The sequence below is a fragment of the Vigna unguiculata genome, chromosome 4, assembly GCF_037176805.1.
Source record: "Vigna unguiculata cultivar grain cowpea cultivar isolate G323 ecotype 2 chromosome 4, ASM3717680v1, whole genome shotgun sequence".
Lineage (NCBI taxonomy): Eukaryota > Viridiplantae > Streptophyta > Magnoliopsida > Fabales > Fabaceae > Vigna > Vigna unguiculata.
Window position 1 is genome coordinate 8,651,662 of NC_140795.1, and position 124,303 is coordinate 8,775,964.

Genomic DNA, 124,303 nt, shown 5'->3' on the forward strand with positions numbered 1-124,303 from the left:
CCTTTTGAATATAATTATTTATTTATTTTTTAAAACTATTATTTTTATATGTTTTCTACAAAACTATTATAATAATGATTTTGTTAATTTTTTTTTTATTTCACTTTAATTTTAATAAATATAAAATTATTTTGTATATTAACTTAATGATATTATATTGTAGAAGGTAACAAATTAACAATAAGTTGTTTTTTAATATACCATGAAATAAGTTTGTTTGATCATGAAAAATGCTAGAAACTCAAAATATCTAACAAAAGAAGAACAAAATCACAATTCATCAACTAGGAAATTAATGCAGAAATGAACCATAATCAGGTCTACGAGTCGGGTCTACGAAGCTCTCGCAAGTCTACATAGACTCTCGAGTCTAATAACCTTGCACGTACCTCTACACAGCGACAAATTTCTCACCGGATTTCACTCGCCAACGTCAACCGAACTTCGTCTTCTTCGACTGAACTCCGATTTCAGGTTAAGTGACAAGGTTACAGTGCGAGGAAGGTTCAGTGAGATGAACCACAATATTTCGTATATATAATATTTTTAAATTTTGAAAAATAAAAAATTGAGATAATAAGGAATTTTATTTTCGCTTATTTATGCAGTAAAACCAAATTTAACCCATAGTAATTTCTTTTCTTATACATATTATTAAATTATTAAAATAATAAGTATAGAATAAAGTGAATAAATAAACGACAAAATTTAATATGAACTATCGCTTTCTCTCGATTTCAATCACAAAGAAAATGGCGATCGCCATGAAGCATCTCGCAACCTAATTTTCAACCAACCATGGAATCCATGTTTTTCATTTTTCAAAGTATAAGCAGCTTTATTTTCTTTTCTTTTATTATTATTTTTTTTTCTATATTTAATGTTTCGTATTCAATGTTTGTCTTCCTATGGATTCTGCTATCTTCACTTTACCTCTGTTTCGCTAACCCTGAAATCGAAGTAGATCTAATTCATATACAGTTCAAGAGATCCATGAGAGAGATTTCAGAACAGGAAAGGTAGGTTGAGAACCCTAAACTGTGGAATATGGGTTAGCTTTTGCAAATTTGTTAAATGTTGATTGGTAAGTGCAGAAGGTTTGTTTGAAAACTTGTTTTTGTTATGAAACTTAATATGAAATTTTCAGCCCTGTACAAAGTTTCTTCTTTGAATTTTTCTATTATCAACTAATTGGAAATCATTGTTGGTTATAATTTTTAAGTTATTATTATGAAAATTAATGAACTTTTTATACTCATCCACACATATTTTACGCTTTCAAACTTAAAGTTCAATGTTTGTTTCGTCAAAATCACATTTTTGGGCTGTTTCATCATAAATTCTAACATGTCAGATGTCTGCGTTTGTTCATGCTATATTAGATTGCTCTCGCTGTGCTGGACTGCAAGTATTTTCTGCTTCTTCAGATGACGAACATTGAGTTTCTATTGCCCCCTGTCTCTTATTTATAGAAATTGTGGATCTTTATGATTTCAATGAGTGAATTCAAATATTGGATATTGGCTGGTTGATGTTTGATACATGGTTGTTTGTTGCGTGCTATCTTCTGGTGCCTTAACAATCAAAAGGAGTATCTGCTTAACATGGTTTTATGGTATTGGTTGTTAGATGATATTGACATTGTTGTCATTAAATATCGTTGTTCATGTCATTTCATGTGCTAGATGCCTACTAAAAATATCATGGTAGCAAATGTATACTGTGAAAAATCCAACCTTGAAAGTCATAATGACCCCAAGACAATATCAACATAAAAGAATTAGGATTTCCTTTACCTTGAAATCTAGATTGATTTCAGTGATAAAAGTTGTTCAAATGGCTGGGCTATACAGAATATAATTTTCTGCTTACATGTCTCACCACACATTATCAAGGAAATAAATGAAGTTCTGAAAACTTGAATATATATGCTTCTAGGCAACATGGCTAATTGAAAACAAATGTAGTTCTTTCTGAATGATGAAACTTGGTAAGAAAAAAATGCAAGTGAAATACGTTGAATATAGCTGGAGGCAGCATTCGATGGGTATTAGTAGCTTGGAGTTTTCCAATTTTCCTGTATATCCTTTAGTGTAGTCTTTAGCTATATGAAAATATCAAACTCAAGTGTAGTCCATAACTCCATTGCCTATCAAGTGTAGAATGGATACTGAAGTTCTATTCTCTAACCCTTTGTGCTATAAACATGCAATAGTTACATGGCCTTTTTAATCACTGTGAGGATGATTAGGATAACTGTGAATGTTGAAATTCTGTACCTCCTATTCCTTCTGATTTGAGAACTTTCTTGGCAATTATTTTCCTTGACTCTACATGCTCTGCTGACAAAAGTTCCCATGATGTTGCAGCTATGGGGACAATAAGTGGTAAAGTTGTCACAAATTCAAAGTATTCTAAGAATTAATGAGGACAAGTACCTTACATGATTAAAGTTAAATCAGTCCCGAATATTTTGGGGGGAATGATGATCTCTAGATGGTTAAGTATATAAAAGACAAATAACTAACAGTTAGCAGAAGGCAGGTTCAATGCAAGACATTGAATAATTCTCAGCTTTAAAAGTCATAATAAGAACATAAGACCATATACTTACCTTGTTTTGGTTACTCTTCATCTTCTTTTGAAGTTCATCATGAACTTTATCTACTTGAATTTAAGGGAGTGTATACCCTCATTTGCTTACTTTGGAGACAAACTTTACGGGGGGATTTTGCTGTAACAAAGCTATAGCGATTCCGAAGATGGAAAACCTTTTCTTTATCTTTCAAAGACAGAAATATGGTTCTTGAGACTATTATATCTCTGACACCAGTTATACATAAATTGACAATTAGATTGTGTATACTATGACTTGTTAATATCAACATGGAAGAGGTGATAAGTTAGGAGCAATCATGGTATAAAAGCTTGCCCCTCTAGCCTGTGGTGGCACTGTGTGAACGCAGGAGAGCTCACGGTCGCGTTTGTGACAGCGACTCGAAGTGCCTCTGTCATGTCAGTCCTCGTTCGTTTTTTGGAACGATGGGTCTGGTGGCGCGGTGGCTAGCGTTGGAACGTTCGGAGTTTGGGATTTGGGTTCGCTGTTCCGGCAAGATGGTTTGTTTCGGAGGCACCCTTCTTCTTGCTTTGGTGGCGCTGCTCCTTCGTCTTCTTTGGCGCTATCGCTGAATCGCTGCCACCGTGCAACCATCGTAGATCCATCTTGAGTTACCAATTTGTGGCAATTTCAGGATCCTAATTATGGAATTTTAGAGATTTTATTTTCTTTGAACCTTATGCATTAATTCAGTTTTCTGGTGACTAAGAAATTGTTTTTGGATGATGTTACGAAAGCTGTGATTTGGTTTTATCATAGCATGAATACATGTGATTGGAAAGACTTTTGTCCTCGTGCTAATGGTTTTGCATTGGGTTTTGCCGTCAATGGTGGCTCGCGGAAGAGAGAGAGAAAGGGACTTGTTGATGTGGTTTTAATTGAATTTTTGTTACAATTGCCACTATTAGCTGCAAGCTAATTTATTAGAATTGATGCAATTGAATTGGATGACTTATGTGAATTGCATATAAATGTATTGCTTTATGGGTCATTAATAGATGTTCTTTTGATTTTAAGATTTAGGGTATTTAAGTTTCTTAATTGCTTATTTGAATGGCTTTTGTCTTGGGAAAATCTTTTTACTGTCGATGCAATTATCGATGTGGTTTGCAATCCATATGACCCATGCACATATTCTGTTACTGGAATTAAAATTCATGTTTCGTGTATATTTTGGATGCACTAGAATGATACATGCGTGTTGTTTGGGAATTGAAAACAAAGTGCCATGTATTGGTTTTGGATACGTGGATTACTGGTTATAATACATGAATTAATTGTATTATTTGAATAAGAGTGCAAAAGGAGCATTGTACAAAAAATATGTGAATTTGGATTTGGAATTATGGCAATTGAAAAGTTTTTCATTTCATTGTCAAATCATGCAATTGAATAGTGCTTATTGAATGCTATAAATGTTTTCTATTGAAATTTATTTTTTATATTTTTCTTTGCATATTAAATTGGCATTCAATTAGGGAAAGCAAAGGCACCTAGTATTTATGTTTATATTCTGGTGCATTAACGAAATATGTTTCATTAAATGGTTGCATGATTTTGCTTATTTATTTTAATTGGCGGATCAATTATTCGCTTTATTTAATTACGTTTTTAAGGCATCCATTTTAAATTAAAAATTAAATGAGTAATATATTTTTATATGACTGTGATTTCACCTATCGTGGATATAGTCGTATGAAATTTTGTGTAGATGAAATAATTTATTTTAATTATTTCATAAATAAAATTTAATTTTGTGTTATGTTCTCTCTGGTAGCATGTTTATACTTGAATTAAATTTTTTGACCCTTATTTGTAAATATTTTTATTTAAGGGGTTTTTCATGTATAATACAATTTTATTATATTTTGTTAAGCATGATTGATATAATTTTATATGGTTGTGAACTCACCTATCGTGGGTACAGTTGTATAAAATTTTGTGTGAATGAGATAATTTAATTATCTCATTAATTAATTTTATATTATTACATTAATGTCAATCATGCCCTATCGGCGGTTTGTTGTTGTTAATGTAATTTATTTTATTTTTTGAAATAATGTACTTTTGAATTTTATCTTATGTTAATCAATTGTCTTGTACCCTATCGGTATTAGATTTCTTTATTTTTTTTATGACATAAGTTGTGCATAGTATTTTATTTTTGAATTATATTTCTTATTTATTATGATTCGGGACCCTTAGGCGGGATCATAGTGAATGAGAAATTTGGTATTATACACATGTTTGGGTGTGTATTCAGAAACATTAAATTTTTATTGCACGCATATTAGATGTTTCTTTGTCATTTTGATATTGGCTTCTTTGCCTATGCAATTGACTTTGGTCAAAATTTTGAATAAGACAAATTTTTTGAGGACTTGAAAGAATCTTTGGACTTATATTTGACAAATACCGATATGGACTCTTCGTTGAGAGAAGAAGAGCCTCCAGCTCTTACTCTTGAGTCCACTACTGTCTAAAGAGCTCCTTGTAAGAAATTGTTGGAACACTCAAAACAGTGTGTCTTGATGGTGTTGAAATATACCATGAGGAAGTCTATATGGTTCAACCTGGTGGCTTTGCTAGAAAAGGCAAAAAGCTTTTGGTTTACAGGTTGAATAAGTCTATTTATAAGTTGAGCCAAGATTATAAACAATGGTATTTGAAATTTGACCAGGTGGTCATTATTTTTTTGTTTCAAGGAAAATACATCAGGTCAGTTCATTTGAAGGCTAGTGGGAGTCAATTCATCATTGTTGTCTTATATGTTAATGATATTGTTCTTATTAGTAGAAGTGTTGAATTTATGACTGAGACAAAATTTGTGTTAAATAGCCACTTTGATATGATGGACCTTGGCGATGCCTTTGTTTTTCTAGGCATTCAGTTTTTCGTGACAGGCCATGTGGCATTATTGAATGGTCTCAGAGAGGATATATTGATCCTCAAGGTTTAACATGCATTCTTACTCTTTATGTGTAGCACCTGTTAGAAAAAGGTGACAAGCTCTCTAAATCTCAATGTCCTCAACTCAAAGTACTTAAAATTGATAGTTAATGATAGAGTTGAATTGGGAAAAGTTCCATAATTGCTTCCGCTGTTGGTCTAATGTATGCTCAAGTTTGTATTCGTCCCTTTAAATCTTTTGCTTTAATATTGTAGGGAGATACTTGAGCGACTCAGGTTTGGGTCATTGTAAAGCCGTTAAAAAGGTCTTTAGATATTTGCAGGGAACCAAGGATCACATGTTGACCTATAAGAAGTCTGATCAACTTCAGGTCATTAGTTAGTCTGATTCTGTTTTTTTGATTCTGGTTTTGATGGTTGCCCTGACGACCGAAAATCTACTTCTGGCTTTGATTTTATGATAGAAGGAGAAGTTATTTCTTGGAAAAGGGTTAAACAAACTCTTACAGCTACTCCTGAAGGCAGTATGTTGCTTGTTATGAAGCACTTGTCAAACTGTGTGGCCTAAAATTTGATTTTTTGGCTTTCAAATTGTTGAAAGTATTGCTAGGCTACTTGTAATATATAGTGGAAATACTACTGCCTTGCATTTCTCTCAAGACAACATACATTCTAATGCTCAAAGCATCTTGATATAAAATTTATGTTTGCTAGAGAGAAAGTTTTGGATTTTCAGACTTAGATTAAACATACTGCTACATAAGATATGTTAGCAGATCCACTAACTAAAGACTTAGCTATTGGAGTTTTAACTCATATGGATGTGGTTAAGTCTTTTGATGTTCTGGATTAGTGGGAGTCTGTAATGTACCCTTTATATTATAATGGTTTTCATGAGATGTAAATTTATGAATGACGTCAGTTTCATTACATCTCTTTCAACATATAAAATGTTTGAACCATTTTGGGATCACATATTTGTTATGTTTGTTTTTATTTTATTTATTATCCATTTTTTTTGAAATCTAAGCATATGATATGTATCCCTATCGGATGTTATCTTTGTGATTTATGCTTATATTTCTTAATTGGTATTTGTGCTTATGTTGTAATTGATATAATTAATTTATTTATTAATGTTATCCAAGTGGGAGATTGTTGTATTTTATATAATTTTATTATATAAAATTATTATTCTCTATTATTATTGTGGATTAACATTAATTAATAAATTAAATTATTTGTAAATATCAATTATATTACACAATTGTTATTAATTTATGGATAATATATATTCGGTTTCTGATGAATGATCCGTGATGGGTTGGATTGTTCAATGAACGGTCTGTGATGGACTTAACTATTCAGGAACTTGTTGAGAGATCCCTGGTCTCTGCTGGTAAGGATATAAAATTGACATCCCATTAGTCAGTTTTATGAGACGATGTAAAAACACATTTGTAAGATACCTTCTAGAAAACCCTACAAGAAAGAGATCAGTATTATCTCACATGTAAACTAATTTTAGTCTTTCATTGATTTAATTTGGAAGATCAGGTATCACTATTCATCTATATTGTTCTTAATTACTGATCAGGTACGCTTCCGCATACTATTATTATATTATTAGGAACTGCTTTTAATATTGGGATAATTCAATTATATCGATTGTTTGATGCTTCTTATAATATTTTTTGGATTCATAATTCAACAATTGGTATCAGAGCATGTTAGAATTATAATTTAACTATGAATATCCTTGGATACCCTATGAATATCTGTGTAATTGAAGTGGCCTGTATTCGCTAGGATACCCTTTGTAGATCGGGCAGGTTATGGCCAGGAGAGCCAACAGAGCCATAAGTCCCATTGGATCTACCTTTGTAGGTTGAGGAATACTTTGCATATTGCGACACTCTTTATACTTATATTTTCTTGTTCATATGTTCTTTTAATTTTTGTTTTAATATCTGACTAGAAACAATCAAATACTACGCGTATTTTGGGTTATAATGCTTGTAGTGGGCTTATAACTTCGAGGTATATATTAAGAGGAGTGCTAACAACACTTGAGTATAACAACCCCTTAGCTCGCAGTTGAGGTATACGAAGTCAGATAATAATAATAAAAAAAAAAAGAGTTTTTAAGTCTTCACCTATTATACTAGTTTTATTCAATCTATCCAAAATCTGTTGGATATTGTCAAAAGTAATTGTTTTAGATATTTTTATGGATGAAAAGGAATCCATAATGTCATTTGGATAATAATCCATAAATTCTAAATCTTCTTTTATGCAGTCGCATTTTTCTGAAGATTCAGGGTTTGTACAAGAACACTCTTTAAGGGATGGTTCTGTAGAACTATCTCCACTAATTATGGGTGACATTTGTGATTTATCACTAATGATAACATAATCTTTATTTATAGTGATGGTTCTATTTTGGTCTAAAATAAAATCTAAACCAATAATCATGGTTTGTTTTGAAGGGACTAAATTTTCTACCCTCATGGTTCTAATGTGTATTTTTTGGCCAAATAGGTCGCAATTTGTACTAAATTGAAGAGAAATATTGCTTATCTCTTCATCATTTAGCATTACAATCCCGGACATGGTCCTAGTTTTTTGTATATGCTTACTTTTAGTAATCATATGTGGGGGTACTTTTGTCCTACAGATGACTATCTGAGAACATCCAGTATCTAGGAGAGCCTGTATGATTTCTTCTTTGGCTGGATTTTGGTTTTGTTTTGGAAAATTTAATTTAACTAATACTTTGACAGATATTAGTTGTCTTTTATTGCAAACTAGTGGGATACATTTTGTTGTTCCCATCATGGTATTTTGTATGTTTCTTGAAACAATACTAGTTTCTGGGTTTTGATTTATTTGTTCTAGAAGAAGAATTTTTTCTTCAAGATTGTTTAGTCTAGTTTCTAGAATAGAAATTCTAGTGTCTATTATAGTCTTATCTTTTGTATTTTCTTTTAAGAAAGTTGGTATTTCTTGTTCTGGTAAATGTGTTTTGATACACATAATACAAAAATTTTTGTAACAATGGGGGCAATGTGCCCTTCGGGATTTGTGGAAATACCTATCACAATATAGGCAAGGAATAGATGTTGGTCCTATAAAGAACTGCAGTGTGTGTGAACATGTATTCTTTTCTATTGTATTCATCAGGCCATATCCTAATTCATCTAGGATTTCACCTAATTCAATGTATTTTTCATTTAATTCGAATTCATTTTGTTTAGGGTATAATTGGGCGAATTCGTTATTTGTAAAATCATTTATTATATCATAGTTTTTATGACTATTGTCTAAATTTATTTCGTCATTATATTATGTTATACTAACCACTGATAGTATTTCAGAATCTGTAGATATGTCTTCATCAATTGGAAGAAGATTCATATGACAAGATTTAATAAGTTCTGCCTCCTTTGTATAAAGATTTACAATGTTTGGACAATCTCTGGAGAAATGTCCTGGTTGGTTACAAGCATAACACCTTAGGGTTTGTTTGTATGTTTTATTTTCTCTAAAATTCCTAACATGTTTGTCGGGATTTAGAGTAGGTTTTCTGGAATTTGAAGATCTTATTGTATAAGTCTTTCTAGAAGTAGAAGGTTTTTGTACATATGATTGTGATCTGTAATTTTGGTTATATCTAGGTTTTCTTCTAGATGTGTATCGTTTTGTAGATTTATTTTGATTGTACTGTTGTGGTGTGTATATTTGTTTACAAATTCCGGAATTGGAATGTTTCAGCTGTTTTTGTATGGCAATATGGGTGCAAGTATCTTCCATTATTTTCATAATGTGTTGTATTCTTATTGAGAGGTTATTCAACATCAGAGTTACCTCATCATTTTTCTAGGATTCTCTAATTTTCTGACCTAATTTTGATGATAGAAGTGTTGGAGAAAGACTTATCTAAAGAGTCAATTTATTCTAAAACTTTTAAGTACGAAAGTAAATATACTTTTTACAATACCATTTAACTACACATTATATTTATATGTATGTAAATTTATTTTTTTATCATTAATCATAATTATAAAAGCAAATATAAAAAGTTTTCACAATTCTATTATAAATATATATAAATAAGTAATTTTATTATAAATAATTATTCTAATTTAATTACAAAAAAAAAATTAATCGAATAAATTAATTAAACTTTAAAAAATGTTAGTAAAATTATTTAATCAAAATTTAAGATAATTTTTTTATTTTAATTTTTTTATTAAATGATCAAATTATTTATTTTTTTAATTCAATATCTACACACACAAAAAAATGATATATATATATATATATATATATATATATATATATATATATATATATATATATATATATATATATATATATATATATATATATATATATATATATATATATGTGTGTGTGTGAAAACACATAACATGTGTCTTCACCTTTTTATTATAGGTAATTTTTATTTGTAATTTATTATGGATAATTATTATTATTTTTGTAGGTAACTTTTTTATCAAAAGTTATTTTAATTTTAAAAAATGATTAAATTTCAAAATGGTCAAATAAAAAATAGGGTCAAATGTTTAAAAATCACTTAAAACAAATAATTAACGATAACATTAGAAAATGAAAAATAAATTGAACACCAAAATGAAGAATTAACTTATATATTAGTATAGAAGTATAAATAATAGTAAAAAAGTATAGATAGGATAGATTATTCTAGATTATACAAGAATAATTTCTACCTAATCATAAATATAAAAAAATATTAATAACTTGTGAAATTCTTTTTTTATTATAATTAATTTTGTATATATTTAACCATTTTATTTCTATTACGTTATAGTCGAGCTAACGTTAACAAACTTGCCTAAAATTAAAAGTCAACAAGCATTTTCCAATCATATATATTAAAAATATATCGTTATTGTAATTTTTATTAACAATGTGGGTGTTGATTTAAGGTTAATTCATGTAAATAAGTCATTTTACCTTTTAATTTATATAAAATGGTATATTTTAAAAATATTACGTGTTTTTTTATCTAATTAAATAGAAATAGAATTAAATAACAATTTTAAAGTTATATTCAAAATAATATACACACATTATACATGGTATATGTCGTAATTATTAAAAGTAAAATATGAATACATATGTATAAATACATAAATACAACCTAAAAATATAAATATTACTATATTAAAAAAGCATTACCAAAGTATTTTTTAAAATATACAGTTTATTCAACAAAGTAAAAAAGTCAATACCATGACTAAATTTGCTTATTCAATAATGTTTAGTATAGAACACTGAAATTTATGGTAAAAAAACAATTTCAGTATGGTATTCTTTTTATACATACCAAAAAAATATTTAATCCTTAAATTATTATGAATACAAATGTTTGTATCATTCTAGATTTATATACTTCAAATAATGTAGACACTGTCTCACAAAGGAAAAAATATTATCTAGATAGCCTAAAAATCAATAGCTATGTAGTACCTTAAAATCAAAAACTTTGTAGTACCTTAAAATTAAAGACATTGTCACATTAAACTTCAATTGAGAGATTAAAGACGATGTTAAATACAAAAATTGAGGAAATAGACTTCATAAAAAAATATTATTGGAGGACTAAAACCCATGAACAAATGTTAAGAAACTAAAAGTAGTTTTATTAAAAATTTTAAGAATTAAAAACAAAATTTACGTAAAAAAAATAATGTGGCTGTTATGTCATATTTATAATTCACGTGGTAAGTCAGATGATTTTGATAACATAATAATGGCAATATCTAAATACATTAATTTCAAGTTGAGGAATAAAGACTAATAAACATTTATTAATTAAAAAAATTTGAAAGATGAGAAATTTTAAAATAATTTCTAATTACACACCTATCATTTCCAAATAATCTTTTATAAAAGTGACTTTTTGGATTATCTATTGTAAAAGCGTTTCAGAATAAATTTTTTGAAAATTCTAAACATGATTTTTAAAATAGGATCTTCGAAATAAAGTGTTCAGAATTCTAAAACACATGAAAAATACTTCAAAAGAGTTTTTCAGAATAAACTTTTCGTAAGACATTTTTAGGAACACGTACAATACTTTTTAAAATACAATTTTTGAAAAAAAATTTAGAACATTTTTGAAACACATTAAATGTGTATGAAACAAGTTTTTTTTTTTTTCCTTTGCGATAGAGAACAATGATGACATAGAAGAATAAATATATTTTAATATTTTTCCAATAATAGCTAGTGCATTTAATAATAATGGAAGTGTAGAAAGAAAACTGCTAATAAGTTGCATAGCCCTTTTACGACCACGATGACGTGGCAATGGAAGGTTTGTCTTCTCATCCCATATTGCATGTTTTTAATATGAAGATGATTGAAATAGAAAAATAAATAAATAAATAAATAATGGATTGAGATAGAGAAGTTTTTTAAATTTTTCTTTTTTTTTTTGACAAAAATTATAACTTTCAAGTATTAACTTGATTAAACATTAACATAATTTTTATAAAAATATAACCAATATTTAAATAAGTCAATATGTATTAATTAGAAGTTTTTCTAAACTAATTTAAAAAAAAAACACTATATAATTTATCTATAATATAAGTATAAAAGTAAATATTGAATCCTTTATATTAAACTCATCATTCAATAGTGAATTAGTTTAGGTTAAATCAGTTTTGACACAATCAAAATAAAACTCAGCATGGTTTAAATGGATTGAACTGGGTTTGGGTCAGATTAAATCATCGATAACGTAACCCCATGAATACCCCTCCACTTATTAAACAAAAAAGAAGAAAAAAATGTTTTCAAGAAAAACAATTCGTTGATTAGATATACTACATTTTTTTAGTATTCAAGAAATTTGAAACACAAATCTTAATAGCTACATGAATACTTGAGCTCCACAAACATTACATCTTACAATAATTCTAAATCTTACATTATCCTCTTAAATACATTTTTAACTTTAAGGGATTAAATACATTTTTTGTTCATTTAATTTTTTTCCTATGCAACAAAGTAATAGGAAGAGCAGTGAGAGAAGCAGGAAAATGTTACATAACATCATTACTCACTCCCTAGAACTATTGCCTTGTTCTTCCCACCAAACTACTTTAGTTCCCACATATCTTTAACCCTAAAGATAGAGGTTTGGACCACCTCACCTAAAAATAAGTAATAGGAAAAGTGAGTAGCATGCTAAAACTTCAATTGTTTGATTGGTGACAACACCTTCCATGAAGTGTTGGAATTATCCCAACACTTTAATTTCTCCTATCTTTTCTGGAAACACTTTGTAAGATCACAATCCCTTTGTTCATATTACAATCCTTTCCAGACTGTCCAACAAAATCTTTCTTGGTGAAACATGTGTTCATTTTCTAATGCAATCATTCCACTCAATATAAAGATCTTCCTCCAATGGGGACCACAACAAAATGGGAACGTGGAAACCACATGGTTGTCGAATGCTAGATTCTCTGACTTTACCAAAGTCAATGGTTCAAGCTCAATTTAACACTTTTCCCACAAATATCCAACTTCAGTGACAATCTTATTTGAAGCACCATTAGAAACTAACAAAAAAAAACCAAACTTTTAATTTGCCATATTATGATAAACTAACCCAAATCTGTCTGACCCAATTCCTGTTTAATCCCCACCCCAGGCTACCACAACTCATAATTTTGCACGAAACAGGTAATAATTACATAATATTAAACTGAGCCCAGACATCATTCTTCTTCATGACTTGGTTACAAGGTTGGAGAAGAGGTTGGTTTAATGCCATTAGATGATAAAGACCCCACATCTGGCTAGGGAAAATGCAAGGTCCACATAACAAATTAAGAATCAGGTCCATGTTTGGTATAGCTTCTTTTTTAAACCGTAAAAAAAATCTATCTCAAGAGAGTTTGTTAAAATAAGTTATTGTTTCATCAAAATAAGTTAAGGCAGACAAGCAACAATAGTTCCATTTCTAGGATTGAGTGTAGTACTAATAGTATATAAACTTGGGAAAAAAATGTACACACTTGAAGTAACAGACTAGATAACTGACTTAACCTAAATGGTCCAAGAAAGATTCTCCCAGAAAACACTGACATTTTCCACCTAGTTGACAATGCAACGACAAGCTTTTACTCATAGCAAGTCAAGGCATCTTACTTTCTCTTGTCATTTAAGGTTACAAGCGTTTTGAGCACTCCAGGGCTTATCTTGTCTGCAAGAACACCTGACTCTGATAGAAGGTAAGCTTTTTCCTTCATAATGCTCTGTAGTTTCTTTGACTCAAAGTCAAGCTTCGCTTGATCTGTAAATAATTACATGGTCAGTAAAAAAGTATAGCAAGCAATTTTTATTGAAAATAAGTTTTCGATAAAAGGACTTCACTTATAGCTATAGTTCAAAGTTTGGACAATTATAATAGTAACGATCAATAAAAGAACATGAATGGAGATAGTCAGTCTCAATACAACCTATAAACTATAATGTTGGTGTCATGTCATTTGCTTATATAAGTAAAGATTATGTATTACACAATTAAACATAAATTAATATAAAAAATAATCATAAAGTCCCGTGTCAACAATTCAGATATAGTTCTACACAAAGAATAGTTCTTTTAAGTGGCATTAGCATTTTGAAACCGCAACAGCGCATTAGACAAAAGCCACATTTACGTAAAATTACATTCTTTTCATTGTTGCAGCAATTGCAATTACAATGACTAAAGATAACCAAAGTGGGTGAACATCTAGGGAAATTTTCTGACTTTCGTTTAGTATTTTTCAAATGGTTAGAGAATAGGGTGGCCAAAAACATGTTTCCAATATAGTATGAGCTGCATGAAACTTGTATTCTGGCAAACAGATCTGTTCCTGGAAACATCATCCATGTCGGCTCAGAAGTGTTATGGTTGCCACAGGTGTTGCAAACCTCCTGAACCAAAGGTCTTTAGCTCTCAGGAACTCCCCTCATCATTGACTCGAAAGGAGATGGAACACTGCTCGTTGTTGTCCGAGCCCTTTTCCTTAATGCAGTAAGTGCTTCTCTATTCCCATTTCTCAATCTATCATTCTCAACCAGCTGTATTTTTCCAAAAGGGAGAATTGTATAGCACATTTGATAGAAAAGCAATTAAAAAGAAGATTTTATAGGCATAGTAAACAAAAAATAATAATAATCTTGATTGGCATTGTGGTATTAAAGTGATTTTTGTACATAGTAATAAGGAAATAACATTGGGATCAAGTAATTAGTTACTTTGTGAATCCAAACTGACTGACAAAACTCATTTGGCACTTTAGTTGGCTTTTCGTAGCTTTTGGTGTGCAAATTGAGTTCTGTTTTAACTTATTGTAGAGGGTAATATAGTGGATAGTAGAATGGACAGTATACCAATGATACTAGGGAAAAAAGAAATGTAACACCAAAGACATCTAATCAAAGAACAATTACAACAGCCAACACTAAGGTTTCATAATTTAGGAGAGTTAGTTGCCCAACAACTTTGGTAGATGGGTCAAGGTTAAATATAGTTTTTGTCACTTGTGGGTGTGCTTAGCTAAAAGCTTCTTTCGGAAAAAAAAAAGCTATTATACCATATTTTTTCAAAAGCTACGTTTGTAACTTATAGATCAAACATTGTTGTGTTCTACAGTAATATAGACAAATGATTGACCTTTAAATCTTCCTGTATAGTTTTGCCTATAGTTCTTCTGATTCCAGTACTTCTATGCTTAGTTTTTATGTCTCCATCATGGTTAACAGTTATAACCCTTTTAATCAATATTAATAGTTTTACACATCACACTTATTGATGAAACTTATACACCCTTTTAAAAGTAGATCATGATTAACAAATGTTTTAATCATGTGCAACTTAGAAGAAATAAACCATTCTAAAATTATATATGGTTAAGTTGCACATGATTAAACACATCAGGGTGACATGCTAGTCACGTGTCAATCACCTGACGGAGTTTGTCAAATTTTAACAGAAAAGTTAACATAAGAAGTTTCTGCATTTTGAGAACCTTGAGAATCTAAACATGCCTTTTGAAGTCAAGAGACAAAGTTGTACAAGACACAGATCTCAAGATGCTAATCTGTAGTTTTCCATGATTAATATGCTACAGAACTATTTCATCTTGAGGAGATATGATTGAAATTCGAGGAACTATGTACCAGACTCTTATTATACTTATTCATTTATGAAACGAGCAGGATGTTTTCACCATAAATTTGTGTAAAAACCTTGGAAGAAGGCAACATTAAGGAAAGTAAAAGAAGAATACATTAGATGTGAGTAAAGTGTCTCAAATTCATCCATATCATGTTCCCAAGACAATATTTGAATACAACAATAGATTCTGACATACATACTTCATACAAACCAAGGAAAAAGTTATAGTAGAAACAAATATAATTATGAACTTTACCATCTACTTTCTCATTAAGACCAAATTCTTGTCCTCAATGTAGCAATAGAAGCTAGAGTTTACTCCTTTTTAATGAATTTTATTACTTACTTAGTTTATAAGTCTTTGAAAAAACATAATCAACTTCAATTCATAAATTTGAATTACCTGTTGTCGGGCTAAAAGATGGTGCTCAGCTTCCACTTCCAATTCTGTTAATTTTTTTTTGGAACTGTTTCATGCTCTCATCCATATTTGAAGAAAAGAAACTCCTGAAAGAATTAAGAAAACATTATCTAGAGAAACTTGAGTAAAATATCATCAAAACAACAATCATTCAGTTGAATCAAAATGGAAAAATAATGCTATCTGTTAAGGCAAAGAAAGGCAACACCGTAACTCACAGAAAGGAAAAAAAGCTTACCTTTTAGACACAAATAGCATAATCAAATTTCTTCAACATATTCAACTCAGAAGCAAAACACATAAATCAATGACAAGGCTGAAACTAAACACTTTACGACATTGCATAAACGCATTAGAAATTCTTACCGGGTGTAGAGGCGATTGGAGCTCGAGCTAGGGTTTTTAAAATAAGGGATTTTCGAACCTAAGGATGCAACCCACAAAGGACAAATCAAATTGAATGCAATTGGGAGAACAACAACTTTCTTTAATATAAACACATTCTTCGGAACTGAAATAGGGTTCGATGCACGAACCTCTACAGATTTAGTATACCATTGCATCCTAATATAAGTTTAATGGCACAAGATTTAGTAACAGATTTGATTCATTGCTGTAAAGAGTATCAAATTTTACTCACATTTAGTGTTAGTAACAAATGCAGTATATTAAAAAAATGTCATGTGTCTAGCTATGACACTCCCAAGTTAATACATTGTCAGCACCTATACCAGAAAATCTTACAACTGAATTCAAAACGGATGATTTCAATTAAAAAACAAAACATTGCACTTGATGTAACCAAAAAAATAACATTGCATTGTGACACAAACCTTTCATGGCAGGGGCTTTTGTAACAGCTTTTGACTCCTCATTAGCTTCTTGGAAGATGTACTTTTAGTTTATAAATGAGATCTTGCTGCTGGAAAGTAACAAACAATAAAGATAGTGGATACCTTTAGCTTTTGAAGTAGCATCGCCAGCTTATCGATCTGTTTATCAACCTCATGGATATAATACCAAAACAAAGAATATCAGTACATGTAGGATATTAAACTGCACACTATTGAACAAACTACATGAAGAAAAAGTTGATTATTATCCCCTTGGACAACAATATCTTTCAACTTCCAGCCTATTCTAAAATAATATATGCACAACAAAAAACCCTAGAAAGTAATAAATTTGCAGAACCTGGAAGGACCAACTAAACAAAGACAAAGCATGAAGATGCAAAGGAGGACGAAGCTCTGCAAGAAGAAAACGAAAACTGATTTAACAAATTAACACAAAAGTAGAACAAATTGCTAGAATCTCAAAACCATATCGCAACGTATGAAGTGAATGCAGATCTAGGAATTGTGCCATGCAACAGCGCTATAGTCGCTGCTTAAATCAAAGCCCACAAATAACGTGTGCTCATTTATCCCAGTATCTCAACACACTCAAAATTAAAGGTAGCATTCACATTTTCTTTCTCCATAACATCCAAAAACAACTCAATCGAGTTAGACAGTTAAAACCACTGAATGGGGTGGATTGACAAATAGAACACCTAAACGCATATTTGCACGCATCGTCAACAGACCCAACAAAAAAAATTAAGCAAAAAATAAAACAAAACTCTGATTCTCTGTTTCTTGATGAGAATAAAAGAACAAATACCATGAAATGTACACAAGCCTCAACACAACAGTTTACTTGAACACAATAGTCGCTCACTCATTTAACATCACAATGACAAGCATGGCGAAGAGAACCCTAAAGACAACGAGGATTAAGAGCACAAGAATAGGTCTTGATTAAAACAATGATATTAATTCAAATAACAAGAATAGGGATTGAGCATAAACAATAGACAACGGTCAGTAAAACCAAAACAAAGAGACTCTAATCGTTTATAGAGAAGCATTACATTCAATTCAAATAGTGAATAGATAGACAAAGAGAATCTTGAGAAAAGGGGGAATTGCACGAGCTCGTGCCACTGCCACGACGGCGAAAGAGTAAAACTGTGTTTTGAAGTGAATGGAGAGAAAATCGAATGAGAAATGAGTGTTCACACCAATTTTTTTTTACTTAATTTTAAATTTTTGGTAAAAATCAGAGTCTCTCTTCTGTCTTTCTAATTAAAATTTTGTTAAATTTTTTATTAAAATTTATTAAATTTATTTAACGTATTAAACATATTTTTTAATTAATAATTTAATACAGAAGAAAAAATATGTTGAACCGTATAAATATATTATAAACTATGTTTGAATCATTAAATAAATTTAACAGATTTTAATTAAAAATTTAAATACACATATTTTTAAAATTTGAGATTAAAATTTATAAACAAAATAAAAAACCAAAAACCTATTTAACAAATTTGGGGTTCAATCTATATAACTTCTAAACTGCCTCCCAATTTGTATTTCTAAAACCTTTATATTTGTTTATAGAGTTCATCTTATGTCAATATAATGATAGAAATGTTGAGAATTCTAATAGATGCATAGACAAACTTGTCTAATGAATATTCATAGACTTGTCTAATTAATTTATGGAATGACCCATCCAATATTTTTTTTAAATACATCTAACTAGCACATGGATAAACTTGTCTAATATGTAATGATAGGTTCATTTAATTAGTATATGGACAAACTCGTCTAATGTGCATTAATAGACTCATCTAATTTATGTATGGATAGACTTGTTTAATATGTATTGTTAAACTCATATAAATTAGTGTATGAACAAACCTGTATAATAAAAATGTGTCATATGTAATCAAAGCAACATGAATTTCATAATTAGAGAAAAAAAAATAAAGTTTAACATAAGTGTTTGCAAATACAAAGCAAAATAAAGCTCCATTTAAACATAATTGTTTATCTTCAACCACAAAAGATTTGTCTAATATGACTCATATAAATTTGTGTATTAATAGACTTGTCTAATACGTATTGTTAAATTCATATAATTAGTGTAAGAACAAACTCGTATAATAAAATGTATCATATGTAATCAAAGCAACATGAATTTCATAAATAGAGAAAAATAAAATTTAACATAAGTGTATGCAAATACAAAGCAAAATAAAGCTCCATTTTAAACATACTTGTTTATCTTCAACCACAAAAAACAATAAAAATATCAATTTTAATAAAAATATTTGTATACCATTTATATAAAATCATATTTTATTTTAATTTAGAGATCTACGAAATTGCTTATTTTTTTTAAAAATTATAACAAAATGAAAATACAAGAATCAAATTGATATTAAAATAAAGCACTTAGATGTGATACATAATATTATCACGACCATATCACACTATTACTACTATTACTATGTCATGTGGTACAACACATGTAATAATTTTTAATTTTTTTAAATAAAAAAAGAAAAAAATTAATAAAATAATAAGACGACTCGTGACATCCTCTAACATGTTAGTAAAAAAATTAAAAATTGAAACAAAATAAAAATATAAGAATCAAATCACATCATTTAATCATTCTTACATAACAAATTTTTAATTTTTATTAATATAAAAATCAAAAAATCACGATATATAACACCTCTTTACAACAAAATATATTGATACTATAATATTAACAAAAAAAAAACTGATTGCGTTAAATTTTTTAAACAAAATTTAAACTAAGACACAAAAAAGAAAAAGACTAAATCTATATTTTCCAACAAAAATGTGAATGAATAGATAATTTAACTTAGATAATGGCACGACAGAATCCTGCAAATGCATCTACGATCAAAATGTCCAGTGTGAGTTCTTTATACACAAGTCAACTACAAACAAACAAATCACTATCTTTTTTGTCATTTTTTTTCTGAGGTTCAACTGACCTACTAAATTCTATACTCTAAATCCTAAACCCTTCGATACAGAGTTTGACTGAGTTTACCAACTCATAACCGATTCTAGGGCGATTTAACCAGGTTGGAGTGTGTAAATGCAAATGACCCATTTGCAGTTTTTCCAACCTGAAATTTGATCCACCCAAGAAAGAAAGAAAAGCAGAAACTCATAACACTTTTCTTTCAAACTGTAATGCTTTGCAGGCCTCGAAATGCCGCTGTTTTCGCTGTTCATGTTTTCAAAGCTTCTTCAAGATTTCTCCATTCCTCTTCTCCCCAAACTCACCCCAATTTCCCAATCCCACGCAGCAATTCACCCCCTTCTCATGTCATTAACCCTTCCTCTCTTCTCTCTGATCTTGTCTCTTGCTCCCACAGCGACATGGCTGGCGTTTTGGCTCGTCACAAACGAGAATTAACCTCCAACCTCGTTCTTGGCATTTTGAGGGGCTACAAGCAACTGGGTAGGGCCAAAACCTTGAAATTTTTCTCCTTGGCCGGGTCCCACATGGGGTTTCACTTTGATGATTCCGTGGTTGAGTACATGGCCGATTTCTTGGGGAGAAGAAAGCTCTTTGACGACATCAAATGCTTGCTGACCACAGTGGCGTTTCACAAGGGTGGAGTGTCGCATAAGGCATTGGCCATTTGCATCAGGTTTTTGGGGAGACAAGGAAGAATCAAGGAAGCACTGTCATTGTTTGAGGATATGGAGACTGTGTTCAAGTGTAAGCCTGATAACCTTGTGTGCAACAACATGCTTTATGTTCTCTGCAAGAGGGAATCATCTCTGGAGATGATTCAGCTTGCACATTCAATCTTTCACAAGATTGAAACCCCTGATACTTACTCCTGCAGTAACATGATTGTTGGGTTTTGTAAGTTTGGTAGAGTAGAGTCAGCCCTTGAGATTTTCAATCAAATGGAGAAGATTGGAGTGCTCCCTACTCGATCTGCTGTTAATATGCTTATTGGGGAGCTGTGTTTGACGAGTGCAAAAGAAGGATCTGTTGAGAAGGTGAGAGTGAGGAACACTCGGAGACCATATACTATATTAGTTCCTAACATGGGAGGAAACAGTGATGCAATGCAGCCTGCAGTTTAAGTGTTTTGGGCAGTTTCTAAGGCTGGATTGTTGCCTAGTTCTTTTGTTGTGGTTAAGGTTATGTGTGAGCTTTGTCGTTTGGGTAACACAGAAGAAGTTGGTAGAGTTTTGAGGATTGTTGAGGAAAGAAAACTGAGGTGTGTTCATGAGGGTTACTCTGTTATTATAAAGGCATTGTGTGAATGTCACAAAGTGAAGGAAGCTAGTGATTTGTTTGGGAGGATGTTGAGCCTTGGCTTAAAGCCAAAGTTGGTTGTTTATAACTCTGTTATACTTATGCTGTGTAAATTGGGAAAGCTAAAGGATGCTACCAGGGTTTTTGAAATCATGAACAAGAACAGGTGTCTTCTTGATGATTTAACCTACGCTGCTCTGATCCATGGTCATGGTGAGGGTAAGAACTGGAAAGTTGTTTATGATTTACTGATTGAAATGTTGGGTTTGGGATTGCTTCCAAATTTTGACACTTACAACTTAGTGGAGAGTCTTTTGAGAGAACATGGTAGGTTGGATCTGTGTGTTAAATTGGATAGAAAATTGGAGAACCAGAAGTTGCAGAAGTTGTGCAGAGGAGGTGAACTAGATGCTGCTTATGAGAAAGTGAAATCAATGCTGGAAAAGGGTATTCCTTTGTCAGCTTATGCCAGAGACATTTTTGAACAGGTGTTTCAGAAGTGTGGCAAGCTAAAAATAGCACGTCAGTTACTGGAGAATACTGAAAGAGTTCAGAAGGCTGAGGAGATTGACAAAACATAAATATTTAGAGCAACAAAATTCAAATCTGTTGCTGTTGGAAGTTGGAAGAATTTAGGTTTCATAATGATACTTATATTTTACCGTAACTTTTTCCCTCAATCTTAGTTTCAGTTTGTATTGTATCTTCTAAAAGTCTTGCATTGCCTAGCAAAATCTTCCAAGTTTATCACTGTAAATTGAATAAAAGAAAAGAAAGGACTTTTGATCTTCAATTTTCACTTATAGACCAATTCTCAGGATCAAGGCACATTGTAATCATCATTCAACAGATAAATATAGCAACACAATACTTTTAAAACTATTTAGATTAAAACTAAAATTAAATAAATGAGTTATTTTGATCCATTAACTTTAATTTATCCATGATCACAAAAAAAAAAAAAAAAAAAAAAAAAAAAAAACAGGTGAATTGGAGCATATTGGCCTAAAATCCTTTAATGGTGAAGAAGAGCGCAGAGCAATGAGTGTTCGGTCCAAAAACTTTAGCATATCGGCCTAAAACCCTGTTCCACTATTGGCCTGTCTTGTTTTTCTTTTTTCCTTCATTTTTTAATAAATTATTTTAACATTTATGATTTATATTGCAAATAATAAATATATTACTTATTCAAATGATGTTACATTTTCAATAAATATCTTTTTATCCGTCATAAATACAAATATTGATATGCTTTATTTAAAAATAATTAATAAAATTTTATTAAAAACTGAAAATAATCATCCATTTTTAATAAGCCTAATATGCACTTACAATGTCTGAAAGAAAGCCCTGCAGAATTCTACGATGCCTAAGTTTAAATTTTATGTTCATGAATTCACACGTATTTTTCCCTGTTGACATTCTTTCTCTTTTTTGTTTTATTTTATATTTTGGAAATTAGTTCCAGAAACGTAATTTCTAAAATACATTCTATACCAACCATAGGAAGAACACAACTGAATTAGTACACAAAGATAAGACATAAAAATTAGAAAAGAAAGGTCCTTCAATTAGTGAACATTGTGAAACTGAAGCAAATGACAATTTTGAAAAATAGAGAAAAACGGTAGCCACAGAAAATACAACGTAAATTCATCATCCTTTTACAACATAGAACTCTTGCCCTATTCTTTCCTATATAGTTATTCCGTGAGTTTTCTTCTCTTTGGTTTTCCTTCATGAGAATATTCTGGGGACATAGAGGAAATGCCACTGCTGTGACCATGTGAGACCTCAGACAAGTTGAATTTAGATTTAGATTTAGATTTAGAATTAGACTCGTGTCTTTTTTTTGAAATACTTGATGGCTCAGTATATTCAGACAAAGAGCTTTTCTGTCTGCTACCTTTTGATGAAGCTGCACGTCCACCACTTTGCATAGGAAAGTATCGAGATGAAGTTGTCCCTGTGATTCCAGAAGAATGTCGATGTGCATGTCTTACGTTGGTTGAATTGAGGTTCTCAAGTTCTTTAGGATCAGGGTAATGGACGGTTGAAACTCGCATCGAAATCTTTGCTGCAGTAAAGCGAAATAAATAACTTCTCTTAATGCTTGAATTCAAAGGCTACAAAATAAACCCATCTTACATGTTCTAATGACTTGAGATTTTACCTCAGATTATAGTAACTAACAATAAAGCTCTCTTGGAGAGCTGTGATAACTCTCAAATAATTCTTACATTGAAATAACCAAAGAACAAAGATTAGTCATGGTCCCATCTTACATGTTCTTGTAACTTGAGATTCTCCCTCAAATAATAGTAACAACAAAGCTCTTGCTTTTTGTGAGCCACAACAATTCTCAAACAAAAAACAAAATCTATGGATACTTACCAATTTTTGGTTCTGTAGAGGAAACAAAAACTGTTTCGTCTGGCTCCTGACCGAAAAAGCTTACAAAATCATATGCCTTACCTGCCAACATAAAATTAAAATTAAGGCACTCGCAGAAAGCAATCATATTCATCTACAACACACACACACAAAAAGAAGAAAAGCACCAATTTAGAGATCAATTATGCAGAAATTTAAGTTGAAAAAAATAGGTCGTGGCACAGATGATTAATTTTATTTACCTGATGAACCCTTAAAGCGGGCTAGTTTACCATCATTATGAAGTGTGAGAGACAATTTCTTTCCATGTATGTCAGACAAAAAATCCTGGACAACATCATACACACATCAAGCAAGACAGCAATGGCAATAATAATTAACACAACACCAAGCAGGGCTCTTCCACCATCTAACTCCTAGATGGAACGAAACACCGCCAATACACATACCAGCTCATTTGAATAGAACTCAACCTTAAAAAGTTATAAAATTGACCGGTCTCCTATAATAAAGTAAGGGGATAAATGTAAGCAAATGAATAGAGGTAATATACAGAAATGTATTTTTCTACACTCCTTAATGAGAGCTAGCTAGCACAACAAAATTAACATGAAACATACACGGGAACTTTTAATCACCAATCAGAATCTAACACAATTAAAACTCCGCTTACGCTTAGTGGATAGGCTTGATAAAAAAAAAACAAAAAAACCTAATTGTTTGAAAACTGAAGTCAATTCACTCACTTCTATTTTTTAAATTTGCTTGAAACTACACTTGATTTTCCACTTTGTGATGAACAACAATATCAATCCTTAGTGATTTTTCTTTTTCATTTAGTTGGTATTAGCAGTTCAGATTCAGTTCAAAACAAATAACCAAACAAAGGCATAAAGGAGAAACTTACATTGGAAGAAGGCAACTTAAGAAACAAAAGTTCAGTTGAGTCAGTCAAGTTGATCAGAGCATCATTGCTGTCTTCCACGTATTCTGCAGAAGGCTTGTAACCTTCTGCACCCTCCAAATCCGCCATTGAAATCTGCAGAGCCTAAAATAAACACAGAAGAATACCGAAATTAATACAAAAGAAAAAAAACAATTATTGTACAAAAACAATTAATATATGAAATACACACCTCACCCTTCCTTGCTTCCTTCTTCACCTTTCTCTTCTTGCGCTTGTGTCTTTCTCCGAGCCGCTGAATCAGAATCTCTTTAGGTTCGTTCTGTTGCGTTGGTGTTCTTCGGTGCCACTTACGAAAAACCCTAGACTTTAAAATTTACCAATCATATAGTTTTCTTCAGGGATTCAATGTTATAATTTGTAAAGTGAAATTTATTTTTCCTTCCACAAATTTCAGTTGTTAATTAATTATTTATAAGATATTCCGTATCAAAATATATTAATTGACAAGTGTAATTATCTTTTAAATATCTTTTTCTTTTCTGAGTTTCGAGACTTATCTAAAGACTTAATTTATTCTAAAACTTTTAAGTACGAAAGTAAATATACTTTTTACAATACCATTTAACTACACATCGTATATATAGGTATGTAAATTTATTTTTTTATCATTAATCATAATTATAAAAGCAAATATAAAAAGTTTTCACAATTCTATTATAAATATTTATTTTATAAGTAATTTTGATTATAAATAATTATTCTAATTTAATTACAAAAAAAATTAATTGAATAAATTAATTAAACTTTAAAAAATGTTAGTAAAATTATTTAATCAAAATTTAAGATAATTTTTTATTTTAATTTTTTTATTAAATGATCAAATTATTTATTTTTTAATTCAATATCTACACACACAAAAAAATTATATATATATATATATATATATATATATATATATATATATATATATATATATATATATATATATATATATATATATATATATATATATATATATATATCGGTGAAAACACATAACATGTGTCTTCACCTTTTTATTATAGGTAATTTTTATTTGTAATTTATTATGGATAATTTTTATTATTTTTGTAGGTAACTTTTTTATCACTATTTTAATTTTAAAAAATGATTAAATTTAAAAATGGTCAAATAAAAAATAGGGTCAAATGTTTAAAAATCACTTAAAACAAATAATTAATGATAACTGTTCCTGTAGAGAACAAATAAGAGGTTAGGCACAAACGTCACCTTACCATGTAGTCCGCTATCTCTTCAGTTGGCCTCTTCTCGGTCGATACATGTCAACATGTCAACTTGAACCCAGGAGGGGTTACCTGCATAAGAATCTCCGAAGCTCAAGTAAGTCAAAAGCTCTCAGAGAGTCAAATCAGTGATTAATGAATGCGTACCTTTAAATGATAGGGTCCACGTGTATTTATAGGACATTAATGACGTTTGACCATTTCATGGGCTGGGTCTTGACTTGGGCTCTAGTTTGGGCCATGAATGGACCTGGGTCCCAACTTAGGCCCTTGAGACCTATTGAATGCGGGGGCATCGATTTTTGCATAAGTTTATTGGAGTAGTCGGTCTCGACCGACTACTTGCCTAGATGGCTTATGTTGGTGATGTGAAGTGCTAACTCGGCCTAGCCTGGGTACTTGACGGTTTCGATATGCACACTGTTTACTTGGTTGAGTTTGACTAGGTACGGTACAATAACATTAGAAAATGAAAAGAAATTTGAACACCAAAATGAAGAATTAACTTATATATTAGTATAAAAGTATAAATAATAGTAAAAAAGTATAGATAGCATAGATTATTCTAGATTATACAAGAATAATTTCTACCTAATCATAAATATAAAAAACTATTAATAACTTGTGAAATTCTTTTTTTATTATAATTAATTTTGTATATATTTAACCATTTTATTTCTATTATGTTATAGTGGACACTAACATTAACAAACTTGCCTAAAATTAAAAGTCAACAAGCATTTTCCAATCATATATATTAAAAATATATCGTTATTGTAATTTTTATCAACAATGTGGGTGTTGATTTAAGGTTAATTCATGTAAATAAGTCAATTTACCTTTTAATTTATATAAAATGGTATATTTTAAAAATATTGCGTGTTTTTTTATCTAATTAAATAGAAATAGAATTAAATAACAATTTTAAAATTATATTCAAAATAATATACACACATTATATATGGTATATGTCGTAATTATTAAAAGTAAAATATGAATACATATGTATAAATACATAAATACAACCTAAAAATATAAATATTACTATATTAAAAAAACATTACCAAAGTATTTTTTAAAATATACAGTTTATTCAAAAAAGTAACAAAGTCAATACCATGACTAAATTTGTTTATTCAATAATGTTTAGTATAGAACACTGAAATTTATGGTAAAAAAACAATTTCAGTATGGTATTCTTTTTATACATACCAAAAAATTATTTAATCCTTAAATTATTATGAATACAAATGTTTGTATCATTCTATATTTATATACTTCGTAGACAGTGTCTCACAAAGGAAAAAATATTAAAAGATAAAATATAATTATAAAATTAAATATTTTAAATAAGCAAGTGAAATGCTTGAACTGTGGATAAGAGAGAGAATGCATCAAAGTCCAAATTTTATGAGATAAAAAAAAAGAAAAAAAAAAGAGAGAGAAAAAGTGTTATCTCAAGAAAAAGGCTGACACAGACCATGACTTGTGTACCGAATGTCTCATACAACAATTTTGCATCATCACTCATCACAAAATATATATATATATATATATATATATATATATATATATATATATATATATATATATATATATATATATATATATATATATATATATATATATATATATATATATATATATATATATATATATATATATATATATATATATATATATATATATATATATATACATATTTTCCGATGCTTAAATATTAGAAAAATATTTATTTACGTTAACAACATACCGATAACAAAAATAAGTATAGTATAGACAAAATTAATACATATATATATATATATATATATATATATATATATATATTATTTTAAATATTATTAACGTAATAATAAATATATTTTTCTGCTTCTTAATAAACAGATTTTTTAATTTACGAGAAAATTATGTTTTTAAACTCAATAATGTCTTAGCTTTTATCATTAAGGTGAGATATTTATGTTATTTTTTTATTATGAATTTAATGCGATAACAGTTTCTTTTTTGGGTCAAATTTTTTTTCTTATTTTTCAATAAAATCTACTTTTAGCTTTTTTATATTTTGCTGACTCATTTTAATTCCTTAATATTTCTTAATTTTTTATAATATTTTTTTACTAATTTTAGTCTTTTAATTATGTTTTTGTCTACCAATTTTTAATCAACCTGTTTAATCTACACGCTGTCTAAGCTAGGCCAAATTTTTTTAATGAACATTAAATGGATTTTGAACATTGAAAGTTGGAGGAAATTGTAAATTTAAAAAAAAAGTCTTATTGTTTCAAAATTTCAAAAACTTTGTAGTACCTTAAAATCAAAGACATTGTCACATTAAACTTCAATTGAGAGATTAAAGACGATGTTAAATACAAAAATTGAGGAAATAGACTTCATAAAAAAATATTATTGGAGGACTAAAACCCATGAACAAATGTTAAGAAACTCAAAGTAGTTTTATTAAAAATTTTAAGAATTAAAAACAAAATTTACGTAAAAAAAATAATGTGTGGCTGTTATGTCATATTTATAATTCACGTAGATGATTTTGACAACATAATAATGACAATATCTAAATACATTAACTTCAAGTTGAGGAATAAAGACTAATAAACATTTATTAATTATAAAAATTTGAAAGATGAGAAATTTTAAAATAATTTCTAATTACACTCCTATCATTTCCAAATAATCTTTTATAAAAGTGACTTTTTGGATTATCTATTGTAAAAGCGTTTCGGAATAAATTTTTTGAAATTTCTAAACATGATTTTTAAAATAGGATTTTCGAAATAAAGTGTTCAGAATTCTGGAACACAGGAAAAATATTTCAAAAGAGTTTTTCAGAATAAACTTTTCGTAAGACATTTTTAGGAACACGTACAATACTTTTTAAAATACAATTTTTGAAAAAAAAAATTAGAACATATTTGAAACACATTAAATGTGTAGGAAACAAGTTATTTTTTTCTTTTTCCTTTGCAATGGAGAACAATGATGACATAGAAGAATAAATATATTTTAATATTTTTCTAATAATAGATGGTGCATTTAATAATAATGGGAGTGTAGAAAGAAAACTGCTAATAAGTTGCATAGCCTTTTTACGACCACGATGACGTGGCAATGGAAGGTTTGTTTTCTCATCCCATATTGTATGTTTTTAATATGAAGATGATTGAGATAGAAAAATAAATAAATAAATAAATAATTGATTGAGATAGAGAAGTTTTTTAAATTTTTCTTTTTTGTGACAAAAATTATAACTTTCAAGTATTAACTTGATTAAACATTAACATAATTTTTATAAAAATATAACCAATATTTAAATAAGTCAATATGTACTAATAAGAAGTTTTTCTAAACTAATTTTAAAAAAAAACACTATATAATTTGTCTATAATATGAGTATAAAAGTAAATATCGAATCCTTTATATTAAACTCATCATTCAATAGTGAATTAGTTTAGGTTAAATCAGTTTTGACACAATCAAAATAAAACTCAGCCTGGTTTAAATGGATTGAACTAGGTCATATTAAATCATCAATAACTCAACCCCATGAATACCCCTCCACTTATTAAACAAAAAAGAAGAAAAAAATGTTTTCAAGAAAGACAATTCGTTGATTAGATATACTACATTTTTTTAGTATTCAAGAAATTTGAAACACAAATCTTAATAGCTACATGAATACTTGAGTTCCACAAACATTACATCTTACAATAATTCTAAATCTTACATTATCCTCTTAAATACATTTTTAACTTTAAGAGATTAATTACATTTCTTGTTCATTTAATTTTTTTCCTATGCAACAAAGTAATAGGAAGAGCAGTGAGAGAAGCAGGAAAATGTTACATAACATCATTACTCATTCCCTAAAACTATTGCCTTGTTCTTCCCACCAAACTACTTTAGTTCCCACATATCTTTAACCCTAAAGATAGAGGTTTGGACCACCTCACCTAAAAATAAGTAATAGGAAAAGTGAGTAGCATGCTAAAACTTCAATTGTTTGATTGGTGACAACACCTTCCATGAAGTGTTGGAATTATCCCAACACTTTAATTTCTCCTATCTTTTCTGGAAACACTTTGTAAGATCACAATCCCTTTGTTCATATTGCAATCCTTTCCAAACTGTAAAACAAAATCTTTCTTGGTGAAACATGTGTTCATTTTCTAATGCAATCATTCCACTCAATATAAAGATCTTCCTCCAATAGGGACCACAACAAAATGGGAACGTGGAAACCACATGGTTGTCGAATGCTAGATTCTCTAACTTGACCAAAGTCAATGGTTCAAGCTCAATTTAACACTTTTCCCACAAATATCCAACTTCAGTGACAATCTTATTTGAAGCACCATTAGAAACTAACAAAAAAAAAATCAAACTTTTAATTTGCCATATTATGATAAACTAACCAAAATCTGTCTGATCCAATTCCTGTTTAATCCCCACCCCAAGCTACCACAACTCATAATTTTGTACGCAACAAGTAATAATTACATGATATTAAACTGAGCACAAACATCATTCTTCTTCATTGGTTCTAAATTCATTCATGACTTGGTTACAAGGTTGGAGAAGAGGTTGGTTTAATGCCATTAGATGATAAAGACCCCACATCTGGCTAGGGAAAATGCAAGGTCCACATAACAAATTAAGAATCAGGTCCATGTTTGGTATAAATTATTTTTTAAAGCGTAAAAAAAAATCTATCTCAAGAGAGTTTGTTAAAATAAGTTATTGTTTCATCAAAATAAGTTAAGGCAGACAAGCAACAACAATTCCATTTCTAGGATTGAGTGTAGTACTAACAGACTAGATAACTGACCTAACCTAAATGCTCCAAGAAAGATTCTCCTAGAAAACACTGACATTTTCCACCTAGTTAAGAATGCAACGACAAGCTTTTTCTCATAGCAGGTCAAGGCATCTTACTTTCTCTTGTCATTTAAGGTTATAAGCGTTTTGAGCACTCCAGGGCTTATCTTGTCTGCAAGAACACCTGACTCTGATAGAAGGTAAGCTTTTTCCTTCATAATGCTCTGTAGTTTCTTTGACTCAAAGTCAAGCTTCGCTTGATCTGTAAATAATTACATGGTCAGTAAAAGAGTATAACAAGCAATTTTTATTGGAAATAAGTTTTTCGATAAAAGGACTTCACTTAAAGCTATAGTTAAAAGTTTGGACAATTATAATAGCAACGATCAATAAAAGAACATGAATGGAGATAGTCAGTCTCAACACAACCTATAAGCTGTAATGTTGGTGTCATGTCATTTGCTTATATAAGTAAAGATTTTGTATTACACAATTAAACATAAATTAATATAAAAAATAATCATAAAGTCCCATGTCAACAATTCAGATATAGTTCTACACAAAGAATAATTCTTTTAAGTGGCATTAGCATTTTGAAACCGCAACAGCGCAGTAGAAAAAAGCCACATTTAGGTAAAATTACATTCTTTTCACTGTTGCAGCGATTGCAATTACAATGACTGAAGATAACCAATGTGGGTGAACATTTAGAGAAATTTTATGACTTTCTTTTAGTATTTTTCAAATGCTTAGACAATAGGGTGGCCAAAAACCTGTTTCCAATATAGTATGAGCTGCATGAAACGGTATTCTGGCAAACAGATGTGTTCCTGGAAACATTATCCATGTCGGCTCAGAAGTGTTATGGTTGCCACAGGTGTTGCAAACCTCCTGAACCAAAGGTCTTGAGCTCCCAACAACTCCCCTCATCATTGACTCGAAAGGAGATGGAACACTGCTCATTGTTGTCCGAGCCCTTTTCCTTAATGCAATAAGTGCTTCTCTATTCCCATTTCTCAATCTATCATTCTCAACCAGCTGTATTTTACCAAAAGGGAGAATTGCATAGCAGGTTTGATAGAAAAGCTATTAAAAGGAAGCTTTTATAGGCATAGTAAACAAAAAAAAAACTTCATTGGCACTATGGTATTAAAGTGATTTCTGTACATAGTAATAGGGAAATAACATTGGGATCAAGTAATTAGTTACTTTGTGAATCCAAACTGACTGACATAAATCATTTGGCACTTTAGTTGCTCTTCGTAGCTTTTGGTGTGCAAATTGAGTTCTGTTTTAACTTATTGCAGCAGAGGGTAAGATAGTGGATAGTAGAATGGACAATATACCAATGATACTAGGGAAAAAAGAAATGTAACACCAAAGACATCTAATCAAAGAACAATTACAACAGATAAAACTAAGGTTTCATAATTTAGTAGAGTCAGTTGCCCAACAACTTTGGTAGATGGGTCAAGGTTAAATATAGTTTTTGTCACTTGTGGGTGTGCTTAGCTAAAAGCTTTTCTCGGAAAAAATAGCTACTATACCATAGTTTTTCAAAAGCTACGTTTGTAACTTATAGATCAAACATTGTTGTGTTCTACAGTAATATAGACAAATGAATTGACCTTTAAATTTTCCTTTATAGTTTTGCCTATAGTTCTTCTGATTCCAGTACTTCTAGTGCTTAGTTTTTATGTCTCCATCATGGTTAAAAATTATAACCCTATTAATCAATATTAATAGTTTTACACTCACACTTATTGATGAAACTTATACACCCTTTTTAAAAGTAGATCATGATTAACAAATGTTTTAATCATGTGCAACTTAGAAGAAATAAACCATTCTAAAGTTATATATGGTTAAGTTGCACATGATTAAACACATCAAGGTGACATGCCAGTCACGTGTTAATCACATGACGGAGTTTGTCAAATTTTAACAGAAAAATTGACATAAGAAGTTTCTGAATTTTGAGAACCTTGAGAATCTAAACATGCCTTTTGAAGTCAAGAGACAAAGTTGTACAAGACACAGATCTCAAGATGCTAATATGTAGTTTTCCATGATTAATATGCTACAGAACTATTTCATCTTGAGGATATATGATTGAAATTCGAGGAACTCTGTACCAGACTCTTATTATACTTATTCATTTATGAAACGAGTAGGATGTTTTCACCATAAATTTGTGTAAAAACCTTGGAAGAAGACATCATTAAGGAAAGTAAAAGAAGAATACATTAGATGTGAGTAAAGTGTCTCAAATTCATCCTTATCATGTTCCCAAGACAATATTTGAATACAACAATAGATTTTGACATACATACTTCATACAAACCAAGGAAAAAGTTACAGCAGAAACAAATATAATTATGAACTTTACCATCTACTTTCTCATTAAGACCAAATTCTTGTCCTCAATGTAGCAATAGAAGCTAGAGTTTACTCCTTTTTAATGAATTTTATTACTTACTTTGTTTATAAGTCTTTGAAAAAACATAATCAACTTCAATTCATAAATTTGAATTACTTGTTGTCGGGCTAAAAGATGGTGCTCAGCTTCCACTTCCAGTTCTGTTAATTTTTTTTGGAACTGTTTCATACTCTCATCCATATTTGAAGAAAAGAAACTCCTGAAAGATTTAAGAAAACATTATCTAGAGAAACTTGAGTAAAATATCATCAAAACAACAATCATGCAGTTGAATCAAAATGGAAAAATAATGCTATCTGTTAAAGCAAAGAAAGGCAACATCGTAACTCACAGAAAGGATAAAAAGCTGACCTTTTAGACACGAATAGCATAATCAAATTTCTTCAACATATTCAACTCAGAAGCAAAACACATAAATCAATGACAAGGTTGAAACTAAACACTTTACGACATTTGCATAAACGCATTAGAAAGTCTTACCGGGTGCAGAGGCGATTGGAGCTCGAGCTAGGTTTTTAAAATAAGGGATTTTCAAACCTAATGATGCAACCCACAAAGGACAAATTCAAATTGAATGCAATTGGGAGAACAACAACTTTCTTTAATATAAACACATAACATGTGTCTTCACCTTTTTATTATAGGTAATTTTTATTTGTAATTTATTATGGATAATTTTTATTATTTTTGTAGGTAACTTTTTTATCACTATTTTAATTTTAAAAAATGATTAAATTTAAAAATGGTCAAATAAAAAATAGGGTCAAATGTTTAAAAATCACTTAAAACAAATAATTAATGATAATTGTTCCTGTAGAGAACAAATAAGAGGTTAGGCACAAACGTCACCTTACCATGTAGTCCGCTATCTCATCGGGTGCAGAGGCGATTGGACCTCGAGATAGGGTTTTTAAAATAAGGGATTTTCGAACCTAAGGATGCAACCCACAAAGGACAAATTCAAATTGAATGCAATTGAGAGAACAACAACTTTCTTTAATATAAACACATTCTTCGAAACTGAAATAGAGTTCGATGCACGTACCCATGGTTATCAAACTCGCGGGTTGACTCGTACACCCGTACAAGTCTGCGAGTCATGACAGTGTTCACGGGTTAACTCATATATAAACTCGTTTTTTTTCAAACTCGTAGTAAACTCGGAGTAAACTCGTGGACTCGTACCAGACTCGCGAGTTCGAGAGCGAGTCACCGAATTCGAAGAACGAGACGAAATGACACAAAAACATGTTGTTGGCTTTCGGATTTTAAGCCCAAACCAAAACCCCAATGCTCCAAATCGAAAATCCAAGCGAAAACAGATATTGAAGCCCAACTCGAAAACCCTAATCGAAGAAGAAGAGAAGATAGAACTTGAAAACATTGACCTATTTCGAAATCTCAGCTTCGGTCATTCACGTCGCAGCTCCGATCGTCTTGCACGGCAACTCTGATCGCCTCGCATGGCAGCTCCGTCGGGACACTGGTTCAGTGGCGTCGTTGATCCCTCTTTCTCTTTTCCCTCTTTTGAAGTAATGACATACATATATAATATATATTTCTTTGTTTTCTTATTTCATTTTTTTCACTTTTACTAATCATTATATATATATATATTATATCTTTCTTTTTCATTTCATTTTTTTTCTCTGGCTTTCGTTGTTGTTCTGTTACATATATATAATATATATGTAGTTTTGTTTTTTATTTAATTTATTTTTGGTTTTCTAAAAATTAAATTATTTGATTTTTAATTGATTGAGACTGGTTTATAATGTTCGGAAGTGAGACTGACATTCAAATTCTTGTGATCCTAATGAAGAAGATGATGTTGGAGATGATATAAGTAGATGATTGGAGTCAAAAAGTTGAAGTTATTTATGTTTTTTTTATTCATATTAACTTATGTGTTTGCTGAAATTTGAACTTATATAATAATCATGTTTCTTGAACTAAGTTATTTTATAATTATTGAACTATTGTTTACTATTTGCATTAATTGTGGTGATTAAATTCTGAATTGGTATGATACTATATATAATTTTTTATATGAAGTAGGGGTATAGTAGATTCGTACGAGTCTACAAGTCAGGTCTACGAAGCTCTCACGAGTCTACATAGACTCTCGACTCTAATAACCTTGGTTCAACCTATGGCAAATTATGGGCCTACATCTATATGCGCATTTCATCCACCATAAAAATGGATTGGTTTTTTCTCTCTGGCATTATAGAGTGGTCTCGACTGAACGGCCATTGTATGCAAAAAGAAGAGAGCAAGTTCAGCAAGCAAGTGCGAGTAAAAATGGATTACAAAGAGTTGCATATACCTCAGGGAAAACGTGAGAGTGTAAATATTGAAAGGAAAAATGAAAAAAAAAGCAAATCGTGAGTTTCGATTCGCTGATAAAGCTCCATTGTAATATGGAGAGTTAAAGGATTCAACAACCCTGAATGTGGGATTCAAATGGCAGATGAATGAATTGAGAAAATAACAATGAAAACCTATTTTCTGATTCGGTACCAAAATGCAGACAACAACCAATAATAGATCACGCGGTGCGGTGGACAAGAAAATGAAGAAGATGAAGGAAGAGGGAAGGAGAGATGGAGAATGAGAACGAACCAGAGGCTACAGTTGAATTGATCGTCGGTGGATTCCGGCGCCGGAGCAGAGAAAATCGCCGGCGAGAAGAAGGCGGCAGAGTGTGCGAGTGGAGATAGAGAGTGTCAATAACTAGGGATTAGTCGAGAAAGTGTGTAATGAACCACCTTCATATTTTCCCTTTTTTATTTTTATTTTTTGCAGTTCCTTACTTCTATTTTTTCACAAATAAAATAAATAAAAGATGTTTGGTCTCATTTTTTGCACATCGTTTCCGGCCATCGATTGTGACCCAAAATTTGCTATCAACCAAACTGGTACTCGATTAACCATTTAAAATATATATATATATATATATATATATATATATATATATATATATATATATATATATATATAATAAAACAAGAATTCTACTAAAAAAAGATTTTTTATTTACGACTATGAAACAAATTATTTTTCAACTTTGTTCTAACTAATTCTTTACAAAATAAATATTTCTGTTGTGAGAGAAAAATTTGTTAGAGATAATGATGGACATCTGAACGCATTTTTTATTGTGTGATCTTATATTTGGACTTGAATTCTTAATATTTAAATTTATTATTACTATAATTATATTTTTATATAAAAATTAATTTCGAATATTAAAATTTAAGTTATTCTTTAGGTTTTTTAAAGAAATAATAACTTCAATGTTTGATTGGTACTAAAATTAAAAAATATGAGACTACAGTAGATTTCTTTCTTTTGTTAATGAATATGATCTGATTTTCATCTCCCTGACAACACCTATGAGATAATTACTTTAATATCTCCACAAACAGGTAGACAATTACAAAATCAACAAGGAAGATATGTTCACATGGGATTGATTACCATTGGAGTCAGATCCCTAGCTAGACATATGATTGGAGCTAGAGCTTTGATAGTTCTACACGATTCAAGATTTCAGAATAATGATTCACAAAGTGTAATAGAAATTTTAGAGGTGGATTTAAATCAACCTTTTTCCCTTATTTAATATTTAAATTTATTATTAATATAATTATATTTTTATATAAAAAGTAATTTTGAATATTAAAATTTAAGTTATTCTTTAAGTTTTTTTAAAGAAATAATAACTTCAATGTTTGATTGGTACTAAAATTAAAAAATATGAGACTAGAGTAGACTTCTTTCTTTGTTAACGAATATGATCTAATTAGTATGTGATGTTTTATTTTAATCTAATTTTATTTAATTTTTTATCGATTTAATTTTTTTTAAATATTCGGATAGAACGTGTGAAGAAGCATGACATAATTATATAACTAATTATAATGTGCTTTTTAAATATATGTATGCATGTGTGTATCCAAATTATAATCACTATGAAGATGCATCATGAATATGATTTTTTTTAACGTATGGCAAACTCAATCATTATCAACACTCTCCCAAGGGCAATTCCGTCTTTTCCACCTCACCCCTACATCCATGGAGAAACATCACCATTCTATGTTTCACACATTTTTATTAGTTTCTAAGAAACCAAGCAACGTAATTTTTCTAAGACCCACCCAGATTTTAATTTTAATTTCTATGTTGGGATCCAAAAAAAAAAAATAGGAACGAAAACGAGGGATGTTTTCGTCATTTCGTGAGGCTCCCGATTAAATAATGAAAATTTAATTTGAACTAAGTTAAAGCCGTGGTTGGTTCGGTGTGTTGTGTTGCAAAGTGAAATAAAATTGCTACGCGAGGGGTAGCGAAAAGACGGAAGTGCCCCTGGGAGAGGCGAACTCAATATCAATGATTGATGTTAATTTTCCGACGGTGAGGGAAGAGACAAGCGCCACCACCACAACCTGCTGCATTGCTGGCAGAATCGCTGAGTCAACCCGGCGGCGATGACGGTGGCGGCTTTGGAGTGGAACTCGCACACCTTGTGGCGGCGGTGGTAGTGCTTGGCCTGAGACAGATCAGCATTGCATCCCTCGGCCTGGCAGCGCGGGGAGTTGGAGGAAGCCGCCGAACCGGATTCCGCCGGCCGGGACCGACGGTAGAGACGGCTCACGAAATCGTCCTCGGAGGAGGAGAAATACGTCCGGCCACCGAGATTCAGGCCAATTCGTGAGCCGACAAAGTCCATGGGCCGGCCCACGTCCTCGGACTTGGGAACGAGGAGGAGTCCGCCCGGGCCGGGGCCGGGCCCAGGGCCGCAGTTGGCGGCGTTGACGTGGGGCAGCGGGTCAAGCGAGAGCATGGAAGGGGGTGGGGGGTAGGAGGCGGAGGACGTGCCGTGGAAGGCGCGTGGGTCGAAGAACGGGTGGTGGTGGTGGTGGTTGTTGACTTGGTGGTGGTGCGACTGCGGGTTGAAGTGGTGGTGGTGGTTGGTGAACTCGACGGTGGCGGCCGCGGCGGTGGTGACGGCGGAGTGAGTTGGCGCGTGCAGAAAGTGGTCGGGGATGAGCGAGTGCGACGCGTAGTGGTCGAAGATTTGACGGTGCGTCTGGTCGGAAGCCCCGGCGGCGGTCTCCTCGTTTCCGGTTAGCATTATTGAAGACGGGTTTCCCCATTCGTAGTCCAACATGTCTCAAACACTGCAAACACGAAAAAAGCGATAATAAAATAAGCCGGTAGGAACAAGAAGAAGGAAAGAAGAGATTCGAGAAAAATAAGGAAAATAAAAACATGGGTTTTGTTTTTTTAAGGAAGGGTTTATGAACAAGTGTTACCTGTGCGAGTTTGGAGAGTGAAGTGAAGTGAAAGAGTGAGAGAATAAAAGCCCTAATTTGGAGAGGTTGTGTTGTTGTTAGCTTTGGAACTTCATTTTCTTCTCTCTATCTTTCTTTCTCACCATAAATGGCGTGCACATTAAGTCTTTTTTTCTTTTCTTTCTTTCTTTTTTTTCTTCCTTGTGTTTCTCTGTGTGTTTTTCTTTCTCTCTCTCTCTCTTTTCACACTTGGTGGTTTAAGACTCTGCCTCTTTGCTAAATGGATGTGCGCTTAAAAGATCTCACTTTCACCCTCAAAAAGCTGAACCCTTTTGTCCCCTTTCTCCATCTCTCTCTCTTTCTCTTTCTCTTTCTCTTTCTCTCTATGCCAAGAAAAGTTACTACTCTTCTCTCTCTCTCTATTGGTGTGAGAGTGTGTGAGAGTTTGAGGGAAACTCAGTTTATGAGGCGGCTTCTGCAGACAGTGGGTAATTGGTGGGTGATCTGTACTGTGATATATGTTACAACTTCAATGGAAAAATTACCATCACAATCCAATCAAATTCCATCTTTTTCACTTTTTTTCAAAAGGTATAAACAAAACTTTACTACAATATCATTCACCCAATGAACTTCAATGTTATCCTTCGCCACAAAAATTCATAAAGGTCAAGTTTTTATTTTGCTTCAATTCAATTTTACCCCATATACAACAAATCCAGAAACTCACCATAAAATGGTTTTACATTCAAGTTCAAGCTTGTGGGCAGGCCAATCTAGTTATGAAATGAAAAAAGCAAGAATTTTTAATTTTTATTTTTTAGTTGAACGGAATGAACATGCAAAAACGTACGGAGAAATATATATTGATATTTTTATTTTGCGGTGCAGTGCAATGCAATATTACCCTGCTTTTGTGGCAGATAAGTTAGAGGAAGAAGGAGCATGGTGGTGATGGTGGGAGCAGTAATTAATTAGCAATGTGAGAAGTAGACAAAGCAATAAAACAAAAACTGATTAACCCGATTTTGAACTGAACAAGAGCAGAACCTAGAAAAATCAGAAGCAGTATATTTATAACATATGCCATCTAAATTAATGTTTTTTTTTTCTTTTCGTGAGATCTAATAATGTTGTTGTTGGTGAGATGGGGTTAGTGAAGTGAAGAAGAGGGTGAGAATAAATTTTCGGACCCACAATCTGATTTTTGAGTTTGGTCCGTCTGATGAGTGGCTCCCAGATGATGATTAATTGTGATATATATATATGGCTAGGTGGATTTTGTGATTGCTTAATTGAATTTTCGCTTTCTTGCTTTTCCAAACGCACCCCTTTATTTCGTTTTTGAACATTTGAAAGGGACTCTTTAGAATAAGTGCAACTGCATCTGTTTCATTATTTCAGTGTAAAATGGCACCATGTTTTTTACATTAAAAGTTTCAACCCATGTGATTCTCCTCCTAATGAACCCAATCACTTTTTTATTTTTATTTTTTCAAATTCTTCCACCCACTGAGGTTTCTGATTAAGTCCCTGTGGTCGTGTTGTTAACTTCTGATTAAGCAAAGATTAGCATGCCATTTAATTCTACCTAAGAGGAGCAAAAAACAAAAATGGAAAAAGGTGTCAGTGCATAAATCAGATCTTACTTCACTTCTTAAATATCAACAGCTTTATTTATAGACTATACTGCGAAACATAAAGCCTTTTTCTTCTTTATCTTACAATCTTACTGCAACCACTGATATGTATTTTCAAAATCACCATTAAATCAACCTACTCCTTTGCAAAATCACTAAATGACTTTCTTACCAAACTCTTTTTTGCCCCTTTTAATTAATATCCCCACAAAAATATATAAACTTTGAATTTCAACAATTTCTTAAAATATATGAAGTACTTTACTGATGCATGATTATATACACTAAGAATGCAATCATCTTGAAGCAAATTAAAACATTCTCTACCTAAAGCTGTAGTTAATTATTGATCTCTGCATATGCACACATTCCAATGAGTTTGGGTTTTTGGTTGACTTGGGATTTTCCTCCTTGGAGGGTTTAGTTTCCATTACACTGATCTATGCAGCATGCAGAAATTCTGTGTGCACTTGATTTTGTACAAAAACAAAGTCACACATCTCTCTTCAGTACTATAGTCAGTTTGACATAACACAAGCTCATGCAGCATTGCAGCATTGCAGAAACAGATCCATAACCTATATCTATATATCTATATATAACTTCAGCCAGCAAGAAACAAAATGATATGATGTGAATATTGGAATTAAATGTACTTATGTAGACAAAACATGCATGCACCAAAATGTATTATTCTCTCACACTACTCACTGCACTCACTGACCATGCAACAACCTATAGCTACACCAAATTCTTCATATGAAAACTGTACTGTTCTTCTACTCATTACTGGGTTTTGATTATATATAGCATTTTGCAAGCTTGAGGATTGAATAGATGAAAAAATGTGAGTGTTGAAAGAGGTGAGTGTGTGTGAGAGAGAGAGAGAGAGTGAAAGAATTGCAGACATTAAATGGAGTTTTTGTGGTGATGATGGTTCCACATTATTATTAAGGGAAGAAAGAAAGAAAGAAAGAGTGAGTCAAATGTTGGGACCTTGTATGGCCCAAAAAGCAGCCATGCGAACCAAATTCTGCTGGAATTTCTGAAATTATCACGTGGGCTACCTCTCTACATTTTTTAATGATTCTTACAAAATTTATACTTTTCAAAAATGTAAGACTAGAATATTATAATAATAATTTGATATTTGAAAACGGATGTCATGATATAGGTCTAATAAATAAATATTGTTAAAATATTTTTTAGATAATTTTGATACTATTGTTAATCCTAAATCTTTTATGATATTTCTAGTTGATTCGAGACTTTTCATGTTTTAAGAAAACTGAAAAAATATATATATTTTAGAAATAACATCCTACTAATAATACTTTATGTAATAAAAATTACTTTGACAAGTTTTCTTTTATATCACTAAATGTTACTTGTTAATATTTTGTCAATGAGAGAAGTTGGATTCATAATTTCTGTCAGATCCTTTTTTTAAATCCTTCAAACCAATTATATATTTTTCAAATGTCAGTGGAAAGAGTTGAATACATAACATTTTTCATATTCATATTCTTTCGAACTCTTACAATTAAGACAACCTTATACCTCCATCTTGGTAAGCTTATTTTGTAACTGGACTTATTTTATAAAGTTTATTTAACATTTCAAGCGTGTTTCATAATAGTATTTAACTTAACATTAAAGCAAAAATGTGTCAAACAGTATAAACAACTCAAATATAATTTTGAAATACGTACGAAACATCAAATAAATTTAACAAATTTGATTAAAACGACTAAATCCACGTATTTCGAAAGATGAAGGACTAAATTTGTCCAAAATTTCGAAATGGACTAATTCTAAAATTCACTTAAAGTTACATATTTAACTCTTATTTTTATCATAAATGACTTTAATTAGCTTATAAAATGCGAGTCTTAATTTTTGGGTTCGTTTTTTTTTTTCATTTTCATATCTTTAATATTTATTGGAAATCTCTTTATATTAATCTAAAAGGAGACTTTTATTTGAAAATGAAAACGTGCTTATCATGAAAGATTAAGCGAAAATGTGTTTTTCCTTCCGCGAGCACATGTTAGATCCTTAAATTTGATTTTGAGGAAGTTGTTTAAAACGAGTTTTGATGAAATTTAAGTGATAATGTTTATATGATGTCGCCTAACAGAAGTTCAGTAAATGTAAAAGCCAAGACAGACTTAAATGATAAATTTATTGATAGCAAAAAAAAATATTATTAAACATATATAATTTGATTTTAATATATTAATTTTTATTATGGATTTACGTGTTACATGATTTTAATTAATATGAAAAGTAAAAGAAAATATTCAAATTATTTTTTTAGTATCGTTAATATTACAAGAAAATAATAAACTAGGTTTAAATAAACACTTTTTACCCTAAAATGAGATTCTAAAGTGAGATGTTAATAGTTGATTAAGTCAATAAAAATAAATACTTTAAATTTAATTTCAACGGATTAAAAAATGTTAAGTCATTACAAAATTTAGTTATTTTTATTATGTAAACTTTGCATCAAGTTAACTGATTTTATTTTATTGCTTAAATCAAAAAGAAAAAGTTAGAGTCAGTGAATCAACTATAAATATCACAAATAATGTTAGTCGGGCTGGTTCTATATTGTAACTAGAATAAAAAAAGTTAATAGAATTAAATATGATGAAGTTAGTTTATATTTATTTAAGTTAGTGTGAATTTAGTTAATATTAGTCTAAATTATTTAATATTTATTTGTTAATGTTGATTTAGCCTATGCTAATAAAATCTATTTTTAATAATTATTTAAATTTATGTCACACTTAAGCCAACACTAATTTTACAATTTATAAATCTTCACTAATGCAGATTTTGATTTTTAATTTGTCTTATATGTCCTGGTTGTCCAGGAACTGAAACATATAATGGTGCGGTGATATTTTTGTAATTTCAAACTACTTTTAACATGAATCATATATAACTTTTAATCTAACAAAAACATTACTTTTACAATATGATTCACAACTAATTCTTATGTTTTATGACATGGTATCTTCTATGAGATGAAATGTTTAACTTTGTGTTAATTATAATCTTTCACTATTTACATATTTCTATAGAGTGACACTTGTAATTAATATATATATAAATATATATATATATATATATATATATATATATATATATATATATATATACATATGTATATATATATATATACATGTATATATATATATATATATATATATATATATACATGTATATATGTATATATACATATATATATATATATATATATATATATATATATATATATATATATATATATACATGTATATATATATATATATATATATATATATATATATATATATATATATATATATATAGATATATATATATATATATATATATATATATATATATATATATATATATATATATATATATATATATATATATATATATATATATATATATATATATATATATATATAGGGTGGCCAAAAACCTGTTTCCAATATAGTATGAGCTGCATGAAATGGTATTCTGGCAAACAGATCTGTTCCTGGAAACATCATCCATGTCGGCTCATAAGTGTTATGGTTGCCACAGGTGTTGCAAAACCTACTAAACCAAAGGTCTTGAGCTCCTAGCAACTCCCCTCATCATTGACTCGAAAGGAGATGGAACACTGCTTGTTGTTGTTCGAGCCATTTTCCTTAATACATTATCTAGAGAAACTTAGTAAAATATTATAAAAACAACAATCATTCAGTTGAATCAAAATGGAAAAATAATGCTATTTGTTAAGGCAAAGAAAGGCAACACCGTAACTCACAGAAAGGAAAAAAAAAGCTGACTTTTTAGACATAAACAACATAATCAAATTCTTCAGCATATTCAACTCAGAAGCAAAAGACATAAATCAATGACAAGGCTGAAACTAAACACTTTACGACATTTGCATAAACGCATTAGAAATTCTCACCGGGTGCAGAGGCGATTGGACCTCGAGCTAGGGTTTTTAAAATAAGGGATTTTCGAACCTAAGGATGCAACCCACAAAGGACAAATTCAAATTGAATGCAATTGGGAGAACAACAACTTTCTTTAATATAAACACATTCTTCGGAACTGAAATAGAGTTCGATGCACGTACCCATGGTTATCAAACTCGCGAGTTGACTGGTACACCCGTACAAGTCTGCGAGTCATGACAGTGTTCACGGGTTAACTCGTATATAAACTCATTTTTTTTCAAACTCGTAGTGAATTCGGAGTAAACTCGTGGACTCGTACCAGACTCGCGAGTTCGAGAGCGAGTCACCGAATTCGAAGAACCAGACGAAATGACACAAAAACATGTTGTTGGCTTTCGGATTTTAAGCCCAAACCAAAACCCCAATGCTCCAAATCGAAAATCCAAGCGAAAACAGAGATTGAAGCCCAACTCGAAAACCCTAATCGAAGAAGAAGAGAAGATAGAACTTGAAAACATTGACCTATTTCGAAATCTCAGCTTCGGTCATTCACGTCGCAGCTCCGATCGTCTCGCACAACAACTCTGATCGCCTCGCGTGGCAGCTCCGTCGGGACGCTGGTTCAGTGGCGTCGTTGATCCCTCTTTCTCTTTTCCCTCTTTTGAAGTAATGACATACGTATATAATATATATTTCTTTGTTTTTTTATTTCATTTTTTTTTACTTTTACTAATCATTATATATATATATATTATATAAATTATATATCTTTCTTTGTTTTTTCATTTCATTTTTTTTCTCTGGCTTTCGTTGTTGTTCTGTTACATATATATAATATAGATGTAGTTTTGTTTTATATTTAATTTATTTTTGGTTTTCTAAAATTTAAATTATTTGGTTTTTAATTGATTGAGATTGGTTTATAATGTTCAGAAGTGAGACTGACATTCAAATTCTTGTGATCCTAGTGAAGAAGATGATGTTGGAGATGATATAAGTAGATGATTGGAGTCAAAAAGTTGAAGTTATTTATGTTCTTTTTTTATTCATATTAACTTATGTGTTTGCTGAAATTTGAATTTATATAATAATCATGTTTCTTGAACTAAGTTATTTTATAATTATTGAACTATTGTTTACTATTTGCATTAATTGTGGTGATTAAATTATGAATTGGTATGATACTATATATAATTTTTTATATGAAGTAGGGGTATAGTAGATTCGTACGAGTCTACAAGTCAGGTCTACGAAGCTCTCACGAATCTACATAGACTCTCGACTCTAATAACCTTGGTTCAACCTATGGCAAAGTATGGGCCTACATCTATATGCGCATTTCATCCACCATAAAAATGGATTGGTTTTTTCTCTCTGGCATTATAGAGTGGTCTCGACTAAATGGCCATTGTATGCAAAAAGAAGATAGCAAGTTCAGCAAGCAAGTGCGAGTAAAAATGGATTACGAAGAGTTGCATATACCTCAGGGAAAACGTGAGAGTGTAAATATTGAAAGGAAAAATGAAAAAAAAAGAGCAAATCGTGAGTTTCGATTCGCTGATAAAGCTCCATTGTAATATGGAGAGTTAAAGGATTCAACAACCCTGAATGTGGGATTCAAATGGCAGATGAATGAATTGAGAAAATAACAATGAAAACCTATTTTCTGATTCGGTACCAAAATGCAGACAGCAACCAATAATAGATCACGCGGTGCGGTGGACAAGAAAATGAAGAAGATGAAGGAAGAGGGAAGGAGAGATGGAGAATGATAACGAAACAGAGGCTACGGTCGAAGTGATCGTCGGTGGATTCCGGCGCCGGAGCAGAGAAAATCGCAGGCGAGAAGAAGGCGGCAGAGTGTGCGAGTGGAGATAGAGAGTGTCAATAGCTAGGGATTAGTCGAGAAAGTGTGTAATGAACCACCTTCATATTTTCCCTTTTTTATTTTTATTTTTTGCAATTCCTACTTTTATTTTTCCACAAATAAAATAAATAAAAGATGTCTGGTCTCATTTTTTGCACATCATTTCCGGCCATCGATTGTGACCCAAAATTTGCTATCAACCAAACCGGTACTCGATTAACCATTTAAAATATATATATATATATATATATATATATATATATATATATATATATATATATATATATATATATATATAATAAAACAATAATTCTACTAAAAAAAGATTTTTTGTTTACGACTATTAAACAAATTATTTTTCAACTTTGTTCTAACTAATTCTTTACAAAATAAATATTTCTGTTGTGAGAGAAAAATTTGTTAGAGATAATGATGGACATCTGAACGCATTTTTTATTGTGTGATCTTAGAGTTTGGACTTGAATTCTTAATAATATTTAAATTTATTATTACTATAATTATATTTTTATATAAAAATTAGTTTCGAATATTAAAATTTAAGTTATTCTTTAGGTTTTTAAAGAAATAATAACTTCAATGTTTGATTGGTACTAAAATTAAAATATGTTTTTAAAAAGTTATATAAAAATTAGTCTTCTTTCTTTGTTAATGAATATGATCTTTCTTTGTTTTCAATAACATTATATTTTTCCTATGTTACAAACACTTACAAATATTTATATAATTATACATAAGGAGGATTCTCTATCTTATGTCTATATATATTTTTTTAATTTATCCTTTTGAATATAATTATTTATTTATTTTTTAAAACTATTATTTTTATATGTTTTCTACAAAACTATTATAATAATGATTTTGTTAATTTTTTTTTTATTTCACTTTAATTTTAATAAATATAAAATTATTTTGTATATTAACTTAATGATATTATATTGTAGAAGGTAACAAATTAACAATAAGTTGTTTTTTAATATACCATGAAATAAGTTTGTTTGATCATGAAAAATGCTAGAAACTCAAAATATCTAACAAAAGAAGAACAAAATCACAATTCATCAACTAGGAAATTAATGCAGAAATGAACCATAATCAGGTCTACGAGTCGGGTCTACGAAGCTCTCGCAAGTCTACATAGACTCTCGAGTCTAATAACCTTGCACGTACCTCTACACAGTGACAAATTTCTCACCGGATTTCACTCGCCAACGTCAACCGAACTTCGTCTTCTTCGACTGAACTCCGATTTCAGGTTAAGTGACAAGGTTACAGTGCGAGGAAGGTTCAGTGAGATGAACCACAATATTTCGTATATATAATATTTTTAAATTTTGAAAAATAAAAAATTGAGATAATAAGGAATTTTATTTTCGCTTATTTATGCAGTAAAACCAAATTTAACCCATAGTAATTTCTTTTCTTATACATATTATTAAATTATTAAAATAATAAGTATAGAATAAAGTGAATAAATAAACGACAAAATTTAATATGAACTATCGCTTTCTCTCGATTTCAATCACAAAGAAAATGGCGATCGCCATGAAGCATCTCGCAACCTAATTTTCAACCAACCATGGAATCCATGTTTTTCATTTTTCAAAGTATAAGCAGCTTTATTTTCTTTTCTTTTATTATTATTTTTTTTTCTATATTTAATGTTTCGTATTCAATGTTTGTCTTCCTATGGATTCTGCTATCTTCACTTTACCTCTGTTTCGCTAACCCTGAAATCGAAGTAGATCTAATTCATATACAGTTCAAGAGATCCATGAGAGAGATTTCAGAACAGGAAAGGTAGGTTGAGAACCCTAAACTGTGGAATATGGGTTAGCTTTTGCAAATTTGTTAAATGTTGATTGGTAAGTGCAGAAGGTTTGTTTGAAAACTTGTTTTTGTTATGAAACTTAATATGAAATTTTCAGCCCTGTACAAAGTTTCTTCTTTGAATTTTTCTATTATCAACTAATTGGAAATCATTGTTGGTTATAATTTTTAAGTTATTATTATGAAAATTAATGAACTTTTTATACTCATCCACACATATTTTACGCTTTCAAACTTAAAGTTCAATGTTTGTTTCGTCAAAATCACATTTTTGGGCTGTTTCATCATAAATTCTAACATGTCAGATGTCTGCGTTTGTTCATGCTATATTAGATTGCTCTCGCTGTGCTAGACTGCAAGTATTTTCTGCTTCTTCAGATGACGAACATTGAGTTTCTATTGCCCCCTGTCTCTTATTTATAGAAATTGTGGATCTTTATGATTTCAATGAGTGAATTCAAATATTGGATATTGGCTGGTTGATGTTTGATACATGGTTGTTTGTTGCGTGCTATCTTCTGGTGCCTTAACAATCAAAAGGAGTATCTGCTTAACATGGTTTTATGGTATTGGTTGTTAGATGATATTGACATTGTTGTCATTAAATATCGTTGTTCATGTCACTTCATGTGCTAGATGCCTACTAAAAATATCATGGTAGCAAATGTATACTGTGAAAAATCCAACCTTGAAAGTCATAATGACCCCAAGACAATATCAACATAAAAGAATTAGGATTTCCTTTACCTTGAAATCTAGATTGATTTCAGTGATAAAAGTTGTTCAAATGGCTGGGCTATACAGAATATAATTTTCTGCTTACATGTCTCACCACACATTATCAAGGAAATAAATGAAGTTCTGAAAACTTGAATATATATGCTTCTAGGCAACATGGCTAATTGAAAACAAATGTAGTTCTTTCTGAATGATGAAACTTGGTAAGAAAAAAATGCAAGTGAAATACGTTGAATATAGCTGGAGGCAGCATTCGATGGGTATTAGTAGCTTGGAGTTTTCCAATTTTCCTGTATATCCTTTAGTGTAGTCTTTAGCTATATGAAAATATCAAACTCAAGTGTAGTCCATAACTCCATTGCCTATCGAGTGTAGAATGGATACTGAAGTTCTATTCTCTAACCCTCTGTGCTATAAACATGCAATAGTTACATGGCCTTTTTAATCACTGTGAGGATGATTAGGATAACTGTGAATGTTGAAATTCTGTACCTCCTATTCCTTCTGATTTGAGAACTTTCTTGGCAATTATTTTCCTTGACTCTACATGCTCTGCTGACAAAAGTTCCCATGATATTGCAGCTATGGGGACAATAAGTGGTAAAGTTGTCACAAATTCAAAGTATTCTAAGAATTAATGAGGACAAGTACCTTACATGATTAAAGTTAAATCAGTCCCGAATATTTTGGGGGGAATGATGATCTCTAGATGGTTAAGTATATAAAAGACAAATAACTAACAGTTAGCAGAAGGCAGGTTCAATGCAAGACATTGAATAATTCTCAGCTTTAAAAGTCATAATAAGAACATAAGACCATATACTTACCTTGTTTTGGTTACTCTTCATCTTCTTTTGAAGTTCATCATGAACTTTATCTACTTGAATTTAAGGGAGTGTATACCCTCATTTGCTTACTTTGGAGACAAACTTTACGGGGGGATTTTGCTGTAACAAAGCTATAGCGATTCCGAAGATGGAAAACCTTTTCTTTATCTTTCAAAGACAGAAATATGGTTCTTGAGACTATTATATCTCTGACACCAGTTATACATAAATTGACAATTAGATTGTGTATACTATGACTTGTTAATATCAACATGGAAGAGGTGATAAGTTAGGAGCAATCATGGTATAAAAGCTTGCCCCTCTAGCCTGTGGTGGCACTGTGTGAACGCAGGAGAGCTCACGGTCGCGTTTGTGACAGCGACTCGAAGCGCCTCTGTCATGTCAGTCCTCGTTCGTTTTTTGGAACGATGGGTCTGGTGGCGCGGTGGCTAGCGTTGGAACGTTCGGAGTTTGGGATTTGGGTTCGCTGTTCCGGCAAGATGGTTTGTTTCGGAGGCACCCTTCTTCTTGCTTTGGTGGCGCTGCTCCTTCGTCTTCTTTGGCGCTATCGCTGAATCGCTGCCACCGTGCAACCATCGTAGATCCATCTTGAGTTACCAATTTGTGGCAATTTCAGGATCCTAATTATGGAATTTTAGAGATTTCATTTTCTTTGAACCTTATGCATTAATTCAGTTTTCTGGTGACTAAGAAATTGTTTTTGGATGATGTTACGAAAGCTGTGATTTGGTTTTATCATAGCATGAATACATGTGATTGGAAAGACTTTTGTCCTCGTGCTAATGGTTTTGCATTGGGTTTTGCCGTCAATGGTGGCTCGCGGAAGAGAGAGAGAAAGGGACTTGTTCATGTGGTTTTAATTGAATTTTTGTTACAATTGCCACTATTAGCTGCAAGCTAATTTATTAGAATTGATGCAATTGAATTGGATGACTTATGTGAATTGCATATAAATGTATTGCTTTATGGGTCATTAATAGATGTTCTTTTGATTTTAAGATTTAGGGTATTTAAGTTTCTTAATTGCTTATTTGAATGGCTTTTGTCTTGGGAAAATCTTTTTACTGTCGATGCAATTATCGATGTGGTTTGCAATCCATATGACCCATGCACATATTCTGTTACTGGAATTAAAATTCATGTTTCGTGTATATTTTGGATGCACTAGAATGATACATGCGTGTTGTTTGGGAATTGAAAACAAAGTGCCATGTATTGGTTTTGGATACGTGGATTACTGGTTATAATACATGAATTAATTGTATTATTTGAATAAGAGTGCAAAAGGAGCATTGTACAAAAAATATGTGAATTTGGATTTGGAATTATGGCAATTGAAAAGTTTTTCATTTCATTGTCAAATCATGCAATTGAATAGTGCTTATTGAATGCTATAAATGTTTTCTATTGAAATTTATTTTTTATATTTTTCTTTGCATATTAAATTGGCATTCAATTAGGGAAAGCAAAGGCACCTAGTATTTATGTTTATATTCTGGTGCATTAACGAAATATGTTTCATTAAATGGTTGCATGATTTTGCTTATTTATTTTAATTGGCGGATCAATTATTCGCTTTATTTAATTACGTTTTTAAGGCATCCATTTTAAATTAAAAATTAAATGAGTAATATATTTTTATATGACTGTGATTTCACCTATCGTGGATATAGTCGTATGAAATTTTGTGTAGATGAAATAATTTATTTTAATTATTTCATAAATAAAATTTAATTTTGTGTTATGTTCTCTCTGGTAGCATGTTTATACTTGAATTAAATTTTTTGACCCTTATTTGTAAATATTTTTATTTAAGGGGTTTTTCATGTATAATACAATTTTATTATATTTTGTTAAGCATGATTGATATAATTTTATATGGTTGTGAACTCACCTATCGTGGGTACAGTTGTATAAAATTTTGTGTGAATGAGATAATTTAATTATCTCATTAATTAATTTTATATTATTACATTAATGTCAATCATGCCCTATCGGCGGTTTGTTGTTGTTAATGTAATTTATTTTATTTTTTGAAATAATGTACTTTTGAATTTTATCTTATGTTAATCAATTGTCTTGTACCCTATCGGTATTAGATTTCTTTATTTTTTTTATGACATAAGTTGTGCATAGTATTTTATTTTTGAATTATATTTCTTATTTATTATGATTCGGGACCCTTAGGCGGGATCATAGTGAATGAGAAATTTGGTATTATACACATGTTTGGGTGTGTATTCAGAAACATTAAATTTTTATTGCACGCATATTAGATGTTTCTTTGTCATTTTGATATTGGCTTCTTTGCCTATGCAATTGACTTTGGTCAAAATTTTGAATAAGACAAATTTTTTGAGGACTTGAAAGAATCTTTGGACTTATATTTGACAAATACCGATATGGACTCTTCGTTGAGAGAAGAAGAGCCTCCAGCTCTTACTCTTGAGTCCACTACTGTCTAAAGAGCTCCTTGTAAGAAATTGTTGGAACACTCAAAACAGTGTGTCTTGATGGTGTTGAAATATACCATGAGGAAGTCTATATGGTTCAACCTGGTGGCTTTGCTAGAAAAGGCAAAAAGCTTTTGGTTTACAGGTTGAATAAGTCTATTTATAAGTTGAGCCAAGATTATAAACAATGGTATTTGAAATTTGACCAGGTGGTCATTATTTTTTTGTTTCAAGGAAAATACATCAGGTCAGTTCATTTGAAGGCTAGTGGGAGTCAATTCATCATTGTTGTCTTATATGTTAATGATATTGTTCTTATTAGTAGAAGTGTTGAATTTATGACTGAGACAAAATTTGTGTTAAATAGCCACTTTGATATGATGGACCTTGGCGATGCCTTTGTTTTTCTAGGCATTCAGTTTTTCGTGACAGGCCATGTGGCATTATTGGATGGTCTCAGAGAGGATATATTGATCCTCAAGGTTTAACATGCATTCTTACTCTTTATGTGTAGCACCTGTTAAAAAAAGGTGACAAGCTCTCTAAATCTCAATGTCCTCAACTCAAAGTACTTAAAATTGATAGTTAATGATAGAGTTGAATTGGGAAAAGTTCCATAATTGCTTCCGCTGTTGGTCTAATGTATGCTCAAGTTTGTATTCGTCCCTTTAAATCTTTTGCTTTAATATTGTAGGGAGATACTTGAGCGACCCAGGTTTGGGTCATTGTAAAGCCGTTAAAAAGGTCTTTAGATATTTGCAGGGAACCAAGGATCACATGTTGACCTATAAGAAGTCTGATCAACTTCAGGTCATTAGTTAGTCTGATTTTGTTTTTTTGATTCTGGTTTTGATGGTTGCCCTGACGACCGAAAATCTACTTCTGGCTTTGATTTTATGATGGAAGGAGAAGTTATTTCTTGGAAAAGGGTTAAACAAACTCTTACAGCTACTCCTGAAGGCAGTATGTTGCTTGTTATGAAGCACTTGTCAAACTGTGTGGCCTAAAATTTGATTTTTTGGCTTTCAAATTGTTGAAAGTATTGCTAGGCTACTTGTAATATATAGTGGAAATACTACTGCCTTGCATTTCTCTCAAGACAACATACATTCTAATGCTCAAAGCATCTTGATATAAAATTTATGTTTGCTAGAGAGAAAGTTTTGGATTTTCAGACTTAGATTAAACATACTGCTACATAAGATATGTTAGCAGATCCACTAACTAAAGACTTAGCTATTGGAGTTTTAACTCATATGGATGTGGTTAAGTCTTTTGATGTTCTGGATTAGTGGGAGTCTGTAATGTACCCTTTATATTATAATGGTTTTCATGAGATGTAAATTTATGAATGACGTCAGTTTCATTACATCTCTTTCAACATATAAAATGTTTGAACCATTTTGGGATCACATATTTGTTATGTTTGTTTTTATTTTATTTATTATCCATTTTTTTTTGAAATCTAAGCATATGATATGTATCCCTATCGGATGTTATCTTTGTGATTTATGCTTATATTTCTTAATTGGTATTTGTGCTTATGTTGTAATTGATATAATTAATTTATTTATTAATGTTATCCAAGTGGGAGATTGTTGTATTTTATATAATTTTATTATATAAAATTATTATTCTCTATTATTATTGTGGATTAACATTAATTAATAAATTAAATTATTTGTAAATATCAATTATATTACACAATTGTTATTAATTTATGGATAATATATATTCGGTTTCTGATGAATGATCCGTGATGGGTTGGATTGTTCAATGAACGGTCTGTGATGGACTTAACTATTCAGGAACTTGTTGAGAGATCCCTGGTCTCTGCTGGTAAGGATATAAAATTGATATCCCATTAGTCAGTTTTATGAGACGATGTAAAAACACATTTGTAAGATACCTTCTAGAAAACCCTACAAGAAAGAGATCAGTATTATCTCACATGTAAACTAATTTTAGTCTTTCATTGATTTAATTTGGAAGATCAGGTATCACTATTCATCTATATTGTTCTTAATTACTGATCAGGTACGCTTCCGCATACTATTATTATATTATTAGGAACTGCTTTTAATATTGGGATAATTCAATTATATCGATTGTTTGATGCTTCTTATAATATTTTTTGGATTCATAATTCAACAATTGGTATCAGAGCATGTTAGAATTATAATTTAACTATGAATATCCTTGGATACCCTATGAATATCTGTGTAATTGAAGTGGCCTGTATTTGCTAGGATACCCTTTGTAGATCGGGCAGGTTATGGCCAGGAGAGCCAACAGAGCCATAAGTCCCATTGGATCTACCTTTGTAGGTTGAGGAATACTTTGCATATTGCGACACTCTTTATACTTATATTTTCTTGTTCATATGTTCTTTTAATTTTTGTTTTAATATCTGACTAGAAACAATCAAATACTACGCGTATTTTGGGTTATAATGCTTATAGTGGGCTTATAACTTCGAGGTATATATTAAGAGGAGTGCTAACAACACTTGAGTATAACAACCCCTTAGCTCGCAGTTGAGGTATACGAAGTCAGATAATAATAATAAAAAAAAAAGAGTTTTTAAGTCTTCACCTATTATACTAGTTTTATTCAATCTATCCAAAATCTGTTGGATATTGTCAAAAGTAATTGTTTTGGATATTTTTATGGATGAAAAGGAATCCATAATGTCATTTGGATAATAATCCATAAATTCTAAATCTTCTTTTATGCAGTCGCATTTTTCTGAAGATTCAGGGTTTGTACAAGAACACTCTTTAAGGGATGGTTCTGTAGAACTATCTCCACTAATTATGGGTGACATTTGTGATTTATCACTAATGATAACATAATCTTTATTTATAGTGATGGTTCTATTTTGGTCTAAAATAAAATCTAAACCAATAATCATGGTTTGTTTTGAAGGGACTAAATTTTCTACCCTCATGGTTCTAATGTGTATTTTTTGGCCAAATAGGTCGCAATTTGTACTAAATTGAAGAGAAATATTGCTTATCTCTTCATCATTTAGCATTACAATCCCGGACATGGTCCTAGTTTTTTGTATATGCTTACTTTTAGTAATCATATGTGAGGGTACTTTTGTCCTGCAGATGACTATCTGAGAACATCCAGTATCTAGGAGAGCCTGTATGATTTCTTCTTTGGCTGGATTTTGGTTTTGTTTTGGAAAATTTAATTTAACTAATACTTTGACAGATATTAGTTGTCTTTTATTGCAAACTAGTGGGATACATTTTGTTGTTCCCATCATGGTATTTTGTATGTTTCTTGAAACAATACTAGTTTCTGGGTTTTGATTTATTTGTTTTAGAAGAAGAATTTTTTCTTCAAGATTGTTTAGTCTAGTTTCTAGAATAGAAATTCTAGTGTCTATTATAGTCTTATCTTTTGTATTTTCTTTTAAGAAAGTTGGTATTTCTTGTTCTGGTAAATGTGTTTTGATACACATAATACAAAAAATTTTGTAACAATGGGGGCAATGTGCCCTTCGGGATTTGTGGAAATACCTATCACAATATAGGCAAGGAATAGATGTTGGTCCTATAAAGAACTGCAGTGTGTGTGAACATGTATTCTTTTCTATTATATTCATCAGGCCATATCCTAATTCATCTAGGATTTCACCTAATTCATTGTATTTTTCATTTAATTCGAATTCATTTTGTTTAGGGTATAATTGGGCGAATTCGTTATTTGTAAAATCATTTATTATATCATAGTTTTTATGACTATTGTCTAAATTTATTTCGTCATTATATTCTGTTATACTAACCACTGATAGTATTTCAGAATCTGTAGATATGTCTTCATCAATTGGAAGAAGATTCATATGGCAAGATTTAATAAGTTCTGCCTCCTTTGTATAAAGATTTACAATGTTTGGACAATCTCTGGAGAAATGTCCTGGTTGGTTACAAGCATAACACCTTAGGGTTTGTTTGTATGTTTTATTTTCTCTAAACTTCCTAACATGTTTGTCGGGATTTAGAGTAGGTTTTCTGGAATTTGAAGATCTTATTGTATAAGTCTTTCTAGAAGTAGAAGGTTTTTGTACATATGATTGTGATCTGTAATTTTGGTTATATCTAGGTTTTCTTCTAGATGTGTATCGTTTTGTAGATTTATTTTGATTGTACTGTTGTGGTGTGTATATTTGTTTACAAATTCCGGAATTGGAATGTTTCAGCTGTTTTTGTATGGCAATATGGGTGCAAGTATCTTCCATTATTTTCATAATGTGTTGTATTCTTATTGAGAGGTTATTCAACATCAGAGTTACCTCATCATTTTTCTAGGATTCTCTAATTTTCTGACCTAATTTTGATGATAGAAGTGTTGGAGAAAGACTTATCTAAAGAGTCAATTTATTCTAAAACTTTTAAGTACGAAAGTAAATATACTTTTTACAATACCATTTAACTACACATTATATTTATATGTATGTAAATTTATTTTTTTATCATCAATCATAATTATAAAAGCAAATATAAAAAGTTTTCACAATTCTATTATAAATATATATAAATAAGTAATTTTATTATAAATGATTATTCTAATTTAATTACAAAAAAAAATTAATCGAATAAATTAATTAAACTTTAAAAAATGTTAGTAAAATTATTTAATCAAAATTTAAGATAATTTTTTTATTTTAATTTTTTTATTAAATGATCAAATTATTTATTTTTTTAATTCAATATCTACACACACAAAAAAGTGATATATATATATATATATATATATATATATATATATATATATATATATATATATATATATATATATATATATATATATATATATATATATATATATATATATGTGTGTGTGTGTGTGTGTGTGTGTGTGTGTGTGTGTGTGTGTGTGTGTGTGTGTGTGTGTGTTTGTGTGTGTGTATGTGTCTTCACCTTTTTATTATAGGTAATTTTTATTTGTAATTTATTATGGATAATTATTATTATTTTTGTAGGTAACTTTTTTATCAAAAGTTATTTTAATTTTAAAAAATGATTAAATTTCAAAATGGTCAAATAAAAAATAGGGTCAAATGTTTAAAAATCACTTAAAACAAATAATTAACGATAACATTAGAAAATGAAAAACAAATTGAACACCAAAATGAAGAATTAACTTATATATTAGTATAGAAGTATAAATAATAGTAAAAAAGTATAGATAGCATAGATTATTCTAGATTATACAAGAATAATTTCTACCTAATCATAAATATAAAAAACTATTAATAACTTGTGAAATTCTTTTTTTATTATAATTAATTTTGTATATATTTAACCATTTTATTTCTATTATGTTATAGTGGAGCTAACGTTAACAAACTTGCCTAAAATTAAAAGTCAACAAGCATTTTCCAATCATATATATTAAAAATATATCGTTATTGTAATTTTTATCAACAATGTGGGTGTTGATTTAAGGTTAATTCATGTAAATAAGTCATTTTACCTTTTAATTTATATAAAATGGTATATTTTAAAAATATTACGTGTTTTTTTATCTAATTAAATAGAAATAGAATTAAATAACAATTTTAAAGTTATATTCAAAATAATATACACACATTATACATGGTATATGTCGTAATTATTAAAAGTAAAATATGAATACATATGTATAAATACATAAATACAACCTAAAAATAGAAATATTACTATATTAAAAAAGCATTACCAAAGTATTTTTTAAAATATACAGTTTATTCAAAAAAGTAACAAAGTCAATACCATGACTAAATTTGCTTATTCAATAATGTTTAGTATAGAACACTGAAATTTATGGTAAAAAAACAATTTCAGTATGGTATTCTTTTTATACATACCAAAAAATTATTTAATCCTTAAATTATTATGAATACAAATGTTTGTATCATTCTAGATTTATATACTTCAAATAATGAAGACACTGTCTCACAAAGGAAAAAATATTATCTAGATAGCCTAAAAATCAATAGCTATGTAGTACCTTAAAATCAAAAACTTTGTAGTACCTTAAAATTAAAGACATTGTCACATTAAACTTCAATTGAGAGATTAAAGACGATGTTAAATACAAAAATTGAGGAAATAGACTTCATAAAAAAATATTATTGGAGGACTAAAACCCATGAACAAATGTTAAGAAACTAAAAGTAGTTTTATTAAAAATTTTAAGAATTAAAAACAAAATTTACGTAAAAAAAATAATGTGGCTGTTATGTCATATTTATAATTCACGTGGTAAGTCAGATGATTTTGATAACATAATAATGGCAATATCTAAATACATTAATTTCAAGTTGAGGAATAAAGACTAATAAACATTTATTAATTAAAAAAATTTGAAAGATGAGAAATTTTAAAATAATTTCTAATTACACACCTATCATTTCCAAATAATCTTTTATAAAGTGACTTTTTGGATTATCTATTGTAAAAGCGTTTCAGAATAAATTTTTTGAAAATTCTAAACATGATTTTTAAAATAGGATCTTCGAAATAAAGTGTTCAGAATTCTAGAACACATGAAAAATACTTCAAAAGAGTTTTTCAGAATAAACTTTTCGTAAGACATTTTTAGGAACACGTACAATACTTTTTAAAATACAATTTTTGAAAAAAGATTTAGAACATTTTTGAAACACATTAAATGTGTATGAAACAAGTTTTTTTTTTTTTCCTTTGCGATAGAGAACAATGATGACATAGAAGAATAAATATATTTTAATATTTTTCCAATAATAGCTAGTGCATTTAATAATAATGGAAGTGTAGAAAGAAAACTGCTAATAAGTTGCATAGCCCTTTTACGACCACGATGACGTGGCAATGGAAGGTTTGTCTTCTCATCCCATATTGCATGTTTTTAATATGAAGATGATTGAAATAGAAAAATAAATAAATAAATAAATAATGGATTGAGATAGAGAAGTTTTTTAAATTTTTCTTTTTTTTTTGACAAAAATTATAACTTTCAAGTATTAACTTGATTAAACATTAACATAATTTTTATAAAAATATAACCAATATTTAAATAAGTCAATATGTATTAATTAGAAGTTTTTCTAAACTAATTTAAAAAAAAACACTATATAATTTATCTATAATATAAGTATAAAAGTAAATATTGAATCCTTTATATTAAACTCATCATTCAATAGTGAATTAGTTTAGGTTAAATCAGTTTTGACACAATCAAAATAAAACTCAGCCTGGTTTAAATGGATTGAACTGGGTTTGGGTCAGATTAAATCATCGATAACGTAACCCCATGAATACCCCTCCACTTATTAAACAAAAAAGAAGAAAAAAATGTTTTCAAGAAAAACAATTCGTTGATTAGATATACTACATTTTTTTAGTATTCAAGAAATTTGAAACACAAATCTTAATAGCTACATGAATACTTGAGTTCCACAAACATTACATCTTACAATAATTCTAAATCTTACATTATCCTCTTAAATACATTTTTAACTTTAAGGGATTAAATACATTTCTTGTTCATTTAATTTTTTTCCTATGCAACAAAGTAATAGGAAGAGCAGTGAGAGAAGCAGGAAAATGTTACATAACATCATTACTCACTCCCTAGAACTATTGCCTTGTTCTTCCCACCAAACTACTTTAGTTCCCACATATCTTTAACCCTAAAGATAGAGGTTTGGACCACCTCACCTAAAAATAAGTAATAGGAAAAGTGAGTAGCACGCTAAAACTTCAATTGTTTGATTGGTGACAACACCTTCCATGAAGTGTTGGAATTATCCCAACACTTTAATTTCTCCTATCTTTTCTGGAAACACTTTGTAAGATCACAATCCCTTTGTTCATATTACAATCCTTTCCAGACTGTCCAACAAAATCTTTCTTGGTGAAACATGTGTTCATTTTCTAATGCAATCATTCCACTCAATATAAAGATCTTCCTCCAATGGGGACCACAACAAAATGGGAACGTGGAAACCACATGGTTGTCGAATGCTAGATTCTCTGACTTTACCAAAGTCAATGGTTCAAGCTCAATTTAACACTTTTCCCATAAATATCCAACTTCAGTGACAATCTTATTTGAAGCACCATTAGAAACTAACAAAAAAAAACCAAACTTTTAATTTGCCATATTATGATAAACTAACCCAAATCTGTCTGACCCAATTCCTGTTTAATCCCCACCCCAGGCTACCACAACTCATAATTTTGCACGAAACAGGTAATAATTACATAATATTAAACTGAGCCCAGACATCATTCTTCTTCATTTGGTTCTAAATTCATGACTTGGTTACAAGGTTGGAGAAGAGGTTGGTTTAATGCCATTAGATGATAAAGACCCCACATCTGGCTAGGGAAAATGCAAGGTCCACATAACAAATTAGGAATCAGGTCCATGTTTGGTATAGCTTCTTTTTTAAACCGTAAAAAAAATCTATCTCAAGAGAGTTTGTTAAAATAAGTTATTGTTTCATCAAAATAAGTTAAGGCAGACAAGCAACAATAGTTCCATTTCTAGGATTGAGTGTAGTACTAATAGTATATAAACTTGGAAAAAAAATGTACACACTTGCAGTAACAGACTAGATAACTGACTTAACCTAAATGCTCCAAGAAAGATTCTCCCAGAAACCACTGACATTTTCCACCTAGTTGACAATGCAACGACAAGCTTTTACTCATAGCAAGTCAAGGCATCTTACTTTCTCTTGTCATTTAAGGTTACAAGCGTTTTGAGCACTCCAGGGCTTATCTTGTCTGCAAGAACACCTGACTCTGATAGAAGGTAAGCTTTTTCCTTCATAATGCTCTGTAGTTTCTTTGACTCAAAGTCAAGCTTCGCTTGATCTGTAAATAATTACATGGTCAGTAAAAAAGTATAGCAAGCAATTTTTATTGAAAATAAGTTTTCGATAAAAGGACTTCACTTATAGCTATAGTTCAAAGTTTGGACAATTATAATAGTAACGATCAATAAAAGAACATGAATGGAGATAGTCAGTCTCAACACAACCTATAAACTATAATGTTGGTGTCATGTCATTTGCTTATATAAGTAAAGATTATGTATTACACAATTAAACATAAATTAATATAAAAAATAATCATAAAGTCCCGTGTCAACAATTCAGATATAGTTCTACACAAAGAATAGTTCTTTTAAGTGGCATTAGCATTTTGAAACCGCAACAGCGCATTAGACAAAAGCCACATTTACGTAAAATTACATTCTTTTCATTGTTGCAGCAATTGCAATTACAATGACTAAAGATAACCAAAGTGGGTGAACATCTAGGGAAATTTTCTGACTTTCGTTTAGTATTTTTCAAATGGTTAGAGAATAGGGTGGCCAAAAACATGTTTCCAATATAGTATGAGCTGCATGAAACTTGTATTCTGGCAAACAGATCTGTTCCTGGAAACATCATCCATCCTGAACCAAAGGTCTTTAGCTCTCAGGAACTCCCCTCATCATTGACTCGAAAGGAGATGGAACACTGCTCGTTGTTGTCCGAGCCCTTTTCCTTAATGCAGTAAGTGCTTCTCTATTCCCATTTCTCAATCTATCATTCTCAACCAGCTGTATTTTTCCAAAAGGGAGAATTGTATAGCACATTTGATAGAAAAGCAATTAAAAAGAAGATTTTATAGGCATAGTAAACAAAAAATAATAATAATCTTGATTGGCATTGTGGTATTAAAGTGATTTTTGTACATAGTAATAAGGAAATAACATTGGGATCAAGTAATTAGTTACTTTGTGAATCCAAACTGACTGACAAAACTCATTTGGCACTTTAGTTGGCTTTTCGTAGCTTTTGGTGTGCAAATTGAGTTCTGTTTTAACTTATTGCAGAGGGTAATATAGTGGATAGTAGAATGGACAGTATACCAATGATACTAGGGAAAAAAGAAATGTAACACCAAAGACATCTAATCAAAGAACAATTACAACAGCCAACACTAAGGTTTCATAATTTAGGAGAGTTAGTTGCCCAACAACTTTGGTAGATGGGTCAAGGTTAAATATAGTTTTTGTCACTTAGGGGGTGTGCTTAGCTAAAAGCTTCTTTCGGAAAAAAAAAAGCTATTATACCATATTTTTTCAAAAGCTACGTTTGTAACTTATAGATCAAACATTGTTGTGTTCTACAGTAATATAGACAAATGATTGACCTTTAAATCTTCCTTTATAGTTTTTCCTATAGTTCTTCTGATTCCAGTACTTCTATGCTTAGTTTTTATGTCTCCATCATGGTTAACAGTTATAACCCTTTTAATCAATATTAATAGTTTTACACATCACACTTATTGATGAAACTTATACACCCTTTTAAAAGTAGATCATGATTAACAAATGTTTTAATCATGTGCAACTTAGAAGAAATAAACCATTCTAAAATTATATATGGTTAAGTTGCACATGATTAAACACATCAGGGTGACATGCTAGTCACGTGTCAATCACCTGACGGAGTTTGTCAAATTTTAACAGAAAAGTTAACATAAGAAGTTTCTGCATTTTGAGAACCTTGAGAATCTAAACATGCCTTTTGAAGTCAAGAGACAAAGTTGTACAAGACACAGATCTCAAGATGCTAATCTGTAGTTTTCCATGATTAATATGCTACAGAACTATTTCATCTTGAGGAGATATGATTGAAATTCGAGGAACTATGTACCAGACTCTTATTATACTTATTCATTTATGAAACGAGCAGGATGTTTTCACCATAAATTTGTGTAAAAACCTTGGAAGAAGGCAACATTAAGGAAAGTAAAAGAAGAATACATTAGATGTGAGTAAAGTGTCTCAAATTCATCCATATCATGTTCCCAAGACAATATTTGAATACAACAATAGATTCTGACATACATACTTCATACAAACCAAGGAAAAAGTTATAGCAGAAACAAATATAATTATGAACTTTACCATCTACTTTCTCATTAAGACCAAATTCTTGTCCTCAATGTAGCAATAGAAGCTAGAGTTTACTCCTTTTTAATGAATTTTATTACTTACTTAGTTTATAAGTCTTTGAAAAAACATAATCAACTTCAATTCATAAATTTGAATTACCTATTGTCGGGCTAAAAGATGGTGCTCAGCTTCCACTTCCAATTCTGTTAATTTTTTTTGGAACTGTTTCATGCTCTCATCCATATTTGAAGAAAAGAAACTCCTGAAAGAATTAAGAAAACATTATCTATAGAAACTTGAGTAAAATATCATCAAAACAACAATCATTCAGTTGAATCAAAATGGAAAAATAATGCTATCTGTTAAAGCAAAGAAAGGCAACATCGTAACTCACAGAAAGGAAAAAAAGCTTACCTTTTAGACACGAATAGCATAATCAAATTTCTTCAACATATTCAACTCAGAAGCAAAACACATAAATCAATGACAAGGTTGAAACTAAACACTTTACGACATTTGCATAAACGCATTAGAAAGTCTTACCGGGTGCAGAGGCGATTGGAGCTCGCGCTAGGTTTATAAAATAAGGGATTTTCGAACCTAAGGATGCAACCCACAAAGGACAAATTCAAATTGAATGCAATTGGGAGAACAACAACTTTCTTTAATATAAACACATAACATGTGTCTTCACCTTTTTATTATAGGTAATTTTTATTTGTAATTTATTATGGATAATTTTTATTATTTTTGTAGGTAACTTTTTTATCACTATTTTAATTTTAAAAAATGATTAAATTTAAAAATGGTCAAATAAAAAATAGGGTCAAATGTTTAAAAATCACTTAAAACAAATAATTAATGATAACTGTTCCTGTAGAGAACAAATAAGAGGTTAGGCACAAACGTCACCTTACCATGTAGTCCGCTATCTCATCGGGTGCAGAGGCGATTGGACCTCGATATAGGGTTTTTAAAATAAGGGATTTTCGAACCTAAGGATGCAACCCACAAAGGACAAATTCAAATTGAATGCAATTGAGAGAACAACAACTTTCTTTAATATAAACACATTCTTCGAAACTGAAATAGAGTTCGATGCACGTACCCATGGTTATCAAACTCGCGGGTTGACTCGTACACCCGTACAAGTCTGCGAGTCATGACAGTGTTCACGGGTTAACTCATATATAAACTCGTTTTTTTTCAAACTCGTAGTAAACTCGGAGTAAACTCGTGGACTCGTACCAGACTCGCGAGTTCGAGAGCGAGTCACCGAATTCGAAGAACGAGACGAAATGACACAAAAACATGTTGTTGGCTTTCGGATTTTAAGCCCAAACCAAAACCCCAATGCTCCAAATCGAAAATCCCAAGCGAAAACAGATATTGAAGCCCAACTCGAAAAACCTAATCGAAGAAGAAGAGAAGATAGAACTTGAAAACATTGACCTATTTCGAAATCTCAGCTTCGGTCATTCACGTCGCAGCTCCGATCGTCTTGCACGGCAACTCTGATCGCCTCGCATGGCAGCTCTGTCGGGACACTGGTTAAGTGGCGTCGTTGATCCCTCTTTCTCTTTTCCCTCTTTTGAAGTAATGACATACGTATATAATATATATTTCTTTGTTTTCTTATTTCATTTTTTTTACTTTTACTAATCATTATATATATATATATATATATATATATATATATATATATATATTATATCTTTCTTTTTCATTTCATTTTTTTTCTCTGGCTTTCGTTGTTGTTCTGTTACATATATATAATATATATGTAGTTTTGTTTTTTATTTAATTTATTTTTGGTTTTCTAAAAATTAAATTATTTGATTTTTAATTGATTGAGACTGGTTTATAATGTTCGGAAGTGAGACTGACATTCAAATTCTTGTGATCCTAATGAAGAAGATGATGTTGGAGATGATATAAGTAGATGATTGGAGTCAAAAAGTTGAAGTTATTTATGTTTTTTTTATTCATATTAACTTATGTGTTTGCTGAAATTTGAACTTATATAATAATCATGTTTCTTGAACTAAGTTATTTTATAATTATTGAACTATTGTTTACTATTTGCATTAATTGTGGTGATTAAATTCTGAATTGGTATGATACTATATATAATTTTTTATATGAAGTAGGGGTATAGTAGATTCGTACGAGTCTACAAGTCAGGTCTACGAAGCTCTCACGAGTCTACATAGACTCTCGACTCTAATAACCTTGGTTCAACCTATGGCAAATTATGGGCCTACATCTATATGCGCATTTCATCCACCATAAAAATGGATTGGTTTTTTCTCTCTGGCATTATAGAGTGGTCTCGACTGAACGGCCATTGTATGCTAAAAGAAGAGAGCAAGTTCAGCAAGCAAGTGCGAGTAAAAATGGATTACAAAGAGTTGCATATACCTCAGGGAAAACGTGAGAGTGTAAATATTGAAAGGAAAAATGAAAAAAAAAAAAGCAAATCGTGAGTTTCGATTCGCTGATAAAGCTCCATTGTAATATGGAGAGTTAAAGGATTCAACAACCCTGAATGTGGGATTCAAATGGCAGATGAATGAATTGAGAAAATAACAATGAAAACCTATTTTCTGATTCGGTACCAAAATGCAGACAACAACCAATAATAGATCACGCGGTGCGGTGGACAAGAAAATGAAGAAGATGAAGGAAGAGGGAAGGAGAGATGGAGAATGAGAACGAACCAGAGGCTACGGTTGAAGTGATCGTCGGTGGATTCCGGCGCCGGAGCAGAGAAAATCGCCAGCGAGAAGAAGGCGGCAGAGTGTGCGAGTGGAGATAGAGAGTGTCAATAACTAGGGATTAGTCGAGAAAGTGTGTAATGAACCACCTTCATATTTTCCCTTTTTTATTTTTATTTTTTGCAGTTCCTTACTTCAATTTTTTCACAAATAAAATAAATAAAAGATGTTTGGTCTCATTTTTTGCACATCATTTCCGGCCATCGATTGTGACCCAAAATTTGCTATCAACCAAACTGGTACTCGATTAACCATTTAAAATATATATATATATATATATATATATATATATATATATATATATATATATATATATATAATAAAACAAGAATTCTACTAAAAAAAGATTTTTTATTTACGACTACGAAACAAATTATTTTTCAACTTTGTTCTAACTAATTCTTTACAAAATAAATATTTCTGTTGTGAGAGAAAAATTTGTTAGAGATAATGATGGACATCTGAAAGCATTTTTTATTGTGTGATCTTATATTTTGGACTTGAATTCTTAATATTTAAATTTATTATTACTATAATTATATTTTTATATAAAAATTAATTTCGAATATTAAAATTTAAGTTATTCTTTAGGTTTTTTAAAGAAATAATAACTTCAATGTTTGATTGGTACTAAAATTAAAAAATATGAGACTACAGTAGATTTCTTTCTTTTGTTAATGAATATGATCTGATTTTCATCTCCCTGACAACACCTATGAGATAATTACTTTAATATCTCCACAAACAGGTAGACAATTACAAAATCAACAAGGAAGATATGTTCACATGGGATTGATTACCATTGGAGTCAGATCCCTAGCTAGACATATGATTGGAGCTAGAGCTTTGATAGTTCTACACGATTCAAGATTTCAGAATAATGATTCACAAAGTGTAATAAAAATTTTAGAGGTGGATTTAAATCAACCTTTTTCCCTTATTTAATATTTAAATTTATTATTAATATAATTATATTTTTATATAAAAAATAATTTTGAATATTAAAATTTAAGTTATTCTTTAAGTTTTTTTAAAGAAATAATAACTTCAATGTTTGATTGGTACTAAAATTAAAAAATATGAGACTAGAGTAGACTTCTTTCTTTGTTAACGAATATGATCTAATTAGTATGTGATGTTTTATTTTAATCTAATTTTATTTAATTTTTTATCGATTTATTTTTTTTTAAATATTCAGATGGAACGTGTGAAGAAGCATGACATAATTATATAACTAATTATAATGTGCTTTTTAAATATATGTATGCATGTGTGTATCCAAATTATAATCACTATGAAGATGCATCAAGAATATGGTTTTTTTTTAACGTACGGCAAACTCAATCATTATCAACACTCTCCCAAGGGCAATTCCGTCTTTTCCACCTCACCCCTACATCCATGGAGAAACATCACCATTCTATGTTTCACACATTTTTATTAGTTTCTAAGAAACCAAGCAACGTAATTTTTCTAAGACCCACCCAGATTTTAATTTTAATTTCTATGTTGGGATCCAAAAAAAAAAATAGGAACGAAAACGAGGGATGTTTTCGTCATTTCGTGAGGCTCCCGATTAAATAATGAAAATTTAATTTGAACTAAGTTAAAGCCGTGGTTGGTTCGGTGTGTTGTGTTGCAAAGTGAAATAAAATTGCTACGCGAGGGGTAGCGAAAAGACGGAAGTGCCCCTGGGAGAGGCGAACTCAATATCAATGATTGATGTTAATTTTCCGACGGTGAGGGAAGAGACAAGCGCCACCACCACAACCTGCTGCATTGCTGGCAGAATCGCTGAGTCAACCCGGCGGCGATGACGGTGGCGGCTTTGGAGTGGAACTCGCACACCTTGTGGCGGCGGTGGTAGTGCTTGGCCTGAGACAGATCAGCATTGCATCCCTCGGCCTGGCAGCGCGGGGAGTTGGAGGAAGCCGCCGAACCGGATTCCGCCGGCCGGGACCGACGGTAGAGACGGCTCACGAAATCGTCCTCGGAGGAGGAGAAATACGTCCGGCCACCGAGATTCAGGCCAATTCGTGAGCCGACAAAGTCCATGGGCCGGCCCACGTCCTCGGACTTGGGAACGAGGAGGAGTCCGCCCGGGCCGGGGCCGGGCCCAGGGCCGCAGTTGGCGGCGTTGACGTGGGGCAGCGGGTCAAGCGAGAGCATGGAAGGGGGTGGGGGGTAGGAGGCGGAGGACGTGCCGTGGAAGGCGCGTGGGTCGAAGAACGGGTGGTGGTGGTGGTGGTTGTTGACTTGGTGGTGGTGCGACTGCGGGTTGAAGTGGTGGTGGTGGTTGGTGAACTCGACGGTGGCGGCCGCGGCGGTGGTGACGGCGGAGTGAGTTGGCGCGTGCAGAAAGTGGTCGGGGATGAGCGAGTGCGACGCGTAGTGGTCGAAGATTTGACGGTGCGTCTGGTCGGAAGCCCCGGCGGCGGTCTCCTCGTTTCCGGTTAGCATTATTGAAGACGGGTTTCCCCATTCGTAGTCCAACATGTCTCAAACACTGCAAACACGAAAAAAGCGATAATAAAATAAGCCGGTAGGAACAAGAAGAAGGAAAGAAGAGATTCGAGAAAAATAAGGAAAATAAAAACATGGGTTTTGTTTTTTTAAGGAAGGGTTTATGAACAAGTGTTACCTGTGCGAGTTTGGAGAGTGAAGTGAAGTGAAAGAGTGAGAGAATAAAAGCCCTAATTTGGAGAGGTTGTGTTGTTGTTAGCTTTGGAACTTCATTTTCTTCTCTCTATCTTTCTTTCTCACCATAAATGGCGTGCACATTAAGTCTTTTTTTCTTTTCTTTCTTTCTTTTTTTTCTTCCTTGTGTTTCTCTGTGTGTTTTTCTTTCTCTCTCTCTCTCTTTTCACACTTGGTGGTTTAAGACTCTGCCTCTTTGCTAAATGGATGTGCGCTTAAAAGATCTCACTTTCACCCTCAAAAAGCTGAACCCTTTTGTCCCCTTTCTCCATCTCTCTCTCTTTCTCTTTCTCTTTCTCTTTCTCTCTATGCCAAGAAAAGTTACTACTCTTCTCTCTCTCTCTATTGGTGTGAGAGTGTGTGAGAGTTTGAGGGAAACTCAGTTTATGAGGCGGCTTCTGCAGACAGTGGGTAATTGGTGGGTGATCTGTACTGTGATATATGTTACAACTTCAATGGAAAAATTACCATCACAATCCAATCAAATTCCATCTTTTTCACTTTTTTTCAAAAGGTATAAACAAAACTTTACTACAATATCATTCACCCAATGAACTTCAATGTTATCCTTCGCCACAAAAATTCATAAAGGTCAAGTTTTTATTTTGCTTCAATTCAATTTTACCCCATATACAACAAATCCAGAAACTCACCATAAAATGGTTTTACATTCAAGTTCAAGCTTGTGGGCAGGCCAATCTAGTTATGAAATGAAAAAAGCAAGAATTTTTAATTTTTATTTTTTAGTTGAACGGAATGAACATGCAAAAACGTACGGAGAAATATATATTGATATTTTTATTTTGCGGTGCAGTGCAATGCAATATTACCCTGCTTTTGTGGCAGATAAGTTAGAGGAAGAAGGAGCATGGTGGTGATGGTGGGAGCAGTAATTAATTAGCAATGTGAGAAGTAGACAAAGCAATAAAACAAAAACTGATTAACCCGATTTTGAACTGAACAAGAGCAGAACCTAGAAAAATCAGAAGCAGTATATTTATAACATATGCCATCTAAATTAATGTTTTTTTTTTCTTTTCGTGAGATCTAATAATGTTGTTGTTGGTGAGATGGGGTTAGTGAAGTGAAGAAGAGGGTGAGAATAAATTTTCGGACCCACAATCTGATTTTTGAGTTTGGTCCGTCTGATGAGTGGCTCCCAGATGATGATTAATTGTGATATATATATATGGCTAGGTGGATTTTGTGATTGCTTAATTGAATTTTCGCTTTCTTGCTTTTCCAAACGCACCCCTTTATTTCGTTTTTGAACATTTGAAAGGGACTCTTTAGAATAAGTGCAACTGCATCTGTTTCATTATTTCAGTGTAAAATGGCACCATGTTTTTTACATTAAAAGTTTCAACCCATGTGATTCTCCTCCTAATGAACCCAATCACTTTTTTATTTTTATTTTTTCAAATTCTTCCACCCACTGAGGTTTCTGATTAAGTCCCTGTGGTCGTGTTGTTAACTTCTGATTAAGCAAAGATTAGCATGCCATTTAATTCTACCTAAGAGGAGCAAAAAACAAAAATGGAAAAAGGTGTCAGTGCATAAATCAGATCTTACTTCACTTCTTAAATATCAACAGCTTTATTTATAGACTATACTGCGAAACATAAAGCCTTTTTCTTCTTTATCTTACAATCTTACTGCAACCACTGATATGTATTTTCAAAATCACCATTAAATCAACCTACTCCTTTGCAAAATCACTAAATGACTTTCTTACCAAACTCTTTTTTGCCCCTTTTAATTAATATCCCCACAAAAATATATAAACTTTGAATTTCAACAATTTCTTAAAATATATGAAGTACTTTACTGATGCATGATTATATACACTAAGAATGCAATCATCTTGAAGCAAATTAAAACATTCTCTACCTAAAGCTGTAGTTAATTATTGATCTCTGCATATGCACACATTCCAATGAGTTTGGGTTTTTGGTTGACTTGGGATTTTCCTCCTTGGAGGGTTTAGTTTCCATTACACTGATCTATGCAGCATGCAGAAATTCTGTGTGCACTTGATTTTGTACAAAAACAAAGTCACACATCTCTCTTCAGTACTATAGTCAGTTTGACATAACACAAGCTCATGCAGCATTGCAGCATTGCAGAAACAGATCCATAACCTATATCTATATATCTATATATAACTTCAGCCAGCAAGAAACAAAATGATATGATGTGAATATTGGAATTAAATGTACTTATGTAGACAAAACATGCATGCACCAAAATGTATTATTCTCTCACACTACTCACTGCACTCACTGACCATGCAACAACCTATAGCTACACCAAATTCTTCATATGAAAACTGTACTGTTCTTCTACTCATTACTGGGTTTTGATTATATATAGCATTTTGCAAGCTTGAGGATTGAATAGATGAAAAAATGTGAGTGTTGAAAGAGGTGAGTGTGTGTGAGAGAGAGAGAGAGAGTGAAAGAATTGCAGACATTAAATGGAGTTTTTGTGGTGATGATGGTTCCACATTATTATTAAGGGAAGAAAGAAAGAAAGAAAGAGTGAGTCAAATGTTGGGACCTTGTATGGCCCAAAAAGCAGCCATGCGAACCAAATTCTGCTGGAATTTCTGAAATTATCACGTGGGCTACCTCTCTACATTTTTTAATGATTCTTACAAAATTTATACTTTTCAAAAATGTAAGACTAGAATATTATAATAATAATTTGATATTTGAAAACGGATGTCATGATATAGGTCTAATAAATAAATATTGTTAAAATATTTTTTAGATAATTTTGATACTATTGTTAATCCTAAATCTTTTATGATATTTCTAGTTGATTCGAGACTTTTCATGTTTTAAGAAAACTGAAAAAATATATATATTTTAGAAATAACATCCTACTAATAATACTTTATGTAATAAAAATTACTTTGACAAGTTTTCTTTTATATCACTAAATGTTACTTGTTAATATTTTGTCAATGAGAGAAGTTGGATTCATAATTTCTGTCAGATCCTTTTTTTAAATCCTTCAAACCAATTATATATTTTTCAAATGTCAGTGGAAAGAGTTGAATACATAACATTTTTCATATTCATATTCTTTCGAACTCTTACAATTAAGACAACCTTATACCTCCATCTTGGTAAGCTTATTTTGTAACTGGACTTATTTTATAAAGTTTATTTAACATTTCAAGCGTGTTTCATAATAGTATTTAACTTAACATTAAAGCAAAAATGTGTCAAACAGTATAAACAACTCAAATATAATTTTGAAATACGTACGAAACATCAAATAAATTTAACAAATTTGATTAAAACGACTAAATCCACGTATTTCGAAAGATGAAGGACTAAATTTGTCCAAAATTTCGAAATGGACTAATTCTAAAATTCACTTAAAGTTACATATTTAACTCTTATTTTTATCATAAATGACTTTAATTAGCTTATAAAATGCGAGTCTTAATTTTTGGGTTCGTTTTTTTTTTTCATTTTCATATCTTTAATATTTATTGGAAATCTCTTTATATTAATCTAAAAGGAGACTTTTATTTGAAAATGAAAACGTGCTTATCATGAAAGATTAAGCGAAAATGTGTTTTTCCTTCCGCGAGCACATGTTAGATCCTTAAATTTGATTTTGAGGAAGTTGTTTAAAACGAGTTTTGATGAAATTTAAGTGATAATGTTTATATGATGTCGCCTAACAGAAGTTCAGTAAATGTAAAAGCCAAGACAGACTTAAATGATAAATTTATTGATAGCAAAAAAAATATTATTAAACATATATAATTTGATTTTAATATATTAATTTTTATTATGGATTTACGTGTTACATGATTTTAATTAATATGAAAAGTAAAAGAAAATATTCAAATTATTTTTTTAGTATCGTTAATATTACAAGAAAATAATAAACTAGGTTTAAATAAACACTTTTTACCCTAAAATGAGATTCTAAAGTGAGATGTTAATAGTTGATTAAGTCAATAAAAATAAATACTTTAAATTTAATTTCAACGGATTAAAAAATGTTAAGTCATTACAAAATTTAGTTATTTTTATTATGTAAACTTTGCATCAAGTTAACTGATTTTATTTTATTGCTTAAATCAAAAAGAAAAAGTTAGAGTCAGTGAATCAACTATAAATATCACAAATAATGTTAGTCGGGCTGGTTCTATATTGTAACTAGAATAAAAAAAGTTAATAGAATTAAATATGATGAAGTTAGTTTATATTTATTTAAGTTAGTGTGAATTTAGTTAATATTAGTCTAAATTATTTAATATTTATTTGTTAATGTTGATTTAGCCTATGCTAATAAAATCTATTTTTAATAATTATTTAAATTTATGTCACACTTAAGCCAACACTAATTTTACAATTTATAAATCTTCACTAATGCAGATTTTGATTTTTAATTCGTCTTATATGTCCCGGTTGTCCAGGAACTGAAACATATAATGGTGCGGTGATATTTTTGTAATTTCAGACTACTTTTAACATGGATCATATATAACTTTTAATCTAACAAAAACATTACTTTTACAATGTGATTCACAACTAATTCTTATGTTTTGTGACATGGTGTCTTCTATGAGATGAAATGTTAATCTATAATCTTTCACTATTTACATATTTCTAGAGAGTGACACTTGTAATATATATATATATATATATATATATATATATATATATATATATATATATATATATATATATATATATATATATATATATATATATATATATATATATATATATACATGTATATATACATGTGTATATATATATTTATATACATGTATATATATATATATACATATACATGTATATATATATATACATATATATGTATATAAAATAGATTAATCAAACGTGATATTAATAATATACAAGTTCTTTTTTGGTGGAATAAGACTTATAGTTTTACATGATTCACTTCTTTAAGAATAAGCGTGATCTATCTACATTCACTTTTGCTTAATTTTGTATGTTTCTTCTTGTATTTCATGAGTTTTGACCTAATCCTTTCATAATTTATTATGTTTTTCTTTTATTAATAATTTGTGTTGTCCTTTTCAGCAATCAACCTTTTATCCTAAAAAAGATTAACTTATTGTACACTTTTAACCTTTTATGCCCAAGATTTTAAGTAATTAATTTAAAATAAGTTAATTTTATCAAAACACTCCCCCTATAATATTGTACATGACTCTGCAATGATAAAATGATATTTCTTATGCTAAAGTTTTGTCCATATTGAAATATATAACATTCATTTATAGAAAAAAAACACAACCCAACGAAAGCTGCAAGTAGTTTCTGATTAAAATAATTATTATTATTAACCCATTTGGTTAATTAATCTCTTCTTCATCTAAATTCCGTAATTTGTAAATTATTGTATGCAATATATATATATATATATATATATATATATATATATATATATATATATATATATATATATATATATATATATATATATATATTCTCTTGTCGTAAATAACATGACATAGTGTAAGTTTCATCAAATAAGTATCATTCAAAAGCATTTATAAGTGACCTAATTGCAGAAACCAAAATGCGAATCAAATGAGACGAAAACAAAGAACAAGAGATAAAAAAGAAAAGGAAAAGGTCAAGTAAGTAGGGTTCCCTAGCCCTAGTTTCATATTTTTCCTTGCAATATATCTCACGTCAATGATAATTTATATTAACTTTTCATCATAAAAATTCCAATTTACTTCCCTTCCACCACCAATTATTTGTTTGGAAACTACATATAATTCACAAAATCATGTTAAAGTTACATTAAGAATTTAGTCGAGAATTTAAGTGAAAATTTAAGTCAATAAAAAAAAGTTGAACAAATTATAAAAATAAAACTCATAAATTTATTGTTTTAAAATTTTAAATTGTAATAACATTAAATTTTTTACATGATTATTTCATTGATATTAAATATCTTTAATGAATCTCTTCGAAAAATCAACGAGGTTAATATATTTTAAAAAGTATGTAAGATTATAAACCTAGAAATCCATGTTAAAACTTGTTTAAACTCCAAAACAAACATACCTGATTACTATTTATCGATTTATCATTTAACTTCAATCATATATATCATAAGTTTCAGTTTCGATATACTTGACATATTAAGTATCTGTTTTTACCGATATTAGTTAAAAGAAGGTTCTTTTAGAAGTTTAAATCAACTTAAACATTTCTCAACTTTTAATTCTTAATTTATGTAATTTTAGTATATGGAAAAAAGTCGACTTTTTTTAATTGTTTTCTCTTATACATATAGTACACATACAGAAATTATAGTCTTGTTTATAATGCTGATATGTCTTCAAAGTCTCTAATGAAACATAGATATATCATAAAAGAAAGTTATGATTTGTTTAACTCTATATTTGATGGCAACAGAAGTTGCTTTTGCATGTTTGGAGTGTTGAGGTTGGAACATTAAGCAAGATTAACACTCTAGGGAGAAATGTGAGTGGGTGAAAAAATAAAAGAGGATTTTAATTTATGATTGATGAAATTTGAACTTAATAACTGAGATGTCAAAATTTATAAAGATTAAATATGTTTTTAGTCTCTAACAGTTTGACGCAAAATTAAAATTTGTACATATTCGAAATTTTGATACATTTTGATTCTCAAACTTTATGAACAATTGGAAATAATTTTTTTCTTCCAACTACATTAAATTTTTTTGATGTACACGTTTCATGTTAATATTTAAGTTGTTTATATTATTTGACATGTTTTCACTTTAATGTTAGTTCAAAAACACGTTTGACATGTTAAAATTTAATGTAATTGAGTTAAAAAGACTACATTCATTCATTTTTTAAATTTGGAAATTAAGACAACAACAAATTCTAGTCTGCTCGTTAAAGTAAAGATTAAAAAAAATTAACACAATTTGTAGTAATTTATGTTGACGTAAACTGATTTGGAAGAAGGAGTAGAATTTGAAGGTGAAAAAGTTAGAGGCAAAGTAATGGTAGAAAAATGTTTGATGAAATTGAGAAGAAGGAAAATGGTGGGTAGGAAAAGGGAAAGAAGTAGTACTGGTGCAGTTCTGGCACTGGACATGCTAATTGACAGCATTATGGTAAGAAAGTAACAGCTTCACAAAAAGCTGCTAATCAATCATCATATTCATGTTAGGGAAATAAACTATTTATGCAAAAACTCTTCTTTCATTGAGTTAGGCTTCAGACCTACCTAGCCTTCTAAATCCATTTCTTTTTTATTTTCTTCACTTTTGGACCTGTCAACATTTCAAATTCTAAATATTTAATCAAAATAAAGTTTCATAATCTAAATATTTAATACAAGCTGTAGTAACTAGAATGAGTTAATTTTTATGAATTCTATGTTTTAATCTTTTTGTAAGTTAATTTTGACTCATGAAAAAACTATTTATTTTGTTTCATTGAAAGTATCTTCAGACAATTTTGTTTACAAGATTGATATTTTATGAAACTTGTAGGACAAAAAAATAATTAATTAGTGATTATTTGTTTTAGTATTGAAACATGTACTTTGTTTAATAATATCACCTTAATTTTGCAATTTAAGCAAAAATCTATAGTGTTTGGCTTCCATCGTAAGGTGAGTCGTGTGTATTACTCGAAGAAGCCAAAGTAAAAAAGCCTAGGATCAAATCGTATAAGAAAAACCAATTTATGTAATTAATTATATATATATATATATATATATATATATATATAAGCTTTTCTATTTAATTTAAAAATGTTTAAATACAATGAAACAATAACATACACTATTAACTAAAACATTAAATATTTTGATAAAGAAAAAGAGATAGTTATGACTATATATATTATCAATACACTTATCCATTTTATAATTAAACATTTTATTATTATATTTATTAAAATTAAATCACTTCTCGAATTGAAGCAAACAAATCCTAATTAGAGTTTGGTTATGATATGAAAGTGTGAGAAAGCATGTAGGTAAAAGAGTGTTTTGGTTTATAGAATGTGTAGTATTGTATTATTGTGTTTTGGTGAAGTTGGATGGAAGAAGAAGATGAAGAATTTGTGGCTGAAGAATGTCCACAAAGTGTGGGAAAATGCCAAAGCTGTTGAGAGATGTGACAATGTACTGCAACAACAACAACCAAAATTCATCATTTCAATTCAATTCACTCCTTAAACCTAATACCATATTAACAATCCTCTTCTTTCACATGTAACATCAATGATTCTAAAAACTTAGGAAGAGCTTTTGGTATAGTCCAATGAACATGGCTACATAGTATGCCTTCAAATAAACCTAATGCTTTGTCAAAATCAAACTAGTTCAAGGGGATGGGAACACCACCACCACAACAACAAAAAGTAATAAAATATTTATCGGAAATAATTTTTCTAAATTTAAAAAATATATAAGGAACAACAATAAAAAATGATAATAATAGTCATAAAAAAAACACTAACAATATTTTTTTCTCTCATTTCTCTTTTTCAAAGATTATAACTTTTATCCACACTCTTGATACTCAAATAATTTGGACATGGCTAGGCTCAACCTTTGCCTCGAGCCGACCCGGCTACAGATCCGATACGATCACTGGTTTGGATTGACCCTGATTTAAATTTCGCCCTGAGTTGACTCGACTCGAATGTCGGTTGAGGCTGACCTGGCTCTAACTTCGGTTTGGGCTGACCAGGATCGATATTCAGCCCGGGCTGACCCAGTCAGACTGTCATCCCGAGCCAACTCGACTCGACTATCGATCCGGAGCCACTCGGATCGACCTTCAATGTGGGCAGACTCGGCTCGATCTTCGTGAGTAGAGTGATGGTGGAGTGAAAATAAGTGAAATTTCAAATTTCGTATACTTTTGAGAGCATTTGAAATTCTTCTATTTTAGTGATTTAAAATACCTTCCAAAATTTCTTAAATTTGAATTACTTTTTAATTACTTTATCTAAACAAATCATTTTAGTGTGAAGAATTTTAAATTCTTCAAATAAATGAATTACCCTTCTAAATTACCTCGTTCAAACACAACACAAAGTTTTTTAACATGTAAAATGCGTTTTCCAACCAACATTGAAGCGGGAACGTGTCAAACGGTATAAATAACTCAAATGTTAGCATAAAACGTGTTCGACACGTCACAAAGTTTAACGTAATTGAGTTAAGATGACTATATCCATTCATTTTTAAAGTTTAAGGACAAAAATGTATCAAAGTTTCATATATAGTTCTTTTAACCTAATTACGTTAATTTTTTTTAACATGTAAAACATGTTTCTCAACAGATATTGAAGTGAGAACATGTCAAACGGTGTAAACAACTTAATATTCGCATGAAATGCGTTTTACACATTCAAAATATTTAACTTAATTAGGTTAAAAGGACTACATTAATTCATTTCTAAATTCTAAAGACAAAAATGTATTAAAGTTTCACACCAAAATGAATTTTAATAAAAACTAAAAATATACTTAGCCTAAATTTATTATAGTTATTATAATATTTGTTGTGATTCCTTAATTTTTTAACAAGAAAAAAAATATTTGTTTAGGTTAAAGTTAAAGTTTTAGCTCCGCTCCTGATTATTTCTATATGGATAGACCAACTAATTTATTTAAATATGTTTTTTTAAATGAATTCGATAAATACATTTACATTTACTTATTTGCGACTTTTATTCTTAATTGATTGAATAACATTTAATCTAGTTTAATACGAACTTAAAAAAAAGTGGGAATTCCTTTCTAGTTAGATTAAATCGGACAGCACAATTTTTGGTTGGATAACAGATTCTTAACTCAATTCAACAAAAAAAAAAATATACTAATAATAATATAATAATTATTCTATTTTTCTTTTAGTTAAATGTATATTTTTGGAATATTAAATTATTCAATTTTAAATAGTAAATGATAAAGTTTGTCTTTTCTAACAAAATTTAACAAGACAAATGTTTTGAAATAATAAATTTTGAAAAACAAATAAAACATATTATTCAATTGATTTAATTCACTATAACTTTAGGAATGATAATTTTGATAAAGTTGTATCGATTAAAAAAAATCTGATTTGATCCGAATTGAGTTAGGTGAAGTTAGGTGATAGATTTATCGAAATATAATCAACTTGACCCGTGTAGCTCCTAAGTTTTAATAAGAAAGATTACTAATAAAAATCAATATAAATTATTTAAATTATAATATCAATTATTCTAATGATAGGGTAATTTGGTCTAAAAATATAAATGGTTTAAACGAGATACACTTTGTTTAATTAAGGAACTTAAAAAGTTTATAAATAAAAAAAATGTTTGTGCAAATTTTATTTTATAAAAATTAGTATCTTTCTAAACTCAAATTTGCTATACTTTTTTCCTAAGATTTTGAGTTTACATATCATCATTTTCGAGATCTGAATCCATCGTAGGCATGTTAGTAAATAAGAGAAAATAATCTATGAATGAGAGTTTTGTTTAATGTAAGTCCTTGTTTGTCTATTTTCTTGAGATGATTTCTTATTGGGTTGTTTGCATGCTTAGGAATAAATGTTTGCATATGAAAGTTTGAGGGATAAAGTTGAATCTTTGTTGGGATCATAGTGATATCATTAATTTGATGATCAAGATTTTCTACATTATATTTGAGTTTTTTCTATTGAAAATAAATTTATTGGCACTATTAGAATTTTTCATATTTTATGAGAATTGTCTTGAAAATTTGTTATAAAGTTTTCGCAAGAAATGATTTATTTTTTCTATTTTTTTTTACAAATTTTTTTTGACAAGTAATTCCTTTGTAGGTAATTATTTCCTATAAAATTATAAAATTCACTAGTATTTCCTACAAAAAATTTTGCAAAAAAAGATTTTTGTGCAAAATATTTTGCAAAAATTGGTTGTAAATTCTTGCAAACCATTATTCATAACAAAATTTGCAAGTGTTTTCTAAAAAAAATTCAAAAGAAAATTGACAGGAAATATGTGTTTTTTTTAGTAATGTGGGTTTCAGCTTAAAGTAGATGGATTTTTTCAAGTAAGGGAAGCTACTTTATTGATATTGATCGATGAATGTAATGCATAGTCTATTTTTTATGACAATATTATCATGTTGCATCTTTAATATCATAATCTTCGATTTAGTATGCAACTGAAGTTGAAGTTTGTCTTTTGCATATGAATTTGAAGTATTTTGTGCATACATAAGTCGATGTTCCTTAGATGCATAGGGGAACCCAAAGTTTGCATGTTGCATGAGTTTGGGGTTCCTCAACTACATGTTAACTACGCCTTGAGTTAGGAATTTATTGTTTGGTACAAGAAATTAGGGTTTTCTTCATAAGTTTGTCTAGAGTCTTCACCTTCTATAGTCTTGAAAGTAAAGTAAATTTTTTTATAGTAAGTTATTGTTTTTCTCTTTTCTCATTTGGTTGTTTTCATTCCTAGGAATAAGTGTTTGCAAATGATGTTTAAGAAGGTAAAGATGAATCTTTGTTAAGGTCATGGTGATATCACACTACAAGAAAAAATCCTATTACCTACAGTCAAAATTCATATGTAACTCACAAAATCTGTAGGTAAAACAATTTTACCTATGGACTACCTATGAACAAAAATTCGTAGATAAAATAGTCGTAACTAACGTTATCTACGGATAAATCCGTAAATAATTACATACTGATATATCCATAGATAATTACATACGGATTAATCTGTAAGTAATTACATATAGATTATTCCGTAGGTAATTACATACAGATATGTCCATATGTAATTACCTACGGATATATCTCTATGTAATTACCTACTGATATGATTCATAGGTAATGTGTTTACTAGTTTTAATTAAAATATTTTTTTTCTACAATACCTACAAAATATGGACATCTTGAAAGTCATGATATATGTTCCAAATAATTATTACAATAATAAATATAGAAAATTTATAATAAGAAAATTAAGAGTATCATTAAAGTAAATAATTGTGATTATAGTGGTTATATCTAAGTTTAACAATGAGAAATTTAAATACAATACAATAATCTTAATAAAAACAATCCAACCATAAGCTTAATGTTTAAGAGCAATTCTTCGGTGAAAATTTCAAATCATATACAATCCAACCATCATAATAAAAAAAATTAAACTAGCAACATTATATCTAAGTCAATTATCTTAATTTGGTGAGAGCTATTTTCCAACATCATGAGAGCACATATAAATGATTTAGAATCACTCTTAACCTTGTCAAACTCTTTCTTCACACCATGTGAAATTTCTAAAAAATAGTAATGTGATATTTAGGCAATATAAATAAAATAATATTTTACCTTAATTAATAATAATAATAATAATAATAATAATAATAATATGCCAACCATGCTTATACCATATATTATACAAATATACGACATTAGAAAATATCACGAAATAATCAAATTGCTAATAGAATAACATAATTATTGTAAATACGAGAATATAAAAGTTTGTAAGAATATTTTAAAATATCTCTACATTTAATCACTTAATTGACCTTTCATGTAAATGGATATGATATATATATATATATATATATATATATATATATATATATATATATATATATATATATATATATATATATATATATATATAAATGAGTCATGATATAAATTATATCAAATTAGATATATACATATGCATTAAGAGTTAATAAAAATAATTATATTAGAATATGGTATAGTTATAATTATAACTTTTTTTCTTTTTTCTAAGTGTTTGAATCGAAATAAAAAGATAAAAATGTAAAACCGACGAAGAGATCAGAAAGTAGCATGAATTATAGATAGTTTGTTCAGAGATGAAGTGATTCCCAGTCGCAGGACCCATTCACTCTCCTCAGACTATCGACACGTGGCAGAGGGTAGCCACTTGGTTTTTCACTGCAGCGAGTACATCCAATATATGCCCAGTGGCAAGTGAAATGCTTCCGCTGTGGATAAGAGAAAGAATGCATCAAAGTTCAAATTTGATGAGATAAAAAAAAAGAAAAAGAAAAGAGAGAGAAAAAAAATGTTATCTCAAGAGAAAGACTGACAGAGACCATGACTAGTGTACGGAATGTCTCATACTAACAATTTTGCATCATCACTCATCACAAAATATATATATATATATATATATATATATATATATATGTATATATATATATATATATTTTTCGATGCTTAAATATTAGAAAAATATTTATTTACCGATAACAAATATTATAAAATTTATAAATTATATGATGTAATAAAAAAATAAGTATAGTATAGACAAAATTAATATATATATATATATATATATTATTTAAATATTATTAACATAATAGTAAATATATTTTTCTGCTTCTTAATAAACAGATTTTTTAATTTACGAGAAAATTATGTTTCTAAACTCATTAATGTCTTAGCTTTTATAATTAAGATGAGATATTTATGTTAATTTTTTATTATGAATTTAATGTGATAACAGTTTTTTTTTTTGGGTCAAATTTTTTTTTTCTTATTCTTTATTAAATCTACTTTTAGCTTTTTTATATTTTGCTGACTCATTTTAATTCTAAATATTTTCTTAATTTTTTACAATTTTTTTTACTAATTTTAGTCTTTTAATAATGTTTTCGTCTACCAATTTTTAATCAACCTGTTTAACCTACATACTGTCTAAACTAGGCCAATTTTTTTTAATGAACATTAAATGGATTTTGAACATTGAGAGTTGGAGGGAATCGCAAATTATATATATATATATATATATATATATGTATATATATATATATATATATATATATATGTATATATATGTATATATATATATGTATATATATATATTCATTTTTAAGCTCATTTTCATGAAAAAAAAGTCTTACTGTTTCACAATTTCAAAAACTTTCTAATACCTTAAAATCACAAGACATTGTCATATTAAACTTCAATTGAGAGATTAAAGACGATGTCAAATACAAAAATTGAGGAAATAGATTTCATAAAAAAAAAATATTATTATAGGACTAAAACCAATAAACAAATGTTAAGAAACTAAAAGTAATTTTATTAAAAATTTTAAGAATTAAAAACAAAATTTACGTAAAAAAAATGAATGTGGCTGTTATGTCATATTTATAATTCACGTGGTAAGTCAGATGATTTTGACAACATAATAATGGCAAGATCTAAATACATTAACTTGAAGTTGAGGAATAAAACTAATAAACATTTATTAAGTAAAAAAATTCGGAAAGATGAGAAATTTTAAAATAATATCTAATTACACTCCTATCATTTCCAAATAATCTTTTATAAAAGTGACTTTTTGGATTATCTATTGTAAAAGCATTTCGGAATAAATATTTTGAAATTTCTAAACATGATTTTTAAAATAGGATCTTCGAACTAAATTGTTTAGAATTCTAGAACACAGGAAAAATACTTCAAAAGAGTTTTTTAGAATAAACTTTTCTTAAGACATTTTTAGGAACACGTACAATACTTTTTAAAATATAATTTTTGAAACGAATATATTTTTTTTTTTAGAATGAGTTTGCCTCTCTTCTTTTTCCTTTGCATTAGAGAACAATGATGACATAGAAGAATAAATATATTTTAATATTTTTCTAATAATAACTGGTGCATTTAATAATAATGGAGTGTAGAAAGAAAACTGATAATTAGTTGCATAACCCTTATACGACCACGATAACGGTGGCAATGGGAGGTTTGTCTTCTCATCCCATATTGCATGTTTTTTAATATGAAGATGGATTGAAATAGACAAATAAATAAATAATGGATTGAGATAGAAAAGTTTTAAATTTTTTATTTTGTCAAAAATTATACTTTTGGAGTATTAACTTGATTAAAAAATAAATTTTTTTATAAAAATATATAAAAATATTTAAATAAGTCAATAAGTACTAATAAGAAGTTTTTCTAAACTAATGAAAAAAAACACTATTTAAGTTATCTATAATATAAGTATAAAAGTAAATTTCGAATCATTTATATTAAACTCATCATTCGATAGTGAATTAGTTTAGGTTGAATCAGTTTTGACACAATCAAAATAAAACTCAACCTGGTTTAAATGGATTGAACTGGATCTGGGTTAGATTAAATCATCAATAACTCAACCCCATGAATACCCTCTACTTATTAAAAAAAATGTTTTTAAGAAAAACAATTCCTTGATCTAGTTAAGAATTTGAGTTAAATTAATCAAGATTTAGTTTTAGATTTAATAAGTTAATGTTATGTACTAGTCGGATTGTTTGAAGTAACTGAAATATATTTTAAAATAAGATGTTTCAGTGATAATTGACATTGACATAATTCAGATATTCTAAAGTAATATTAAAGTATTTAAACTATTTTATCAATTAGTTCAATTCTTTTAAATTAATTATAAAATTTAGTTTAACTTTACAGTAGTTCAATTTATGTATTTTATCTACCTATATGTATAATTTTTTCTCCCCTTCTAAAATGACATTTTTTTAGTATTCAAGAAAGTTGAAACACAAATCTTAATAGCTACATGAACACTTGAGCTCCACAAACATTACATCTCACAATAATTCTAAATCTTACATTATCCTCTTAAATACATTTTAAACTTTAAGAGATTAAATACATTTCTTGTTCATTTAATTTTTTTCCTATGCAACAAAGTAATAGGAAGACCAGTGAGAGAAACAGGAAAATGTTACATAACATCATTACTCATTTCCTAAAGCTATTGCCTTGTTCTTCCGACCAAACTACTTTAGTTCCCACATATCTTTAACCCTAAAGATAGAGGTTTGGACCACCTCACCTGAAAATAAGTAATAGGAAAAGTGAGTAGCATGCTAAAACTTCAATTGTTTGATTGGTGACAACACCTTCCATGAAGTGTTGGAATTATCCCAACACTTTAATTTCTCATATCTTTTCTGGAAACACTTTGTAAGATCACAATCCCTTTGTTCATATTGCAATCCTTTCCAGACTGTCCAACAAAATCTTTCTTGGTGAAACATGTGTTCATTTTCTAATGCAATCATTCCACTCAATATAAAGATCTTCCTCCAATGGGGACCACAACAAAATGCGAACGTGGAAACCACATGGTTGTCGAATGCTAGATTCTCTAACTTGACCAAAGTCAATGGTTCAAGCTCAATTTAACACTTTTCCCACAAATATCCAACTTCAGTGACAATCTTATTTGAAGCACCATTAGAAACTAAATATAAACTAACAAACAAAAAATCAAACTTTTAATTTTCCATATTATGATAAACTAACCCAAATCTATCTGATCCAATTCCTGTTTAATCCCCACCCCAGGCTACCACAACTCATAATTTTTGCACAACAGGTAATAATTACATGATATTAAACTGAGCACAAACATCATTCTTCTTCATTGGTTCTAAATTCATTCATGACTTGGTTACAAGGTTGGAGAAGAGGTTGGTTTAATGCCATTAGATGATAAAGACCCCACATCTGGCTAGAGAAAATGCAAGGTCTACATAACAATTTAAGAATCAGGTCCATGTTTGATATAGCTTATTTTTTAAAGCGTAAAAAAAAACTATCTCAAGAGAGTTTGTTAAAATAAGTTATTGTTTCATCAAAATAAGTTAATGCAGACAAGCAACAACAGTTCCATTTCTAGGATTGAGTGTAGTACTAATAGTATATAAACTTGGGGAAAAAAATGTACACACTTGCAGTAACAGACTAGATAACTGAAAACCTAAATGCTTCAAGATTCTCCCAGAAAACACTAACATTTTCCACCCAGTTGACAATGCAATGACAAGCTTTTTCTCACTATATAGCAGGTCAAGGCATCTTACTTTCACTTGTCATTTAAGGTTACAAGCGATTTGAGCAATCCAGGGCTTATCTTGTCTACAAGAACACCTGACTCTGATAGAAGGTAAGCTTTTTCCTTCATAATGCTCTGTAGTTTCTTTGACTCAAAGTCAAGCTTCGCTTGATCTGTAAATAATTACATGGTCAGTAAAAAAGTATAGCAAGCAATTTTTATTGGAAATAAGTTTTTCGATAAAAGGACTTCACTTATAGCTATAGTTCAAAGTTTGGACAATTATAATAGTAACGATCAATAAAAGAACATGAATGGAGATAGTCAGTCTCAACACAACCTATAAATTGTAATGTTGGTGTCATGTCATTTGCTTATATAAGTAAAGATTATGTATTACACAATTAAACATAAATTAATATAAAAAATAATCATAAAGTCCCATGTCAACAATTCAGATATAGTTCTACACAAAGAATAATTCTTTTAAGTGGCATTAGCATTCTGAAACCGCAACAACGCAGTAGACAAAAGCCACATTTAGGTAAAATTACATTCTTTTCATTGTTGCAACAATTGCAATTACAATGACTGAAGATAACCAACGTGGGTGAACATCTAGGGAAATTTTCTGACTTTCTTTTAGTATTTTTCAAATGGTTAGAAAATAGGGTGGCCAAAAACCTGTTTCCAATATAGTATGAGCTGCATGAAATGGTATTCTGGCAAACAGATCTGTTCCTGGAAACATCATCCATGTCGGCTCATAAGTGTTATGGTTGCCACAGGTGTTGCAAACCTCCTAAACCAAAGGTCTTGAGCTCCTAGCAACTCCCTTCATCATTGACTCGAAAGGAGATGGAACACTGCTTGTTGTTGTTCGAGCCATTTTCCTTAATACATTATCTAGAGAAACTTAGTAAAATATTATAAAAACAACAATCATTCAGTTGAATCAAAATGGAAAAATAATGCTATTTGTTAAGGCAAAGAAAGGCAACACCGTAACTCACAGAAAGGAAAAAAAAAGATGACTTTTTAGACATAAACAACATAATCAAATTCTTTAGCATATTCAACTCAGAAGCAAAAGACATAAATCAATGACAAGGCTGAAACTAAACACTTTACGACATTTGCATAAACGCATTAGAAATTCTCACCGGGTGCAGAGGCGATTGGACCTCGAGCTAGGGTTTTTAAAATAAGGGATTTTCGAACCTAAGGATGCAACCCACAAAGGACAAATTCAAATTGAATGCAATTGGGAGAACAACAACTTTCTTTAATATAAACACATTCTTCGGAACTGAAATAGAGTTCGATGCACGTACCCATGGTTATCAAACTCGCGAGTTGACTCGTACACCCGTACAAGTCTGCGAGTCATGACAGTGTTCACGGGTTAACTCGTATATAAACTCATTTTTTTTCAAACTCGTAGTGAACTCGGAGTAAACTCGTGGACTCGTACCAGACTCGCGAGTTCGAGAGCGAGTCACCGAATTCGAAGAACCAGACGAAATGACACAAAAACATGTTGTTGGCTTTCGGATTTTAAGCCCAAACCAAAACCCCAATGCTCCAAATCGAAAATCCAAGCGAAAACAGAGATTGAAGCCCAACTCGAAAACCCTAATCGAAGAAGAAGAGAAGATAGAACTTGAAAACATTGACCTATTTCGAAATCTCAGCTTCGGTCATTCACGTCGCAGCTCCGATCGTCTCGCACAACAACTCTGATCGCCTCGCGTGGCAGCTCCGTCGGGACGCTGGTTCAGTGGCGTCGTTGATCCCTCTTTCTCTTTTCCCTCTTTTGAAGTAATGACATACGTATATAATATATATTTCTTTGTTTTTTTATTTCATTTTTTTTACTTTTACTAATCATTATATATATATATATGTATATATATATTATATAAATTATATATCTTTCTTTGTTTTTTCATTTCATTTTTTTTCTTTGGCTTTCGTTGTTGTTCTGTTACATATATATAATATAGATGTAGTTTTGTTTTATATTTAATTTATTTTTGGTTTTCTAAAATTTAAATTATTTGATTTTTAATTGATTGAGATTGGTTTATAATGTTCGGAAGTGAGACTGACATTCAAATTCTTGTGATCCTAATGAAGAAGATGATGTTGGAGATGATATAAGTAGATGATTGGAGTCAAAAAGTTGAAGTTATTTATGTTTTTTTTTATTCATATTAACTTATGTGTTTGCTGAAATTTGAATTTATATAATAATCATGTTTCTTGAACTAAGTTATTTTGTAATTATTGAACTATTGTTTACTATTTGCATTAATTGTGGTGATTAAATTATGAATTGGTATGATACTATATATAATTTTTTATATGAAGTAGGGGTATAGTAGATTCGTACGAGTCTACAAGTCAGGTCTACGAAGCTCTCACGAATCTACATAGACTCTCGACTCTAATAACCTTGGTTCAACCTATAGCAAACTATGGGCCTACATCTATATGCGCATTTCATCCACCATAAAAATGGATTGGTTTTTTCTCTCTGGCATTATAGAGTGGTCTCGACTAAACGACCATTGTGTGCAAAAAGAAGAGATCAAGTTCAGCAAGCAAGTGCGAGTAAAAATGGATTGCGAAGAGTTGCATATACCTCAGGGAAAACGTGAGAGTGTAAATATTGAAAGGAAAAATGAAAAAAAAAGAGCAAATCGTGAGTTTCGATTCGCTGATAAAGCTCCATTGTAATATGGAGAGTTAAAGGATTCAACAACCCTGAATGTGGGATTCAAATGGCAGATGAATGAATTGAGAAAATAACAATGAAAACCTATTTTCTGATTCGGTACCAAAATGCAGACAGCAACCAATAATAGATCACGCGGTGCGGTGGACAAGAAAATGAAGAAGATGAAGGAAGAGGGAAGGAGAGATGGAGAATGATAACGAAACAGAGGCTACGGTCGAAGTGATCGTCGGTGGATTCCGGCGCCGGAGCAGAGAAAATCGCAGGCAAGAAGAAGGCGGCAGAGTGTGCGAGTGGAGATAGAGAGTGTCAATAGCTAGGGATTAGTCGAGAAAGTGTGTAATGAACCACCTTCATATTTTCCCTTTTTTATTTTTATTTTTTGCAATTCCTACTTTTATTTTTCCACAAATAAAATAAATAAAAGATGTCTGGTCTCATTTTTTGCACATCATTTCCGGCCATCGATTGTGACCCAAAATTTGCTATCAACCAAACCGGTACTCGATTAACCATTTAAAATATATATATATATATATATATATATATATATATAATAAAACAATAATTCTACTTAAAAAAGATTTTTTGTTTACGACTATTAAACAAATTATTTTTCAACTTTGTTCTAACTAATTCTTTACAAAATAAATATTTCTGTTGTGAGAGAAAAATTTGTTAGAGATAATGATGGACATCTGAACGCATTTTTTATTGTGTGATCTTAGAGTTTGAACTTGAATTCTTAATATTTAAATTTATTATTACTATAATTATATTTTTATATAAAAATTAGTTTCGAATATTAAAATTTAAGTTATTCTTTAGGTTTTTAAAGAAATAATAACTTCAATGTTTGATTAGTACTAAAATTAAAATATGTTTTTAAAAAATTATATAAAAATTAGACTTCTTTCTTTGTTAATGAATATGATCTAATTAGTATGTGGTGTTTTATTTTAATCTAATTTTATTTAATTTTTTATCAATTTTTTTAAAATATTAGGATGGAACGTGTGAAGAAGCATGACATAATTATATAACTAATTATAATGTGTTTTTTAAATATATGTATGCATGTGTGTATCAAAACAGATTATAATCACTATGAAGATGCATTATGGATATGATTTTTTTTAAAGTACATCTATAATCTATCAATAAAAAGTTTGGGCAATTTTAAAAAAAAAAATTACAAAAGGTGCAATACTTTTTGAGAAAAGGAAGTTTTTTTCATGAATATGCAAAATACTATTCACTATAATTACCTTTTTTAATTTAATTATTTTCATTAATTATTCGTTAAATTGTATTGACTGATAATTAATATGTGTGTGTGTTTTATACTATATTTGCTCTCTAAAAATGTCTCAAGTTTTAAATAATTTGATTTTTTTTAACATTATTGTTTGTATGTGTGTGATTCAATTACACTTTTTTTTTTATTTCTTTCATTGAAAATGTATTATAAACTTCTTGTTATGGTGTATTTTCATGTGTACTATTTTATCAATTTTTTTATCTTGATATAAATTTCTGAAGTTTCGTCCTATTTCTTTTTACAGTTTCCAAAATTACTTTTCTTTATTGTATTTTTCATGGATTTCTAATCTAGAAAAAGTTAAAGTCCATGAAATTTTGTTTTTTTATTCAAACATATATTTTTTTATGTATAATTCAAACATATATTATTTTTTCATTTATTTTTTTACTCTTGTTTATTTTTGTGATTTGTTTTCAATAACATTATATTTTTCCTATGTTACAAACACTTACAAATATTTATATAATTATACATAAGGAGGATTCTCTATCTTATGTCTATATATATTTTTTTAATTTATCCTTTTGAATATAATTACACATTTCTTGTCAATTAATATATTTTGATACGGAATATCTTATAAATAATTAATTAACAACTGAAATTTGTGGAAGGAAAAATAAATTTCACTTTACAAATTATAACATTGAATCCCTGAAGAAAACTATATGATTGGTAAATTTTAAAGTCTAGGGTTTTTCGTAAGTGGCACCGAAGAACACCAACGCAACAGAACGAACCTAAAGAGATTCTGATTCAGCGGCTCGGAGAAAGACACAAGCGCAAGAAGAGAAAGGTGAAGAAGGAAGCAAGGAAGGGTGAGGTGTGTATTTCATATATTAATTGTTTTTGTACAATAATTGTTTTTTTTCTTTTGTATTAATTTCGGTATTCTTCTGTGTTTATTTTAGGCTCTGCAGATTTCAATGGCGGATTTGGAGGGTGCAGAAGGTTACAAGCCTTCTGCAGAATACGTGGAAGACAGCAATGATGCTCTGATCAACTTGACTGACTCAACTGAACTTTTGTTTCTTAAGTTGCCTTCTTCCAATGTAAGTTTCTCCTTTATGCCTTTGTTTGGTTATTTGTTTTGAACTGAATCTGAACTGCTAATACCAACTAAATGAAAAAGAAAAATCACTAAGGATTGATATTGTTGTTCATCACAAAGTGGAAAATCAAGTGTAGTTTCAAGCAAATTTAAAAAATAGAAGTGAGTGAATTGACTTCAGTTTTCAAACAATTAGGTTTTTTTGTTTTTTTTTTATCAAGCCTATCCACTAAGCGTAAGCGGAGTTTTAATTGTGTTAGATTCTGATTGGTGATTAAAAGTTCCCGTGTATGTTTCATGTTAATTTTGTTGTGCTAGCTAGCTCTCATTAAGGAGTGTAGAAAAATACATTTCTGTATATTACCTCTATTCATTTGCTTACATTTATCCCCTTACTTTATTATAGGAGACCGGTCAATTTTATAACTTTTTAAGGTTGAGTTCTATTCAAATGAGCTGGTATGTGTATTGGCGGTGTTTCGTTCCATCTAGGAGTTAGATGGTGGAAGAGCCCTGCTTGGTGTTGTGTTAATTATTATTGCCATTGCTGTCTTGCTTGATGTGTGTATGATGTTGTCCAGGATTTTTTGTCTGACATACATGGAAAGAAATTGTCTCTCACACTTCATAATGATGGTAAACTAGCCCGCTTTAAGGGTTCATCAGGTAAATAAAATTAATCATCTGTGCCACGACCTATTTTTTTCAACTTAAATTTCTGCATAATTGATCTCTAAATTGGTGCTTTTCTTCTTTTTGTGTGTGTGTGTTGTAGATGAATATGATTGCTTTCTGCGAGTGCCTTAATTTTAATTTTATGTTGGCAGGTAAGGCATATGATTTTGTAAGCTTTTTCGGTCAGGAGCCAGACGAAACAGTTTTTGTTTCCTCTACAGAACCAAAAATTGGTAAGTATCCATAGATTTTGTTTTTTGTTTGAGAATTGTTGTGGCTCACAAAAAGCAAGAGCTTTGTTGTTACTATTATTTGAGGGAGAATCTCAAGTTACAAGAACATGTAAGATGGGACCATGACTAATCTTTGTTCTTTGGTTATTTCAATGTAAGAATTATTTGAGAGTTATCACAGCTCTCCAAGAGAGCTTTATTGTTAGTTACTATAATCTGAGGTAAAATCTCAAGTCATTAGAACATGTAAGATGGGTTTATTTTGTAGCCTTTGAATTCAAGCATTAAGAGAAGTTATTTATTTCGCTTTACTGCAGCAAAGATTTCGATGCGAGTTTCAACCGTCCATTACCCTGATCCTAAAGAACTTGAGAACCTCAATTCAACCAACGTAAGACATGCACATCGACATTCTTCTGGAATCACAGGGACAACTTCATCTCGATACTTTCCTATGCAAAGTGGTGGACGTGCAGCTTCATCAAAAGGTAACAGACAGAAAAGCTCTTTGTCTGAATATACTGAGCCATCAAGTATTTCAAAAAAAAGACACGAGTCTAATTCTAAATCTAAATCTAAATCTAAATTCAACTTGTCTGAGGTCTCACATGGTCACAGCAGTGGCATTTCCTCTATGTCCCCAGAATATTCTCATGAAGGAAAACCAAAGAGAAGAAAACTTACGGAATAACTATATAGGAAAGAATAGGGCAAGAGTTCTATGTTGTAAAAGGATGATGAATTTACGTTGTATTTTCTGTGGCTACCATTTTCCTCTATTTTTCAAATTGTCATTTGCTTCAGTTTCACAATGTTCATTAATTGAAGGACCTTTCTTTTCTAATTTTTATGTCTTATCTTTGTGTACTAATTCAGTTGTGTTCTTCCTATGGTTGGATTGTTTTGGTCCTAATAGTGTTTTTGAAACCCTGCTGGCATCACATTGTTAGGGCCTTTGTTGTCAAAACTGGACTGAGAATGAAATTTTGATAAAATTGTATTGTTTTTTACATAGGAAGAAACAGGAGAGAAAATACATGTGAAGGGGTTAAAGAATAATGTAAAGGTAATATTGTAAAATAGAATTCAAAAATAACTAAGTATGTAAAATTAGTTTCAGGCACAATGAAGGTTGATATAGAATGTATTTTGGAAATTACGTTTCTGGAACTAATTTCCAAAATATAAAATAAAACAAAAAAGAGAAAGAATGTCAACAGGGAAAAATACGTGAATTCATGAACCTAAAATTTAAACTTAGGCATAGTAGAATTCTGCAGGGCTTTCTTTCAGACGTGGTAAGTGCATATTAGGCTTATAAAAAATGAATGATTATTTTCAGTTTTTAATAAAATTTAATTAATTATTTCTAAATAAAGCATATCAATATTTGTATTTATGACGGGTAAAAAGATGTTTATTGAAAATGTAATATATTTATTATTTGCAATATAAATCATACATGTTAAAATAATTTATTAAAAAATGAAGGAAAAAAGAAAAAACAAGACAGGCCAATAGTGGAACAGGGTTTTAGGCCAATATGCTCAAGTTTTTGAACCGAACACTCAATTCACCTGTTTTTTTTTTTTTGATCATGGATAAATTAAAGTTAATGGATCAAAATAACTCATTCATTTAGTTTTAATCTAAATAGTTTTAAAAGTATTGTGTTGCTTTATTTATCTGTTGAATGATGATGAATCTCTCCTTAGTGATACAATATGCCTTGATATTGAGGATTGGTCTATAAGTGAAAAAATTGAAGATCAAAAACCCTTTCTTTTCTTTTATTCAATTTACAGTGATAAACTTGGAAGATTTTGCTAGGCAATGCAAGACTTTTAGAAGATACAATACAAACTGAAACTAAGATTGAGGGAAAAAGTTATGGTAAAATATAAGTATCATTATAAAACCTAAATTCTTCCAACTTCCAACAGTAACAGATTTGAATTTTGTTGCTCTAAATATTCATGTTTTGTCAATCTCCTCAGCCTTCTGAAATCTTTTAGTATTCTCCAGTAACTGACGTGCTATTTTTAGCTTGCCACACTTCTGAAACACCTGTTCAAAAATGTCTCTAGCATAAACTGATAAAGGAATACCCTTTTCCAGCATTGATTTCACTTTCTCATAAGCAGCATCTAGTTCACCTCCTCTGCACAACTTCTGCAACTTCTGGTTCTCCAATTTTCTATCCAATTTAACACACAGATCCAACCTACCATGTTCTCTCAAAAGACTCTCTACTAAATTGTATGTGTCAAAATTTGGAAGCAATCCCAAACCCAACATTTCAATCAGCAAATCATAAGCAACTTTCCGGTTCTTACCCTCACCATGACCATGGATCAGAGCAGTGTAGGTTAAATCATCAGGAAGACACCTGTTCTTGTTCATGATTTCAAAAACCCTGGTAGCATCCTTTAACTTTCCCAATTTACACAGCATAAGTATAACAGAGTTATAAACAACCAACTTTGGCTTTAAGCCAAGGCTCAACATCCTCCCAAACAAATCACTAGCTTCCTTCACTTTGTGACATTCACACAATGCCTTTATAACAACAGAGTAACCCTCATGAACACACCTCAGTTTTCTTTCCTCAACAATCCTCAAAACTCTACCAGCTTCTTCTGTGTTACCCAAACGACAAAGCTCACACATAACCTTAACCACAACAAAAGAACTAGGCAATAATCCAGCCTTAGAAGCTGCCCAAAACACTTGAACTGCAGGCTGCATTGCATCACTGTTTCCTCCCACGTTAGGAACTAATATAGTATATGGTCTCCGAGTGTTCTTCACTCTCACCTTCTCAACAGATCCTTCTTTTGCACTCGTCAAACACAGCTCCCCAATAAGCATATTAACAGCAGATCGAGTAGGGAGCACTCCAATCTTCTCCATTTGATTGAAAATCTCAAGGGCTGACTCTACTCTACCAAACTTACAAAACCCAACAATCATGTTACTGCAGGAGTAAGTATCAGGGGTTTCAATCTTGTGAAAGATTGAATGTGCAAGCTGAATCATCTCCAGAGATGATTCCCTCTTGCAGAGAACATAAAGCATGTTGTTGCACACAAGGTTATCAGGCTTACACTTGAACACAGTCTCCATATCCTCAAACAGTGACAGTGCTTCCTTGATTCTTCCTTGTCTCCCCAAAAACCTGATGCAAATGGCCAATGCCTTATGCGACACTCCACCCTTGTGAAACGCCACTGTGGTCAGCAAGCATTTGATGTCGTCAAAGAGCTTTCTTCTCCCCAAGAAATCGGCCATGTACTCAACCACTGAATCATCAAAGTGAAACCCCATGTGGGACCCGGCCAAGGAGAAAAATTTCAAGGTTTTGGCCCTACCCAGTTGCTTGTAGCCCCTCAAAGCGCCAAAAACGAGGTTGGAGGTTAATTCTCGCTTGTGGAGAGCAAAAACGCCAGCCATGTCGCTGTGGGCGCAAGAGACAAGATCAGAGAGAAGAGAGGAAGGGTTAACGACATGAGAAGGGGGTGAATTGCTGCGTGGGATTGGGAAATTGGGGTGAGTTTGGGGAGAAGAGGAATGAAGAAATCTTGAAGAAGCTTTGAAAACATGAACAGCGAAAACAGCGGCATTTCGAGGCCTGCAAAGCATTACAGTTTGAAAGACCAATGTTATGGTTTTTTGCTTTTCCTCTTTCTTAGTTAACTCGTAGAATCGTTTCTCAGTTCAGCAAGCTCGGTTGAACACTAGAAGATAAAAACGACAGCGGATTTGTTTGTTTGTTCGTAGGTATTGCATTTGTTTATTTATTGGTGTCTTTCTCAGATTTTGCCTTCCCACTTTCTCCTTTGAGTTTCTGGATTAAGGCAGGTTAGGGTTTCTCTTCTTAAGTATAAAAGAATTATTTGAAATAATATATATTAATTAATAATGGTGTATCTTCTATAACTATTATGTAAATAAAAAACTCATATACTTGTATCATCAATTCACCATTGACTTCTAGGGTAAATATTTAAAATAAAAAAGAAAAAAACATATTTTAATTTGAATTAAATTTCTATTCATGTAATCTACTTTGTTTTTATTTTCTTATATTTCACTTTATTGTAAATAATTTTTTTTAGACATTATTTATCTTTGGTCTAAAGCCAAATCTTGAAATGGCAACGAACTATCTTCATAAACAAAAAATATTGGAATTCTCCATATCATAATCTCCACTTTCTTTTTTCCTTTTTCTTTACAATATTAGATTTCTCAACATATCTATTATTATATTAGATATACGATGAACCCTATAAAAACAAATATGAAGGATTTAGAAGTGCAACTTGGTTAAATAGGTTTTCTGTTGCTTAACTTAATTTTTTAATCAAAATTTATTATATTTATGTCACGTTTTAAACGTCATGATATATTTATACTTCGACCATTTTCATTTTTAATATTAATTGAAAAATATATTTGATATATTAAATAAATTTAATAATTTATAAATAAAAAAATTAGATTCATACATTTATAAGATGGCCAGACTAAAATTTGATAAAGAAACTAATTTAAATTCTCACTAAAATTTTAAATTTAAGTAAAAAGAAGAAAAAAAATACTCACACGTGTGTGTGTGTGAGGACCCATTTCTCATTCGGTTTCTCTCCATTCACTTCACAAAGCAGTTTTACTCTTCCGCCGCCGTGGCAGTGGCACGAGCTCGTGCAATTCCCCCTTTTGTCAAGGTTCTTTCTCTCTATCTATTCACTATTTGAATTGAATGTAATGCTACTCTATAAACGATTAGAGTCTCTTTGTTTTGGTTTTACTCACCGTTGTCTATTGTTTATGCTCAATCCCTATTCTTGTTATTTGAATTAATATCATTGTTTTAATCAAGACCTATTCTTGTGCTCTTAATCCTCGTTGTCTTTGGGGTTCTCTTCGCCATGCATTGTCATTGTGATTTTAAATGAATGAGTCGGCTATTGTGTTCAAGAGAAATGTTGTGTTGAGGCTTGTGTACATTTTATGGTATTTGTTCTTTTATTCTCATCAAGAAACAGAGAATCGGGGTTTTGTTTTATTTTTAGCTTAATTTTTTTTTTTTGTTGGGTCTGTTGATGATGCGTGCGGATATGCGTTTAGGGTATTCTATTTGTCAATCCACCCAATTCAGTGGTTTTAACTGTCTAACGAGATTGAACTGTTTTTGGATGTTATGGAGAAAGAAAATGTGATGCTACGTTTAATTTTGAGTGTGTTGAGATACTGGGATAAATGAGCACAAGTTATTTGTAGGCTTTGATTTAAGCAGCGACTATAGCGCTGTTGCATGGCACAATTCCTAGATCTGCATTTACTTCATGCGTTGAGATGTGGTTTTGAGATTCTAGCAATTTGTTCTGCTTTTGAGTTAATTTGTTAAATCAGTTTTCGTTTTCTTCTTGCAGAGCTTCGTCCTCCTTTGCATCTGTAGGCTCTGTCATTGTTTAGTTGGTCCTTCCAGGTTCGTCCTTGTGAATGCTTCTTATGCATTGTGTATACTTGATTCGTAGTTTGCGGATTAACCATAATATTTTTTGTTCACTCACAGGTTGAGTATTTGGTACAATGAAGGTAAAGAAGGCTAAAAGAGATCTGCATACTGGGGAAAAGAAGAAGAAAAGGAACAGGGAACAAAATGATGAAGTAGAGATACAAGCTACTGTGGAGGACGTTGAAGGTAACAGTGCTTTGTTTTCATAATCATCACCCTTTTGTTTGGCTGTGTCTGATGTAAAGTGTTTGTTTCAGTGGATAATGAAATACATGTTAGTGACACAAAGAAGGAGAAGGCTTCTGTCAACAAAAAAAGGAAGAACAAGGACAAAAGTCTAGTTAGGAAACGAAAACCGAAGGGTGAAGAAGTTGATTTGGAAGAGCAAAGCGGTGAGTTAGAAGTTATATGGAGTGTAGGCTAGTGTCAGAGTTTAAACTAGAATATATTTTATTTTCAATTGTTGTAGAACAATTGCTCATACTATTGTAGTACTATATATTGTGTTAATTTTCATTTGGTGGCATTATTTCTCCCTGTTCTGGCATTTGGTATAGACATCTTTTTATAAAAAAATACTTTAACTATGTCATCCTGATCATGTTCAACATATTTGGTTAAATGGTTACAGATGAAGTAGTAGATAATTGTCATTCTAGTGCTGAGGAGATACAAGACTTTGGTGGTCATAGAGATTTGGATACTGGAGCAGTTACCAAACCCTGTAAGAAAACACATTTTCTAGTTTAATTCGTTTTGTCATTTTGGAATGTAATATTTGAATTTATGCATTGGTTTCCCTCATGACAATTTTTATGATGTAGGTAGGTCAAAGAAAGATAAGAAAAAAAGAAAAAAGGAGGATAGAAATTCCCAGGATAAAGGAGAATGGTACAACAATCTGAAGGAAGTTTATACTATTTCCTCCGTGGATGATGACTGCTCAAAAGGAATGAAAAGTATGAATTGTTAATATTAAGCGCATTTCTTTTTGATTGATTTAAAACTCCAAAACATTAGACATCCATAACATGTTTAAACATTTAGAGATATCTTTCTTTCAATCTGTTGACAGAATGGATTGTACTGCACCTTTGAATTCTGTCCAGATTTGTCACTGATGTGTAGTTAAATGGTATTGTAAAAAGTATATTTACTTTCGTACTTAAAAGTTTTAGAATAAATTAAGTCTTTAGATAAGTCTCGAAACTCAGAAAAGAAAAAGATATTTAAAAGATAATTACACTTGTCAATTAATATATTTTGATACGGAATATCTTATAAATAATTAATTAACAACTGAAATTTGTGGAAGGAAAAATAAATTTCACTTTACAAATTATAACATTGAATCCCTGAAGAAAACTATATGATTGGTAAATTTTAAAGTCTAGGGTTTTTCGTAAGTGGCACCGAAGAACACCAACGCAACAGAACGAACCTAAAGAGATTCTGATTCAGCGGCTCGGAGAAAGACACAAGCGCAAGAAGAGAAAGGTGAAGAAGGAAGCAAGGAAGGGTGAGGTGTGTATTTCATATATTAATTGTTTTTGTACAATAATTGTTTTTTTTCTTTTGTATTAATTTCGGTATTCTTCTGTGTTTATTTTAGGCTCTGCAGATTTCAATGGCGGATTTGGAGGGTGCAGAAGGTTACAAGCCTTCTGCAGAATACGTGGAAGACAGCAATGATGCTCTGATCAACTTGACTGACTCAACTGAACTTTTGTTTCTTAAGTTGCCTTCTTCCAATGTAAGTTTCTCCTTTATGCCTTTGTTTGGTTATTTGTTTTGAACTGAATCTGAACTGCTAATACCAACTAAATGAAAAAGAAAAATCACTAAGGATTGATATTGTTGTTCATCACAAAGTGGAAAATCAAGTGTAGTTTCAAGCAAATTTAAAAAATAGAAGTGAGTGAATTGACTTCAGTTTTCAAACAATTAGGTTTTTTTGTTTTTTTTTTATCAAGCCTATCCACTAAGCGTAAGCGGAGTTTTAATTGTGTTAGATTCTGATTGGTGATTAAAAGTTCCCGTGTATGTTTCATGTTAATTTTGTTGTGCTAGCTAGCTCTCATTAAGGAGTGTAGAAAAATACATTTCTGTATATTACCTCTATTCATTTGCTTACATTTATCCCCTTACTTTATTATAGGAGACCGGTCAATTTTATAACTTTTTAAGGTTGAGTTCTATTCAAATGAGCTGGTATGTGTATTGGCGGTGTTTCGTTCCATCTAGGAGTTAGATGGTGGAAGAGCCCTGCTTGGTGTTGTGTTAATTATTATTGCCATTGCTGTCTTGCTTGATGTGTGTATGATGTTGTCCAGGATTTTTTGTCTGACATACATGGAAAGAAATTGTCTCTCACACTTCATAATGATGGTAAACTAGCCCGCTTTAAGGGTTCATCAGGTAAATAAAATTAATCATCTGTGCCACGACCTATTTTTTTCAACTTAAATTTCTGCATAATTGATCTCTAAATTGGTGTTTTTCTTCTTTTTGTGTGTGTGTGTTGTAGATGAATATGATTGCTTTCTGCGAGTGCCTTAATTTTCATTTTATGTTGGCAGGTAAGGCATATGATTTTGTAAGCTTTTTCGGTCAGGAGCCAGACGAAACAGTTTTTGTTTCCTCTACAGAACCAAAAATTGGTAAGTATCCATAGATTTTGTTTTTTGTTTGAGAATTGTTGTGGGTCATAAAAAGCAAGAGCTTTGTTATTACTATTATTTGAGGTAGAATCTCAAGTTAGAAGAACATGTAAGATGGGACCATGACTAATCTTTGTTCTTTGGTTAATGTAAGAATTATTTGAGAGTTATCACAGCTCTCCAAGAGGGCTTTATGGTTAGTTACTATAATTTGAGGTAAAATCTCAAGTCATTAGAACATGTAAGATGGGCCGGTGCTTGGTTCTACATCAAAAGTTGTCTGAGTAAATAGCCTTTACAATGGTGTTGGATTGGATGTACTTGCTGCAACATCCCTGAGTTAGTACCTCAAGCATATCTTTTTTTTTTTTTCCTAATATAGTCATAGTTAATGAGTTGTGATAGTAAGAGTTCATTTGCTCCACATTCTTTTCTTCTTTTAAAAATCACTTCTAAAAAGTTCCGATGTGTTTGTTTAACCTTCTAAAAACTTTTCTTTGTCGCTTTGTTTAATAGCACTTTTAATTCTTATAGGTTTTTAATTTTGTAGCCTTTGAATTCAAGCATTAAGAGAAGTTATTTATTTCCCTTTACTGCAGCAAAGATTTCGATGCGAGTTTCAACCGTCCATTACCCTGATCCTAAAGAACTTGAGAGCCTCAATTCAACCAATGTAAGACATGCACATCGACATTCTTCTGGAATCACAGGGACAACTTCATCTCGATACTTTCCTATGCAAAGTGGTGGACGTGCAGCTTCATCAAAAGGTAGCAGACAGAAAAGCTCTTTGTCTGAATATACTGAGCCATCAAGTATTTCAAAAAAAAAGACACGAGTCTAATTCTAAATCTAAATCTAAATCTAAATTCAACTTGTCTGAGGTCTCACATGGTCACAGCAGTGGCATTTCCTCTATGTCCCCAGAAAATTCTCATGAAGGAAAACCAGAGAGAAGAAAACTTACGGAATAACTATATAGGAAAGAATAGGGCAAGACTTCTATGTTGTAAAAGGATGATAAATTTACATTGTTTGTATTTTCTGTGGCTACCGTTTTTCTCTATTTTTCAAATTGTCATTTGCTTCAGTTTCACAATGTTCACTAATTGAAGGACCTTTCTTTTCTAATTTTTATGTCTTATCTTTGTGTACTAATTCAGTTGTGTTCTTCCTATGGTTGGTATAGAATGTATTTTAGAAATTACGTTTCTGGAACTAATTTCCAAAATATAAAATAAAACAAAAAAGAGAAAGAATGTCAACAGGGAAAAATACGTGTGAATTCATGAACATAAAATTTAAACTTAGGCATCGTAGAATTCTGCAGGGCTTTCTTTCAGACATTGTAAGTGCATATTAGGCTTATTAAAAATGGATGATTATTTTCAGTTTTTAATAAAATTTTATTAATTATTTTTAAATAAAGCATATCAATATTTGTATTTATGACGGATAAAAAGATATTTATTGAAAATGTAACATCATTTGAATAAGTAATATATTTATTATTTGCAATATAAATCATAAATGTTAAAATAATTTATTAAAAAATGAAGGAAAAAAGAAAAACAAGACAGGCCAATAGTGGAACAGGGTTTTAGGCCGATATGCTAAAGTTTTTGGACCGAACACTCATTGCTCTGCGCTCTTCTTCACCATTAAAGGATTTTAGGCCAATATGCTCCAATTCACCTGTTTTTTTTTTTTTTTTTTGTGATCATGGATAAATTAAAGTTAATGGATCAAAATAACTCATTTATTTAATTTTAGTTTTAATCTAAATAGTTTTAAAAGTATTGTGTTGCTATATTTATTTGTTGAATGATGATTACAATGTGCCTTGATCCTGAGAATTGGTCTATAAGTGAAAATTGAAGATCAAAAGTCCTTTCTTTTCTTTTATTCAATTTACAGTGATAAACTTGGAAGATTTTGCTAGGCAATGCAAGACTTTTAGAAACATTGAAAGAGGGAGAGAGATAATGAACATAGAGAGGTAAAATTTATGAGAATATAAATCTGGCAGAGCCGGTTAGATATTCTCTCATAAATTTTAGTCTCAGCATAAAATATGAACATAAAAGAGGTAAAACTTATGAGAATATAAATCTGGCAAAGCCGGTTAGATATTCTCTCATAAATTTTATTCTCAGGGGGCAAGACAAAATATAAACAGAAAGATAAACGGGAAGATAAAATTCTGTACATAAAACGTTTTTAAGCCTTTAAATGATTATAGCATCTTTTAATAAATATTACTCAAGGCATCCGTAGATGCCTAGAAAAGAACTACTCCATAAAAACTTACTTTGATTCCAGAGGGAGGGGGGAGAGATCTGAAGTTCCTCGTTTATTTATGTTTGGAAACAAAATATACAAGGGGGGAAATTAGAGAGAGAGAGATTTTTAGAGAGAAGGCAGAGGAAGAGGGAAGTGAGGATTTAGAGAGAGAGAGGTTCCGAGTTCTTGCCCAGCATAAGGGTCTTACAGACTCTTTTATAGAAAAATTTTTGACTTGTAACTTGTAGAACCGGTTTTAAATGACCGGTTACCTGTAGTGTAGGTCATGAGATGACTGTGTTGTTTTACCCTTCAGTCTATTACTCGGATAAGAGTAAAATTACTGTGTCACAGGTAAAACTTTTCTTTATTGTCCTTTTCTGGAGACCACAGTGGATGTTAAGTCTTCATGGTCTTCTTCTAGGATTTGATCAGAGTCTTCATTGTCTGATGGAAAAGAAGATCCAGGTGTTCCTTGTCCATGGCTTCCTGTTTCTTCATAGATTTCTCTGTATATTCTTTCTTTTTCAAATCTTTTTACTAGTATTGGACTAGCTTCAATAGGAAAAGGGTGAAATTTATTTCCCATAAACTTTTTCCAATACATCTTTGTGTTTATAGTTTCTTTCAAAAGGATATATTCTGAGTTATCCTTTCTAGAGAAATTCCAATTTGATCCTTCAACATATGCCTTCCAAAGCTGGTATTGGTAAAACTTATCTTTATTTAAGGATAATCCTGTCAAGGTTCCGTGTTGAAGATGGACATGGGCCTCGGGATTTGTCTCTGTGTATAGTTTTATTACATGGGTTGCCATGCTGTCAGGGTTCGAGGCACTCTTCGGAGAAGAGGTAATTTGTAGGCAGATACTAGTCATGTATTCTGCCTGTATTTCATTCACTACCGAATTTATTTCTTGGGTGAGGGAGTTGAATTTTTCGGTAGGGGGAATGATAAGTGTCTGGAGACATCCTGCTTCTAATAATAGAGAAGGACATATGACTACATCTCTGTATAGTTGGTTTTTGAAGGTCTTTAAGTCAATTTGGGCCTTTCTAAAGATAAACTTGATCTGGCAAGTACACTTTGTAGACACTGTCTTACAATATTCGGAGGACTCTTGACACGGTGTCTTTGTATCAAAATATGTTTGGGGTTTGACAAACAAACCGTTGTAATTTTGTGTTTCTGAATGTACCTCAAACAAGAATTCCTGTATGACACCAAATTTTGCGAGGAAAATGTTTGGGTTTATTTGTGGTGAAAAACTGCAAGAAGCAGCATAGGTATGTGTTTGGGTCTTAGGTTCGAATGCCATTCCCATTTTTATTTTCTCTTCATCAATAGTTCCTAGTTTTAAAGCCATCTGGGCTTCTTCTAAGGAATTGAAACCTTTGTATGTAGACCAGAATTGGTCCTGTTTTGCCTCAGAGAGGTCTTTGTATGAAGTATAAACTCCTTTGTTTGGCCCTGTAATTAAGGCATAATGTGTAAATCCTTTCCCAGAGGGAGAGGCTGATGAAGTTAATAAAACTCCTTTGTTGTCTGCGTTGCAGAAATTGTATAATGCACTAATGATGCTTTGTTTCACCTTAGTGACTTGTTGTTCATTCTGAACTGTGTATTTTGGAATATTCCAAATGTTGTCAATTAAAACATTTAATTTGACATTTGTGTTATCTCTACCAGGGAAATGGTAGGTATTTGTAAGTATTGGCAACTCTTGTTTGCCATATTTTGTGTATTGGTCCACCACAAAAGGGGACTTTACGGGTTTAGGACCTAGAGGTCCTTTCTTTGTACTTTGTATAAATTCCATTCTGGGATTTTTGTACCTGAAATAAGACATAAAGGTTAGGCAATAAAATGTCTAATAGCCCTGAGGTGTTTTTCCAAAATTATGATGTCGGCTATAGGTGTATTGAAAGGGGTTGTATGGGAATAATTCATTCCTTCTTAGCCTTAACTTGGCTATTTTTCTTTTCATCCTTTTTATTAGTTTAGTTATTTCAACGGCAGGATTGGGGCTAAAATTAGGACTAATTCCTCTTGGTGGAAGTGCCTGTATTCTGATATTAATTCGGAACCCAGGAGGGATCTCAGGATCTCTGATGTGTATTACATTCATAATTGTATAAAAGATTCTTTCGAATCTTATTTTTGTACGATGTACCTGGAAAGGATATCAGCAAACATATTGTCAGATCCTTTGATATGTTCAAAATTTATAATTTTTCCGGAATTCATATAGTCCCTAAAAAGTAGCCATCGCCTGTGAGGCTTTTTGTCATTATTTATTTGATTTTTTCCATATGAAACAATTGCTTCGCAATCAGTTCTAATGGTTATTTCTGGTTTATTTATCAAAAATAATTTAAACGCTTCTAAGGCATGTATGATTGCATTGACCTCATAATCGGTGCTAGTTTGGTAAACTTGTGGCTTTACAGTATATTTTCCAGAAGCATACCTGCATATTTGTTCATCTTTTTTAGACAGATATTTATTTTTCTTCCTTTTTAGGATGGCTCCCCATCCTGATTCACATCCATCACATTCGACTACTAAGTAATCTGAATCTAATGGTAATTGTAAAATAGGTAGCTTATTTACCTTTTGTTTTATATTTTGGACTAATTTTATGTCTTCAGAATTGAATTTTCTTTCTCCTTTTAGAGAGGTTTTATTGTATAAAGGAGCAGTGTATTTTCCTAAATCTGGGATAAAATTTCGAGCATAATTCAAGAGTCCCAAAAAGGATCTTAATGTTTTTATGTCTTCCATTTTGTCAGGAAAATCTTGTATTTTCTTAGAAATATGGGGTTGGAGTTTAATAGTTCCATTACCTATTTCTGTTCCAAGGAATTCAATGAAATTTTTACAAATTTCCATTTTTCCTTTTGATATAATTAAACCATGTTTTTCCAGTTTGTATAGTACTTGTTTTAAATGGAGATAATGTTCTTCTTTTGTTTTGGAAAATATAAGTATATCGTCTATGTAGACGCATGTGAAGGATTTGCAGTCATTAAAAATGTTGTCCATTTTTCTTTGGAAAATTGCTGGAGCATTTTTAAGACCAAAAGGCATAACGTGCCATTCGTATAATCCTTCAGAACAGGAGAATGCTGTCCATTTTATGGATTCTGGATCCATTTTTACTTGATGGAATCCACTTTTGAGATCGAATTTTGAAAACCATTTTGCGTTCTGAATTCGATTTATAAGAATTTCTTTAGATGGAATTGTGTATCCATCTTCAACTGTATTGTCGTTTAATCGTTTATAATTGTAAACCATTCTAGATTTACCTCTTTTTTGTTCAGAAGATTTATTAACTATGAAAGCAGGACTCCTGTGAGGACTTTCACTTGGAGTTATTACTTTCAACTTTAGAAGGTGGTAGATATGCATTCTACATTCTTCTTGTTCCCAGTTATTAAACTGTATATCTTTAGTTTTTATAACTAAATCTGGGTTAATTATGTTTAATTTGCAAGTAATGGGGTCACGATCCCAAAATTTGGTGGGATCTTCTCCTATTATGCTAGTTTTGTTTAACCTGTCCAAAATCTGTTGGATACTATCGAAAGTGATTGTTTTAGATATTTTTATGGATGAAAAAGAATCCATTGTGTCATCTGAATAATAATCTATATCTTCTAGATTTTCTTTCATACAATCACATTTTTCTGAGGATTTAGGGTTTGTACATGAGCATTCCTCAGGGACTTGTCTTGTATGGCTGTCTCCACTAATTATGGGTGACATTTGTGTTTTGTCACTAATAGTGACGTAATCTTTATTTATGGTAATAACTCTATTCTGGCCTAAAATAAAATCTAGACCGATGATCATACTTTGTTTTGAAGGGACTAAGTTTTCTACTCGTATTGTTTTAAGGTGTATCTTTTGGCCAAAAAGGTCACAATTAGTACTAAATTGAAGAGAAATATTGTTTATTTCTTCATCATTTATCATTATTATTCCGGACATAGTCCTGGTCTTTTGTACATGTTTACTCTTAGTAATCATGTATGGGGGTACTTTTGTTTTGCAGACAACTGTTTCTGAACATCCTGTGTCTATGAGGGCCTGTATGATTTCTTCTTTAGCAGAGTTTTTGTTTTGTTTGGGAAAGTTTAATTTTACTAATACCTTAACAGATATTAGTTGTTTCTCGTTGCAGACTAATGGGATACATTCTGTGGTTCCCATCATGTTATTTGGTATGTTTTGTGAATTGGTGTTTGTTCCAAAATCTTGGATTATTTGTTCTAGCTGAAGGATTTTTTCTTCCAGATTATTGACTCTGGTTTCTAAAATCGAGGTCCTAGTATCAATTATATTTTTATCTTTAATGTTTTCTTTTTGTTCTAAAAAGATTGGTATTTCTTGTATTTTTAAATGTGTTGTAATACATTTTATACAAAAATTTTTGTAGCATAAAGGACAATGAGCCCTTTGTGATTTATGAAAATATCTCTCACAATACTGGCAGGGAATAGAAGTTGGTCCTGAAAAGTATTGTAATGTATGGGAACATATATTTGTTTCAGTTATGTTCATTAGATAATATCCAGAATCATCTAATATTTCTCCTAATTCGTTGTATTTGTCATTTAATTCGAAATTATTTTCTTTAGGATAAATTTCGATAAATTCATTATTTGTGAAATCATTTATTAAATCATAATTTTTGGGTTGTTTTTCTAAATTGATTTCATCATTGAATTCTGTTATACTAACTACTGATAATATTTCAGAGTCAGTAGATACATCTTCGTCGATCGGAAGAAGATTCATGTGACAGGATTTTACAAGTTCTGCTTCTTTTGTATAGAGATTTGCTATGTTTGGACAATCTCTTGAGAAATGTCCAGTTTGGTTACAAGCATAACATTTTAATGCTTGTTTGTAATTTTTATTTTCTCTAAATTTTCTGACGTGCCTGTCAGGGTTTAGAGTAGGTTTTCTAGAATTTGAGGATCTTATTGTATAAGTTTTTCTAGAATTTGAAGGTTTTTGTACAGAAGTTTGAGACCTTTGACTGTAAGATTGGTTATATTTAGGTCTTCTTCTGGGAATAGGTTTTCTGTTTGGTCTGTTTTGATGGTATTGCTGTGGAGTGTATATCTGTTTACAAATTCCGGAATCAGAATTTTTTAGCTGTTTTTGTATTGCAATATGTGTGCAAGTGTCTTCCATTATTTTCATAATGTGTTGTATTCTTATTGAGAGGTTATTTAACATGGGAGTTACTTCGTCGTTTTTCCAGGATTCTCTAATTTTCTGACCTAATTTTCCTGGAAGTTTGAGAAACATTTTTTCTCCAACGCTTATATCATGAAAGCATCCGGCTATGGAGGCATACATGAGATAATCTTGTAGAAATTCTTTAATTTTTCCAAAATATGTTATAGACAACCTTTCTAGGTGTCCTAGATAAATTCTTTGTCTGAGTGTATTCCCATCATTTACGGATTGGGAGGTGAGTAATCTCTGTATTAGTGAACAGAAATTATAAATATTGGGACCAGGTTCTATTGCTAATGTATTTAATTCTGATGGGTATTTTTGTTTAAAGGATTCCCAACATGCTCTTGCTATATCACCTAAATAGGTTTCACCTTTGGCGATCATTTCTTGTGAAGATTGGACTTCTTTTTCGTAATGAATACCATAGTCACGGATTACAGTAGCAGTCCATTGTTCAATGTATGTTGGTAACAATTGAGGGTCAATTCCTCCTATATTTAATAAAAGATTGAGGGAAAAAGTTATGGTAAAATATAAGTATCATTATGAAACCTAAATTCTTCCAACTTCCAACAGCAACAGATTTGAATTTTGTTGCTCTAAATATTTATGTTTTGTCAATCTCCTCAGCCTTCTGAACTCTTTCAGTATTCTCCAGTAACTGACGTGCTATTTTTAGCTTGCCACACTTCTGAAACACCTGTTCAAAAATGTCTCTGGCATAAGCTGACAAAGGAATACCCTTTTCCAGCATTGATTTCACTTTCTCATAAGCAGCATCTAGTTCACCTCCTCTGCACAACTTCTGCAACTTCTGGTTCTCCAATTTTCTATCCAATTTAACACACAGATCCAACCTACCATGTTCTCTCAAAAGACTCTCCACTAAGTTGTAAGTGTCAAAATTTGGAAGCAATCCCAAACCCAACATTTCAATCAGTAAATCATAAACAACTTTCCAGTTCTTACCCTCACCATGACCATGGATCAGAGCAGCGTAGGTTAAATCATCAAGAAGACACCTGTTCTTGTTCATGATTTCAAAAACCCTGGTAGCATCCTTTAGCTTTCCCAATTTACACAGCATAAGTATAACAGAGTTATAAACAACCAACTTTAGCTTTAAGCCAAGGCTCAACATCCTCCCAAACAAATCACTAGCTTCCTTCACTTTGTGACATTCACACAATGCAGCCTTAGAAACTGCCCAAAACACTTGAACTGCAGGCTGCATTGCATCACTGTTTCCTCCCATGTTAGGAACTAATATAGTATATGGTCTCCGAGTGTTCCTCACTCTCACCTTCTCAACAGATCCTTCTTTTGCACTCGTCAAACACAGCTCCCCAATAAGCATATTAACAGCAGATCGAGTAGGGAGCACTCCAATCTTCTCCATTTGATTGAAAATCTCAAGGGCTGACTCTACTCTACCAAACTTACAAAACCCAACAATCATGTTACTGCAGGAGTAAGTATCAGGGGTTTCAATCTTGTGAAAGATTGAATGTGCAAGCTGAATCATCTCCAGAGATGATTCCCTCTTGCAGAGAACATAAAGCATGTTGTTGCACACAAGGTTATCAGGCTTACACTTGAACACAGTCTCCATATCCTCAAACAATGACAGTGCTTCCTTGATTCTTCCTTGTCTCCCCAAAAACTTGATGCAAATGGCCAATGCCTTATGCGACACTCCACCCTTGTGAAACGCCACTGTGGTCAGCAAGCATTTGATGTCGTCAAAGAGCTTTCTTCTCCCCAAGAAATCGGCCATGTACTCAACCACGGAATCATCAAAGTCAAACCCCATGTGGGACCCGGCCAAGGAGAAAAATTTCAAGGTTTTGGCCCTACCCAGTTGCTTGTAGCCCCTCAAAATGCCAAGAACGAGGTTGGAGGTTAATTCTCGTTTGTGACGAGCCAAAACGCCAGCCATGTCGCTGTGGGAGCAAGAGACAAGATCAGAGAGAAGAGAGGAAGGGTTAATGACATGAGAAGGGGGTGAATTGCTGCGTGGGATTGGGAAATTGGGGTGAGTTTGGGGAGAAGAGGAATGGAGAAATCTTGAAGAAGCTTTGAAAACATGAACAGCGAAAACAGCGGCATTTCGAGGCCTGCAAAGCATTACAGTTTGAAAGAAAAGTGTTATGAGTTTCTGCTTTTCTTTCTTTCTTGGGTGGATCAAATTTCAGGTTGGAAAAACTGCAAATGGGTCATTTGCATTTACACACTCCAACCTGGTTAAATCGTCCTAGAATCGGTTATGAGTTGGTAAACTCAGTCAAACTCTTGTATCGAAGGGTTTAGGATTTAGAGGATAGAATTTAGCAGCTCAGTTGAACCTCAGAAAAAAAAAACGACAAAAAAGATAGTGATTTGTTTGTTTGTAGTTGACTTGTGTATAAAGAACTCACACCGGACATTTTGATCGTAGATGCATGTGCAGGATTCTGTCGTGCCATTATCTAAGTTAAATTATCTATTCATTCACATTTTTGTTGGAAAATATAGATTTAGTCTTTTTCTTTTTTGTGTCTTAGTTTAAATTTTGTTTAAAAAATTTAACGCAATCAGTTTTTTCTTTTTTGTTAATATTATAGTATCAATATATTTTGTTGTAAAGAGGTGTTATATATCGTGATTTTTTGATTTTTATATTAATAAAAATTAAAAATTTGTTATGTAAGAATGATTAAATGATGTGATTTGATTCTTATATTTTTATTTTGTTTCAATTTTTAATTTTTTTACTAATATGTTAGAGGATGTCACGAGTCGTCTTATTATTTTATTAATTTTTTTCTTTTTTTATTTAAAAAAATTAAAAATTATTACATGTGTTGTACCACATGACATAGTAATAGTAGTAACAGTGTGATATGGTCGTGATAATATTATGTATCACATCTAAGTGCTTTATTTTAATATCAATTTGATTCTTGTATTTTCATTTTGTTATAATTTTAAAAAAAAATAAGCAATTTCGTAGATCTCTAAATTAAAATAAAATATGATTTTATATAAATGGTATACAAATATTTTTATTAAAATTAAAATTGATATTTTTATTGTTTTTTGTGGTTGAAGATAAACAAGTATGTTTAAAATGGAGCTTTATTTTGCTTTGTATTTGCATACACTTATGTTAAATTTTATTTTTCTCTATTTATGAAATTCATGTTGCTTTGATTACATATGATACATTTTATTATACGAGTTTGTTCTTACACTAATTATATGAATTTAACAATACGTATTAGACAAGTCTATTAATACACAAATTTATATGAGTCATATTAGACAAATCTTTTGTGGTTGAAGATAAACAATTATGTTTAAATGGAGCTTTATTTTGCTTTGTATTTGCAAACACTTATGTTAAACTTTATTTTTTTTTCTCTAATTATGAAATTCATGTTGCTTTGATTACATATGACACATTTTTATTATACAGGTTTGTTCATACACTAATTTATATGAGTTTAACAATACATATTAAACAAGTCTATCCATACATAAATTAGATGAGTCTATTAATGCACATTAGACGAGTTTGTCCATATACTAATTAAATGAACCTATCATTACATATTAGACAAGTTTATCCATGTGCTAGTTAGATGTATTTAAAAAAAATATTGGATGGGTCACTCCATAAATTAATTAGACAAGTCTATGAATATTCATTAGACAAGTTTGTCTATGCATCTATTAGAATTCTCAACATTTCTATCATTATATTGACATAAGATGAACTCTATAAACAAATATAAAGGTTTTAGAAATACAAATTGGGAGGCAGTTTAGAAGTTATATAGATTGAACCCCAAATTTGTTAAATAGGTTTTTGGTTTTTTATTTTGTTTTTAAATTTTAATCTCAAATTTTAAAAATATGTGTATTTAAATTTTTAATTAAAATCTGTTAAATTTATTTAATGATTCAAACATAGTTTATAATATATTTATACGGTTCAACATATTTTTTCTTCTGTATTAAATTATTAATTAAAAAATATGTTTAATACGTTAAATAAATTTAATAAATTTTAATAAAAAATTTAACAAAATTTTAATTAGAAAGACAGAAGAGAGACTCCGATTTTTACCAAAAATTTAAAATGTAGTAAAAAAAAATTGGTGTGAACACTCATTTCTCATTCGATTTTCTCTCCATTCACTTCAAAACACAGTTTTACTCTTTCGCCGTCGTGGCAGTGGCACGAGCTCGTGCAATTCCCCCTTTTCTCAAGATTCTCTTTGTCTATCTATTCACTATTTGAATTGAATGTAATGCTTCTCTATAAACGATTAGAGTCTCTTTGTTTTGGTTTTACTCACCGTTGTCTATTGTTTATGCTCAATCCCTATTCTTGTTATTTGAATTAATATCATTGTTTTAATCAAGACCTATTCTTGTGCTCTTAATCCTCGTTGTCTTTAGGGTTCTCTTCGCCATGCTTGTCATTGTGATGTTAAATGAGTGAGCGACTATTGTGTTCAAGTAAACTGTTGTGTTGAGGCTTATGTACATTTCATGGTATTTGTTCTTTTATTCTCATCAAGAAACAGAGAATCGGAGTTTTGTTTTATTTTTTGCTTAATTTTTTTTGTTGGGTCTGTTGACGATGCGTGCAAATATGCGTTTAGGTGTTCTATTTGTCAATCCACCCCATTCAGTGGTTTTAACTGTCTAACTCGATTGAGTTGTTTTTGGATGTTATGGAGAAAGAAAATGTGAATGCTACCTTTAATTTTGAGTGTGTTGAGATACTGGGATAAATGAGCACACGTTATTTGTGGGCTTTGATTTAAGCAGCGACTATAGCGCTGTTGCATGGCACAATTCCTAGATCTGCATTCACTTCATACGTTGCGATATGGTTTTGAGATTCTAGCAATTTGTTCTACTTTTGTGTTAATTTGTTAAATCAGTTTTCGTTTTCTTCTTGCAGAGCTTCGTCCTCCTTTGCATCTTCATGCTTTGTCTCTGTTTAGTTGGTCCTTCCAGGTTCTGTAAATTTATTACTTTCTAGGGTTTTTTGTTGTGCAGATATTATTTTAGAATAGGCTGGAAGTTGAAAGATATTGTTGTCCAAGGGGATAATAATCAACTTTTTCTTCATGTAGTTTGTTCAATAGTGTGCAGTTTAATATCCTACATGTACTGATATTCTTTGTTTTGGTATTATATCCATGAGGTTGATAAACAGATCGATAAGCTGGCGATGCTACTTCAAAAGCTAAAGGTATCCACTATCTTTATTGTTTGTTACTTTCCAGCAGCAAGATCTCATTTATAAACTAAAAGTACATCTTCCAAGAAGCTAATGAGGAGTCAAAAGCTGTTACAAAAGCCCCTGCCATGAAAGGTTTGTGTCACAATGCAATGTTATTTTTTTGGTTACATCAAGTGCAATGTTTTGTTTTTTAATTGAAATCATCCGTTTTGAATTCAGTTGTAAGATTTTCTGGTATAGGTGCTGACAATGTATTAACTTGGGAGTGTCATAGCTAGACACATGACATTTTTTTAATATACTGCATTTGTTACTAACACTAAATGTGAGTAAAATTTGATACTCTTTACAGCAATGAATCAAATCTGTTACTAAATCTTGTGCCATTAAACTTATATTAGGATGCAATGGTATACTAAATCTGTAGAGGTTCGTGCATCGAACCCTATTTCAGTTCCGAAGAATGTGTTTATATTAAAGAAAGTTGTTGTTCTCCCAATTGCATTCAATTTGATTTGTCCTTTGTGGGTTGCATCCTTAGGTTCGAAAATCCCTTATTTTAAAAACCCTAGCTCGAGCTCCAATCGCCTCTACACCCGGTAAGAATTTCTAATGCGTTTATGCAATGTCGTAAAGTGTTTAGTTTCAGCCTTGTCATTGATTTATGTGTTTTGCTTCTGAGTTGAATATGTTGAAGAAATTTGATTATGCTATTTGTGTCTAAAAGGTAAGCTTTTTTTCCTTTCTGTGAGTTACGGTGTTGCCTTTCTTTGCCTTAACAGATAGCATTATTTTTCCATTTTGATTCAACTGAATGATTGTTGTTTTGATGATATTTTACTCAAGTTTCTCTAGATAATGTTTTCTTAATTCTTTCAGGAGTTTCTTTTCTTCAAATATGGATGAGAGCATGAAACAGTTCCAAAAAAAATTAACAGAATTGGAAGTGGAAGCTGAGCACCATCTTTTAGCCCGACAACAGGTAATTCAAATTTATGAATTGAAGTTGATTATGTTTTTTCAAAGACTTATAAACTAAGTAAGTAATAAAATTCATTAAAAAGGAGTAAACTCTAGCTTCTAACTTTTTCCTTGGTTTGTATGAAGTATGTATGTCAGAATCTATTGTTGTATTCAAATATTGTCTTGGGAACATGATATGGATGAATTTGAGACACTTTACTCACATCTAATGTATTCTTCTTTTACTTTCCTTAATGTTGCCTTCTTCCAAGGTTTTTACACAAATTTATGGTGAAAACATCCTGCTCGTTTCATAAATGAATAAGTATAATAAGAGTCTGGTACATAGTTCCTCGAATTTCAATCATATCTCCTCAAGATGAAATAGTTTTGTAGCATATTAATCATGGAAAACTACAGATTAGCATCTTGAGATCTGTGTCTTGTACAACTTTGTCTCTTGACTTCAAAAGGCATGTTTAGATTCTCAAGGTTCTCAAAATGCAGAAACTTCTTATGTTAATTTTTCTGTTAAAATTTGACAAACTCCGTCAGGTGATTGACACGTGACTAGCATGTCACCCTGATGTGTTTAATCATGTGCAACTTAACCATATATAATTTTAGAATGGTTTATTTCTTTTAAGTTGCACATGATTAAAACATTTGTTAATCATGATCTACTTTTAAAAGGGTGTATAAGTTTCATCAATAAGTGTGATGTGTAAAACTATTAATATTGATTAAAAGGGTTATAACTGTTAACCATGATGGAGACATAAAAACTAAGCATAGAAGTACTGGAATCAGAAGAACTATAGGCAAAACTATACAGGAAGATTTAAAGGTCAATCATTTGTCTATATTATTGTAGAACACAACAATGTTTGATCTATAAGTTACAAACGTAGCTTTTGAAAAAATATGGTATAATAGCTTCTTTTTTTCCGAAAGAAGCTTTTAGCTAAGCACACCCCCTAAGTGACAAAAACTATATTTAACCTTGACCCATCTACCAAAGTTGTTGGGCAACTAACTCTCCTAAATTATGAAACCTTAGTGTTGGTTGTTGTAATTGTTCTTTGATTAGATGTCTTTGGTGTTACATTTCTTTTTTCCCTAGTATCATTGGTATACTGTCCATTCTACTATCCACTATATTACCCTCTGCAATAAGTTAAAACAGAACTCAATTTGCACACCAAAAGCTACGAAAAGCCAACTAAAGTGCCAAATGAGTTTTGTCAGTCAGTTTGGATTCACAAAGTAACTAATTACTTGATCCCAATGTTATTTCCTTATTACTATGTACAAAAATCACTTTAATACCACAATGCCAATCAACATTATTATTATTTTTTGTTTACTATGCCTATAAAAGCTTCTTTTTAATTGCTTTTCTATCAAATGTGTTATACAATTCTCCCTTTTGGAAAAATACAGCTGGTTGAGAATGATAGATTGAGAAATGGGAATAGAGAAGCACTTACTGCATTAAGGAAAAGGGCTCGGACAACAACGAGCAGTGTTCCATCTCCTTTCGAGTCAATGATGAGGGGAGTTCCTGAGAGCTAAAGACCTTTGGTTCAGGAGGTTTGCAACACCTGTGGCAACCATAACACTTCTGAGCCGACATGGATGATGTTTCCAGGAACAGATCTGTTTGCCAGAATACAAGTTTCATGCAGCTCATACTATATTGGAAACATGTTTTTGGCCACCCTATTCTCTAACCATTTGAAAAATACTAAAAGAAAGTCAGAAAATTTCCCTAGATGTTCACCCACTTTGGTTATCTTCAGTCATTGTAATTGCAATTGCTGCAACAATGAAAAGAATGTAATTTTACGTAAATGTGGCTTTTGTCTAATGCGCTGTTGCGGTTTCAAAATGCTAATGCCACTTAAAAGAACTATTCTTTGTGTAGAACTATATCTGAATTGTTGACACGGGACTTTATGATTATTTTTTATATTAATTTATGTTTAATTGTGTAATACATAATCTTTACTTATATAAGCAAATGACATGACACCAACATTATAGTTTATAGGTTGTGTTGAGACTGACTATCTCCATTCATGTTCTTTTATTGATCGTTACTATTATAATTGTCCAAACTTTGAACTATAGCTATAAGTGAAGTCCTTTTATCGAAAACTTATTTTCAATAAAAATTGCTTGCTATACTTTTTTACTGACCATGTAATTATTTACAGATCAAGCGAAGCTTGACTTTGAGTCAAAGAAACTACAGAGCATTATGAAGGAAAAAGCTTACCTTCTATCCGAGTCAGGTGTTCTTGCAGACAAGATAAGCCCTGGAGTGCTCAAAACGCTTGTAACCTTAAATGACAAGAGAAAGTAAGATGCCTTGACTTGCTATGAGTAAAAGCTTGTCGTTGCATTGTCAACTAGGTGGAAAATGTCAGTGTTTTCTGGGAGAATCTTTCTTGGAGCATTTAGGTTAAGTCAGTTATCTAGTCTGTTACTGCAAGTGTGTACATTTTTTTCCCAAGTTTATATACTATCAGTACTACACTCAATCCTAGAAATGGAACTATTGTTGCTTGTCTGCCTTAACTTATTTTGATGAAACAATAACTTATTTTAACAAACTCTCTTGAGATAGATTTTTTTTACGCTTTAAAAAAGAGGCTATACCAAACATGGACCTGATTCTTAATTTGTTATGTGGACCTTGCATTTTCCCTAGCCAGATGTGGGGTCTTTATCATCTAATGGCATTAAACCAACCTCTTCTCCAACCTTGTAACCAAGTCATGAATTTAGAACCAATGAAGAAGAATGATGTCTCGGCTCAGTTTAATATTATGTAATTATTACCTGTTTCGTGCAAAATTATGAGTTGTGGTAGCCTGGGGTGGGGATTAAACAGGAATTGGATCAGACAGATTTGGGTTAGTTTATCATAATATGGCAAATTAAAAGTTTGGTTTTTTTTTTTTGTTAGTTTCTAATGGTGCTTCAAATAAGATTGTCACTGAAGTTGGATATTTGTGGGAAAAGTGTTAAATTGAGCTTGAACCATTGACTTTGGTAAAGTCAGAGAATCTAGCATTCGACAACCATGTGGTTTCCACGTTCCCATTTTGTTGTGGTCCCCATTGGAGGAAGATCTTTATATTGAGTGGAATGATTGCATTAGAAAATGAACACATGTTTCACCAAGAAAGATATTGTTGGACAGTCTGGAAAGGATTGTAATATGAACAAAGGGATTGTGATCTTACAAAGTGTTTCCAGAAAAGATAGGAGAAATTAAAGTGTTGGGATAATTCCAACACTTCATGGAAGGTGTTGTCACCAATCAAACAATTGAAGTTTTAGCATGCTACTCACTTTTCCTATTACTTATTTTTAGGTGAGGTGGTCCAAACCTCTATCTTTAGGGTTAAAGATATGTGGGAACTAAAGTAGTTTGGTGGGAAGAACAAGGCAATAGTTCTAGGGAGTGAGTAATGATGTTATGTAACATTTTCCTACTTCTCTCACTGCTCTTCCTATTACTTTGTTGCATAGGAAAAAAATTAAATGAACAAAAAATGTATTTAATCCCTTAAAGTTAAAAATGTATTTAAGAGGATAATGTAAGATTTAGAATTATTGTAAGATGTAATGTTTGTGGAATTCAAGTATTCATGTAGCTATTAAGATTTGTGTTTCAAATTTCTTGAATACTAAAAAAATGTAGTATATCTAATCAACGAATTGTTTTTCTTGAAAACATTTTTTTCTTCTTTTTTGTTTAATAAGTGGAGGGGTATTCATGGGGTTACATTATCGATGATTTAATCTGACCCAGACCCAGTTCAATCCATTTAAACCAGGCTGAGTTTTATTTTGATTGTGTCAAAACTGATTTAACCTAAACTAATTCACTATTGAATGATGAGTTTAATATAAAGGATTCAATATTTACTTTTATACTTATATTATAGATAAATTATATAGTGTTTTTTTTTAAATTAGTTTAGAAAAACTTCTAATTAATACATATTGACTTATTTAAATATTGGTTATATTTTTATAAAAATTATGTTAATGTTTAATCAAGTTAATACTTGAAAGTTATAATTTTTGTCAAAAAAAAAAGAAAAATTTAAAAAACTTCTCTATCTCAATCCATTATTTATTTATTTATTTATTTTTCTATTTCAATCATCTTCATATTAAAAACATGCAATATGGGATGAGAAGACAAACCTTCCATTGCCACGTCATCGTGGTCGTAAAAGGGCTATGCAATTTATTAGCAGTTTTCTTTCTACACTTCCATTATTATTAAATGCACTAGCTATTATTGGAAAAATATTAAAATATATTTATTCTTCTATGTCATCATTGTTCTCTATCGCAAAGGAAAAAAAAAAAACTTGTTTCATACACATTTAATGTGTTTCAAAAATGTTCTAAATCTTTTTTCAAAAATTGTATTTTAAAAAGTATTGTACGTGTTCCTAAAAATGTCTTACGAAAAGTTTATTCTGAAAAACTCTTTTGAAGTATTTTTCATGTGTTCTAGAATTCTGAACACTTTATTTCGAAGATCCTATTTTAAAAATCATGTTTAGAAATTTCAAAAAATTTATTCTGAAACGCTTTTACAATAGATAATCCAAAAAGTCACTTTTATAAAAGATTATTTGGAAATGATAGGTGTGTAATTAGAAATTATTTTAAAATTTCTCATCTTTCAAATTTTTTTAATTAATAAATGTTTATTAGTCTTTATTCCTCAACTTGAAATTAATGTATTTAGATATTGCCATTATTATGTTATCAAAATCATCTGACTTACCACGTGAATTATAAATATGACATAACAGCCACATTAATTTTTTTACGTAAATTTTGTTTTTAATTCTTAAAATTTTTAATAAAACTACTTTTAGTTTCTTAACATTTGTTCATGGGTTTTAGTCCTCCAATAATATTTTTTTATGAAGTCTATTTCCTCAATTTTTGTATTTAACATCGTCTTTAATCTCTCAATTGAAGTTTAATGTGACAATGTCTTTAATTTTAAGGTACTACAAAGTTTTTGATTTTAAGGTACTACATAGCTATTGATTTTTAGGCTATTTAGATAATATTTTTTCCTTTGTGAGACAGTGTCTACATTATTTGAAGTATATAAATCTAGAATGATACAAACATTTGTATTCATAATAATTTAAGGATTAAATAATTTTTTGGTATGTATAAAAAGAATACCATACTGAAATTGTTTTTTTACCATAAATTTCAGTGTTCTATACTAAACTATTGAATAAGCAAATTTAGTCATGGTATTGACTTTGTTACTTTTTTGAATAAACTGTATATTTTAAAAAATACTTTGGTAATGCTTTTTTAATATAGTAATATTTATATTTTTAGGTTGTATTTATGTATTTATACATATGTATTCATATTTTACTTTTAATAATTACGACATATACCATGTATAATGTGTGTATATTATTTTGAATATAACTTTAAAATTGTTATTTAATTCTATTTCTATTTAATTAGATAAAAAAACACGTAATATTTTTAAAATATACCATTTTATATAAATTAAAATTTTATATAAATTAAAAGGTAAAATGACTTATTTACATGAATTAACCTTAAATCAACACCCACATTGTTGATAAAAATTACAATAACGATATATTTTTAATATATATGATTGGAAAATGCTTGTTGACTTTTAATTTTAGGCAAGTTTGTTAACGTTAGCTCCACTATAACATAGAAATAAAATGGTTAAATATATACAAAATTAATTATAATAAAAAAAGAATTTCACAAGTTATTAATATTTTTTTATATTTATGATTAGGTAGAAATTATTCTTGTATAATCTAGAATAATCTATGCTATCTATACTTTTTTACTATTATTTATATTTCTATATTAATATATAAGTTAATTCTTCATTTTGGTGTTCAATTTATTTTTCATTTTCTAATGTTATCGTTAATTATTTGTTTTAAGTGATTTTTAAACATTTGACCCTATTTTTTATTTGACCATTTTGAAATTTAATCATTTTTTAAAATTAAAATAACTTTTGATAAAAAAGTTACCTACAAAAATAATAATAATTATCCATAATAAATTACAAATAAAAATTACCTATAATAAAAAGGTGAAGACACATGTTATGTGTTTTCTCACATATATATATATATATATATATATATATATATATATATATATATATATATATATATATATATATATATATATATATATATATATATATATATATATCATTTTTTTGTGTGTGTAGATAAATAAGGTAATTATGAGTATTGATAATTACGAGTATTATATATTTTATAATTACAATTAAAAAATTCTTTTTTCTTTGTTTTCACGTCCACTCCAAAGAGGAGTTGCATCCTTTACAAGTAAAAGATTATGTGACTCTCTTATGTAGTTTTTGAAATAGTGTATTTCTTTTATCAAAACATCATCACTTAGAAATTAAAGAGAAACAAAATAAATTTATAAGATTTATGGATCAAATTCCTCTACACTACCATATATAATAATGTCCATTTCTCAATCATTATAAGGATGTATATTTAAAAATATTTAAGATCATGATTTTCACAAGATAATTTTTTGTGAAAATTTTATATTTACAACACAATATTTTTGTATAGGATAGATTAGTGTAACTAATTACTTCATTAAGTTTATCAAATAATTTAGGATGAGATTAACAAATTTAGACTATATACTTATATAGTTAACAAAATTTTGCATATAAATGACAACTAACAAATACACAGATTGTTAAGCTTATAACAATGTTGCCAAAAAAAAAATGAAGTTCCCACCCCTGCAAAGTCATGTAACTCGAAATAAAATAATGATTACCTATATTAATGTACAAATACCTTCGGCAAAATTGGAATGATAAATGAAATCTTTTTTTAAATGATTTGTGGAACAATTCAACTTTAAGACTTCATAACTAACCTAGATTCCCCATAAAAACTACAGTGAACCTTGAACTGTGCTAAAAACATTGATTAATAAGGCCTAAATTTTCTGGCAGCTCTCATCTGCTGTAGACGTTTTTTATCCTCCTCAAATTTGCTCTGCAGTGTCATGATCTCTGCAAACAAAATAAGAAGGGTTTATCTCACCTTGATCACCAACAATAACAAAAATCTAATCAAAATCAATTTAAACAGTTACTAGGTTTTGATTTCCAACAACTTGAGCTAAGAAACAAAATGAGATATAAAGCATGATATACATGAAATCATATAATTCCTTAAGCAGTTCCAACCAATAGCAACATGAGATCCATTTCATGAATATCCAATATGGGAATAGAAATGGAAAAACATTACGGTTTTTTTTACTTACACATTAAGGAATTCATTAGAAACAAAAGAAAAGCAAATGACATCAGCTTCTAAATTTTTTTTATCCGAACTTTGATAGAAAACTCCCTAATTAATGAAATTTGTTTGACATAAACAGAACAACTTTTAGGTCACTTTCAAAAACAAATACATATTTTACCATTTCTCTGTGCTTCTCTCTTTTGAAATCGGTAGAAATCAAGACCAACTTCTTTATGTTTCTTTTTGGTCATTTTGTTCTCCATGGCTGCTTGAGCAACCGAACCCACTGCAATTCCAGTTTCAGAATCAGTAGTTTTCTTTCTACCTTTATGGTGTACAACAACTGTCCACCCCCCTTCAGCAGCAAGGGCTTCTTTTTCTTTTCTTTCTTGCAATCATAAATAAATCATTACATGTAAAACAAAAATAAAGACAAAACAATGTGGGATCATTCGTACGATATGAAAAATAAAAGCCTAAACATTTATGGAATTCAAAAACATGCTTATGAATCAGTGCTTAATATGACAAGTGTGTCTAATCATTCTGTTGTCATTACATGCATGTTTGTCAAAACAATTACCTCTTCCAGTTTCTCTTGATGAGCAATTATAAAGTCATCAATTTGATGCTGCAATACTTCCAATCCTGGTCTGCTTTGATGGTATTCCATGATCCATTCTGTAGTTTCAGAAGTACCCATTCAGAAACTATTGTTAGTAAATTGGTGACAAATATGGACAGAAAACAAAGGTGCATCACAATCCATTCGATCAACAGATTGAAAGAAAGATATCTCTAAATGTTCAAACATGTTATGAATGTCTAATGTTTGGAGTTTTAAATCAAACGAAAAGAAATGCACTTAATATTAACAATTCATACTTTTCATTCCTTTTGAGCGGTCATCATCTACGGAGGAAATAGTATAAACTTCCTTCAGATTGTTGTACCCTTCTCCCTTATCCTGGGAATTTCTATCCTCCTGTTTTCTTTTTTTCTTATCTTTCTTTGACCTACCTACATCATAAAAGTTGTCAAGAGGGAAACCAATGCATAAGTTTAAATATTACATTCCAAAATGACAAAACGAATTAAACTAGAAAATGTATTTTCTTACAGGGTTTGGTAACTGCTCCAGTATCCAAATCTCTATGACCACCAATATCTTGGATCTCCTCAGCACTAGAATGACAATTATCTACTACTTCAACTGTAACCATTTAACCAAATATGTTGAACATGATCAGGATGACATAGTTAAAGTACTTTTTATAAAAAGATGTCTATACCAAATGCCAGTTTCCAGTTTTATTATTTCTCAATAAACGTCTCTTTTTATTGCTATTCTTTACCATTGTCTCATTGAGGGGGAGCTTCTCTATTAAAACATTTTTCATATGATCAAAACAAGGGGAGAAAAAGTTTAAACGTTTAACCCAACCAGTGCTACTAACAAATCTACTTGTAAGATATTTTGATTGCAGATACTTTAAACATATTGTTTTGATCATCATCAAAAAGGGGGAGATTGTTGGCAAAAGCAATACAAGTCTAAATGCTGAAGCAAGATTTTGATGATGATAAAAGAAGCCTGAAAGCCATCTGGAAGTCAATATGAAGACCATGTGTTGTTAGTTAGAATCAATATTGTACAAGAAAATTCTGGTATTTCTCGAAAAATCAAAGTGATAATCGATTATCACTTAGAATAATCGATTATCCTGAGCAAAACCAACTTTTTCAAGAAAGCACTGGAATAATCGATTATCGCCTCTGATAATCGATTATCCTAGTCAGTTGGGCGCGACTGTTCAACTTTTTGACCTAATTTCTGGAACCCCTATTTAAGGAACCTCAGAGTTACTTCTCACTTACCTTTTTGAGAAGCTAGAGTGCTAGTGCTGTGATTGCAAGAGTTCTCTTAGTGTTCTCAATAGAAGCTTTGAAAAACCTAGTGTGGGTAGAGCGATAACTTTTCCTGAGAGGTGTTCTAGGAGATTGAGTGCTGCTGCTGTTGCTAGGAAAGCTAAGGTCAAGGTTCTCTGTGTGATTCAGAGAAAGGTGTTCATCTCTTGTGTGTTCAAGAGAGGTGTTTTCTTTCCTTACTCTTTTAATATCTGATTGTAAATCTGTTACTTGCTAGTGATTTAGTTAATCTCGTTATTGAGAGATTAACAACTAGACGTAGGGTCTTTTGATCCGAACCTGTATAAATACTTGTGTTCAATCTTCTTCTCTATCTCCTTATTTTATATGTTATTGTGATTAAAAGAAATTAATATTTGATTTAATTGATAAATTTTGGAAAAATTTTAAAGTATTAATTTTATTACTTAAAACCAATTCACCCCCCGCTTAAAACATTCCGCTGCGTGGTACCAACATTAGCTAGAGTCCTTCTCGCCTGAGCGAGACCCCTTGGCTTGAGCGAAGAGTTTGGGCGAGGGTATGCGCTGGTTGAGTGGTTACTCCTTTTCTCTTTTTGTGTTTGGTATGAAATTGATGGAATTATTGTATAATGGCATGTAGGGTATAATATGAATGTGTGAGAGGGTGTATGAATTTATGAATGACAAACTTGAATAAATCCTTGGCGTGAAATTAGCATGATATGGTTGGTATTAAAGAGACATGATAACGAGATGAGTTGGGAATCCTTATGCATGGATGGTTTATGATGAGTGGAAATGAGTTGGGCCTGGAACATGAAAGACGTTGGTTTTAAAGGTTGGGATGACGAACATATACATGCATGATGAATGTTATTTGGCTGTTTGATTATGTTTGGTCGGTGTCAGTGCGTAATTCCTTGGAGTCTCTAGGTGAGACTTTCAAGGTCGCGCTTCAGTGGTCGGGACGTAATTCCATGGCCCCTGTTAGTGGGTGTCCCTGGTGGTGCCCCATCTGTATAACTAGGTAAGGATTCAAGGTAAGGTTGCATCCTGACACTCTAAGGAGTCAGTTAGTCTCATCTAGAGCGGACTGACTCCTGTGGTGTGAGTAGCAGGAGGCCTGAAATTCATTAAGGGCTAACCTTGTGGTGAGGGAAATTGATTCATTGTAACACTTGTAACACATAGCTCGGGGGTGAGCAGAGGTATCCACCACAAGTGCGAGCATCCGGTGAATCTGACCAGGTTATACGTATCCGGATGAGTCGAGTCGAGTCGTAGTGTATTGATTGAAAAGTCATAACATGCTTGGTTGTTGTATGGATATTGGATGGTGAAAGTATATTTGACTGTATGATGAAAATGTTGTTGGCTCTAGCTTACCCGGTTTCTTGTATGGTTGTCTTGTATGTCGCTCTTCTTTCTTGCGATGATCATCAATTTAATTGATGGGAGCAAATGGGCGAGGTTCCCGCGGTCAGCAAGGAAATGACGATTGCACTGCTTAGCCATCTGGGTTAGACTTTATGTTTATTTTTCTTCATGGGTTTTCTTTAGGGCTATGGCCCATGTATTGCTCTATGCTTTACTATTTTACTCTCATTTTGTTAGACTTTTATCCGGTTTCCGTTGGCATCGTGGTGTGCCTAGTTTGTAGGGGTTGTGTTAAGGACCCCGGGACTACTCTACATTACTATTTTGTGTGACGTTTCTTTTAATTTTGCTTAATAATTAAATGGGACGTTACAGTGAGAGCACAAACCCTAAACTTTAATTAAAGATGAGTGTTATAGTGCAAGTATATTTGATTTTAACTGAATTTTGTGATTTGAATTATATACTCTCGAGTTTGAACATGATATATAGTCTCGATTTTGAGCATGATTATTGGTGAAGTGAAAGTTGTGTTGCTATTGTCGTCCAAAGGTTAGTTTTTGTCTTTCTAAT

General features: G+C 30.6%; 7 protein-coding genes and 7 pseudogenes across 17 annotated transcripts; 5 read left to right on the forward strand and 9 right to left on the reverse strand.

Moving 5' to 3' along the window:
• Positions 1–13,519: 13,519 nt before the first annotated feature.
• LOC114181864 (uncharacterized) lies at positions 13,520–16,265 on the reverse strand (annotated as a pseudogene). Its single transcript, XR_014994455.1, has 3 exons — positions 16,165–16,265; positions 14,397–14,662; positions 13,520–13,886 (listed from the first exon to the last, which is right to left on the reverse strand). The product of XR_014994455.1 is annotated as an uncharacterized LOC114181864 (transcript).
• A 3,984-nt stretch (positions 16,266–20,249) lies between these two features.
• Positions 20,250–21,917, forward strand: LOC114180445 (small ribosomal subunit protein mL104 (rPPR9)-like; annotated as a pseudogene).
• Positions 21,918–22,885: 968 nt separating this feature from the next.
• Positions 22,886–25,110, reverse strand: LOC114180446 (mediator-associated protein 2-like). Of its 2 annotated transcripts, none has more exons than XM_028066764.2 (5): positions 24,867–25,110; positions 24,638–24,778; positions 23,973–24,057; positions 23,731–23,811; positions 22,886–23,413 (listed from the first exon to the last, which is right to left on the reverse strand). In XM_028066764.2, the coding sequence occupies exons 2-5, from the start codon at positions 24,761–24,763 to the stop codon at positions 23,040–23,042; spliced, it is 666 nt and encodes a 221-aa protein (XP_027922565.2). In that variant the 5' UTR covers positions 24,764–24,778; positions 24,867–25,110; the 3' UTR covers positions 22,886–23,039. The 2 variants fall into 2 exon arrangements, with proteins under 2 accessions (XP_027922565.2, XP_085528387.1); XM_085672261.1 differs by having other exon boundaries at positions 24,872–25,094.
• A 5,756-nt stretch (positions 25,111–30,866) lies between these two features.
• Positions 30,867–33,424, reverse strand: LOC114181860 (uncharacterized). The gene is made up of 3 exons (XM_028068473.2): positions 33,290–33,424; positions 31,527–31,791; positions 30,867–31,015 (listed from the first exon to the last, which is right to left on the reverse strand). The coding sequence occupies exons 1-3, from the start codon at positions 33,371–33,373 to the stop codon at positions 30,867–30,869; spliced, it is 498 nt and encodes a 165-aa protein (XP_027924274.1). The 5' UTR covers positions 33,374–33,424.
• Positions 33,425–37,177: 3,753 nt separating this feature from the next.
• Positions 37,178–38,978, reverse strand: LOC114181575 (squamosa promoter-binding-like protein 8 pseudogene; annotated as a pseudogene). Its single transcript, XR_014994317.1, has 2 exons — positions 38,518–38,978; positions 37,178–38,382 (listed from the first exon to the last, which is right to left on the reverse strand). The product of XR_014994317.1 is annotated as a squamosa promoter-binding-like protein 8 pseudogene (transcript).
• A 21,362-nt stretch (positions 38,979–60,340) lies between these two features.
• LOC146886733 (uncharacterized) lies at positions 60,341–63,043 on the reverse strand (annotated as a pseudogene). Its single transcript, XR_014994181.1, has 3 exons — positions 62,944–63,043; positions 61,218–61,440; positions 60,341–60,707 (listed from the first exon to the last, which is right to left on the reverse strand). The product of XR_014994181.1 is annotated as an uncharacterized LOC146886733 (transcript).
• Positions 63,044–66,862: 3,819 nt separating this feature from the next.
• LOC114181599 (squamosa promoter-binding-like protein 8 pseudogene) lies at positions 66,863–68,663 on the reverse strand (annotated as a pseudogene). Its single transcript, XR_014994313.1, has 2 exons — positions 68,203–68,663; positions 66,863–68,067 (listed from the first exon to the last, which is right to left on the reverse strand). The product of XR_014994313.1 is annotated as a squamosa promoter-binding-like protein 8 pseudogene (transcript).
• A 21,108-nt stretch (positions 68,664–89,771) lies between these two features.
• On the forward strand, positions 89,772–91,995 carry LOC114180447 (mediator-associated protein 2-like). 2 transcript variants are annotated; one of them, XM_085672543.1, is made up of 5 exons: positions 89,772–90,015; positions 90,104–90,244; positions 90,825–90,909; positions 91,071–91,151; positions 91,469–91,995. In XM_085672543.1, the coding sequence occupies exons 2-5, from the start codon at positions 90,119–90,121 to the stop codon at positions 91,840–91,842; spliced, it is 666 nt and encodes a 221-aa protein (XP_085528669.1). In that variant the 5' UTR covers positions 89,772–90,015; positions 90,104–90,118; the 3' UTR covers positions 91,843–91,995. The 2 variants fall into 2 exon arrangements, with proteins under 2 accessions (XP_085528669.1, XP_085528670.1); XM_085672544.1 differs by having other exon boundaries at positions 89,807–90,010.
• Positions 91,996–93,125: 1,130 nt separating this feature from the next.
• On the reverse strand, positions 93,126–94,793 carry LOC114180448 (putative pentatricopeptide repeat-containing protein At1g26500). Its single transcript, XM_028066765.2, has one exon. It carries the CDS (start codon positions 94,791–94,793, stop codon positions 93,126–93,128), a length of 1,668 nt encoding a protein of 555 aa, XP_027922566.1.
• A 934-nt stretch (positions 94,794–95,727) lies between these two features.
• On the forward strand, positions 95,728–98,199 carry LOC114181966 (uncharacterized). 3 transcript variants are annotated; one of them, XM_085672546.1, is made up of 7 exons: positions 95,729–95,881; positions 96,590–96,645; positions 96,733–96,861; positions 96,933–97,067; positions 97,307–97,399; positions 97,500–97,634; positions 98,065–98,199. In XM_085672546.1, the coding sequence occupies exons 3-7, from the start codon at positions 96,750–96,752 to the stop codon at positions 98,067–98,069; spliced, it is 480 nt and encodes a 159-aa protein (XP_085528672.1). In that variant the 5' UTR covers positions 95,729–95,881; positions 96,590–96,645; positions 96,733–96,749; the 3' UTR covers positions 98,070–98,199. The 3 variants fall into 3 exon arrangements, with proteins under 3 accessions (XP_027924481.1, XP_085528672.1, XP_085528671.1); XM_028068680.2 differs by lacking the exon at positions 98,065–98,199 and having other exon boundaries at positions 95,728–95,881; positions 97,504–97,634; XM_085672545.1 differs by lacking the exon at positions 98,065–98,199 and having other exon boundaries at positions 95,730–95,881; positions 97,500–98,038.
• A 94-nt stretch (positions 98,200–98,293) lies between these two features.
• LOC114180449 (mediator-associated protein 2-like) lies at positions 98,294–100,466 on the forward strand (annotated as a pseudogene). The gene is made up of 4 exons (XR_014994570.1): positions 98,294–98,428; positions 99,009–99,093; positions 99,255–99,335; positions 99,935–100,466. The product of XR_014994570.1 is annotated as a mediator-associated protein 2-like (transcript).
• A 7,018-nt stretch (positions 100,467–107,484) lies between these two features.
• On the reverse strand, positions 107,485–109,005 carry LOC114180450 (small ribosomal subunit protein mL104 (rPPR9)-like). Its single transcript, XM_028066766.1, has one exon. The coding sequence runs from the start codon at positions 109,003–109,005 to the stop codon at positions 107,485–107,487; it is 1,521 nt and encodes a 506-aa protein (XP_027922567.1).
• A 2,170-nt stretch (positions 109,006–111,175) lies between these two features.
• LOC114182758 (uncharacterized) lies at positions 111,176–115,675 on the forward strand (annotated as a pseudogene). Its single transcript, XR_014994385.1, has 4 exons — positions 111,176–112,718; positions 112,999–113,101; positions 114,526–114,791; positions 115,302–115,675. The product of XR_014994385.1 is annotated as an uncharacterized LOC114182758 (transcript).
• A 4,234-nt stretch (positions 115,676–119,909) lies between these two features.
• LOC146886734 (uncharacterized) lies at positions 119,910–121,684 on the reverse strand. Its single transcript, XM_085671849.1, has 5 exons — positions 121,582–121,684; positions 121,347–121,481; positions 121,047–121,142; positions 120,640–120,852; positions 119,910–120,223 (listed from the first exon to the last, which is right to left on the reverse strand). The coding sequence occupies exons 1-5, from the start codon at positions 121,682–121,684 to the stop codon at positions 120,138–120,140; spliced, it is 633 nt and encodes a 210-aa protein (XP_085527975.1). The 3' UTR covers positions 119,910–120,137.
• Between the last annotated feature and the right edge of the window lie 2,619 nt (positions 121,685–124,303).

What these genes read in the sequence shown, in the direction of transcription:
- LOC114180446 (XM_028066764.2), bottom strand. Translation starts at nt 24,763, where the DNA reads ATGGCGGATTTGGAGGGTGCAGAAGGTTACAAGCCTTCTGCAGAATAC. An exon ending in CCGCTTTAAGGGTTCATCAG is followed by an intron (nt 23,812 to 23,972) that starts GTAAATAAAATT and finishes TTATGTTGGCAG; the next exon opens with GTAAGGCATATGATTTTGTA. An exon ending in CTCTACAGAACCAAAAATTG is followed by an intron (nt 23,414 to 23,730) that starts GTAAGTATCCAT and finishes GCTTTACTGCAG; the next exon opens with CAAAGATTTCGATGCGAGTT.
- LOC114181860 (XM_028068473.2), bottom strand. Translation starts at nt 33,373, where the DNA reads ATGGATGAGAGTATGAAACAGTTCCAAAAAAAATTAACAGAACTGGAA. An exon ending in ATCTTTTAGCCCGACAACAA is followed by an intron (nt 31,792 to 33,289) that starts GTAATTCAAATT and finishes GGTAAAATACAG; the next exon opens with CTGGTTGAGAATGATAGATT. An exon ending in TCATACTATATTGGAAACAG is followed by an intron (nt 31,016 to 31,526) that starts GTTTTTGGCCAC and finishes AATTATTTACAG; the next exon opens with ATCAAGCGAAGCTTGACTTT.
- LOC114180447 (XM_085672543.1), top strand. Translation starts at nt 90,119, where the DNA reads ATGGCGGATTTGGAGGGTGCAGAAGGTTACAAGCCTTCTGCAGAATAC. An exon ending in TTAAGTTGCCTTCTTCCAAT is followed by an intron (nt 90,245 to 90,824) that starts GTAAGTTTCTCC and finishes GATGTTGTCCAG; the next exon opens with GATTTTTTGTCTGACATACA. An exon ending in CCGCTTTAAGGGTTCATCAG is followed by an intron (nt 90,910 to 91,070) that starts GTAAATAAAATT and finishes TTATGTTGGCAG; the next exon opens with GTAAGGCATATGATTTTGTA.
- LOC114180448 (XM_028066765.2), bottom strand. Translation starts at nt 94,793, where the DNA reads ATGCTTTGCAGGCCTCGAAATGCCGCTGTTTTCGCTGTTCATGTTTTC.
- LOC114181966 (XM_085672545.1), top strand. Translation starts at nt 96,750, where the DNA reads ATGAAGGTAAAGAAGGCTAAAAGAGATCTGCATACTGGGGAAAAGAAG. An exon ending in TACTGTGGAGGACGTTGAAG is followed by an intron (nt 96,862 to 96,932) that starts GTAACAGTGCTT and finishes TGTTTGTTTCAG; the next exon opens with TGGATAATGAAATACATGTT. An exon ending in TGATTTGGAAGAGCAAAGCG is followed by an intron (nt 97,068 to 97,306) that starts GTGAGTTAGAAG and finishes AAATGGTTACAG; the next exon opens with ATGAAGTAGTAGATAATTGT.
- LOC114180450 (XM_028066766.1), bottom strand. Translation starts at nt 109,005, where the DNA reads ATGCTTTGCAGGCCTCGAAATGCCGCTGTTTTCGCTGTTCATGTTTTC.
- LOC146886734 (XM_085671849.1), bottom strand. Translation starts at nt 121,684, where the DNA reads ATGGTTACAGTTGAAGTAGTAGATAATTGTCATTCTAGTGCTGAGGAG. An exon ending in CCGCTCAAAAGGAATGAAAA is followed by an intron (nt 121,143 to 121,346) that starts GTATGAATTGTT and finishes CTGAAACTACAG; the next exon opens with AATGGATCATGGAATACCAT. An exon ending in TCATCAAGAGAAACTGGAAG is followed by an intron (nt 120,853 to 121,046) that starts AGGTAATTGTTT and finishes ATTTATGATTGC; the next exon opens with AAGAAAGAAAAGAAAAAGAA.